Raw genomic sequence first — 108,774 nt, 5'->3', positions numbered from 1 at the left:
AAGGAAGCTGAGTGGAATGGCACACCATGAGAGGGTGAGGGGTGCTTGGGGCAGTAGGTTGGGGCCAGGGGCGAGCAAACCGGCTTGTTGACAGATCTGGAAATGCAGTGACATAGGTATGGCCAGGGCTTTACCTGTATCATTCCGCTGGCTGTAAAAGGGAGTGTGTGTGTGTGCATATGCAGACACGCATAAACCTGTGTGTGCACACCTGCACAGGCTCACAGAGCCTCTGGGGACACTGCAGGGGTTAACTTGTGCCCCTCTACAGCGATGCCTTCAAGGTTCCAGCTTTGAGCTCTCCGCAGGAATGACCAAGACCAGAGCTGCAAAAAGGCCACGTCTCATTTTTCTGGGAGCAGATAGTTTATCCAGCGAAGGATGCTGGCATTGTGGCAGAGACTGAAGAAATTCCACTGCCAGAATCTCTGTGATTTTTTGCAGACGATACAAAACTGGTGTGCCAGCGGGTTGTGCTTCCATCCAGAGGGACCTCGACAGGCTGGAGAAATGGGCCAACAGGAACCTCATAAAGTTCAGCAAGGGGAAGTGCAAAGTCCTGCACCTGGGGAGGAACAACCCTGTGCAAGAATATACGCTGGGGACCACCCAGTTGGAAAGCAGCTTGGCAGAAAAGGACCTGGGGATCCTGGTGGACACCAAGTTGAAGATGAGACAGCGATGTGCCCTTGCTGCAAAGGCAGGGAATGGTATCTGGGCTGCATCAAGAGGAGTGTTGCCAGCAGACTGAGGGAGGTGATCCTTCCCCTCTACTCAGCACTGGTGAGGCCACAGCTGGAGTGCTGGGTCCAGTGCTGGGCTCCCCAGTACAGGAGAGAGTCCAGTGAAGGGCCACAAAGATGATGAAGGGACTGGAGCATCTCTCCTGTGAGGAGAGGCTGAGAGAGCTGGGACTGTTCAGCCTGCAGAAGAGAAGGCTCGGGGTGTTCACTTCTATTTGTATAAATACCTGAAGGGAAGGTGGAAAGTAGACAGAGCCAGACTCTTAGTAGCAACCAGTGAAAGCACAAGAGGCAATGGGCACAAAAAAAAAACAAACCCAAATATAAGAAGTTCCATTTAAAACGCATTTTTACTATGAGGATGGTCAAGCACTGGCACGGGTTGCCCGGAGAGGTGGTAGATTCTCCCTCCGTGGAGATTTTCAAAACCTGACTGGACATGGTCCTGTGCAACCAGCTCTGGCTGACCCTGCTCAAGCAGGGGGATCTCCAGAGGTCCCCGCCAACCGCAGCCGTTCTGGGATTCTGTGCTCGTGCTTCAGCAATGAGCTGGCAGATTGGAGAGCAGACTGGACAATAAAGATGATGGCTGTCTCTCGGAAAATGCAGAGCTGTCTATAAAAACACAGAGAAGCCTGTAAATGTATGTGTCCATGTCTGTGTGTGCGCATTCTGGTTGACAGCCGGCTGATCATGAGCCAGCAGTGTGCCCAGGTGGCCAAGAATGCCAATGGCATCCTGGCCTGTATCAGAAATAGTATGGCCAGCAGGAGCAGGGAGGTGATTGTGCCCCTGTACTGGCACTGGTGAGGCCGCACCTCGAATCCTGTGTTCAGTTTTGGGCCCCTCACCACAAGAAGGACATGGAGGTGCTGGAGCGTGTCCAGAGAAGGGCAACGAAGCTGGTGAAGGGCCTGGAGCACAAGTCTTATGAGGAGCGGCTGAGGGAACTGGGGTTGTTTAGTCTGGAGAAGAGGAGGCTGAGGGGAGACCTCATCGCGCTCTACAACTACGTGAAAGGAGGTTGTAGTGAGGTGGGTGTTGGTCTCTTCTCCTAAGTAACTAGCGATAGGACGAGAGGAAATGGCCTCAAGTTGCGCCAAGGGAGGTTTAGACTGGACATTAGGAGAAATTTCTTTACTGAAAGAGTGGTCAGGCCTTGGAACAGGCTGCCCAGGGCAGTGGTTGAGTCACCATCCCTGGAAGTATTTAAAAGACGTGTAGATGTGGTGCTTAGGGACATGGTGTAGTGGGCATGGTGTGTTGGGTTGACGGTTGGACTCGATGGTCTTAGAGGTCTTTTCCAACCTTAACGATTCTATGATTCTCTGATTCTATGATTATATACAGGCCTTCAACAATATAAAAAGAGGCCCTTCATGGGGCATGGGCGGGTGGGAGAAGAAGGTGGCTATAAAAAGCATCTAGTACAGGAACAAGTCCATTAGTGGAAAGGGCATGCCCCACTATTTTTTAAGACAATATAAATGCAAAGGGAGAAGAGAGTTTAGAGTGTGACATGGTAGACATTGGTGCCATAAAATACTGCAGTCAGTGGTGCTTGCCTGCAGACACACAGTGAAGGTGCACGTATAGGCAGTTAAAACGCCACCCAAGGAGGGTCCAGACCCTTCAGCTGACACAAAGGGGACGATGGCAGCACTGTACTCCGGCACTCCGGGCATGCGGTCTTGGACACGGGCAGTGCCGCAGGCAGCAGGAGCAGGTAGGGCTGCAGCAGGGGGAGACTGGAGTGAGCCAGGTGCTTCAACAGGCAGGCTTTGACGTAGCTTTACCTTTCACAGGTTTACACATTTATGCAATAGTTGTTTGCTCTCAGACAACCAAACTGCGCTGCTCGGGTGGCAGTTAGCATCTCAGCCAGTGAGGTATGCTCTCTCTGTTTCCCAGCTTTGAGAGCTGGACAAGCTGTGCACAATGTATGACAGGGGACTTTGCAGTCTGGTGTGTGTGGGAAGTAGCTTGCAGGTGAAATCCAGTGCAAAAGGGGTGACCAGCTATCATAAGATATGATGAGCCAAAAACTTGGGGAGATGAGACATGCTGTGACCTGGAGGACAGGAAAGAAACAGAGCAGAAAGCCTCGTCAAGAAACCCGCCAGTCTACGCAGCAGGATGAGATCTGGCATCTCTGGGTAGGTCACAAATTCAGAATTGCCATAATAAGCCATCACCAGCTGTGCCATGAGGGTCCGCTTATGCTTCTGAGCTCCTGTTGCACTAATCAGCTGCACAAAACCTCAAGCAATTGGGCAAGCTGCAGTGCACAAAGATGTGTCATCAGCTGCTGTACACTGCCCTCACCCCGCTCATTACAGTAAGCAATTTGGCAGCGGTTTGCAAACAAATCTGCCCACTTGACTTTAGGATAAATTATTTCCCCAAAATAATACAAATCACCAGGGTCCCTATTTTAAACTGTTCTAGATCATTTCGCCTTTTCAAAGAGCTGCAGAACATCAGTGATGAAGGAATAGGCTTCAAGAAAAGAATCTTAGTTCTCGTCCCACACATCTGCGATCTTCTTGAAAGCCTAGGCAGGTGTCATTGTTCTTGATTGAATTTTCTGTGATATTGTTCATGGACAAAACACATCTTTAGCAGTGGAGAGTGCTTCTCCCAGTGGAGGAGTTTGTCAGAGACCTCTGCAATGGCTCCGACTCCTCTTTTTCATAGAATCATAGAATACCAGGTTGGAAGGGACCTCAAGGATCATCTGGCCCAACATTTCTTGACAAAAGCACAGTCTAGACAAGATGGCCCAGCACCCTGTCTGGCCAAATCTTAAAAGTGTCCCATGTTGGGGAATCTGCTGCTTCCCTGGGGAGATTATTCCAAAGGCTGATTGTTTTCATTGTGAAAAATTTTCCTCTTGTATCCAATCAGAATGTCCCCAGGAGTAACTTTACCATTTACCATTACCCCTGGTCCTTTCCACGTGACTCCTTGTAAAAAGGGAGTCTCCATCTTCTTTGTAGCCGCCCTTTAAATACTGGAACATGGTGATAAGGTCTCCTCTAAGCCTTCTTTTCTCAAGGCTGAACAAAACCAGTCCTCTCAGCCTCTCCTTACATGGCAGGCTTCCCAGGCCTTTGATCATCTTTGTGGTCCTCTCTGGACCTTCTCCAGCCCGTTCGCATCTTTTTTTGTATAGTAGGGACCAAAACTGAACACAGTATTCCAGATGTGGCCTGACAAGTGCTGACTAGAGTGGGATAACGACTTCTTTATCTCTGCTGGTGATGCCCTTGTTGATGCAGCCCAGCATCCTGTTGGCTTTCTTTGCCGCAGCAGCACACTGTTCACTCACATTGAGCTTGTTGTCCACCAGGACCCCCAGGTCCCTTTCCACAACTGCTCCCCAGCCAGTTAGATCCCAGCCTGTGCCGCACTCCTGGATTATGTTTTCCCAGGTGCAAGACCTTACTTTTCCTTGTTGAACTTCATAAGGTTCTTGTTAGCTCACTCTTCCAGCCTATCCAGGTCTTCCTGCAGGGTGGCTCTCCCTTCCGAAGTCTCCACTTCCCCACTCGGTTTGGTATCATCAGCAAACTTCATCAGGGTACACTTGATCCCATCACCCAGATCACTTATGAAGATATTTTGTTATATATGGAGGCAATTAGGAACCCTCTTCAGCACCCCCTGGAAGAACACCTGGTTATCCATAGTGATGGATGAATACTCCATAAAACTGGTAAGCTCTTTGTGTAAGAGTCCTGGTCTAGACACTTCTACCCTGATAGAGAAACATCTCCAGTAACACAACCACCAATAAATGAGGCTCTAAAGGGTTTTACTCTCAGGCAAAAGTGGCATGAGATGTGTATAGCAACGAGCAGGGATAGGAGGACAGGAGGACCCGTGCTGATAGTTTTGCAGGTCCCTGACTGCAACATAACGTGTCAGAGCTGATTCCGCACTGGGGGCACACTAGGAATCAGATCCAACACCGCTGAGATCCTTGTAGCGGGGCTCAAAGCTGCCCGGCATGATGTCAGGCCATGGGCAGTGTCTGTGACACTGGCTGTGCCGCAGGTGGGGACAGCACGGGAGATGTAGCTCGGCTTTGGTGGGAACCGCTGCGGTCTGGAGAGGCTCAGACTGCGGGAGCTGGGGCAGCAGAAGCGAAAGGCAACGAGGAGAAAAATAACGCCGAACAGCAGGACTGACAGCAGTTCTGCCACATGGCGGCTAACTTGGGGAGGAAAATGAGCGGCCCTATGGAAGAGGAATTTCTGGAGCTGCTCCATGCAAGGCTGGAACCTGTAAAGATGACAGATACCCAAGGGTCGTTTCCTCTGTTGCTGCCAGGTTACAGCAAGGATTTTTGCATCAGCCTCCCAGTGCAAGGCTTCACACTCACCAGCTCAGGCACACAGACAGGCCTGCCAAGACTGTGAGGAAAATGATGTAATTGCTATTAAAGACATCAGCGTTTCTTTTACAGCTGGCAGCTCGGCACCACACTTCTGTCAGAGGTGTCTTGGGATCGCACTCACCAAGGAAGAGAACTGGATGTTTGCTGCAAACATTGGCTTGCAACATATGGGAGAAAAGGTGTCTCACAATGGGAGGACTCGGTTTGGGAGAGGGATGCTGGAGCCACTAGGTAACCCAGAGTAAAACATCACTGGAGTGCTGGAACATTTTAATCCATAAATTTTAGCACAAAAGGTGCTGCAGATAAATCTTTGAGCAAGGCTACCTGACTGCCGGGCAGCTGTGCGACCAGTGCCTGCACTCCACAGCGTTCCACACCAGCGAGCAGGGGACAGTCATAGCCAGTGACAGGCGTAACTGGTACTGCAAAAAGGTTCATTTCCCACAGCTGAGGAAAGCCCACATTAAACTTAATCAGGAGGAGATTTTTCAGACAGAAGAAACTTGTGAGATTTTTTTCAGTTTCTTTGACTGTGAAGCTGTCAGTTCTTGGCAAGCAAGGAAGGATAAGAAATTTAGAAGGATGTTAAGCACTTGCTAGAAATTTCTTTGAAATCAACAGACCTAAATGACTTGCATTGCACAGAGCAGTTTTTGTTAAAGCCATATTCTGAGACAGACTGAAAGAGCAACTGCCGCCCCACTCGCCAACTCCTCTTGGTCAGACCAGGATCCAGTACAGGAATGGAGCAGGCATCTTTCCCACCAAGGATGCACAGCCTGCTCGCTCGCTCCAGCCCTTCGACCACCCTTGCTGCCACTCTCTGGACCTTTTCCACTTTGAGAAGGGGACCATAAGGATGTTCTGTTTTGTCCTCCACTATTGCCTTTGCTCCTTTTCCTAGCACTTGATTTGCTTTTTGACCACCCCTGAGCACTGAATTGCCATTTGCATAGAGATAGCTATCATCCCCTGGAGATCTAACTCCCGAGTGGCAGTGGTCAGCTCAGAACTCATCATTTCACGCAAAACATGAAATGGGTGTCCCTTTGCATTTATTTACACTGAGTTGATCCTGCCCCTCTATCACACAGTACTGCGATGTCCTGCTGCAGCTCCTCAGAGCCTAATTAGCTGCATTAGTTAATTCAGTGCTGTGAACAGACTTTCTCGCCTCACTCTGCCACCGAGCCAGACCATTCATGCCCAGGCTGAGCAGCAGCAGCCCCCATGGGCGTCTCTGTGGGACTCCTCTGGTGACCTCCTTCCACGGGGAAAAATGACCCTTCTCCCCTGCTCCTGTTCTTTACTTGGTCACTTCCCAGCAAAGGACCTGCCTCTTCTCCGTGGTACCTGTGGCTCCTTGGCAACCTTTGCTGAGGGACCTTGCCTCGGCCAAGCAGACGGTCTGCCAGGCACCCCGTGCACATGTCGCACGGCTGCTTTGGGGACCTCTCCCTGCCAGCAGTAAGACTGAACCTCGCTGATAGACTGCTCACAGGTGGCCACTGCCACAACACAGCTGGATTTGCCATCTAAGGGTGGCCTTGCCAGGCGTCCCACGTGCCAACAGAGCCCAACCTGGGGAGCCAGTGCAAGTCCCCCTGGGCACGTGATGGCCAGCTTTGCCCTCGGTTGCCAGAACTGGACCGGCCACACCAGGCAGTCTGACCCAGGCGTTTCTGCAGTGGAGATCAGCCATTGCAGTCACCCCTGCTTCCCCAGTCATGTCCCCCTGCCCTCTGTCTGCCCTCAGGGGAGCCGGGCGAGGGGCTGCTGATCTGGGTCGAGGAGTCGAGGCCAGACACGAGAGCGATGACACATGTGTGCATGGAGCAGGGGCTGTTCTGCGCCTGCCAGTGCCCTGCGGCTCTCGCCTGCTCCCAGGCACGGGCAGGAGATCAGAGCCGTGTCACACAGGCAGCAAAACTGAATTGCAGGATCTCAACCAGGGCAAGACGGCGCCATTCTGAGCAGTCCTTCCCTCCCCTTACCCTCCCCCTTCCCTTCCCTTCCTCTTCCCCTTCCCCTTCCCTTCCGCCTCCCCCCCTCCCCCCCCTCCCCTCCCCCCCTCCCCTCCCCTCCCCTCCCCTCCCCTCCCCCCCTCCCCTCCCCTCCCCTCCCCTCCCCTCCCCTTCCCTTCCCTTCCCTTCCCTTCCCTTCCCTTCCCTTCCCTTCCCTTCCCTTCCCTTCCCTTCCCTTCCCTTCCCTTCCCTTCCCTTCCCTTCCCTTCCTTCTTCCCTTCCCTTGTGAAGGCAAGAGCAGATGATGCACCATGCCAAGAACCGCATCTGGTGACTGGAGTTTATGAGTATTTGAAAGGGATGATAAACAAAACAAGACAAATGGCCCGAGTTCCCTCGTTATTTGTCAAATCTATCTATTCTCACACAAAGTTGTCCCAGCAGCTTCTCCTGACCCTGCCCGACTTGGAGCAGCGCTGTGGCACGAAGCAGCCGTGGGCTGTGCTGGCTCGGGGTGCAGCAGCTGGCAGGAGCAGCCGTCAGGGCGCAGGATCAGCAGAAGACAGACATCAGCACGGGTTTTATGTTCGCATGGTAAGAGGTAAGTTAAACCAATACTGGGTCACTGAGAATAAAGAAAATGCACCAAAGTTTACTTAATCATGGCCAGAACGACAGCATGACATCAAACATATCTTAAGTTTATGCTCTTTAATTTTTATGTTGTATAAATGTTTCCAGTCTCTGCAACACAAAACCCGGTGTGCGGTGAGCGGGGTTGACAGCCTCCCCGGGCTGGGCTGCCAGCGCCAGGAGAGGCCATGGCCTCAGGGAGAGGAGGGTGAAGGAGTCAGCCAGTGCCGGGGCGGCCGAGAGGATGCCAGTCCCGCTGCATCGGGCAGCCGGGAAGGTGCCGACCCTGGTCCCAGATCGCCTGTGATGAGACACTCCCCGTAGGCCGGGGTGGGGTTGGTGAGAGCCGGCCCAGCAGCACCTCAGAACAACCCATCTGCATGCCAATGAGTGAATAACCATAAGTGTGCACTTACTTACTTTACCACCAATAACTTGTAACGAAGATGTTCAAGGAAACCCCCCCATGTCCTGGTGCACATGGGGGTCGTGCGGCGCCACCGTGGCGACCCTGGCCCAGTGCCAGGTGGTGGCACCCACCACGGCTGCCGGTGGCTTTAACCCCAGCACACCCCAACTCCCGATGACAGCGTCAGCTCCATGACGTCCTGTGCTGGGGGCCTCATCCTGCTGTCCCTGGGCTCCAGCGTGGAAATCCCTTACTGCTGTCAGCCTGGGGTGTGGTGGGGACCCCGAGGGTGGCACAGGGGTAAGGTCGGGGAGCAGTGCGGGGGGATGTCGGGTACCAAAGGTCCATGGGCGAAGCCCAGCGCAGCCCGCAGGTGGTGGGGCCAGAGCCCGTGTTTGGGACGTCGAGAAGCCCCTGAGCTGCGCAGCCCTCCCCTGCTTTCAGGGACCAAGTGGCTCTGCAGGAAGGAGCCGCTCCAAGGCTTAGCTGCTGCAGTGTCCATTGGGGTCTGTGCAGCTGGAACCCCCTGTCCCGCTCTGTTTGGAGAGCAGACAGAGCTGTGACGTAGTTAAACCCCTCGAGGAATGTCCTGCAGACAGCAGCTTGCAAAGCTGGGGAGCTGCACAAAGATCTGCTTGCCCAGAGGCTGGCAGCGATGCTGTTCCAGCCCAAGGGTGATCTGCCCACGTGGCATCAGCCTCATCTAACCGAGGAGGGGAGTACAGTCCCTGCTCCAGACGGTGCTCGGACCCCACCGCTTCTTCAGCAGGAGCCAGTCCTGGCTAAAGTCTCCTCCTGCTGCCTTTGGAGCCCTCCCGCGTCCTGGGCAGGACTCACCAGATAAGACACACGCGTCCTGTCCTTGGAGATGTGTTCTTGCTTGCGTGGTCAGTGGCAGGCTGACCGGAGCGTTCGGGGGCTCGTCCTTTCGGATGGACTTGATCAGGCAGAAACACTTCTCAGTCTGGGTCTGCCACACCGGGCGCAGCAGCGGGGAGCGGTGACATGCAGGAACGCACCTGCTCTGCTGACCAGCCCTGGAGGCCTTGAGCAGACAGTGCTCAGAGAAGCTAGGCGGGATCATAGCCCCATCCTGGGGAGTGCAGCAGGGACGCTCCCGGGCACCGCAGTTCCCCGCTCAGCTCGAGGGGCTGCGCATGTGAAGCTGATGCACCTCTCACAGTCCCTGCTGCAGTATCGGGGATTGCTATAGCTGTGGGCAGTCCCAGCAAGTTTCAACTCAGATCTGCCTTCTGCAGCTTTCTCCTTGCGTGCCCGACAGCAGTGCCTGAGCAGACACAGAAAACAAAGTGACCCAGGCTGAGCTCGAAGTTTAGCCAGGCTGTGACGAAGAGTCGGGCCCAGCAGAGGCCACAGGGCTGGAGCACAGGAGGTACCAGCAGCGGCCAAGAGAGACGGCTTGTTCAGCCTGAAGAGGAGAAGGCAAGGGGAGAGCCTGCCGGTGCCTGCAGCTCTCCGGTGGCAGCATGTGGAGAAGACAGCCAGACTTTCTGGAGGTGCCCCATGACAGGAGAAGCCACGGACATGAACTGAAACATGGAAAATTGCTGGTAGACGCCCCAAGAAAAACTTTTTCCCCACAAGGGTGGTCACACGTTATAGTGGGGTCCATCTTTTGAGATATTTAATGCCTGTCTGGACAGTGCCTTGGGCAACCTGCTCCACCTAGACCTGCTTTGAGCTGGGGTGGACACAGACTTCTAGAGATCCCTCCCTGCATACACAGCCCTGCAATATCCAGGGCTCCTTGTGACAAGCAATCCACCACTCTCCTGCATAAGTTGTTCATGCAGTTCATCCTCCTTCCTGCTGAAAATATCTATTACATTTCTGTCTCACGTCTGCCCTCGCTTCCCAAACACTGCATTTCATCAGACCTCAAATCATTTCAGTACTCTTCCCCAGCATGTGAATATGGGCAGCAATAGTCTCACTGTGCGTACACTGGAGCGTCCATCCCTTGGGCACTGATAGGTATGATGCTGTTTAGCCCAGAACTTGGCTCCCCGGCAGTTCCCGCAGTCACTCCCACAGCCCTCTTCAGCAGAGCTGTTTATCAGGACGCAACCCGCCAGATCACAACCTTGACTTTGTCCTGGTTTCGGCTGGGATAGGGTTAAATTTCTTCCTAGTGCTGTGTTTTGGATTTAGTACGAGGAGAATGTTGATAACACACTGATGTTTGCAGTTGTTGCTAAGTGCCCTCCTAGTCCAAGGACAGCTCCCGTGCCTACTGACTGAGCTAGGTACACAAGATGGGAGGGAACATAATCAGGACAGCCAGCCCAGCTGGCTAATGGGGTATTCCATACCATGTGACATCATGCTCAGTATATGAAGGGTAAGCGTGATCCAGGAAGTACCGATCGCTACTTGGTTATCGGTCAGCGCGGGTGGTGAGCAATTGCATTGTGCATCACTCATTTTGTATATTCTATCATTATCATTATCATTATTATTTTCCCTTTTTTCCCCTGTTCTATTAAACTGTCTTTATCTCAACCCACGAGTTTTTCTCACTCTTACCCTTCCGATTCTCTCCCCGTCCCACTGGGGGTGGGGGGAGTGAGTGAGCGGCTGCGTGGTATTTGGCTGCCTGCCAGGTTAAACCACGACAGACTTGCATTCTTTGTAGCTTAGGGTATGCTCTCGCACAGATAGCTCTGCAAACACAGATGCTCTCTTGTAAGATGGTAAAACAATTCCAGAAATCAGATTGTGCACCAGGCGGTGGGCAGAGGAAGGAGGTGGCAAACACCCACTGATCTCCACAGGTCGATGACAAACATGCTGAAATGCATGATCTGGCCATATTCACGCCCAACGGCAGCCGTGTCTCTGCCAGGAGCTAAAATCTGTATATGATGCTTTCCTTTCACAATTACATTTTCAGAACTGTCAGTAACCCAGCTTTTACCTTAGTTGGTGAAGCATTTTTATTTCATAGACCCACAGAACGGCTGCGGTTGGCGGGGACCTCTGGAGATCACCCAGTCCAACCCCCTGCTTGAGCAGGGTCAGCCAGAGCTGGTTGCACAGGACCATGTCCAGTCAGGTTTTAAAAATCTCCACAGAGGGAGAGTCCACCACCTCTCTGGGCAACCCGTGCCAGTGCTTGACCATCCTCACAGTAAAAATGCGTTTTAAATGGAACTTCTTATATTTGGGTTTGGGGTTTTTTTTGTGCCCATTGCCTCTTGTGCTTTCACTGGTTGCTACTGAGAAGAGTCTGGCTCTGTCTCCCTTCTCTGGGGTCCAGGGTGGCCCTTTTTCTGCTGGCAGAACTGGAGCCCTGTACCACCCACTGGGGTGATCCCCGAGATCAGCTGTACTGCAGCCAGAGCACACGGGAAAGCTCCAAGCAAGCTGTGCTGTGGATCTGCTCTCTACAGGCAGGGACAGGAGTTGCAGGAAGCTGGCAGGACCTACAGCTTCAAGGACCTTTAAATTCAAGTATTTCCAGGCGAACACTCCCCTTGAGCCCTCTGCCCGACCGTCCAGCACGGGCGGCTGTCCCTCGGGGAGGTGGTGGAGCTGGCCGGCTTCCAGCCCGAGCAGCCTGCGAGCAGGTGCATGGGTCCGGGGGCTGGAGCCCAGCAGGGTCTGGGGCACCGCCCGGGCAGAGCGCCGGTGCAGACACCCAGCGCCCGCGCTCCACCGGCACACGTCAGTCCTCGCCGGCGAGAAAGGAGATGGAGGCGGCAGCCTGTGCCGGCCAAGTCCTGGCAAGTGCTGGGCGTGTACGTGGGTGCCGGCAGAGGCACTGCCCCGCGCACTCTGCGCCTGTCACCAACGCTGCCTGTGTGCCGTGCGCCACCCGGGAATGCGCTTGGCTTCGGTGGTGGGACCTGGCAAGTCCCGAACCGCCGCAGCCTCGCATCTGTCACACAGCCAGGAGGAATTGACGCCCCCCTCCGGAGCTCACCCGGTTCAGCCACCTCCAACACCTCCTTGCCGTGCCAAGGGCCAGACCTGGCTTTGCTCCACAAGGACACTTCCGCTACCTCCAGGAGCAAGGGCTCGTACCCACAGAGCTGTGACCTGCAGCCTGTTCTGGTGCCAACAGCCAAAGTGGGGACAAAAGGGCTCCTGGAACGAGCAATGCCAACCCTCAGCCCTGGGGAAGGCGGCCCTTGCCCCCGCGGGGTGCACTGCGCAGAGCGCCAGAGGGCTCTACTCACCCTCAAGATGCGTTAGCAAGACGTTAACAAAAAGATGTTTTATTAGCACTAGGAAACCGTTTCCTAGAAATACAAGAACCCCAGGTCTGCAGCAGGTAAGCCCAGTGCCAGAACTGTTAGGGCAGGGTTCAGGTGGGAACTCCCCCGGCTGGAAGGGCAGGCACAGCGATTTCTTTCTTGGTGCCCACCGGCCCCGGCAGGCACAGAACAGACATGGCCACTGCCAGGAGGCTCTCAATGCCGATGCACTAGAGGACACAGATCCGCAAGGCCGGGTCTCGGTGCAGAGTGCATCTGCAGCTCCAGATCAGGACTACCAGCAGCACGCGGACAGGCAGGGCTGAAACGTTACTACACAGGGCCTGGATCCACCCTGCAGCCACCGAGCCCACTGCTGCTGTCGGTGTGTGACCCAGGACGACAGCCGTACTACGTGGCAGCGCCTGGAGCCCCTTGCAAGGGTCCACCGGGGCCCGGAGCCGGCAGGTCAGGAGAGGCTTCATGTCCCCCAGCCCCCGGCAGGGCAGTCGGTGCCGCCGATGCCACCTGGGCCGAGTTCTGGGACGCCTGGGCTGCGCCGGCCTCGTAGTCGGAGACGCGGCGCTGCATGATGGAAGGCATCAGGGCCACATAGGCATTCATCAGGCGGTGGTTGGAGTGGACCAGCTTGCCGGCGCAGCTGTCGAGGCACGTCTCCTGCAGGATGGGGGGGATCAGCGCGGCAAGGGGGCTGCCACGGCCCTCCGGCCCCGTGCGCAGGGGCCGGCCTTGCCCGACCCGGGGGGCTCCGGCCCCCCCGCGGCCTCACCTCACGCCCGGTGAGCAGGCGGTAGTTGAGGTTGGAGACGCAGTGCCGGAAGCAGAGCTCGGTCATCCGGTTGTAGACCAGCAGGAAGTCCCGCAGCTGGGAGAGAGGCGGCGCCGGCACACGCTCACCCCAGCGCCTGCCCCAGCCCGGGGCCGCGGCACCCGGGACCCCCGGCACCCCCCGCCAACCCGGCCCCCCAGCGCCCGGGACCGCACCAGCCCAGCCGGCCCGACCCCCCGGGCAGGGACCCCCCAAGACTTTCGCCAACCCGGCCCCTCAGCGCCCGGGCCCCCAGCCGAGCCCCTGCACCGCCCACCGGCCCCGGGCCCCACCGGCCCCGGGCCCCGCGCGCCCCGGCTGCCGCCCTCACGCTGCGGAGCTGCTGCTGGTGCTCGGCCCCCGGCTCCATGCCGCGAGGGGCCCTGCCCGGCCGCACCACGGCGGGCTTTCGGGTGGGAAGGTCACTTCCGCCCCACTTCCGCCCGGTGCTCGCCGGTGACGCCACGTCCGGCCCGTCTCCCGGCGGCCCTCACTCGCGGCGTGACGCGGCTTCCGGCGTGTCCCGGGCCGAGGCGCGTCGGGGCTCCCGAGCTCCGGGCGGGGGGTCCCGGCCGTGGACGGGGCGGCGCAGGTGGGCGGTGGGGGCCGGGCAGTGGGGCCGGGGCCGGGGCCAGGGCCGGGGCTGGCGGAGGAACTGGTGCCGCCGGTGCCCGGGAGAGGGGCGGGTGCCCGAAGCAGGAGGGGCCGGGGCCGGGCCCGGAGGGGGTGGGGGGCCGCCGGGTGCCCGGGGCAGGGTGAGCCTGGCCTGCCGGGACAGTGGCCCCGCCGGGTGCCCGGGACAGGGGCCGTGCCGGGGCCGGGCGCTCCGCGCCGGGGCTCGCAGCCCGAGGCCACGACGGGGGCCTGCCCGGGACGGCCGGTCCCCGGGGCGGCCTTACCGAGGGCAGAGTAGCGGGGCGGGCTGGGGACGCCTCCGTCCCCGCTTCCCCCCGGGCCAGGATGGGGCCTGTGGGGACCCGGCCCCCTCGCCTGGGGAGCCCAGGCCAGGCGATGCTGGGCTCTGTGGCCCCTCCCCGGCCGCAGCCCCCCGGGGTGAGCGGGAGCCGGCCCAAGGTGACCGCTTGGCGCTGGGGGTTCCCCGGGACCGGTGGAGGTTTGGCTGGGAGAGACCGGATAGCGAGGCCGGCGTTGCAGCCTCTGCCCCTCGCCGCCTGTCCCGCGGGGCTGCTTCCCGGGTGGGTGCAGGGTCCCACCAAGTTCATGCGGGACCAGCCCTACAAACCTCCTGCCAAACGCAGCCGCCGACGCTGGCCATTTCCCATGGGACAGATGGTTCTGCCTGCCGGGTACCCCGTGGCTGGGAGTGGTGGGGGGCACCAGGCGCTGCAGGGCGCTTAAGGCCGTGGGTCCTGGCCCCAGCCGTGCCTCTCCCGTTGGGCGGGAGCCAGCCGTGTCTGCTCCTGTGGTGTCGTCTCCCTGCGCTGGAGCCGCGGCCTGGAGCAAGGCTGTTGGCCGGCGGGGGATCGCACTGGGAGAGCGGGGCAGGGGAGCGCACTGGGACGCAATGTCCCCTTCAGCCAGGGCCCTCTCCTGGGGGTCCAGTCATCGGGGCCATGTCCCTGCCGGGGCAGGCAGCTAACGGAGCACGAGGCTCCGGCCCCTGCTCAGGTGCCTGGCACCGCCTGCCCTGGAATGTGCTCAGACCGGTCTGGGCGCAGTGGGGCCCTCGCTGCTCCCCCCTCCAGTGCGCGGCCTGGCTGTGGACGTGGCTCTTGGCTCTGTTCTCCCGAGCTCTGCTGTAAAGCCGCGGTTGTCCCAGGACAGGGTCTGCTGCTGCCCAGCCAGGACAGACGGACCACTGCTGTGTGCCGGAGATTCGTGAGGGTCAGGGGAGAACTACCTCGTTTCCAAAACGTGCGAGCCGTGGCCGAAGGGGCGGGAGGGAACGCGCCAGCTGTGCTCCAGGGTTGTGAGCAGGAGCTGGGGCTGGCTCCTCTGGGATGTGCGGCTCTGTCGGGAGCTTTCTGGGAGGCAGGAGGCTGCAGGCCGGGCCAGGGTGGCACATCTGGAGGTACTGCCGTACCGCGGCCGCGGAGGCTGCTCGGTGCTCGCAGCTGCCAGCGCAGGACCAGCTGCCTGCTGTCCTCTGCCTGCTCCCTGGCCGTCAGGAGCTCAGCCCAGGCCTTGGCCCTGCGGCGTCCTGGCTTGGGAAGCCCGGGGTTTCCCTGGCTGGGTGAGAGCCCCAGGATGCTGGCCACAGGGGGGTGGTCTCTGTCTCTGCCTGGTCTCTGGGGCTCCCCGGGTTCCAGCAGCGCGTCTGTGTCCTCGCAGGCCCTGAGGATGTCGGACGGGATCATGAGCAAGGCCGCCACCATGGAGATCCCCATCAGCAGCAACGGGGACACAGGCAGCCTGCCGGAGGACGACGGTTTGGAGCAGGTTTGTAGCTGGGGCCAGGTGGGGATGTGCCGGAGCCCTGGCTGCTGCTTGCCGTGCTATGCCGCCCTGCCGGTTCTGCCCCAGGCCCTCTGTGTCAGTGCTGTGCCGTCCTCTCAGCCGTGCGTCCCGGCTCTGCACCTCAGCTGCCTGCGCTTCTCCCTCTGCTCCAGGACCTGCAGCAGGTGATGGTGTCGGGGCCCAACCTCAACGAAACCAGCATCGTCTCTGGCGGCTATGGGGGCACGGCTGAAGGCATCATCCCCACCAGCACCATCAAAGGTAGGCCACACTGTGGCGCGGGCTCGCGTGGACGGGCTGGGGCAGCAGGGGAAAGCTGGGGCTGCCTGCTGAGGGCAGTGCCGCTCCTCACGTGACAGCAGAGGTGGGGGGGAAAGGCTCTGTGGCGGGAAGGAGGGCACAGCTCACCTTGCCGCCCTCCTGCTCCCCACTGGCCTGCGGGAGCCTGCAGGGAAGGAGGTGTGCTGCTCAAGCTGCAGGGCCCCAGGAGCCTGGTCCCTCTGCCGGGGCACGGCCTGCGGTGGTGCCAGGCGGGGAGGGTCTTGTGTGGGCGCATGGGCAGAATCTCTGTCTCGAGCCTTGACTCGAGTGGGCTGTTGCCTGGGTCACGCAGCACGTCCCCTCCCTGGTCCTGACACATGGTTGTGGCTCGGCCTGGTCGTTCGGTACAACGCCTCCTTCCTGGGACGGCGGCTCCTGCCAGCACAAGGCAGCTCCTTCCTCTTCTTCCCTGCTGGGCTTGGGCTCTGCTGACGGGCTGGCACACGTGTGCCCCTGGCAAAGGCTGGCTGCCTCGGAGCAGAGGGGCTGCCGCCCTGCTAACCCCGCTTCTCCAGCACTCCCCGTGCACGGTAACTAACGATGCTGCGGGAGGGCTGGGCCACGGGCACTCCCCTCTCTTGCAGGCCTGGGGCCTCCCACTGGGGAGGGTCTGTGCCGTCGGCACCCCTGGGGCCGCCGGCTGCGGCTTGTGGCACCTGGGCTTCGCACCGTGCTGAGGCAGGGCAGCTCCTCGGTCCTTCCTCTGGTGGCGGGGAAAGATGCCGGTGTCCCACCTCTCCTCCAGTCCTGGGTGAACGGGGAGCTCTGGGGATGCGCTGGTGCCAGCGGTTGCGCGACGAGGACCAGGGACGGTCTGCCCACGGGGGGACAGGGCAAGGTGGCTCTGAGCCCCACACTCTCCACTTATTTCCTCTTCTTGTTGCTCGGGTCCTGGGGTTGCGGGTGCTCCTGACAGCCAGGCACAGCTGCGACTGGGGCAGGTGTGCCGGGGCCCTGCTGGAACCTGCACCCCCCCCGGGAGCTCTGCCCGGGCGCGGGGGCAGCAATGGCCCAGCGAGTCCATGATGAGCATCGGTGGTGCTGGGCTGGGCCAAGCCGGCACTGCCGGAGCAGCTCCGGCACAGCCGCGTCTCTCGCCCTCTGTCCCTCGTGGTCCTGTTCCACACAAGTTTCTGTCCCCCGACTCTTGCCCCTCTTCCGCAGCAGACAGCTGCTCGACCCCAGCCGCTCCGTGCTGCACTAGGCTTGAGCGAGTGGATTTGCAGAGGGGACATGTGCGTTTGCTCCAGCCTGGTGTGCCGAAGAGCAGCATCAGCGGGTGGCAGGAGGCATGTGCCATGGTTGCCGTCCCCCTGTCTCTGTCATGCCGGGCCTGTACAGCTCTCGGCTCCTGGGGCACGGTGACGGCAGCCGACGGGACGGAGGGAGCGGGGAGGGAGTGCCTGGTGCGGGAGGTGTCCAATTGGCAGCCAGCCATGTCTTCTGATTTCACGTCACACTCATCTGCTCCCGTTGCTCTCCCCTGCTGCCATCCCGCCTGCACACTCATCCTCTGTCCTGGCTGTTCCTGCCCCCATGCCCATCACACCACCCCATCTCCTCTTGCCCCTCTCTGCTCAACACCTGCCAGCCCCTCCATTTCCAGGCTGTCTTGTCCAATCTCACCCACCCCGAGGACCATCCGTCTCCCCCAGTGCATCTGCCGCCAGCAGGATGGCCAACCAGGCTGGTCCTTCAGCAGGTACTGTGGCCGCCCAGCCCCTGGCTGGCGCTCCACGGCCCCCCGCCCAGGCTTGGGCCCCTCACCCTGGGTTAGGGCGCCTGGTTAGTGCTGGGGTCCCTCGGAGCACCTCCACAGAGATACGGCTGCAGCCCCATACAGCCACTGGTGTGCCAGCAGGTGAGCCCGCTGCCGCAGGAGGAAGAGCTTCCCAGTGCTTGTGTCCCCCGGCAGCTGCAGCAGGGTCTTGGGCCTGGTGCTGGGGGGGAGAGGATGGCGCTGCCAGGGCCCTGGGTGGCTCGAAGGTGAGACCCGGATGGTGCCCAGCTGTGGGAGATCATTCCTGCAGCGAGGAGCCCATGCGTGTGCCTCCCCCGGGTGCTGCCGGTTGCCTTCTCTCTCCTCTGGCCCACACAGTGAGGATGTAAGTAAGGCAGGATGCTGCTCAGGGCTGCGAGGAGCACGGTCCAGCATGGCAGGCGCTGGGGCCCCGTCTGTGAGAGCAGATGTGGCTGGGCTGGTGATGAGGCAGCCCCGGGGCCAGGCCCTGCCAGGTCCTGCAGGTAGGCTGGGGTCAGTGCCTTCTCCTGCGGGGTTGGCTGCCAACACTGCCAACGCCAGGGCCCTGCGTGGGACCCCGCTGGAAGGGCTCGTAGGAGCAGGTTCCCCGCTGCGTGCACGAGGTGTCAGGTCATGACGCCTGCAAGCTGGTTAACAGGCACACAGCAGCCCAAGATGGAGGCTGGAGCCTGTTAACGCCACCGGCTCGTGCCCTCGCTGCTGACGGGGGAGAGCTGCTCCGGCCCGGGGCCCGAGCAGGGCAAGGTGCCCAGCGCTGTGCTGCAGCAGCCGCGGTAGCAGCTTCCCAGGCAGGGCAGCAACTGGGCAGGAGCGGGTGCTGCCCAGACAGTGAGTCTATTGTGCGTGGGCTTTGTCGAGCCCCATGCAGCCCTGTGGGAGTCCTGCACTCCTCGCAGTGCCCTGAGCCCTCCGGGCAAAGCCGCTGTGAAGACACCGTTGCTTTTGGGTGAGCAGCCTGGACTGTGCCCTCATGGGCACTGCTGCCCTGCTGAGCCGGTGCCGTGCGGGGCTGTTTCTGTTCCAGGTTCTGGGCTGCACCAGCCCCATCCCAGCCCAGCTGTCGGAGGAGAGGAAGTTGTCCGTGGCATCGCCGTGGAGAAGTTTGACATTGTCAAGAAATGGGGTATCAACACGTACAAGGTGAGCTACTTCCCGGGACCCTCAGGATGGCCTGGCTCGCTGCCAGGGCCGCGCAGCAGGCTGAGGGTTGGCCAGCCCCTGCACTAGGGGCGAAGGAGCAGCAGGAGGTGGAGGACGCGTCCAGGGATCTCCCCGCAGAATTCATGGGGACAGCTTTGCAGCTCCCCGCTGCCCGCAGCAGCAAGGAGCGCTTCCTCCCCGTTGGCCAGGGACCCAAGGCCTCCTGACACCTTCCTCCCTCGCCCTGCAGTGTACCAAGCAGCTGATCTCAGAGCGGTTTGGCCGGGGCTCCCGCACTGTGGACCTGGAGCTGGAGACGCAGATTGAGCTGCTCCGGGAGACAAAGCGCAAGTACGAGTGTGTGCTGCAGCTCGCGCGGGCTTTCACCAACCACTTCTACAGCCTGGTGCAGACACAGCACGCCCTGGGGGATGCCTTTGCGGACCTCAGCCAGAAGTCTCCTGAGCTGCAGGTATGCTCGCTGGGGAGATGGCGCGTGCCTTGCCTCTGCCAGTGCTGCAGCCCCTTGTGCCTGGGGAGGAGACCAAGAGACCCAGATCAACCTTGGGCTCTGCAGCACAGCTGGGGGCAGCTCTCTGCTCCACAGCACCCCAGGTTCCTGAGGAAAAGCAGGAGGAGGTTGGGGATAACAGCGGTCGGCGAAGGCCACAGGGCAGGGGAGAGCATGAAGGGCCATGTCCCGGCACCTCCTTGGAGCACCCAGGATCAGGCTGATGCTGGGTACGTGGGAGGAGAGAGGGGGCTTGCTGGTACGGACCCTGACGACTCCTCCTCTCCCAGGAGGAGTTTGGTTACAACGCGGAAACGCAGAAACTGCTCTGCAAGAACGGAGAAACACTACTGGGGGCTGTCAACTTCTTTGTCTCCAGCATCAACACACTGGTGAACAAGACCATGGAGGACACGCTCATGACAGTCAAGCAGTACGAGACAGCCAGGTAGAATGGTGGCGGCGTGGTCCACAAGCCAGGGCTGGGTTCCCGACAGGTGTTGGGCATCCCCGGGGGGGAATTGCAGGGCCTCAGCATAGCTCTGATGCTGGCTGTCCCTGCACAGGCTGGAGTACGATGCGTACCGCACGGACCTGGAGGAGCTGAGCATGGGCCCTCGGGATGCCAGCACCCTGTGCCGGCTGGACGCAGCCCAGAGCCAGTTCCAGAGCCACAAGGACAAGTACGAAAAGCTGCGTGCTGATGTGGCCATCAAGCTCAAGTTCTTGGAGGAGAACAAGGTGGGGAGGGACGTGGGGCTGGGAAGGGGCCGCGGGGCGCAGAGCGGGGATATGCTGTGCGCTCATCATGTCCCTCGGCCATGCTGCTGTGTGGCCGCCTGCCTGAGATCTGTCTTTGGGTGGGCAGCAGCTGTGAGGCAGGCGGGAGACCCGACTGTGCCCACCTCTCGCTGTTGTGGCTTCTGCCATGCGGCCTTCTCCCGGCTTTCTGGGCTAGCTTTCGGGAGAAGGCCGGCAGCAGCTCTGACCTCCCTCTCCCATGCTAGGTGGGGGCTGCATCCCTGTGCCCTGCCCTTCTCTGGGTGCTGGGCAGCAGGGTCGGCTCGCTGCAGGCTGACCCCTCCTGCTCTTCCCAGATCAAGGTGATGCACAAGCAGCTACTGCTCTTCCACAACGCCATCTCTGCTTACTTCGCTGGGAACCAGCAGCAGTTGGAGCAGACCCTCAAGCAGTTCAACATCAAGCTGAAGACCCCCGGTGCTGAGAAGCCCTCCTGGCTGGAGGAGCAGTGAGCCGCCCCTGCCGCCCCCCCATGCTCTGGCCGGGGGTGCCATGGACCTGAATTCTGACCTCTGGCCGCTGGTGCAGGGCCGGGCCGCGTGCTCGCAGGGTGAGCGAGGGACGCAGCCTGGGCCCTGCTGCAGCCGGGGGCCGTCCGCTGGGTATGGGGGGGCCTGGTTTGGGGGGGAACCCTGGTCCTGCCTGGGGAGAGGAGCCTGGAGAGGCTGGGGCTCCCCTGTCGCGCGTCTCCCCTTCGGGACAGAGTCCAGCCCTGCCCAGCTCGTTTGCGCTCCCTTAGCACAGACCCCTGGCACCAAGGCTGGGAGCCCTCCCTGCCTCCCGGTACCTCTGCGGGGCAGCGGACGCCTCCCTCGCTGGGGCTGCGCACCCCAGACCCCACCGCACACCTGGGGAAGGGGTGGGACACCCCACAGCTCTCCCTCTGCCTCCTCTGGGGCAGGGTGGGAGCGCGGCACCCCACCGGGCCTCCTCCCTGCCCACCCGGCCCAATGCCCTGGGGCCCAGCCCAGGAGTACCCCTGCCCTGAGGCAGAAGCGTTCGTTTCCAAATGAAGACAAAGCTAACGAGGGGCGGTACCAGGATGGCCGGGTCCCCTTGCTGTCCCTGGGGGGGCTGTGGGTTCCTGCTTGCTGCGGCTGGCAGCCAGGGCTCCTGCCTTCTCTCCCAGCTTTGGGGTTGCTCCGTCTCCCCCCTGGCTGATCCTGTGTTCCCCAGGCAGCTGCTCTTGCAGTCCCACCCCAGCCGACCCGGGGGCCGCCCCCCCCCAGCCTCACACTACACTCCCCCACGCGCAGGGTGGGCTGTGCCGGCTGTCTGCAGGGCTGTGGCATGCCCGTCCCTCCCCTCTGGGTCCTCTGACCAGGCCCGTGCTCGCCCGGACTGTGGTGGGGGTGGCCATCCTCGGGGCTGGGGGGGGCCCTGCGCACTGCTGCTAGCGAGGTGTGGGTGGGTGCTGGCCAGACACGGGTCCTCTCACCGCCCTGACATTTAGATCCTGGACGGCTGCCGCAGGAGCTATAGGGACTCAGCCCAAGGACCAAACGCTGGCCGCGTCCCGGGCAGGTGCATGTGCATGTCTGTGTGCGTGTGCTGAGGGTGCGTCTGCCATGCACAGCAGGGCTGGGGCCTCGGCCAGCGTCCCACGCGTGAGAGCTCTGTCCTGCTCCAGCTGAGTGTTGCTTCCAGCCCTGGCCACGTGCAGCACTTGGGCACTTTCTCCTGAGACAAAACAGTTTGTTTTTCTTGCTAATTTAATCCCTGGTAATTTAATGTCTGGATCTGACACACACACCCTTTCCTGGTGAAGGTCTGACCCCCTCTTCCCTCCCAACTTCTGTAAGACTCCAGAATAAAACGGTACGGATCACTTGTGCGTGCGGAGCTGTGGGCCTGGGGTCCCCTGGACTGGGGGCTGACTGCAGGGGCACTGGGTGGTGGTGAGGCCAGGCTGGCCCTTCCCGATGGCTGCGGACTGGTCCCGCCGTAGGTGGGAGGTTCCCCTGCTGCTGCCCTCCGCAGCCTTGAGCCGCGAGGGTCTGGGGAGGCAGCTGAGGTGCCCGAGGGCAGGGGGGACCGCACTGCTCCGTGTTCACCCTGCCCGGCTGCAGAGGCCATGCCCTCCCTCCCCTGCAGGCTGCCAGCCCCTGCCCGCTCTGTTCCCTTGGCCCCCTGCCCACTCTGCGCACCGAGCTGGCAGCCGGAGGATTGAGCAGTGACCGGCACTGCTTGATCCTCCTTGTGCGCAGCCTTACCCAGATTAGCGACTGCGTAGGAACAGGTCTTGGGGAGCTCAGGGCTCCTCCAGCCCAGTTCTGCCCTGCGGTGGGAACACGGCTGCCGGGGGCCAGCAGGAGACAGCGAGACAAGCCCTGAACCATCCCTGAACCAGCCAGGGTTGCCCTGTGACATGGCCAGGCATCAGGTTGAGACAATCAGCTGGTGCTTCAACAAGCCCATCGCAGCTGTGTGGCACGTTGCTGCGGGATCTGGGGCTTGAAAAGGGAACTGTGCAAGTGCACAGGAGAAAATGCATCTGGAGGTGCTGCAGACGCCCCTGGCCTCGGCTCAGAAGGGCAGGAGAGGACTCTGGGAGAGACTCTTGCTCATCCTAAAGTCTTCCCTGGGCATCTACTTCCCTGGGCATTTGCCATCAGAGTCCTGGGCCGCCAGGCCTGTGCTCTGATCCCGCACAGCCGTTCTCACCTTCCCGAAGCACCGGCAGGAATCGGTACCCGGCTGCTGCGGCAATTCCACTCCAGCCTGGGAAGCAAATAGGGAAGACGCTGGGGAGTGACCCCGGGAGAGGGGGCTCGGTGGGGCTCATTCCTCAGGGGCGGACAGGACGTCTGCTGCTCCCGGGGGTCTCGGCGCTGGCTGTCCCCACAGTCCCGCTGGCAGCACCGGGGGTTCGGCCGGGCTCGGAGGGTTCCCCTTCCCCGGGCGTGGCTCCAGCCGGGTGCTGCAGCCTCGAGGAGGGCACCGGGCTGGACACGCCGCTCCAGGGCCGGTCGTCTGGCCGGGCACCCGGGCCGGGCTCCCCCCGGCTGCACCGCGGCCCCGGCGCTCCCCTCCGCCTCCAGCCCGGGGCGGGACGGGGCTGGGACCGGGGCAACCGGGGCGGGGACGGGGCGGGGCGGGCCGAGCCTCAAGAGCCGCGGGGCGACCGGTGCCCCCCGCCCCGTCCCGTCCCGTTGTAGCCATGGGCTCCCCGCGCCGCCCCGCGCCGCCGCCGCCGCCCCCCCCGGCGCTGCCCTCCCCGCCGGCGGCCGCGCAGGGCGGGCGGCTGCGGGCGCTGCACTGGGAGCCGGTGCCCGCGGCGCGGGTGCGCGGCCGCCGCTCGGTTTGGGCTCCGCGGGCCGCCCCGCCGCCGCTGGACCTGCCGCGCCTCCGGCTGCTCTTCCGAGAGCCCCGCGGGGCCGCCCCGGGGCAGCGCCCGCCGCCCGCGGTGAGACCCCCCCCCCCTCGGCCGGGATCCCCCGGGCTCCCCCCGGGGTCCCCCCGCGATCCCGGGCCCCCCTGAGCGCCCCGTGCCCCCCCCAGGCCGCGCTGCTGGAGCCCAAGCGGAGCCTCGCCCTCGGCGTTTTCCTCAAGCAGGTCAAGCGGTGAGCGGAGCTGCCGCCCGGACCCCCCAGGACACCCCCGGGACACCCCCGCGGGTGGGACACTGTCCCACCTCCCCAGGGAGACACCCCGCCCCGCAACCTGCACCCTCCAGGGGCCTGACACCCCGGGGCCCGCACACGGAGGCGTGGGGGGAGACATTCATGTCCCCCCCCGGGTCCAGCCCATGGCGGGGCAGAATGAGACCTGTCCCTAGGGGTCGCGGTGGGGGGGACATTGCGGGTACCTGCTCCCCCCAGGGTCCCGCACACGGGTGGGGAATAGTTGCCCTGTGCACACAGGCACGGATGGGGGGGATCCCTGCCCCCACCGTGCCCACTGCAGGGGGTCGGGTGGGTATCTGCCCCCCTGGGAGGGATGAGGGGGTCTGTTGGCCGCCGGGGGCGGTGTTATCCCGTTGGGGGGCAGAGCACTGCCACGTGGCCAGGCTGGGGGGTCACCTGTGTCTAACGTGTGCCCCCAGGCCTGTTCGCCAGATCGTGCGGGACATCCAGGAGGGTGTTGGGGCACCCTACGGGGCAGAGAAGCTGCTGGAGCTCTCCCGGATGCTGCCCGGTGCCGCAGAGGTGAGGGCTGGGGGGGGGGGGGCCCGGCGGCCCTCCCTGATGCCCCTCTCTGCCCACAGGTGGCCCGGCTGCGCTCCTTCCCCGGCAGCCCCCACCAGCTTGCCGACCCCGAGCTCTTCATGCTACTGCTGACGGAGGTGCCCAGGTGGGAGTGGGGGGTCCCACGCATCAGGGGGTCCTGTGTATCAGAGGGTTCTGCGCCCCCACCCACTCACCCTGCGCTCGTCCCCAGCTATGCCCAGCGCCTGGAGCTGCTGGTGCTGAAGGAGGACTTCTTCCCCCGGCTCAGCACCCTGCGCAGCTCCATCCAGACCCTGACAGACGCCGCCGTCGGTGAGCGGCACCGCGGGGTGCGGCAGGACCATGGGGTGGGGGGGGCATCGTCCCTGCCCCCGCTCACCCCTCGGCTGCTCCTCAGAGCTGCTGGAGTGCGAGGAGCTGCACACCATCCTCCACCTCATCCTGAGCGCCGGCAACCACCTGAACTCGGTGAGCTTGTGGTGCAGGGGGCCTGCTGCCCCCCCCGCTCCCTCCAGCGCAGCAGGGCCGTGGCGACTCCCCCGCTCTGCTCCCAGGGCGGCTATGCTGGCAGTGCCGCCGGCTTCCGCCTCACCTCGTTGCTGAAGCTGCCCGACACCAAGGCCAACGAGCCAGGCATGGACCTGCTGCACTTCGTGGCCATGGTGAGCACCTGTGGGGCCGCAGCATCTGGCCTCCCCGCACTGCTGGGGGACGGGGATGGATTTACAGGGGGGTGCTCGTTCTTGGCAGAGCGTTGGGTCCATACCTGGAGCGGGCTTTTCCCTAATGGGGTCCCAAACGGAAGGTGGTCCCTGTGCACCCCCTCGCTCCTCTCCCTCGCCCTCGGGGCTGCTCCAGACATGGCTGTGGTGGACAGGGCCCCGTCCTGGTCCCTTGCCCACCATTCCCGTGGCAGTATCTGCCATCCTGGGCAGCAGCTGGCACATGTGTGCCTGGCTCTGTCCTGGGCTGCAGCCCCTAGCCGGCACAGGGAGCGTGGCCCGGCTGAGCTGTGTTGCCCCAAGAGGCACCAGGCTCTGTGGCAGCTCCTCTGCCCACCGGCCGCTGAAAGCCCTGGGCTGGCCCGGCCACGTGCTCCTGTTCCCTCCCGCTGGCATGCTGCCGCCAAGCTGTCCCCGGCTGCCTCCCGCTGCCTGGGAGCCACAGGGTGCAGCCAGAGTGGGGCTCGCTGGGGCATCCCCATGGTTGCGGACACCTGCATGTCCCTGGGGAGACCCAGCTCCCTCCCCTGTCCTGCGCAAGGTCACTGCCCGTGCCGCCCTGGCAGGGATGCGCGCTGCCTGCATGCGGGGGAGGCTGTTTTCCCCAGCAGATGAGCTCCAGCGCAGTTTTTCCCATGCTCGCCCCTGCTCTGCCTGGTGGCAGCTGCACTTCTGCCTGAGGGGAGCTGGCGCTGCTGCCTCCTCTCCCTCCTGCCCTCCTGCCCTAAGCACAGGCTTGTCCCTCCTCAGCTGGGTCTGGACCCTCCTGTCACCGCTGCTATAGTCCCATGTGCCTTTGAGGATGTTTTTGTCTTTCCTGGGCGTTTGGTTGCGGGTGTTCATTCAAGTCACTCCTGACACAACTTGGCAGCACGTCTGGCTGGGGATGTGGGGACGTGCGTCCCGGGCTGGCCCCCAGCCCCACCAGGCAGACAGGGAGTTACCTCTGCCGTTCCCCCGAGCTCCAGCGCTGCTGCGCGGGTGGCTCTGCTGGGGCCCTGGGCATGCCCCGTGGTCCGGCGGGGGCTGCTTGCTGCTCCTCTCACCTGCAGGAGGTGGCCAGGGTGGAGAAGAGCCTGCTGGACTTCCCCAGCAAGCTGCGGCATGTGGGCCCGGCCTCGCGGTAAGGGCATCCCCGTGATCCGCGTGCCACGGGGTGGCACCCGCCGGGAGTGGGAGTGGAGGGGCAGGAGGAGTCCCAGCTGTGGGGGGCACAGTGCGGGGGGTAGAGTGAGTGGAACAGTGGGGGACAGGAGACCCATGCATCTCTGCAGGATTGAGGTAGTGGAGGTGGAGGGGGAGCTGCGGCGGCTGGCAGGGCGGCTGGATGGGGCCCGGAGCCTGGGCGCGGAGGGGCTGGGGCCGCAGCTGCAACCCTTCCTGCACGCGGCCGAGGAGGAGCTGCGCGGGGCGTGGGATGTGCTGGAGCAGATGCACCGTGCTGCGGCCACCACCCTCGACTTCTTCTGCGAGGACGCAGCGCCCAGCGGCCTGCAGGAGCTGTGTGCCATCCTGCATGGCTTTGCGGGCCGGCTCCTCGCTGCCGCACAGGTACTGGCCCCCGTGCCCCGTTACATGTGGGGCCGGTGTCGGCTCTGCCACCTGGCACCCGGCTGGCCCCGACCTGCCTCTGCCCCACAGGAGAACTGGGTGCGGGAGCAGGCACAGCACCGGCGGCAGCAGCTGGAGCGGGAGCGGCTGAAGCGTCGCTCCGTTGCCACGTGCTCCGTGCAGGACGTGGCCCTGCGGGACGTGGGGCTGGGCAGCCCCTTCCCGCTCACGCCCCAGCCCGTCCGGCACAGCCTCCACTCCCCACACCCCAGCTCCGAGCCCTGCCTGGCTGCCCCGCGAGGGGACGACCCCCCCAGCTCCCCTGGCCCCCCGGGCTGCGGGAGCCCCCGCCTGCCCCCAGCTCTGCAGAGTCCCGCCCGGCCGCCCGGAGGCCCCCCTGCCCTACTGCGGCGGCACACGGCCCCAGCGCTGCCGGCCCTGCCTGAGGTGGGGGCCTGCGACCAGCCCTCCCCGGGCGCCCCGGCCAGCGGGCAGGGGGAGCTTTTCAAGCCCAGCCCCGAGCCCGACCTGCCCGAGCCGCCCCCTCTGACCGCAGCCTTGGCCCCCACCAGCCCCGTGCCCTTCTTCAGCCTGGGTGGCCTCTTCCAGCGCAGGGGGGCCCAGAAGGGGCCGGAGTGCCCCCGGCCACCCCCGGCCGCCCCCCCCGAGGGCTCTGCCCTGCTCGGCTTCCTCCGGCGCCTGGCGGGTGGGAAGGGGCATGGGGTCCCCCCGAGTTGAGGGGCTGCTGGGCTGGGGCTGCTGGGGCTGCCGGGCCGGGCTCTGATTTTATCCTTCCCCGTGTCCTTGCTCCCATCTGGTTTGTTGTGATAATAAATGCTGAGGATCTCCCTGGCTTCCTGCTCCCTGGGTGGTAGCCACGCTCCGGGCCTGTATGCCGCCCCGCGCTGCCCTGCATTGCGGTCACACAAGGCCGTGGCGGCCCGTGGCTGCCTCCATTGGGCGCAGCACAGCATGATGGAGGCCCCGCTGCCCAGGGGCCTCGCGGCCGCAGCTCCCTGCCTGCCACCTCCACGCCGTAGCTTCATGGCCCTGCCACAGGGCTGGCCTGTGGCCGTGTCCCCGCCGAGCAGGCCCTTCACCGGCCCTGTCACTGCGCCCTTTGTTGTTGGGCTGGTGCCGGCTGTGCCAGGCAGCGCAGAGGCGGGTGCTGTGGGACCCCGTGCCCTGCGGGAGCCGTGCCCAGGCTGGCTGTCCCCTGCCACCCCCTGCCCTGGCCCGGCCCGGCCGCTCTGTCAGCCGCCTGTGCCATCCCATCACCGTGGCCCAGCCAGCACCGGCACAGCCCCAGGACCCTGGTGCTCGTCCCTCCCATCCTGGCAGCTGGTGCCACAGGGCCATTGGGGGGGCCCAATCCAGCCTGAAGTGTGACCCAGGAGGGGGAGGGGACCCGGGGGGGGGCCTGGCCGGCCAGGGACCCTGGGGGTCTCTGTCCACCCCCTGCTCGAAGCCGGGGCAGCTCTGGGGTCAGACCAGGCTACTCACAGCCTCACCCAGCAGCGTCTTGAAAACCTCCAGAGACAGAGGCTGCACAATCTCTCTCGGCAACCTGCTCCAACACTGGACGGTCCTCACAGGGAAAAAACTTTCCCCTGTATCCAGCCTGAAGTTCTCATTTCAACCGATGTCTGTGGTCTCTTGTTCTCCTGTCGTGCACCACTGTGAAGAGCCTGGCTCCGTTTCCTTGTTAAGCTCCCCATGGGTGCTGGCAGCTTGCTGTTAGGTCTGCCGCCTTCTCTCCTGGAGGCTGAACAAGCCCCAGTACCTCAGCAGCTCCTCAGCGCCCGCCCCTGAACTGGCCACATGTTGTCAAGGTCTCTCCGGTACTGGGGGCCCAAAACTAGATGCGGTGTCTGGGTGTGGTTTAGCAAGGGCTGAGTAGAGGGGAGGGCAATCCCTGCCCTCGACCTCCTGGCTGTGCCCCTGTTCACCCATGCCAGGGTGCTTCTGGGCTGTCCTTGCTGCCAAGGTGTCCTGTGGCTCGTGTCCTGCTCGCTGCCCACCCAGGCCCCCAGGACGTTTTCCCCGGAGCTGCTTCCCCAGCCTGGCAGTCCCGGCCTGTGCTGTTGCAGCAGTACTCTGCTTCCCAGAGCGGGACTTGGCGTGTGTCCTTGCTGAGTTTCACACGGTTCCTGTCGGCCCATTCCTCCTGCCTGCCCGAGGCCCTCAGGGTGCAATCCTGCCCTCAAGCGTGTCAGCTGCTTCCCGCTCCCCAGATTGGTGTCATCTGTAACCTTGGCAAGCATGCACTCTGTGCCTGCACTGGGTCATTGCTGGAGATGTTAAGCAGGAGAGGTCCCTGGGCTGGTCCCTGGGGTGCTCCACTTGTCACCCGCCTCCAGGCAGAACACGGCTCTGAGCCCAACCCTGTTTGTGAACCACATGGTTGTCCAGCCCTCCAAACCATAACATCCTGTCTTGGACACCAGGATGGTGGGATGAGGTGCCAAAAGCCTCGTTAGAGTCACCGCCCTTGTCACCTGCGGCCGTCACCTGCCACCACAGCCCCCGTCACTGCACCGTGGATGGTTGGGAGTGACTTCGCCGTGGCTGTGGCAGCGGTGCCGTGCCGGCATGGCCCTGCCAGATGGCAATGACGTGAGGTGGGAATGCCACCCAGCCGGTTCCTCTGTGCAGTTGGGGACAGGCCCCCGGGGACCCCGTCATGCACAGGCGGCCCTGCACCACGGCTGCTCGTGGGCTTTGCCCCACCCGTGTCCATGCAAGGGGTGGGGGGGACACGACACGACACACGGGCCCACTTTGGGGTCTGCCAGCCAGGACCCCCCCACACTTTGGGGGGGGGGGCCACCGGGGCGGGATGCGGTTGCCGTGGCGACAGCCGGGTACCCCGGGGATGCAGGGAGGCGAGCCCGGAGCCCCCCCCATTGCAGAGCCACAGCCCGGACCCGACCATTCGTGCTGAGGGGGGGTTGGGTCCTGCTCTCCCCCCCCTCCCAGGGATCCCCCCCGCCGACCCCCCACTCGGGAACGGCGACGCGTCTCGGAACGACGCGTCGCCGTTCCCGAGTGGGGGGTCGGCGGGGGGGGGGGTGTCCGTGCAGTCCGGGGGGGTAAAAAGCGTGTGACCCCCCTCCCGCCTCGCCGTGGTGCGGTCCGGTCTGGCAGCTGCCTGCCCTGCCCATCCCTGGTGCAGTCCCTGCCGGGCCGGGCCGACGATGCGCGCTGCCGGCCCACGGCGGGGGCTGAGGCGAGGAGGGGGCTGCGTGGGGGGTGAGTGGGGCGAGGGGGGCACGCGTGGGGATGGGGTTGGGACGGGTGGGGGTCTCGCGCGTCGGGAACAGGCCCGCAGTGTGGAGGGGGCTGGCACGGGATGGGGCAGGGGGGTGAGGCGGGATCGGCCCCAGTGGGTCCTATGGGGGGGGTGGTGCAGCGCCGGCCTGTCGCGAGTGGGGGGTAGCCTGGATGGGCTGGCGGGGGGACGACGGGGGGGTGGGGGGAACAGGGAGAGGAAGGATGGGGGACAGGGACAAGGGGGGGGGGACAGGAGGATGGGGGGGACAGGGCTGGGGACGGGGGGGGTGGGGGCCTGGGGACAAGGACACGAGGTTGGGGGATAGGGACGGGGGGGGACAGGGACAAGGAGGAATGAGGGGGACAGGGACGGGGGGGACAGGGACAGGACGGGGCGGGATAGGGACAAGGAGGAATGGGGGCGACACAGGGACAGGACCGGGGAGGACAGGGACAGGATGGGGGGACAAGGACAAGGAGGAATGGGGGCGGCACAGGGACAGGACGGGGGACAGGAACAAGAAGGAATGGGGGCGACACAGGGACAGGATGGGGGGACACAGGGATAGGACGGGAGGGACACAGGGACAGGACGGGGGGGACACAGGGACAGGACGGGGGGGACAGGGACAGGGAGGGGCGGGATGTGGGGCCGTGCCGTGCCCGCAGCATCGCGGCGGGGACTCCGCGGGCCGGGGCTGGCGCTGCCCCCCCGCTGCCCCGGCCCCCCGGACCGCTGCCCCCCCGCTGTCCCGCTGCCCGGAGCCCCGGTCCCACGCGGGGGCGGTGCCGTGGGGGCGGGCGGTGCCGCACAATGGCGGCCGGGGCGGGGCCCGGCCGGGGCCTGGAGTGCGGGGCCGCCGCAGCGCCGTGAGCGGGGCCGGGACGGGCCGAGGGGCGCAGGGGCCGTGGGGCTGGCGAGGGGCACCGCGACGCTCCGGCGGCCGGGCGGGCGCAGGGCCCCGCGAGGCGCCCACGGCCTGTGGGGCGGGGGGACAGACGGCGTGTCCCCCGTGGGGCGGGGGCGGTGGGGGGGCCGTCCCGGGGGGGCGCGGAGGCGCCGGCGGGGGCCGGGGGGTGCGGGGGGACCCCAGCCCGGCAGTGCCCGGGACACGGGGGGGGATCAGCGGGGTCCGTGGGGCGGGAGGGTGCCGCGGGCGGGAGGGTGGGTGCCGTGGGGCAGGCAGGGGCTTTGCGCGGGGTCCACCGCTGTGGGTGAGGGTGCTGCGCTGGGGTGCAGGGCAGAGCTGTGAGTCGCGGCGGCGTGTGGGGGTGGGCTGGGGCAAGCGTGGGGCTGGCTCTGGGCACCCAGGGACTGTGGGCATGGTCGGGAGTGGGGGACCCCCCTGTGCACCCCAGGGCATGTGGGGCTGAGGGCGGTGGGTCCTCTGTGGGGTGAGCGGGCTCCTGTGTGCCCAGCGTGTGGGGCAGCCGTGGGGCGTGATCCTGCAGGACTGGGGGTTGTGTGGTGCCGTGAGGCTGCCCCGGCCCCGCTGACCGTCCCTGCCCCCAGGCTGAGCGCCGTGGGGCCGCGGGGACGCCGCCATGGCCAAGCGGGAGGCCAGCGCCAGCCCGGTGGTGCGGCAGATTGACAAACAGTTCCTGGTGTGCAGCATCTGCCTCGACCGCTACCGCAACCCCAAGGTGCTGCCCTGCCTGCACACCTTCTGTGAGAGGTGAGACCCTGGCCCGCTGCGCCCCATCTGCGCCCCCGGCCCCGCTGCGCCCCATCTGCGCCCCTGGACCCACTGCAATGTGCTGTGTCCCAGGCCCGGCAGTGTCCCAGCTGTGCCCCCAGCCCCACTGCACCCCACTGCATCCCCTCTGTGCCTTCAGGCCATGCTGCATCCCCACTGTGTCCCCAGTGCATTCCTCCTGTGCCCCGCTGTGTCCCTGGCCCCCACTGCATTCCCACTTCATCCCCGCTGCATCCTGCTGCATCCTCACCGCGCCCCTGGGCCTTATGTGTCCTCACTGTGTCCCCATTGCATCCCTGCTTTGCCCTGCTGCATCCCTGCGCCCCACTGCACCCTGACTGCGCCCCACTGCATCCCCATGGTGCCCCTGGGCCTTGCTGCCTCCCCCCTGCATCCCTGCTGCATCCCCACTGTGCCCCCAGCCCCACTGTGTCCCGCTATGCCTTGCTGCATCCTACTGCATCCCCCAGCTTGCGCCCCTCCGCTGTGCTCCAGGCTCTGTTGTGTCCCCCTGCTGTGTCCCACTGCACCCCTCCAGCACCCCCTCATGCAGCTCCTGCAGGAGGAGAGCTGGGGTCCCTGCACCCCCCGGCATTCGCACAGCATCCCTGCTGCGCTCCACTGCCCCTCGCCGCATCCCCCCAGCATTCCCTGCCTGTACCTCCTGCAGGATACGAGCTGGGGCTGCTGTGCCCCACTGCACCCCAACTGCATCCCCTCTGCACCCACACGGCACTGCACTGCATCCCCGCTGCATCCCCACTGCATGCCCACTGCACCCACACGGCACTGCACTGCACCCCAATTGCATCCCTGCTGCCCCCACATGGCACTGCACTGTACCTTCACTGCACCCCCACTGCACCCGCACAGCACTGCACTACATTCCTGCTGCATCCTTGCTGTGCCCCACTGCATCCCCATGGCATCCCCACTGCATCCCCCCTGCATCCACATGGCACTGTGCTGCATCCCACCTGCATCCCCACTGCACCCACACAGCACTGCACTGCATCCCTGTTGCATCCCTGCTGTGCCCTGCTGCATCCCTGCTGCACCTTGTTGCACCCACACTGCATCCCTGCTGCGCCCTGCTGCCTCCCAGCTGTGTAGCACTGCACTCTACTGCACCCCACTGCAGGTTGCACCCCCACTGCACCCCACTGCATCCCCCGAGCATCCCCCAAACCCACAGCGGTAGTGGAGCCGCCCTCCTCAGCCCGCCCTCCCCACGCATCCCCTGACACCCGCCATGGGGCAGCCAGAGCCCCCCTCTGTCCCCCTGACCCCCCGCAGCTGGGGGTGAGCCAGGGCCCCACGGCACCCCTGCGCCTGCCTGCCCCTCCCCAGAGAGAGATGAGGCTGAGCCCCCCTGCACCCCCAGGGGTGGGGAGCCAGGGCCCCCCTGCACCCCATGGCCGCCTTCCCCATACACGCCTGCCCGCGTGGGGGCCGGGACCCCACTGCCCCCCTGCTTCTCTGTGAGGGCTGTGCAGCCTGTGCCCCCTGAGCCCCCTGCTGCCCCCCACCCCGCTCGCCCCCATGGGCTGCTGCAGCCGGGGCTGATCCGGCGCTGGTGCCCACCGGTGTGGGGTACGTGTGGGGGGGGGGGGGGGGGCCAGGGGCTGCGGCCGCGGTCGTCAGTGGTGGGCTCTGTACTGATGTCTGCTCTCTCTGTGCCCCCCCAGAGACCTCCCGACCCCTGCCGCCCCCTCCCCCTGGAGCCTCCCTCCCCCCCCCGGCTCTGCCCCAGTGCCGCCCCCAGCCTGGCCCCTCCTGGCCTCTCCCCTTCTGTCCATCTGTCTGTCCGCCCCTCTGGGCTCTGGCAGCAGCTTCTCATGGCACCGCAGTGCAGACCTTCTGTCCATCTGTCCTACCGTCTGTTTGCCCCTCCGGCCCCCACCCTCGCTCCTGCACCCCAGTGTGCAGCAGTGTAACCCTCCTGTCCGTCTGTCTGTCCCGCTGTCTGTGTGTCCTACTAGGCCTATCCCTCTGCCCCTGCCCCACGTACCCTGATGTACTGCCCTCCTGTCTGTCTGTCCCACTGTCTGCCTGCCCCTCCGGCCCTGTCCCTCTGCTTCTGTCCCGCACACCCCGGCCCCTCCTGTCCATCCATCTGTCCCTCTGTCCCCGGCCCCCCCTCCCTGCTGCGCGCAGGTCCTGACCCTCTGGTTGTCCCCGTTCGCCCCAGGTGTCTCCAGAACTATATCCCGCCCCAGAGCCTGACCCTCTCCTGCCCCGTCTGCCGCCAGACCTCCATCCTGCCCGAGCGCGGCGTCGCCGCCCTGCAGAACAACTTCTTCATCACCAACCTGATGGAGGTGCTGCAGCGGGACCCCGAGAGCTGCGGCCCCCACCCCGGCCGCGGCCTGGACCCCGTCAGCGCTGTCACTGGCCAGCCCCTCTCCTGCCCCAACCACGAGGGCAAGGTGGGTTGCCCCGGTGGGCGGGGGCCTGGGGGGGCTGCAGGGGTCTGTGGGAGCTGCAGCGGGGGGCTGTGGGGGTCCAGGGACTGGGGGGCCATCACAGACCTGAGTGCCCATGTGCAGGTGATGGAGTTTTACTGCGAGCCATGCGAGACGGCCATGTGCCGCGAGTGCACGGAGGGGGAGCACCGGGAGCACGTCACCGTGCCGCTGCGCGATGTGGTGGAGCAGCACAAGGCAGCCCTGCAGCAGCAGCTGGATGCCGTCAGGAGCAGGTATGGGGAGCGGGGGCCAGGGGGCCGGGGGGGGCCGGGGCTCTGCTGGGGGTCTTCTCCGGCAGTGCCTGCCCCGCGCCCAGCACCGGTTCCTCTGCAGGCTCCCGCAGCTGGCGGCGGCCATCGGGCTGGTGTCAGAGATCAGCCAGCAGCTGGTGGAGCGCAAGAATGAGGCAGTGTCGGAGATCGGCAGCACCTTTGAGGAGCTGGAGACAGCGCTGCGGCAGCGCAAGGGGCTGCTGGTGCGGGACCTGGAGGCCACCTGCGGGGCCAAGCAGAAGGTAATGCCCCTGTGCTGCCGTGTCCCCACACCACTGTTCTGTACACTGCCATGCCCCCACACCGCTGTGCCCTGCACTGCCGTGCCCCCGCACCGCTGTGCCCCCGCACCACCATTCTCCACACTGCTGTGCCCCTGCACCACTGTGCCCCCACTCCGCCATGCCCCCATGCTGCCATGCTCCCACACCGCCATGCCCTCACGCCGGCGTCCCTCCCCTGTGCCTGCCCATTGCCCCTGCCCGGCTCTTCCTGAAAAGGGTGAACATGCCCTGGCCATGCCAAAAGTGCTGGCCAGCCCTCCCTCCGGGCAGCAGGGCTCCCGGCGCAGTGCCGCGGGAGCCGGCTGGAGCCGTGGCCAGGGTTCGGGTGCCGGTGAGGGTACCGGCCCGACGGTGAGGGTGACCTGCCCCGTCCCAGCAGGTGCTGCAGGCGCAGCTGGACGCCCTGCGCCAGGGCCAGGAGAGCATCCTCAGCAGCTGCGCCTTCACCGAGCAGGCGCTGCACCACGGCACCGCCACTGAGGTGCTGCTGGTGAAGAAGCAGATGAGCGAGCGGCTGAGCGAGCTGGCCAGCCAGGAGTTCCCCGAGCACCCCCACGAGAACGCCCAGCTCGACTACGTGGTGGAGACTGAGGGCGTCCGCAAGTCCATCCTCAACCTGGGCGTGCTGATCACCACCAGCGCCACAGCCCACAAGACGGTGGCCACGGGCGAGGGGCTGCGGCATGCTGTGGTGGGGCAGCCCTCCTCGCTCAGCGTCACCACCAAGGACAAGGACGGGGAGCTGGTGCGCAGCGGCAGTGCCAGCCTGCGCTTCCAGGTGACAGCGCCGGACGGTGGCGCGGCCGAGGCGGAAGTGCAGGACAACAAGAACGGCACCTATGAGCTGCTCTACACCCCCCGCGCCGAGGGTGACTTCCTCCTCTCCATCCTGCTCTATGGGCAGCCCATCCGTGGCAGCCCCTTCCGCGTCCGTGCTGTCAAGGCCTCCGACGTGCCCCCCTCTCCCGACGACGTCAAGCGCCGCGTCAAGTCGCCCAGCAGCGGGCACATCCGGCAGAAGGCCGTCCGGCGCCCTTCCAGCATGTACAGCAGCGGCAAGAAGAAGGAGAACCCCATTGAGGACGAGCTCATCTTCCGCGTGGGTGAGCGGCAGGGACGAGGTGGCGGGGGTTCCCCAGGGCAGACAGGCCCCCCCGCCCCTCTGACCCCCCTGCTCCGCTGCAGGAAGCCGTGGCCGGGAGAAGGGGGAGTTCACCAACCTCCAGGGCATCTCCACCTCCAGCAGCGGCCGCATCGTGGTGGCCGACAGCAATAACCAATGCGTGCAGGTAGGACCATGGCCCCATCCCTGGCCCCGTCCTGTCCCCCGGCCTGGCTGACCCTCCCCCACTGCCCCCCCAGGTGTTTTCCAACGAGGGGCAGTTCCGGCTGCGGTTCGGGGTGCGGGGCCGGTCCCCCGGCCAGCTCCAGCGCCCGACTGGCGTCACCGTGGACATGAACGGGGACATCATCATTGCGGACTACGACAACCGCTGGGTCAGCATCTTCTCCCCTGAGGGCAAGTTCAAGGTGAGGGGGCAGCGGCCGGGTGGGGGGGCCAAGGCTCCACACCCAGCCCTGACACCCCTCCCCGGCCGCAGACCAAGATCGGGGCCGGGCGGCTGATGGGCCCCAAGGGCGTCGCCGTGGACCGTAATGGCCACATCATCGTGGTGGACAACAAGGCCTGCTGCGTCTTCATCTTCCAGTCTAACGGCAAGCTCGTCACCAAGTTTGGGAGCCGCGGCACGGCCGAGCGGCAGTTTGCAGGTACACTCGATGGTAATACACCGACTGGCAAGTCCCCTCTTCCTTACTGCATGCCTTTGGCTTCCCGCTGCGCCGGGGCCGGGCTGGGATGGTGAGTACCGCACACCTTGCTGACGGCGGCTGGTGCCCAGCTGGCACCAGGACACCTGGGGCTGCTCTGGGGCTGGGGCTGGGGTCTGGGTTTGGGTTCTGGGCTCTGGTTCTAGTTCTGGGCTCGGGTTTTGGTTCTGGTTCTAGTTCTGGTTTCTAGGCTGGGACTCTGGGCTCTGGTTCTAGGTTTTGGTTCTGGGCTCTGGGTTCTGGGCTCGGGTTTTGGTTCTGGGCTCTGGTTCTAGGTTCCGAGTTCTAGGTTCTGACTTGGTTCTGGGCTCTTGGTTGTGGTTCTGTGCTCAGGTTCTCGGTTCTGGTTCTGGCTGTGGGCTCTGTCCCTGTGGGTCGGGGCTCTGGGGTCTCGGTCCGTCCTCAGCGCTGGTCCCGCCGTGGGGCCGGGTGCCCCCTCCAGCCGCGGGGGGCTGCGCACCGCCTGCGCTAACCCCCTTGTGCTGGCCTCACCAGCTGCTCGCGTGGCACTAACCTCACTAACCGGGCACCAGGGCCGTGCCACCCCCTCTCTGGCGTGGGACTGAGGGGTGTCCCCCTGTCCCCATGGCACTGGCGCTGTGCCAGGCCGGGCCCCCCATCCCCGTCCAGGGCTGAGTCCCCCGTCCCCATCCTGGGGCTGAGCCCCCTCCCTTCCCCAGGGCCCCACTTCGTGGCGGTCAACAACAAGAATGAGATCGTGGTGACTGACTTCCACAACCACTCGGTGAAGGTGAGTGCCGCCGCGGCAGGCAGTGGGTGGCCGCCGGCGTCCCTGGCTCTGTGCCATCCCCGCGCTCCCCGGGGCTGTACCTGCTGGCGCCGGCACTGTGTGCAGGGACAGCCCGCAGTGACCTGCTGTCCCCAGGTGTACAACGCGGACGGCGAGTTCCTCTTCAAGTTCGGGTCCCACGGGGAGGGGAACGGGCAGTTCAATGCCCCCACGGGGGTGGCTGTCGACGCCAACGGCAACATCATCGTGGCCGACTGGGGCAACAGCCGCATCCAGGTACCGGTGCCGGCACCGCAGCCTCACGCTGCCCCAGGGGCGACCAGCCCTGCAGCCCACGGGACCCCTCTGCCCCCCATGTGGCCTGGTCCTGGGGGGTGCTGGGCCAGCACTGTCCCCTCCTCATCCCATCCACGTCCCCGTCCCCATCCCACTGCAGGGAGCGGGTCCCACAGGCAGCCCGGGCGCAGGCAGGGGACGGGGCTTGTGGCCCAAGCGCTGAACCACGCGCAGGGCAGGGGCGGCTCAGCAGAGTGGGGACAAGGTGCCAGCATGCCAGGGGCCATTGGGGCAGGGGGGCTCCCCGGGGCGGTGGGGTGCCTGGGCAGCAGCGGCAGTGGGGACGTTGGGGACAGCGTGTCTCCGCACATCCTGCAGGTCTTCGACAGCGCGGGCTCCTTCCTCTCCTACATCAACACGGCCGCCGACCCCCTGTACGGGCCGCAGGGCCTGGCCCTCACCTCCGACGGACATGTGGTGGTGGCTGACTCCGGCAACCATTGCTTCAAGGCCTATCGCTACCTGCAGTAGCCACCGCGGGGACGGGGACGGGGACGCTGCCAGTGCCGCGCCAGGATGGTGCCCGCAGGCCCCCTGGGAGAGCACCTGCAGCGAGGTGCCCCCAGCGATGGCTGCCCCACAGCCATCGCTGCCCCACAGCCATTGCAGCCCCACAGCCATCGCTGCCCCCCAAGCGCCGCCCCAGCCTTCATGTGCACTTTATCCTGGGGGGCGGCCAGGCGCAGAGTGGGGGCGAGGATGGGTCTGGCTGGGGTGGGGGCTGCCTGGGGGCCGTGGTCACGCCCTTCCTCCTGCCCCACGGCAGGGCCGGCAGCCCCACTGCCCCTGCTGCCGGGGGTCCTGAAGGCACATAGGGGCGTGTGGGGCTGGGGGAGCTGCCGAGCAGGGCTGGGGGCCGTGGGGGCTGCCTTGGGGCCGTGGTCACGCCCTTCCTCCTGCCCCACGGCAGGGCCGGCAGCCCCACTGCCCCTACTGCCGGGGGTCCCGAAGGCACATAGGGGCGTGTGGGGCTGGGGGAACTGCCGAGCAGGGCTGGGGGCCGTGTGCGCTGCCTGGGGCTGTGGGACAGCTGTGGGGTGGCTGGTCCCGGAGCACCGCGCCCCACAGGGGCTGCCCCCCATCGGCCCCTCTCCCCCAGCACTGCGGCCCTGCTCCCCCGGCTCAAGCCCCGGCTGTGGGGCGACCACGCGTGCCTGCCTGCCCCACGGCGGGGCTGTGTGGGGCTGCGTGGGGCTGCTGCCGCACGCTGACAAACTGTATGTACAAAATAAAGTATTCTGGAAGTACCCTGCCCCCTGGCACTGCCAGCCCCACGGTGGGGTGGGGGGCGGTGGAGCTGGTGGGAGCAAGGGCAGCTCCCACCCCATAGACCTACGTCACGGCTGTGGCACCACCTTCATCGAGGGTCCCTGGGGCAAAGCCTCGCCAGGAGTGGTGGTGGGAGCCCCTGTCCCAGGGGCTGGGGGTGGTGGGCAGGGGCCCGGCACCGGCACCAGGGGAGGTGGGGGCTGAGCCGGGCTGGGTGCCGCTGATGTGCTCCTGGAGACCCTCGGGCACACTGCAGGGCAGTGGGACCCCCAGGCCGCGGCAGACACGGGCAGTGCCAGTCAGAGCGGGAGTGGGTGCAGCACCCGGAGCTCCCCAGCACCACTGGATGCCTGCCCGGCACAGCCTCCTGCGGGCGCTGACCCGTGGTGCAGGGACAGGGTCAGACTGGTCCATACTGGGAGTGGGGACTGGGTCAGACTGGTCCATAGCGGCCCCGGCAGCAGCGGGGTCTGTGCTCCCCCTCCCCGCGGGGCTCTGCACCCCAGGACGTACACCCCACGGGGGGGTGCCCCCCGTCCCATGGGAGGTTCGCCCCCGCGCAGGGGCTGCCCCCCGCTCCCCCGCCTATGGGGCACGTAACCGCGGGATGTGCGCCCCATGCATGAGTGTGCCCTCTCCCCGGGATGTGCACCCCGTGTGGGGCAGCACCCTGACCCCCCTCTCCGCCGCTGGTGTTCCCAGCTGCCCCAGGCACGGAGCCAGGCTGACTGCCCGCTCCTGCCTGTCCCTGCCCGTCCCTGCCCATCCCTGCCCGCGGCCGGTGGCCAGAGCAAACAGGCGCCGTGGGGCCAAGGCCCTTCCCAGCACCGGGCGGGCGGGGGGGCTGCTGGGAAGGGGCTGGGACGAGGCCAGCCCCTGCCCGCTGCACCCCCGGGCCCCCGCACCCTGCTGGTGGGAGCCCCCTCCCCAGCCCCACCGCACCGGGGGCTGAGCCCCTCCTCAGCTCCATCGTGTTGGGGTCTGAGCCCCACCACGATCTGAACCCCCCTCCCCAGACCCACCCTGTCAGGGTCTGAGCCTCGTCAGAGTTGGACCCTCACCCTTGTTCCTGCCACAAAGGGGTCTGAGACCCGCCAGGGTCTGACCTCCGACCCCAGCCCTGCTATGTCAGGGGTTGAGCCCCACTAGGGTCTGACCCCCGTTCCTGCCCCATCAGACCCTCACCCAGCCCCAGCCCCACTGCGTTGGGGTCTGAGCCCCACTGGGGTCTGACCCCCAGCCCTGCCGCATTGGGGGCTGAGCCCTGTCAGGGGCTGGGCCCTGTTGGAGTTGGACCCTCATCCTCGTCCCTGCCCCGTTGGGGTCTGACCCCCGTCCCCAGCCCTACTCTGTTGGGGTCTGAGCCCCAGGAGGGTCTGGGCCCCATTGGAGTCAGACTCTCACCCCTGTCCCTGCTGTGTTGGGGTCTGAGCCTCATCGGGGTCTAATCCCCCTCCCCAGCCCTGCCATGTTGGGGGCTGAGCCCTGCTGGGGGCTGAACCCCCGCGTGGGGGGTTGAGACCTGTGAGGGTCTGAGCCCCATTGCAGTCAGACCCTCACCCCTGTTCCTGCCACGTCAGGGTCTGACCCCCGTCCCCAGCCCCGCCGCACCGGGGGCTGAGGCCCTGCCGTCACCCCCAGCAGGGTGTGAGCCCCATTCCCCCCCCCAGCCCCCCGCTGTGGCTCCCTGTGCTGCCCCTGCTGGGTTGGGGGGCGATGACAGCGGGGTCCTGCCCCCCCCATGCACTGCCCTGTCCCTGTGCCGTGTCCCCCCCCGCCCCCCCGCACGGACGAAGGTTGCGTGGGGCGGGCTGGGTTGAGCAATGGGGCAGGGTAGTTGTGCAACGGCCCCTCCTGCCCCATATAGGGCCCCCTGGCAGGGGCCCCAGGCACACCATGGGGGTCCCCACAGCCACCCTCTGCCTGGCCTGGGCCCTGGCCCTGGGTTGTGCCTACCCCCTGTGAGTGGGGCGGGGGGAGCATGTGGGGTGCTGGTGAGGGGTGTGGGGCGCTGGTGAGGGGTGTGGGGCAGGGGGTTGCTGTGGGGGTGGTAGTGGAGCAGCTGGGGGTGTGAGGCAGGGGGGTATTGGGGCAGGGGGCTGCGGAGGGCTGTTATGGGGGCGGGGGGGTTGGGGTGGGCGGCTGCATGCCAATGTGGGGCTGTTTGGGAGGGCTGTGCTGTGAGCCCATGGTGCTGCCTGTCCCCAGGACCCACAGCAAACCGGAGGCAGCTGGAGGAGAGCATCACCATGGGGCTGAGTCCCCCAACAACGACACTGGTGAGAGCCCACGGGATGGGGGAGGAGGGGGCAGAGTCGCGTGTGGGGCACAAGGCGCGTGTGGGGCACAAAGGTGTATGTGGGGCATGGCAGGTGCTGTGGGGCAGTGGGTGGGACGTAGGGGGTCTGTCTCGGGGATCCGCGCCATTCTGACTCCCCCCCAGACCTGGCCCAGCTCTGCGCGGACGAGGGTGGCTTCGACGCTGCCACGCTCAGTGAGAATGGCACCATGCTCTTCTTCAGAGGTGGGGCTAGGGGGCACGGGGGAGGGCATGCTGCGGAGCATGGGGCTGGGGAGACATGGGGCTGGGGGGCATGGGGCATTGGTGGAAAATGGGGTCTAGAGGAAATGGTGGGAGATGGGGACTGGACAGGGGGTGGGGCGAAATGGGATATAGGGGGGCAGGGGAATGGAGTTTGTGGGGCTGGGATAACTGGGGGGCGGGACATGTGAGAGGGGGGATGATGAGCCTGGCGCTGGGAGGTTGGGGGGGAAATGGGGTGGGGAATAGGTCTGGGGAAGATGGGGAGGGGATGGGGGGAAGATGGGGTCCATGGGGGCAGATCACAATGGAGGGCCTGGGGGGGGGGGGAATGGGGGTCTGGATAAACGTGGAGTGGGGTGGAAATGGGGCCCTGGGGGACAACGAGGGGTGGGGGGGCTGTGGGGTGTTCTGGGGCAGGGGGCTGTGGGAGCAGGGTGTGGGGCAGCACCATGGGCCCCCGCCACTGCCAGCCGTGGGGCTAGCCGCTGTCCCTGCCCAGGCGAGGAGGTCTGGGAGAGCTCCCCACGGGGGTCCCGGCCCCACGCCCGCCCCCTGGTCACGTCCTGGCCCGAGCTGGGGGGCCCCATCGAGGCGGCGCTGCGCCTGCACCGCCAGCAGCACCCCCAGGAGCACCAGAGCCTCTACCTCTTCCAGGCATGGCTGCGGGTGGGGGGTGGCGGGCAGCGAGTGGGGGTCCCGGGCTGGGCGGCCCCACACGCCACCACAGGGGGCCAGGCGGGCAGCTCGGGGGTGGGGTCTCCCCCTCTGCTCAGACCCCCGAGCGGGTCCATGGGGCTGGCTTGTGGGGTGGGTTCTCGGGGCTGCTGGGAGGGACGGGCCCTGGGGTCCCAGCTTGTGGGCCAGATCTGGGGGGGTCTTGTCGTGGGGGGGGCTCCTGTCCTGGGGGTCTCCCCCCAGGTCCAGCCCCACGGGGCTCCCTGGGCTGGTGCCCGTGGGTCTCAGCCCGTGGGGCATCTGCAGGGCGAGCAGGTCTGGGCCTACGCTGGGGGGCAGCTGCGTCCTGGCTTCCCCCGGCGCGTGGGGGACGAGTTCCCGGGGGTCCCCGGGGGGCTGGACGCCGCTGTCGAGTGCCACCCTGAGGAGTGCGGCGGCGAGACTGTCCTCTTCTTCAAGGGTGAGCGGGGGCCGGGGTCAAGTGGGGGGCGAGAAGGTGATGGCCAGGGGGCTGCTGTGGGGTGCAGAGGGGCTGCCATGGGGTGCGGAGGGGCTGCCGTGGGGCAGGGCTGGGAGCTGCACCCAGGTGGTGCCATGGGGCGGCAGTGGTGGGTGCGCAGAGGGGCTGCCGTGGGGCGGCGGGGCTGTGGAGGGCATGGGACTTAGGTGCTGGGAGCGGTGCCGAGCCGTGCCAGCGGTGCCGTTGCCGCGCGCAGGGGACACAGTGTACTCCTTCGACCTGGCGCTGCGGGTGACGAAGCCGCGTATGTGGCCGGGGCTGGGCCCCTGCGGCGCTGCCCTGCGCTGGCTGGAGCGGTACTACTGTCTGCGGGGGACCCAATTCCAGCGCTTTGACCCCCTCACCGGCGAGGTGCCCCCCGGGTACCCCCGCGACCTCCGCGACTACTTCATACCCTGCCCGGGCCGAGGTGAGCGCCTGGCCACCCCCCAGGGACTCACGGGCACCCCAGGGACCCTCCTGGGGACCCTCCTGGGGAATCTACACCGGGGACCCTCTCCCACTGGGCCCCCCGGGTGACCGGGCACCCAGCCCCACAGCAGTAGAGGGGCCCCAGAACCCCACACCAGGCTGCCCTGGGATCTGGCCCCTGCTGCCCATCCTGTGCCCCCTGCCCCTGCCCGCAGCGCCCTGGCCCCACTGCCAGCGCTGCCGCTGCCGGCAGGGCACGGGCAGGGGAACGCCTCGTGGGGGGGCGCCAGTGACCGCTGCAGCGAGATGCCCTTCCAGGCCCTCCTCTCCGACGACACCGGACGCATCTACGCCTTCCGCGGTGAGGGGTGGCAGGGGGCTGGGGCTGGGGCTGGCTGTGCCCGCGGCACTGCTGGGGGCTGTGGGTGGCCGTGACCATGGCAGTGCTGGGGGCTGTGGGGTGGAGGACTGTGGTCCCAGCCACTCTGTGGGGCCATGGAGTGTGGAGCTGGCTCTGCTGGGGGGGGGGGGGGCCGTGGTTGTGGCCGTGCCGTGGGGCAGGGTCTGTGGGGCAGGGCCACTGACGCAGCCTGCAGGGGGTCTTTCCTTCCGTCTGGACTCGTGGCGGGACGGGCATCACGCTTGGCCCCTGGGACAGACGTGGCCAGGGCTGGAGGGAGAGGTGGACGCTGCCTTCGCCTGGGACGGACGCACCTACCTGATACAGGTCTGGCCCACGGGGCTGCCATGTCCCCTGTCCCCGTCCCTGTTCCCCATGGGTCCTGCCCCAGCCCTGGCTCGCTGCCCCACCGGCCACCGGTGAGACCCCCCCAGGCCTGTGCCCGAGACAGGGCAGCTCAGGCACCTCAAATCCGGCACCGGGCCTGCTGGGGGACGTCAGCCCCCAGGACCAGGCACCTCAGGGGCGTCACCCCCCGGGACCAAGCACCTCGGGGACATCACCCCCCCACCGGGGCAGCCTGGGGACACGGCAGCGCAGCACTCTGCAGTGCCCCCCAGGCCGGGCTGCCCTGGCCCCCAGCCCCCTGTGGGATCCATCCCCAGGCCCTCCCCACCCCACAGAGCCCCCAGGCACCCCCTAAAATCCACCCCCGAGCCTGTCTCTGCCCGTCCCCAGCCACCCTGTCCTTGCCTGCTCCTTCCCCCTGCCTGTCCCTGCCCGTCCCTGCCCGCCCGTGGCCCACACTGTCCGCTCTCCCCAGGGCTCCCAGGTCTCCGTCTTCCTTTCGGAGCAGGGCCACCGGCGGGTGCTGGGGTACCCGCTGGCGCTGCAGGAGGAGCTGGGGGTCCCCAGTGCCGATGCTGCCTTCACCTGCCCTGGCTCCGCACACCTCTATCTCATCACAGGTGGGCAGCTGGTGCACCGGGACCCTCCGGTGCCGGGGTCTGTGCCGGGGCATGGGGCTGACGGGTGCTCTGCCGGCAGGGGATCGCGTTCGGCTGGTGGACCTGAAGCAGACGCCGCGGCACGCGGGCGAGCCGATGCCGCTGCCCCACGACCATGTGGACGGCGCCATGTGCACCGACAACGGCGTCTTCCTCTTCCGCGGCCCCAACTACCACCAGTACCCCAGCGTGGCCCAACTGCTGGGGGCCCAACAGCCTGCCCCCCCCCAGAGCATCACCACCCACTTCTTCCACTGCCCCCAGTGACCGGGGCCGGTGCTGCTGCACGGGCCCCCGCGGCACTGCTGGCACCGGGGCTCTGCTGGCCCCAGCCTGCCTGTGCCTGGGATGCAATAAAAGCCAGGGAGACCCCGAGATCCCCTCTGCTCTCTCTGGGGTGCTGGGGGGCGGTGGGGCCGGTGCAGCTGGGTCACAGTGGCTGCAGGGTGGCAGCTGTCCCCATCCCCGTCCCCATCCCCATGCTCATGCCCATGCCACCCCAGCCGGGTGCAGCAGGGCCAGCGGGGCATGACCCAGCAGGTGCAGGTGCCCAGGGCCTTGTAAGGGTGTCCTGGTAGGTGAGTCCCAGGGGATGTGGTACGGGGAGGCACTCCCTGGCTGTGCCAGGCTGTACTGGGCTGAACTGGGCTGTACTGGGCTGAACCACGCTGTGCTGCACTGCACAGCACTGCCCAGGGCTGAGCCACTCCATACCGTGCTGACTGAAACGTGTTGTCCTGTAACGTGCCACAGTGCGCCATGCTGTGCCATGCCCCACAGCACTGTGTTGTGCCATGCTATGCTATGCTGTACCATACCATACCATACCATACTGTACCGTACCGTACCATACCCTACCCTACCCTACCATACCACAGCACACCATACTGTGCTGTCCTGTGCCCTGCTGTGCTGTCCCACATGGCACCCTGTCCTGTTGCTCTGTGCCACACTGTGCCATGCTGTGTTTTACCCCACCATATGTCCTGCACCCCGCTGTACCACGCCGTACCATGCTGCACCGTACCATAGCATAGCGACCCACACCACCCGTGCTGCACCACGCTGCACCGCTCTGTGCCGTCCCGTCCTGCCCGGAGCCATGCTGTGCTGAGCCGTGTCCTGCCGCACCACAGCCCTGTGCCGTGCCGTGCTGTGCCTTCCTGCCCAGTGCTGGGGAGGGCACCCTGGGAGCACTGGGTCCAGCGCCGGGCTCCCCAGTACGAGCCAGGGAGACACGGGGCAGAGCCCAGCGAAGGCTGTGAGACACTGCGGGGGCTGGGAAGCCGGAGAGCTGGGGCTGGAGAGGAGCCGGCCGGGCTGTGTCCCATCCAGTGCCGCGCTGGTCCGTGCTGTTCTGTGCCATTCTGTGCCACACATCACCATACCACGTTATACCACGATGTATCGTGTGTTACCGCACCGCACCGCATGTCCCTGCACCGCACTGCTCTGCACCGTCCTGCTCTGTGCTGCTCCACTCATGCCACACCACGCCATGCTGCACCCTTCTGGGCCGTACCCTGCCCCTCGGTGCCACACCATGCCGTGCCATGCCGTGCTGTGCCATGCCATGCCACGCTGTGCCGTGCCAGACGGGATGGTGCGGTGCAGGGCTGTGCCAGGCTGCTCCGCACCGTCAGGCGCTGCTCTGGGCTGCTCCCCACTGTCTGTGCCGCGCTGGGCCATGACACACCGGGCCGGGCCGGGCCATTACGTACCACACCCTTCTGAGCCGCGCTGTGCTGTCCTGCTCCACCGCGCTCCCTGCTGTCCTGTGCCAATCTGTACCGTACTGTACCGTGCCGTACTGTGCTGTACCGTGCCGTACCGTGCCATACCGTACCGTGCCATACCGTACCGTACCATACCGTACCGTGCTGTGCCATACTGTACCATGCTGTACCGTGCTGTACCGTGCTATGCTGTAACATGCCGTGCCGTACCGTACTGTTCCGTGCCGTGCCGTGCCACACTATACTGTACTGTGCCGTGCCATCCCGTGGCGTTCTGTGCCATACCGTGCCGTACGGTGCCTCCCCGCCCCGCGCTGTCCGGGCCCTTCCCGGCCCCCCCCGGGCCGTGCTGCGCCGGGCGGACCGATCCCGGCCGGGGCCGCGGCCGGGGCCGGTGGGGGCGCTGTCCCGCCCCGCCCTCGGAAGCGGAAGCGGAAGCGGAGCCCCCCCGCCCCCCGCCCCCCGCCAGCGGAGCCGCCGCAGGTACCGGCCGGGCCGGGGGGATCTCGATGTAGGGCGGCCGGGCCGGGGGGGCCGGGGGCGGGTGAGGGACCTCCGCTGCGCTGCGGAGGGGCGGCGGGCGGGGACCGAGGGGCCCGTGGAGACCCTGCGGGGCCGGGGCCGGGGCCGGGGTCCCGGGGTCCCGGGGCAGGGGTCCCGGGGCAGGGCGGTGGAGCGGCGGGTCCCGCGGGTGCGGGGTCTCCTGCTGGGGCCCGGGGCTCTGACAGGGCCCCTGAGGCGGGCGGCCGGGCCGGATCGAGGGCCTGGCTGCGGGGCCGGTGCGGGGGGGCCCCGAGGGCCTCCGGGCCGCGGCTGCCCCCGCTCCCCCTGCCCGCAGGGCCCCATGGACGCGGAGGTGCCGGCGCCCCGGGGGCTGTAGGAGCCTCCCGCCAGCGGCAGGTGAGGGTCGGCAGGGCCCCGCGGCGGGGGCTTGTCCGGGGGGCACCCGCCGCGTCCCCTCGTGCCCGCGGTGCCGCCTTCCCCCGTGCCCCCCGGGCCCCGGCCATGTCGGGATCCCTGAGCAAGCGGAGCGACCTGGCCAACGACAACAGCTGCCTGGGGCTGAGCCTGGGGCTGCAGGGCCCCCCCGCACCTGGGCAGCTGCTGCGCCCCAAGGGCCCCCCCGGCTCCCCACAGGCCCCCCCCCTCTATGGCAGCACGGAGCTGCAGGGCCAGGGGGGGCCGCCTGCCCTGGCTGGCGAGGAGCCGGCCAACGCCAAGTGGGTGAAGGACGGGCAGAACCAGCTGCGCCGGGCGGCCGAGCGGGACCAGAACCGCAACGAGCTGGGGCCCCCCCCCGAGGAGCTGGAGGTCTCGGCCCGCAACGCCCGCAACGCTGGCGGGGGGGCCTTGCCCCTGCTCATCGACCTGCGGGGCGCCGAGGAGGACGAGGACGAGGAGGACGAGGAAGAGGAGGAGGAGGAGGGCGACGGGGACTCCACGCCGGTGCAGAGCGACCCCATGACGGCTGAGTCGGAGCAGAGCGGGGAGCGGGCGCCCCGCGAGCACGGCCGCAGTGCCAGCCTGCTCTTCGGGGTGCGCAGCGGCACCGCCAGCGACGAGGACTCCAGCTGGGCCACGCTCAGCCAGGGAAGCCCCACCGGCAGCTCCCCCGACGATGCAGGTGGGCACCCGCAGGCACCGGCCCCACGGCAGCCCCACGGCAGCCCCCGCCTGCCCCACAGTGACCTCTGACTTCCCAGACTGCCCCACGGTGGCCTGTGACTACCCCATGGCAGCCCCCACGCCTGCCCCATGGCTGTCCCTGCCTGCTCTGCCTGTCCCACAGTGATCCCTGTCTGACCCACAGCTGCTTCTGCCTGCCCCATGGCTGCCCTGATTCCCCCACGGCTTCCCCATGAGTGCCCCTGACAACACTATGGTGGTCCCATGGCTGTTCCTGCCTGCCCCATGGCAGCCACTGCCTGCCTGTCTCCCCCCTGCCCCTGCCTGCCCCTTCCTGCCCCCCCTGCCCAGCCTGTTCCTGTCAGCCCCCGTCCCTGGCTGTGTGCCCACTGCTGCCCCCAGCCCCACTGCCTGCCCGGGTCCCCCAGTCGCTGCCTGTGCTCCCCCCGTCCCTGCTGGGTGCCGTTCCTGGCCCCCCAGCCCCTGTTGGCTCCACGGCACCCTGCTGTGTACCCCCTGCCCAAGTTGTGCCCCCCAGCACCCCCTTCCTGGCTGTGCCCCCCTGCACTGTTGCTGGTTGCACAGTCCCCACTGTGCCCCTTGGCGCTGGCCCTGCTGCACTGTCACCCTCTGACCCCCTCTGCAGTCTGTCACCTCCCTGTGCCCCCTGGCCTCCCTGTGCCCCCTGGCCCACCTGTGCCCCTTGATACCTCCGTGCCCCCTAGCCCCCCTGTGCCCCCTGCCACCTCCATGCCCCCTGGCCCCCTGTGCCCCCCAGCACCTCCGTGTGCCCCCAGCACCCTTCCTGGGCTGTAGGTCCCCCCGTGTCCCCAGCTCCCCATCCCCACGCCTGGCAGTGTCACCTCCCTGTCCCGTGTGCCCTGCACAGCCCCACAGCTTGTGCCGTGCTGTCCCCCACACTCCCTGTGTCCCCATCCCTGTGCTCCCACTGTCCCTGCATCCCCCCTGTGCCCCCATCCCTGTGTCCCCCCCCTGCACCCCACATCGCTGCCTCCTCCTCCCTGTGTCCCCCCCTCCCTGTTCCCACCCCCTACACCCCCATCCCTGCTCCCCATCCCTGCCCCCCCGTGTCCCCGCCCCCCGCGCATCCCGGTCCCGCTGGCGCATCCGCATCCCGCCGGCCCTGGCGCTGCCGTCAGCGGTTGCCGGGGAAACGCCTGGTCCAGCCCGGCCGCAGGTGAGCGCTGCTGCGGGGACTGGGATGGGGACCCGGACCGGGAGCGGGCTGCCCCACACCCCATCATGGGACCGGGGCTGCCGTGGGCCTGGGGCCCGATGTGGGGCCTGCTGTGGGGCCGGGGCTGCCATGGGGCTGGGGCCCGATGTGGGGCCTGCCGTGGGGACAGGGCTGTGGGTGAGGCGGTGCTGGGACAGGCCGGGGGGGTCCGGGCCTCACAGCGGGTGGCGGGGCTGGGGGTGTGGGGGCACAGGGCAGGGGCCCCGGAGGGACAGGCCCCACGGTGCCCCATGGCCAGGGCCACAGGGGCTCCAGGCTGCGCTCTGGCCGGCAGCCGGCACGACCCCCGGCATGGGGCGGTGGCACCATGTGCAGCACGGACTACTTCGTGGCCATCGTCCTGCTGGACACGCGCCCAGGTAGGGCTGCGGCGGGGGCCCGGCAGCGCTGCGGGGGCGTGGGGGGCTGCGGCACTGCCTGGCCCTGGGGGTCTGGCCTGGGAGCTCTGCGGGGCCCCTCGACAGGGGGTCTGGCACCCTGCCTGGCTGCGGGGACTGTGTCCTGCTGGGCCCTGGGACCCCCATCCCTATGGGGCCTGGCTGGGGTCCCCCGTCCTCATGGCGATGTGGGACCCTCCTTCTTACAGCAGTGGGGGGTCCTCAGCCCTGCCTGGCCACAGGCCTCCGTCCTCATGGCGATGGGGGGCCCAGAGCCCTCCATGGGGTGGTCCCCACCTTGCTGGGCACTGGGGCGGGTGCCCGGTCTGGGGGGCAGGGGAGCTCTGTGGGGCTGAGCATGGGGACCATGCCGTGCTGGGGCTGCCTGGAGGGGCCCGTCCCTGTGGCGCCCGGCCCTGACCGGTCCCTGCTCCTCCAGACTCCTTCTGGACCCGCAACTCCTTCGAGACGGACTCGGACCTGCCTGCGGGATGGATGCGGGTGCAGGACACGTCAGGCACTTACTACTGGCATATCCCTACCGGCACCACGCAGTGGGAGCCCCCCTCCGGGCTGGCCCGCGGCTCAGACCCTGGCTCCCCGGGCAACACCCCCTCCGAGGAGCTCCCAGTGAGTCCAGACCATGGGGCGGCCATGGGGACCCCCGGGGTGCGGGGCCGTGGAGGTGCCCCATGGCGCGTGCCCTGATTCGTCCCCGCTCTCCCCACAGCTCGCCTGGACGGGCTTCGCCCCAGCTGAGCGCTTTGGCGAGGGGAATTTCTGGAAGGTGAGAGGCGGTGGTGGGCAGCAAGAGGGCAGCACCCCGTGGCGCCCAGCCCCTGCCAGCCCCCCGTTCCCTCCCCAGGATCCCGCAGTGGAGGAGGCAGATGATGAGCCTGAAGCGCAGGACACGGAGCCACCATCACTGGGCCCTGCCTCGCCAGGCATGGGGTGTGTGGGGCATGGGGGTTGCGTGGGGGGCGTGGGGCTGTGCCTGGGCCCCGCGGGGAGGTGGGACCCCGGGGGAAGGGCAGCGGGAGGGTTCGTTGTGGGGCCAGAACTGGGACCTGTGCTGGGGGTGGGGTCCAGGTGGGCAGAGCTGGGGGCCTGGGGTCTCTCCACTGGTGCTGGGGGGGCAGCAGCCAGTGACAGCCCTCTCGGTCTTGCAGCGCGGCCCTGGCCGAGGAGGACAAGCCGGGCTCCAAGGTAGGCCCAGACCCCGCCATGCTGCAGGGCCCCCGCTGGCTCAGATGGCCCCTCCCCCACCATCACTGCCCCCACAGGGCCCGGGGTCTGCCCCACTGCTGGGGGGCAGCTGGGACCCCCACCCTGGGGCTGCAGCCCGTCCCTGGCACGGTGCTGGTGCCGTCACCGCCACGCGAGGGGGCTCAGCCAGGTCTGGGGTGCGCGGTGCCCTCACTGTGGGGTCTGCTGTACCCCGAGGATCGCGGGGCACGTTGGGGCAGACGACCGGCTGGGGTCCCTGTGCCGGGGCCATGCCTGCCCCACGCCGTCCCCTGCAGTGCTTCGCCGTGCGCTCACTGGGCTGGGTGGAGATGAGCGAGGACGAGCTGGCGCCGGGCCGGAGCAGCATTGCTGTCAACAACTGCATCCGTCAGCTCTCCCTGCACCAGCGCAGGCCCCCCAGCGCCTGGGGGGAGGTGAGTGCCCCAGCCCCACACACCGCCTTGGACGGCAGCTCCCAGCGCGGCCCCCGGGCCCCCGCTGACTCGTCTCCCCCCAGGGCCGAGCGATGCTGCTGCTGCTGGAGAGCCAGACGCTGAAGCTGGTGGACCCGCAGGATCAGGCCCTGCTGCACGCGCAGCCCGTGGCCAGCATCCGCGTCTGGGGCGTGGGGCGTGACAGCGGCAGGTGGGGGGCGCGGGGGCCAGGGATGCGCCGGGTGCACGGGTTGGGGGTGAGGGGGGGTCTGCACCCATGGGGCTGGGGGCTGTGTGGGACCCTGCGGGGGTGGTGCAGGGTGGGGCCACACGGGGAGCATGGTGTACACGGGGCGCTACATGGGGTCTGTGCAGGTGGGGGGTAGGTGCGGGGCGGGTCCCTGCACCTGCAGGTCCTGGGGACAGGGGATGTCTGGTGCCCGCAGGGATCAGCCGGGGATCTGGGTGCATGCAGGGTGCAGGGCTGGGGGTCCCATGCACGTGGGGTGCAGGGGTGCACAGGGATCCGGGGGCACATGGGGCATGGGGCCATGGGGGTCCTGTGCATGTGGGGTGTGGGGACCTGCAGGATGCAGGTGCATGTGGGGTGTGGGGCTATGGGGTCCCATGTGCATGGGGATGTGTGGGGATGTGGGTGCACATGGGGTGTGGGGCCATGGGGTCCTGTGCACCCACGGTGCGGGGGCCTATGGGGTCTGCAGGCTGAGCCCCCTCAGTGGTGCTGGGGCAGGGGCGGGTCTCGCGGGTCAGGCACAGCCCCGTATGGGTGTGGAGAGACCCACGCGGCGGGGGCTGTGGGGGATGCATGCTCCCCGGCCCCACTAACTCCACTCTCTGGCTCTCTCCTGCTGCGCTGGCCGGGGATGCAGGGAGAGGTATGGCAGCCCAGCCCTGCACCAGTCCTCCCAGTCCCATCCCTTGCTGGTGGTGGAGGCACCTGGGGTGGGGCGGTGGGGAGCTCGGGCAGCTGAGGTGGCTGAGGGGGGGTCCTAAGCGCAGCCCCTCCCCACAGGGATTTCGCCTACGTGGCCCGGGACCAGCTGACACAGATGCTCAAGTGCCATGTCTTCCGCTGCGAGAGCCCTGCCAAGAACATCGCCACCAGCTTGCACGAGGTCTGCTCCCAGGTGAGCCCCCTGTGACCTCCTATGACCCCTCTAGCCCCAAGTGAGCCCCCCCAATGCCCCCAGCATGAGGTCTGCTCCCAGGTGAGCCCCCCATGATCCCCCCGACCCCGAGTGAGCCCCCATGGACCCCCAGCCCTAGCCTGCACAAGGTCTGCTCCCAGGTGAGCCCTCCCAGACCTCCCCCCGGCTCTAGGTGAGCCCCCTGGGCCTCCCCACCAGCTCCAAGGTGTATTCTTGGGTGAGACCCTCCCTGCCCTGGTGTCCCCAGGGAGCAGCTGGCCAGTGGGTGCCGTGGCCCCGTGTGGGGAGCAGAGGATGGGGGCTGTGGCGTGACAGCCAGGGGGGCCGGTGCCCCTGTGCTCTTCCCAGATCATGGTGGAGAGGCGAAGTGCCCGGGCGCTGGCTAACGGCTTCTCCATGGACCCCTCCAGGCTGGTGGAGATCCCTTTCCAGGGTACGGTGCGGGGGATGTGAGGGGGGGTGCTGGCAGGGGCTGGGGGGGCTCGTCTGTCCAGCGGCCATGTGTGTTGGGGCGGGGGGAGTGGGGCTTCATGGCTGGGAACGGTGCGGGGCAGTTGGAGGGCAGGGACAGCTGTTGGGGGACAGCGTGGGGTGATGGGGTGCAGCGGTATTGGCGTGGGGCCGGGTGTTGGGTGACACGGCGTGGCGGCGTTGGCATGGGGCTGACCCTGCTGTGTGCCGCAGTGGAGTTCCCGGCGCCCAAGAGCGAGGTGGTGCAGAAGTTCCCGGTGTGCTACCTGGGCTGCGTGCCTGTCGCCAAGCCCGTGGGTGAGTGTGGGGCGTGGGTGGCGCTGGGGGGTGCTGGGGGACAGCCGGGGGCACTCGCACCCCGTGTGGCTGCCATGGGGTGGGTGCCCCGGCCCCCTTCCTGCCTGCCCCCGTGGAGCACCCCTGAGCCCCCTGCCCGTCTCCAGGCATGGATGTCATCAATGCGGCGCTGGAGGCGGCGCTGGCCACCGGCAGCAAGGAGCACTGGACCCCCATCGTGGTCAACGTGGCGCCCGCCACGCTTACCATCACCCACGAGCAGGTGGGTCCGGCCCCGCCGTGCCCTGCTGCTGTCCCTGTCCCGGCGGCGTGGCGCGTGGCGGTGACCTCCATCCGCGTGCCTGCAGACAGAGGCGGTGCTGTGCGAGTGCCGTGTGCGGTTCCTGTCCTTCATGGGGGTGGGCCGGGACGTGCGCTCCTTCGCCTTCATCATGGCCAGTGCCCCGGGTGCTTTCCGCTGCCACATGGTCTGGTGCGAGCCCAACGCTGCGGGGCTGAGCGAGGCGCTGCAGGCTGCCTGCATGGTGAGTGTCCCCCGGCCCCCTCCCTGGCCCCGCAGCCCCCTCCCCGGCCCTGCTGCTGACCCTGCTCTCCCCAGCTGCGCTACCAGAAGTGCCTGGACGCCAGGCCCCAGGCCTCCAGCTCCTGCCTGCCCGCGCCGCCCGCTGACTCGGTGGCCCGCCGGGTGGGCTCCTCCGTCCGCAGGGGCGTCCAGACCCTGCTGGGGAGCCTGAAGCCCAAGCGCCTCGGGGCCCAGACACCGTGAGCCGGCACGGGGAGAGCGACCAAGACCCCTTCCCCGCCCGCCGCCCCCGGGACGGGACGGGGGGACGGGACAGAGGGGGCGGCAGCGCTGGGGACGCGCAGGGTGCCGGTGTCGGGTGAGCCCGTGCCGGGGGGGGCGTGTGTGCGTGTGCCAGTGTCCCTGTGCATGGAGCTGTGTGCGAGGGGCCGCAGGGCACGCACCTGCGCTGGGGGTGTGCGCAGTGCCCTGCCGCGGCTCTGCCCCCTCCGCCGTGCCCCAGGGTGGCAGGTCCCAGGTCCTGCCCCACACACTGTGGCAAGCCCCCCGTCACCCCGTGGGGATGATGGTGCCGGTGTGGCGGGGGGCGTGGGGCCTGCCCTGCCCCGATGCATGCAGTCTAACCTGCAGTGTGGGGCTCCCCAGGGCCGCCGGCTCTGGAGCTGCCACTCTTGCTGTAACAAAGATCTGTGTCGTACTAAATAATTAATAAACCCATTCCACCAGCCCGGCCTGGCCCCCTCCCTGCGGCACCCGGAGGAGGATGAGGAGGAGCAGTGGGGCCACCTGCTCCCGGCGCATCCCGCGGGGCCTTGGGCAGGAGTCGCTGGGTCCATCACACCTTTATTGTGCCACCGTGGGGGCAGCGGGAGTGTGGGGACAGGCAGGGACCTGCCTCAGCCCCTGCCAGGCCTGGCGCCGCCTGTGTCCTGGGGCCTGATCCCGCCTCAGCAGAGCCGCCGCTGCCGCCAGAGCGCCTGGATGCGTGGGAAGGGCAGCGCTGGGCGCAGGGACTGGCAGAGGCCAGGGTCGGCAGAGCGGCCGGTGCGCAGGGCACAGAGCAGCGCTGCCTTGCAGGCGGCCAGGCAGGGCTCGCGGGGCGGGTGGCCCTTGTGGAAGAGGAACCAGAAGCGCTGGAAGAGGCGCTCGTCGTCCTGGAAGCGGCGGATGAGCTGGTCCCAGTCGGTGGGGAAGGCGCTGGGCAGCCCGTAGGCCTCGCGGGCACGGTAGAGGCGCTGCCAACGCGGCTCTGCCCCCGGTGCATTGGCCTCGGTGAGGTTGAGGATGAAGGTCTCGTGGTCCAGCACGGCGTGGGAGCTGCCGGGGTAGGCACCATCCACCTCGTACACGCGGTAGCCTGCGGGCAGGGTGGGCAGGATCAGGGGTGGGCGGCAGCGCCGCGGCCAGAGGGGTGGGCTGCGGTGGGGTGGGGGGTCAGGGCGCACCGGGGTTGAGGTTGATGTAGGTGGTGACGCTGGGGGCCACGAAGGCGACAGAGACGGGGCGCGTCAGCGTCTCCTCATCGTAGAACATCTCGAACTCATCCACATGCGTGTGACCGAAGAACTGAGCCGCGATGGTGCCTTCAAACCTGCGCGGGGCCAGGGGGTGAGGGCTGCTGGCGCCCAGACCACCACGGCCCCACCATGCTGCCTGGCAGCCGGCACAGCGCAGCTGGTCCCATGACCCGGAGCCCCCTGTCACGCCAGGCTCAGCTGACGCCGCGTGTCCAGGCCGTGCCTGTCGGCGCTGGCTCCCGTCCGGCCCTCACCCCGGCTCCGGCGCAGCCCTGCCTGGCGTCGGCAGCTTTGGGCTCCTGGCCCCAGACACTCCGGCACGGCACTGTCCCCCTGTCCCCTCCCATGCCGACGCCGCTGCAGGCCAGGTAGCCTAGCAGGGGGCTGGCACGTGGGGTGGGGGTCCGTGGGGCTGACCTGCTGACGATACGGTAGTAGTTCCAGCTCCAGCTGTGCAGGCAGTGGGCCGGGGGGATGTGCCCGATGATGTGCACCTAGGAGGCAGTGGAGGACGGGGCTGAAGGGTGCCCGGGACCCCCTACATGCAGAGCCAGCACTGCCCCCGCCCTCACCTTCTCCCCTGCCTGCTCGGCGGCTGCCAGGACCCCCACCAGCCACTGCAGCTGCCCCGCGGGGTCAGTGGAGTTGATAAGGAGCCAGAAGTTGGCCTGGGAGCAGAAGTTCATGTTGAGCGAGACGAGGCGCAGCCCGGGCCAGACCTGCACCGTGTAGAAACCGGCGGCCCTATGGAGATGGGGGGTGAGTGCTGTCTGCCCCTGCCCCACGCCGCGGCCCCAGCTCCCTGCCTGCCCTGGTATCCCCCTCCCCTCTGCCCGCACCCCTGGCCCACAGCCCCCCATGCTGCTGCCCACCCAAAGCACCCTGCACCCCCTGAGCACCCCCATCGCTGCCTGCCCGAAGTATCCCACACCCCTACCAGCCATAAGCCCCCCCTTGCACCTCCCAGTATGGACCCCCTGCCTTGCTAACCCGAGGCACCTGCACCCTCTCAGCCCCAAGCCCCCCCCGAGCCCCTGCTAGCCTGGGACCCCCTTGCCCCCCCAGTATGGAGACCACTTTGTGCCCCCCCGAGCCCTCCCAGCCCAAAGCCCCTGCTAGCCCAAAGCCCCCCAGCCTGCAGCCCCCCGCCCAGCCCCTGCCAGCAGCCGCCCCCACCGGAGGGTCTGCAGCGCCGGGGGAGGCAGCCAGTCCTGCCAGGCCTGGGCCATGGCGTCGTACAGCCAGGCAGAGGACTGGTTGCCCTGCACGTATGGCGGGGGGAAGGCATTGACGGGGGTGGCCTCATGGTTGCCCACGGCCGGGTAGACGGGAAGAGCGCCCAGGTGCCGGTGCAGCAGCTTGGTGACGGTGCGCAGGGCCAGCAGCTGGTCCTGCCGGCTCTGCTGCCAGACATCGTGCGCCGGGATGTCGCCTGTCCAGTACACGGCGGCGAAGGGAGCTGCGCTGGGGAGCTGGGCCAGGAGCGCCTCGATGGTGTGCAGCGGCAGGTCGCACTTGCCGTACTCGCCCCAGAAGCCGGCGCCGCCGGGGCCGGGCCGGGCGGTGCCACGGCAGCAGAGTGGGTCGGGGCAGGCGGCCTCGCTGCCTGGCACGTAGTGGCGGTCCCAGTGCAGGTCAGTAAGGAAGAGAAGGCGGGCGGTGGGGGCGCCGGGCGGCGGGGGCACCGGGGGCCGCACCGGCGGCTTGGGGGTGGCGGGCAGGGAGATGTTCCAGGCGCCGAAGATGTCCCAGCGGCCGCAGTGCCGGCCCAGCAGCAGCCCGCAGGCCTCGCCGGGCCGCAGCACCGAGCGGGCCCAGGCCGACACCACGTCCCGCTGGAAGAGCTGCACGGCCTGCCGGCAGATCTCGGGGCGCGCCAGCCGCAGGTCCTGGCAGAGCCGGGCCGCCACGCGCCCCACGCGCACCACGTTGGGCTCCAGCTGCAGAGCAGGGACCGGCTGAGCTGCTGCTGGCTCCCCGGGTCGGCCCCGCCGCCCCGACCCGCTGGGCCCGGAGCGCCGAGGCCGGGGGGACCCCCACCCGCCCAGTCCCTCCATCGCCCGGGCCCCAGCCCGGTTCCCATTTTGGGGAAGGAAGGGGGGCCCCGGGGGCCCGTACCACCCCCGCCCCAGCCTGTCCCTGTCCCTCAGAGCGAAGCCGCCAGCCTGCCCCCCCGTCCCCATTCCCGTCCTGGTCCCGTGCCCGTCACAAGCCACGACGTGCCCCAGCCTGCACCGGCCCCGTCATGAGGTCCTGGCCCGGCCCCGTCCCAGCTGCTGCCTCCAGCCCGTCCCTGCCCCGTCCTGGCCCTGGCCCTGCCCCTGCCCCGTCCTGACCTGTCCCTGCCACGTCCCCGTCTCCAGCCCGTCCCGCTCCTGCCCCTGTCCTCTCCTGGCCCCGTTCCTGTCCAGGAGCCCGCTGGCCGCGCTCGGCCCGTCCCCCCCGTCCCCACCTGCAGCGCCAGGTCCAGCGCCCCGAAGAGCAGGCGACAGGCCGGGCACGACACGTTCCGCCAGCCCCAGCGCGGCGCCGCCTGGAGGAATGCCTCCCCCCCGGCAGGGGGCAGCCCGGTCGACAGCGACAGCGACAGCGCCAGGGCCAGCGGCAGCGACAGCAGCGCGGCCGGGCCGGCGCTCGCAGCCCGCGCCGCCATGGCCGAACGACGCCTCCGCCGCCGGGGGCGGGGCCAGCGCCGAGAGGCGACCGGGGAGGGGCCGGGAGAGCGGGGCGGGGGCGGGGCTGAGACCGCGTCGGGAGGGGGCGGGAAGAGCGGGCAAAGAGAGAGCGAGCGCGCAAAGGGACCGCGGCGCCTTTAAATAGCGCCAGGGGCATGATGGGAGATGGAGTCCGCGAGGGGCACTGTGGGAGGTGGAGTCCGCGAGAGGCACTGTGGGAGGTGGCGTCCCGTTGGGCACTGTGGGAGGTGGAGTCCCCTTGGGAACTGTGGGAGATGGAGTCCATTGGGCATTGTGGGATATGGAGTCCATTGGGCACTGTGGGAGGTGGAGTCCCCTTGGGCACTGTGGGAGGTGGAGTCCCCTTGGGCATTGTGGGTGGTGGAGTCCTCTTGGGCATTGTGGGAGATGGAGTCCCTTGGGCATTGTGGGAGGTGGAGTCCCCTTGGGCACTGTGGGAGGTGGAGTCCCCTTGGGCATTATGGGAGATGGAGTCCCCTTGGGAACTGTGGGAGATGGAGTCCTCTTGGGCATTGTGGGAGATGGAGTCCCCTTGGGAACTGTGGGAGATGGAGTCCTGTTGGGGCATTGTGGGAGTTGGAGTCCCCTTGGGCACTGTGGGAGAAGGAGTCCTCTTGGGCATTGTGGGTGGTGGAGTCCTCTTGGGCATTGTGGGAGATGGAGTCCCTTGGGCATTGTGGGAGGTGGAGTCCATTGGGCACTGTGGGAGGTGGAGTCCCGTTGGGCATTATGGGAGATGGAGTCCCCTTGGGAACTGTGGGAGATGGAGTCCCCTTGGGAACTGTGGGAGATGGAGTCCTGTTGGGGCATTGTGGGAGATGGAGTCCCCTTGGGCACTGTGGGAGAAGGAGTCCCCTTGGGAACTGTGGGAGATGGAGTCCATTGGGCATTGTGGGAGATGGAGTCCCTTGGGCATTGTGGGAGGTGGAGTCCATTGGGCACTGTGGGAGGTGGAGTCCCGTTGGGCATTATGGGAGATGGAGTCCCCTTGGGCACTGTGGGAGAAGGAGTCCCCTTGGGAACTGTGGGAGATGGAGTCCATTGGGCATTGTGGGAGATGGAGTCCCTTGGGCATTGTGGGAGGTGGAGTCCATTGGGCACTGTGGGAGGTGGAGTCCCGTTGGGCATTATGGGAGATGGAGTCCCCTTGGGAACTGTGGGAGATGGAGTCCTGTTGGGGCATTGTGGGAGATGGAGTCCCCTTGGGCACTGTGGGAGAAGGAGTCCCCTTGGGAACTGTGGGAGATGGAGTCCATTGGGCATTGTGGGAGGTGGAGTCCTCTTGGGCATTGTGGGAGATGGAGTCCATTGGGCATTGTGGGAGGTGGAGTCCCCTTGGGCACTGTGGAAGGTGGAGTCCTCTTGGGGCACTGTGGGACATGGAGTCCCTTTGGGCACTGCGGGAGATGGATTCCCATTGGGGCATTGTGGGAGATGGAGTCACCTTAGGCACTGTGGGAGGTGGAGTCCTTTGGGCATTGTGGGAGATGGAGTCCCCTTGGGCATTGTGGGAGATGGAGTCCATTGGGCATTGTGGGAGATGGATTCCTGTTGAGCACTGTGGGAGATGGAGTCCCCTTGGGCACTATGGGAGATGGAGTCCCGTTGGGCATTGTGGGAGATGGAGTCCTCTTGGGGCATTGTGGGAGATGGAGTCCCTTGGGCACTGTGGGAGAAGGAGTCCTCTTGGGGCACTGTGGGAGATGGAGTCCTGTTGGGCATTGTGGGAGATGGAGTCCTCTTGGACATTGTGGGAGATGGAATCCCGTTGGGCATTGTGGGAGATGGAGTCCTGTTGGGCACTGTGGGAGATGAAGTCCTCTTGGGCACTGTGCAAATCTACCCAGCTGTACGTGTGCACAGCGTGTGTGCGTGTGCCCGCCTCTGTGCATGAGTGCGATCTGCGTGCACAGGTGCGTGCACGTCTGTGTGCAGGTGTGGGTGTCTCCCCTAGGGATGATGTCTGTAAGGCTGTGCCACACCCGTGCCAGTGCATTTCCGTGCTGTGCGCTGTCGTGCTGGTGCCATGCCATACCGTCCCAGCGCCATGCTGGCGCCAGTGCGGAGCCCGGCGGGGCTGTCTGGGACAGGGCTATCCCTAGCCCTGGGGACGGACCCACCACTGTCCTGGGGGTCCAGGGATTCCTGCAGTGGAGGGGCCTGGCCCTGTGGCCCCTCAAGCCCTGGGCGCTGGGGGCCCTCCGTCCCATCCGGCTCTGGCCTGTGGACTCCCTAGTGCTGGGACGGGTTGGGCTGAGAGTGGCGGGAAGCAGTGGCACAGGCAGGCGCAGGCGGGCACAGGGCGAGTTTATTGTGGCCAGAGCCGGGGAGCAGAGTGGGGAAATCCCAGGCTGGGCTGGGGGCATTTCGACCCCCCCCACCCCCAGCCTGCCAGGGCCCGAGGGTCCGTGGGGAGCCCCTGCCCCGTGTCCTCGCCCCCAGCCCAGCCTGGGCACGGCGTGGACCTGGGGGGCACTGGGGGTGCCGGGGTTGTGCGGGGGCTGGTGAGGCCCCGGGGCAGATGGGCAGGGGGGCGCACAGAGGCACTGGGGGTCCTGGAGCCTGGGGGTGCACAGAGGGTGCCAGGGCAGGCAGGGGCATGGGGAGTGCAGGCAGAGCCCGCGGGGCAGTGGGGGCCGGGGCGGCGGGCTCAGGGGGGTCCGAGACTGCTGACGGTGGTGTAGCTGAACTTGGAGAGTGAGGCGTTGGTGTTGGCCACCTCCTCCTCGAGCGGGCGATGTGGGCAGGCGCGGCGGCAGCTGGCGCAGGTGGCCAGGAAAGCTTTGCGGAAGCGGCGGTTCATGAAGCAGTAGATGAGGGGGTTGGCGCAGGCGGAGGTGTAGGAGAGGAGGTGGATGAAGGAGATGGGCGTCCCTGAGAGCGCCCGCTGGGCCGCCCGTGGGGCGAAGGCGCGCCATGTGTTGGCAGTGAAGATGGGCAGCCAGCAGAGGAAGAACATGGCCACGATGACCACCAGCATGCGGATCACGCGCCGCTTGGCCACCAGCTTCGCCTCCGAGCTGTTGATGCGCGCCCGGTCCTGCTGTGCGCCTGCCACACCCAGCGCCCGCAGCTCCAGCGCGCCGCCTGGCCGGGAGAGCTGCAGGTAGCAGCCGTCCCCCTCATCGCAGGCGGGCGCCGGCTCCCTGCTGCCGTTGTGCTGAGCTGTGGGGTGGAGGAGATGTTGTCATGGCCGTGGCACCGTGGGGATCCACACCACCCGAGGCCACAAGCGCATCCTCTGCTGGGACACAGCAGGGTGCCGGGACGGGATGCGGCACAGGGCCCTGCGCAGGGAGGGGTCCCCCGGGAACCCCCCAGCTGCGAGGACCCGGGGTGGGGGCTCAGCCCTCCCCCTTGTCCCGGGGCAGGGGGCTCTGTTTGTCACGCTGCGGGAAGCGAGGGCAGGGCTGAGAGGTGCCCCCAGCCCTGCCCCGTGCCAGCCTGGCCCCTCACCTGCAGCCTCCCCCTTGATGTCCAGCTCGAAGCGGATGCCTCGGTAGAGCTCGCGGGAGATAAGCCCATAAGCCACGATCATCACCATGCCTGGGATGAAGAAGAGGATGAGGAGCAGCAGGATGTACCTGGAAAACGCGGTGCCCATTGCTCAGTGGCCCCTCGCCAGCCCGGCCGCAGCAGCGGGGCCGGTGGGTGGCTGGACCATGTCGCCCCTCGTGCTGGGGTCCTGGGGGTGGGCGGGGGTCCCGGGGCCGACTCACCAGGCCTGCCGGACGTGCTCACTGGGCCAATCATGGGTGCACTGGCTGACAGGTGGGCGGTCGCCATGGGCGGGCACGGCACGCGTGGTGCTGTAGACGGCGTAGGGCAGCATGAGCAGTGCCGAGAAGAGCCAGGTGCTGGCGATGACCCGGCAGGCGTGCGAGCGCGTCTGCCAGACGCGGGACTGCAGCGGGTTGCAGATGGCACTGTACCGCTCGATGGCGATGGCCACCAGGCTGAAGGTGGAGACCGAGACGGAGATGCCTGTGGGCAGCGAGGGTCAGCGCTGTGGCGTGGCGCGGCTCGGCTCTCCCCCAGCCCCTGCCCGCCACCCCCTCATACCCATGAGGTAGGCCATGAGCTTGCAGATGGCCTCTCCGAAGACGAAGGTGCCCATGAGGTTGGGGACGAGTGTGAAGGGCATGCAGCAGAGCGCCAGCATCAGGTCGCTGAGCGCCAGGGAGAGCAGGAAGGAGTTGGTGACGGTGCGCAGGCGGCGGTTCAGGAGCAGCACGGCCACAACCAGGGCATTCCCGCAGACGCTCAGCACGAAGATCAGTGCGTACAGCAGGATGCGCACTGTCAGGTCCAGGTCTGCGGGCAGCATGGTCATGGGATGCCACGCGGGCACCCCGGCGGCACCCTGGCATGGGAGGGCAGCGTGGCTGGGGAGATGCCCCCCAGGCAGCTCAGGGGCACCCTGGCACAGGAGGGCAGCATGGCTGGGGAGATGCACCCCAGTGGCCCTCAGGCATCCTGGCACAGGTGGGCAGCGTGGCTGAGCTGGCCCAGGCACCTGGGCTCTTGCTGGCTCCAGCCGTGTCCAGTAGGCTCCATGAGGAACGGGCAGCTGGGCGCCCAGGTTCCCTCTGCGTGGCTGCCACCGCAGCGGACATGGGGTTGGGATGTCCCATCTGCCCCCCAGATCGGCTCTGTGGACATGTCGCCACCCGGGCTGGGCTCCAGCACAGGGGCACCCCGAGCTGGGTGGGTGCCAGGGCTGGAGCCACGGTGCTGCCCCCGCTGTGCCCTCCCCAGGCCGAGCCCTCGGACATGCAGGCAGGACGAGGCTGCCTGCGGCTGCCTCTGGGCCTCTGCCCTCCCGCCGCAGCGGGAACCCAGTGCCCGAGCCCCCGAGCCCCCGGCCACGCTGGGACGTGACCAGGGCTGTCCATTCCCTGGGGAGCCGAACAACAGCCGGTGCTGGTGCTGCATCCCTCCGCCCGGGCGTGGTGGGGTAGGGTTGGGTGGGGTGGGGGTCCTGGTCCTCGGCAGTGGGGCGGGGGTGCGGGGTGGGAGTGGCTGTGTCCTGTGGGGTCCCTGCCGGGGTCCCCCTCCGTCTTCCCACTGCCTCCCGGGCAGAGCCCAGCTCGGACCCCGGGCAGCCCCCGCCATGCTGGCCCCGCTGCCCGCCCTCTGTCCCTGTGCCAGGACCGCCGGGCAGTGCCCGTGCCGCATCCCTGCCGGACCGGGGCCGGGGACCGGGGCTGGGGAGAGCGGCTAGCGGGGCATGCCGGGGCCGGTGCGGCGGGATGGGGCGCACAGAGGGTATGGCGGGTGCTCCGGGCTGCACCGGGGCACGCAGGCAGGGAGCACCGGGGCGCACGGTGGGATGAACTGGGGTGCGCCGGGCAGGCAGGTGGGGTGCACGCGGGCTGCGCCGGGACACGCGGCGGCATGCACCGGGATGGACCGGGCAGGCAGACGAGGGGCACCGGGGTGCATCGGGCAGGCGGGTGCACCGGGAACGTCCCTCCCGTCCCGTCGCGTCCCGGTCTCACCTTTGGGCGCCGGGGGCCCGCGGAGGCCCCTGCGGAGGAGGTCACAGGCGGAGCCGTTCCCGGCGGAGCCGGTGCCGGTGGCGGAGCCGGAGCCGTTCCCCGGGCGGCAGAGCAGCTCCTGCAGCGACTCGTTGAGGCGCCGCGGGTCCATGGCGCCGGCGGAGCCGCCGTCAGAGCCGCCCCGCGCCCATCGCGCCCGCCCCGGCGGCGGCACCGGGAGGAGGCTCCGCTCCGCTCCGGAGCCGCCGGGAGAGTGAGCGGGGGCGGCGCCCGGCGCGGGCCGGGGCGGGGGCGCGGGGCGGGCCGGGGGCGGGGGGCGGCAGCGGGGAGCGGGGGGAGGTGGGGGGAGGCAGGGGAGTTCGCGGGGGGGCGCAGCGTGAGCGGGGGGATGCGGGGGCGCGGGGCGGAGGGCACGGGGGATATCGGCAGCGGGAGCGGGAGGGGAGGCGCGGAGACGCCGAGACCGGGCTGCAGCCGGAGCCGGCGGGGCCCCGGGCGGGCTTGGGGGGCTCAGGGTGGCTCGCACGGTGCTCGCCGGGGGCGTCCGCACAGCCACGTCCTGGAGCGCCCCTGGGGCACCGGGCGGCGGCGGCAGTCACCGGGCGGCTGTCACTGTGGTGCCTGCCACCGTGGTGGCGGTCACCGGGCGGCTGTCACCGTGGTGGCTGTCACCGGGCGGCGGTCACCGTGGCGGCTGTCACCGTGGTGGCTGTCACCGTGGTGGCGGTCACCGGGCGGCTGTCACCGTGGTGGCTGTCACCGGGCGGCGGTCACCGTGGCGGCGGTCACCGTGGCGGCGGTCACCGTGGCGGCGGTCACCGGGAGGTTGTGCCGGCGCCTGCGGCTGCTCCCTGCGGGTGCCCCTGGGGGAGGCACCGGGACTGGTGGACCCGAGCCGCCCCCCGGCTCCGGCCCCGGCTCCGGCCCCGGCCGCCCCCACCCCAGCCCGGCCGCCCCCGCCCGGTTCCTGCCGCCGCTTTCCCGGGAGCTCCCGGTGCCCCGCGCCGCCCCCGCCCCGGCACAGCCTCTGCCCACCCTCACCGTGCCGGGGTCCTGCTCTGTCCCGCCCCTGCGCCCTCCCCTTCCCCTTCTCCTTGTCCTATCCCTACCCCTACCCCTATGCCTACCCCTACCGCATCCCTATCCCTACCTCTGACCGTGCCCCTACCCCACCCCCATCCCTATCCCTATCCCCATCCCTATTCCTATCCCTATCCCTGTCCCTGTCCCTATCCCTATCCCTAGCCTTCCCCACCCCTGTCTTGTCCCTGTCCTGCCCCTGCCCCATCCCTGTCCCCATCCTGATTCCGATCCTGATCCCTGCCCCTGCCCCATCCCTGCCCCATCCTTGTCCCTATCCTGATCCCGATCCTGGTCCCAGTCCCTGCCCCAGCCCCAGCCCCATCCCTGTCCCGTCGCCGTCGCAGCGCTGTCCTGTTTTATCAACAACTCCTCGTTACTTAGCAACAGCTGTCAGTGTTACCTAGCAACGGTTGTCATTGTTACCTAGCAACGGTTGTCACTGTTACCTAGCAACGGTTGTCAGTGTTCTAGCAGCGATTGTCCCGGTCACCCAGCAGCTGCTGTCGCTGCTTGTCCCACTCCTGGGTAACCCTCAGCGCCAGCGGCCTGTCCCCCTTGCGCCCCATACCCCCGCAGGACCCCGGCCCCTGGTGGGACCTTGAGCCCTGGGGGGACCCTGCGCCCCAGAAGGACCCTGTGCCCTGGGGGGACCCCGGGCCCCACTGGGACCCTGCGCCCTGGGGGGACCCTCCACCCCTCTGGGACCCTGCGCCCCTCTGGGACCCTGCACCCCGGTGGCACCCTGCACCTTGGGGGGACCCTGTGCCCTGGGGGGACCTTGTGCCCTTGGGGGGTCCTGCACCTCTCTGGGACCCTGCACACCGGTGGGACCTTGTGCCCTGGGGGGACCCCGCGCCCCGGTGGGACCCTGTGCCCCTCTGGGACCCTGCATCCCGGTGGTACCCTGCGCCCTGGGGGGACCCTGCGCCCTGGGGGGACCCAGTCCCCCAGTGGGACCCTGTGCCCCAGCAGAACGCCCCAGCGTGGCAGGACCCGCTCCCTGTGCAGGACCTGCTCCCCCGGCAGGCCGCCGCAGCCGGCACTCGAGGCGCTCGACGCGCAGTGCCAGCTTGAAGGCGCTGGACTCAAGCTGGGCCAGCAGCCGGGCTGCCTGGGTCTGCAGCCCCTCCAGGGCCATCTCCAGCGCCTCTGCCCGGTGCTCGGCCTCCTCCGCTGCTGCTGCCGCCGCTGCCTCGGCGTGCACGTCCAGCTTGCCCATGCGCAGCAGGAGCTCGCGGCCCTTGGCCTCCATCATGGCCCGGGCGCTGGGGAACTCGACCAGCACCTCCGCCAGGTCCTCCTTGGAGAGGCAGAAGAGGTCCGAGTAGCCGATGCTCATGATGTTGGCTGTGCGCCGATTCCCCGAGGTGTTCCCTGGGGAGGTGGGGGCTGTGGTGAGGCCAGGGAGGCCGGGGGGCCGCGGTGGGGTGCGGCGGGGCAGGGGGTTCACCTTTGATGTTGATGAGGCTGATCTCTCCAAAGTAGAGCCCCTCGCCCAGGACGGCAAGCTGCGTGATGCCGTCCTCCGCCACCACGGCCAGCCGCCCCTCACGGACGAAGTACATCTCACGCCCCACGTCGCCCTTGCGGCAGACGAACTCGCCGGGGCCGAAGACCTGGGGCCGCAGCCGCAGCACCAGCTGCAGCAGCACGCCGTGCTCCCAGCTCTGGAAGAGGCTGACGCGGCGCAAGGCTGGGAGGTGGACGCTGGCCGCCACCTCAGCCCGCAGCCCCCGCGGCAGGTGCCGCAGCACCGCCCGCTCTGCTGGCAGCTTCTGCTGCGACCGCAGGTGGTAGTGCCAGGAGGCCACCCGCCGTGCCAGCCGCCCGCCTGCGCCCTGCGCCCGCAGGTAGCGCCGCACCGGCTCAGGGTCGGGGTAGAAGGCGGCATCGGCCGCGTTCATGTTGGAGATGACGGAGCTGATGCTGCCTGTGATGGTGGCGAAGCCCAGCACGGCCAGGAGGAAGCCGGCGGTGACGAAGAGAAACTCCTCCTCATGCCGGGGCTCCGGCGTGTCACCCACAGTGGCGAGGATGAGGGTGGAGAAGTAGAAGCTGTGGAGGTACTGCCGCAGCGGGCGGGCGAAGCCAGGGCTGCTGGCGTTGGGACAGACCCAGGCGTCGGTGCCCAGCCCCAGCCGGGCTGAGAGGGCGAAGTAGAGGCAGCCATTCCAGTGGATGGCGATGAAGACGTAGAGCATCAGCTTGGCGATGCGGAAGGCATTGGGGTGGGCCGTGCGCGTCTCCCGGCGGTCGAAGGCCTCAAAGAGCCGCGGTGCCCGCAGGCAGCGGTTGGCACGCACCGCCGGCACCCCCAGCCCCAGGCACAGGTAGAGCAGGTCGGTGGGCAGCACTGCGGCCACATCGCAGGGGAAGGCCGGGGAGCGCAGGTAGCGCTGCCGGATCCGGCCACGGTCCCGCACCAGGATGCCATCCTCCAGGAAGCCTGGGGGGCAGCGGGTCAGGACCCGGATCACTTGGCAGGGGGCATGCTGGCACAGAGGGGTCTCCCAGCGAGGGGGGTCCCTGAGTGAGGTATGATGGGCTTGGGGTGGCGCAGGGTTTTCCCGTGCCAGGAGGAGGTTGGTGGCGGAGGACTGGGTGGGAGGCTGGGACGGGGTGCAGGGGGGTCCCTGGGCCTGATTGTCCCAGAAGGGACCCCAGGACGGATGTCCTGTGGGATGTCGCTGTGGGCTGTGGGTCCCCTGTGCTGCCCGGTGGGCTGAGGGGCTCAGTGGCGGGTGCTGGAACTCCAGAGTGCGCACCCAGGCCCACCCCCCTGTGCTGGCTGTGCCAGCTGGGTGGGGGGTGTGTGTGCGTGTGTGTGTGCATGTGTGTGCACCTGATGGTCTGATGTCAGATGTGTGCACGCGCATGTGTGTGTGTGTGCATGTAGACATAGGCATGCACATGCATTTGCACGTGATGCATGGCTGTTTGCATGGAGCTGTGAATGCACACATACGCCTGTGCACGTGTGTGCACACAAACACGTCTGTGCACACAAGTTAATGTGCATTTGTGTGTGCAGTCACAGGCAGTCATGGGGCAGGTGTGGGGCAGGCGTGGGGCAGGCTGTTGTGGGGCAGGCAGGGGGCTGGGGCGTGGCCGGGGCATGGCAGGGGCACCACAGGGCATGGGCACTGACCGGTGTGGAGGCGCACGGCGATGTCCAGCAGGTAGAGCGCGTCACAGAGGTAGTCCAGGCTCAGCCACAGCACTGCGTGCTGCTCCTGCAGGTCGGGGAAGCAGGACCTGGCAGCACGGGCGGCGTCACTGGGGCTGCGACAGTGCTGATGGGTGCCAGGACGCCCCGTGCCCCCACCCCAGCCCCCGGGGCCCACCCTTGCCATGGGCGCCAGGGGCCTTCGGCAGCAGTTCCCACCCCGCGCGCGCCCGGGCACCTGCAGATGAGGATGATCCAGTTGTAGAGGATGGGCAGCGCCACGATGCTGATCCACCAGTAGTACCAGTCTCCGGAGGGGTCCAGGGTCCAGCTCCAGGGTACGGCGGCGCTGCTGGGGGAGGCAGAAGGACCTCAGGGCTGCCCCGTCCTGGCTGGCTGCAATCCCTGCCCGGCTGTGCCGGCCCCTGCCAGCCCCACACTGTGCCCTTGCTGCTGGCAGCTCCTCAGCTCAGCCGGCCCCTTGCAGTGGCACAGGGTGCTCCGCGCCCGCAGCCCCCATGGGACTGAGGGGGGTCCCTGCCACGCGCTCCCATTCCGGGCCCCACGGCAGGAAGCTGTGCCATGCTTACCCCGAGGCATGTCCGGTGCCGGTGGCAGGCTTGGCTGTGGCGACAAGCCCGGTGGTGCCGTGTGGCTGGGACCGAACCTGGCGGCGGGACAGGAGGGAGCTGAGGCTGTGCATCCTGCACCGCGAGTCTGGGCGCTGGTGAGGGTCCTGCACTCAGTACCAGGCACCCAGTGGGTGCTGCAGCCCAGCCACAGCACTGAGCGCAGTCCCTTGGCGGGACCCAGCCGCGTGGCTCCGCCAGTGCTGGGCGCATCCTGGCAACGCGGGACTCCCCAGGGTGCTCACCGGCCCACCGGGACGCCAGGGCTGCAGACAGCCGCGTCTCAGGCCACACCAGGCATGCCGGGGCGGCAGAGCCATCGCCTGGCTCTGCTGGGGACTGTGGCAGACTGGAGCGGGGACGTGCTGCGGGGTGGCGTGGGAGCCCCTGGGCCGAGTTTGGGTGCAGATGGGCAGAGCCGGATCCTGGCCATGCTGCTGGCCAGTGGGGGCACGCGTGGCCCGTTCAAAACAACCGCCTCCAGGGTCAGGGGTACTCTGGGCGGGGGTGCAGGCTCCAGCTCCGGGGCTGTGTGAGGTGGCAGGGCCAGATGGGCACAGGGGCTCGGTGCCAGCGCCAGGCTGATGGGTGCTGGGGGACCCTGGATTGCCCATGGAGGTGGCGCTGGGAGAGCTGGCCCCAGGTCCGCAGGGCAGGGATACCTGCCAGAGCGGGCACCCCATATCCCTGGGCAGTGGGAGCCACAGTTCATGGCTGGGTGCGGGTGCTGTGGGGGGCACCGCGCCCAAGGGAAGGTGGGAACAGGGACAGGGGCACCGTGCAGAGTGCCGGGGGTGGTGCCCAGTGCCCGGTACAGGGTGTCCCCAGTGCGCGGCACAGCCGGGTGCCTGGTGCAGGTGGGCACAGCGGGGTCTCGGTGCACCGTGCAGCCTGATTGCCCATGACCAGGGCGGTGCCTGGTGCCTGGTTGCAGTGCCCGGGGCTGTGGGGCAGTGATGGTGCCCCGTGCCTGCTGTCGGGGCTGTGCCTGGTTCTTGGTACAGGGGCAGGGCCCCAGAACTGCCGCAGTGCTGGTATCTGCCGCCCCCTGCCCGGGGCCAGGGGCAGGCTGCGGTGCCCGATGGCCGGTGCCGGGCAGTGCCCTCTGCAAGAGGCTGTGGCAGTTCCCGCTTCCCGGTGCATTGTGCCAGAGTGGTGTCCGGTACACGGGTGCCCGGTACAGGGGTTACACGGTGCAGGGGTTACACGGTGCAGGGGTTACACGGTGCAGGGGGGTACCCGGTGCGGGGGCGGGTTACACGGTGCAGGGGTACCTGGTGCAGGGGGGTTACGCGGTACAGGGGTGCCCGGTGCAGGGGTTACGCGGTACAGGGGTGCCCGGTGCAGCGGGGTACCCGCTACAGGGATTCCCGGTTCCCGCGCGGCCGAGCCCGCCCCCGGCAGCCCTCGGCCCACCCGACCCTGTGGTAGTACAGGCCCCGCCCCCGAGCCCGCCCCGGAAGCGGCGCAGCCAATTAGCGCTCCGGAGCGGCCGGCGCAGCCAAGCCCTGGGAGGGCAGGCCCCGCCTATCGAGGCGGGCGGGGCGGTGCCGTGGGCGCGGCGGGCGGGGCCGTGGGCGGGGCCTGCGCGGCCGGTGCGTCGGGCGGCGGCGGGAAGATGGCGGCGGGCGCGCGGGGCCCGCAGCGGGGGCGGCCGGTGAGCGGCGGGGGCGGCGGGACCGGGGTGGGGCGGCGGGACCGGGGGGGGGCCGCCCGCCGTCGGGCCCGGCGGGGCCGGTCTGGGCTCGGCGGGGCCGTGCCGGGCGCCCTTCTGCCGGCTGGAGCGGGGCGCCCGGGCCGCCGCCTGCCCTTGGCCGTGCAGGGCTGCCCGGCTCCTGGGTGTCCCCGTGCGGGGGGCCGGGCCGCGTCCCCTTGGGGGCCGCGGTCCCGGGGGTACGTGGGTGCCGGGAGCCGGGGAGCGGCCGGGCCGGGGCCTGGGCTGGGCCGCGCTGCCGTGGGTGCGGAGGGGCGGCGGGGCCGGGCCGGGCCGGGCCGGGCCGGGCCGGGGGGGATCGGGGGGGGCGGGGCCCCGCGTCCGACGGCTGCTCTCCCTTCCCAGGTGCGGCGCTGATGACACGGGACCCGCCGCGACCTTGACCCCAGGTAGGCGGCGCTCCCGGGGCCGGGGGTCCCGGCCCCGCCGTGCCCCCAGGGCGGGAGATGCCCGGGGTGGGCAGCAGCTCCCACGGCGCTGGGGGGCCCGGGCCCGGCCCCGGCTGGGGGGGGCCGGCAGTCCTGGGCACCCCGGGTGCGATGTCCGCCCGGCACCGGGGCCGTGCTGACCTGGTGGGTGTCTCTGCGCCGGAGGGGCTGCGGGGCCCCGTCGCGGTCGGACGGACTTGCTGTCCTGCCCGTGCTTTCTGGCGCCGACCCCGCGGAAGCGCCCGGCTCTTGGGCTCCTGGTTGCTGCTGTTGCCGGCCCCTGCCCTGGGATGAGTGGTTTTGGGTGGGATGGTGCCGGCCGGCAGCGAGATGGGGCCGAGCTGCCGGCCTGGTGCCTCTGACCTGGCGGTGAGTGTGGGTGCAGGCAGCCGGCTGCGGGGTGGCCTTCGACCTTGCCAGGAGCAGCAGCAGCTCCCCACCATGTGCCTGCGGTTGCCCCGCGGTGAGCAGGGTGAGCCCCGCGCCGTGCCCCCATCTCCTGGGGTGCAGAGGAGGGGGCTGGTGCCTACTGGGCGCAGAGGTGGACCGAAATACTCCCTGCCTGCCGCTCCCGGGAGCCGCTGGGAGCCCATCTCTGCCTGCGCTGGTGCACGGGTCGGGGGCCAAGGTGGGTGGCCGTGCCCCCAGCATCCCTGCCCTTGCTGCGGCAGCACCCCGTCTGCCTCCCTGTGTCCCCGGCCACTGGACATTTGCTGCCCGTTGGAAGAGCTGCCTGTGGGCAGGACCTGCCTCCTCTCCCGGGAGGGTGCTCTCCTGCAGCCGGGACACCTCACTGCAGACCGTCCCGGGAGGCTGGTGCTGGCGGGCAAAGGACGGGCTCCTGGTGCACGGGCAGGCTCGGCAGCACCATGCTGTGCCCCGGTGGGTCTCGGCTGGTGGCTGGGTCCGCTCCGCATGTGGTGGGGAGCTGAGGCTGGGGCGAGGATGGAAAAGGTGCCAGGACGGAGCTGGCAAGTCCCGGCTTGGGGCCGTCGCATGGCAGACGGGTCCCTTGCCAGCCCGGCCACGGGTGCCTGCCCTTGCACTGGCTGCATGGCTATGGCTGTCCCCTGGTGTGTGACATCCTGGAGGTGCTGCTGGGCTTTGCCTTCCTGTCCCCACCTTGGTGATTGCTTTGGTCTGCTCTGGTTCGTCGTCTGCCCCACTTCACCAGCTCCTGCGAGGGGCTCGTATGGTGACATCGTGCCGGGCAGCCTGACTGCAGCCTGGTGTGGGGCATGAGCCGCGGTGCCGGTGTGCTGGGTGCTGCCCCTGCCCGAGGCCGGTCTGCACGGGGGCTCATCCCGGTGTGCTGGCCTTCAGCGAGGTCTAACTTTAGCAACTGCAGTCAGACCTCACCCGTGCTGGAACGGGACGCCCGTTGTGCCGTGGTACAAATATGTCTGGCCAGTGTCTGAACCGCAGGAGAGGCATGCGCCTGCCGCCGGCATCGCTGTGCTCGACTGCCTGGGGACTTTGTCACCCTCCTTAACGTGCTTTGAGAAGGCACCGAGGCCCTGCACTGCCCGTGTCGGCTTTCGGCTGTCCTTGCTCCGGCCCTGCTGCCATCGACTTCCTTCTTTCTGCCTTTTGCGGTTTGGGTTTTCTTTAATGGCCGCTTTCATTTCCCTCCTGCCGTGGGACCTCCTCTGCCCCTTCTGCCGTGGGGCCGTATCCCAGCCCACCTTCTCCTTGTGATGTGCTTCGTATTGGCTTCTTGCTGGTCCTTGATGAGCCCCGGGGTGTGTGTGCTGTCGGTGGGGCTGTCGTGACTCGCCATGCCGTGGGGCTGCGTGGTGCAGGGCTGCTCCCGGCCCACTGGCAGGGCTGCTTCTGGCTCAGAGGCCGGAGCCGTGCCCTGTCCCGGCACAGGGGCAACACATGCTGGCTGCTCTTGATCACATCCCCTGCACCGGGCTGCCATCCCCAGGGAGGGCTCTGCGCCTGCCCCAGCACACTCTGGCATGCTTGCTGAACTTGGCACGCGTGGCACCCAGCCCCACTCCAGCTGTCCCCGCGGTGCGTGCTGCCCGGCTGCCTGGTGAGGTTATTTCTGACAGGGCCGGGCAGCTGGGGCTGCCGGTGCAGGGGGCTGCTGGCACGGGGGCTGCTGGCGGCGGCTCTCCGCGCTGTTGCTCTTTCCACATGCTGCTGCGGGGGTGCTGGCGGGGTCCCACACGGGTGCAGGGGCTGTGGGATGGGTGCTGCGGGGCTGCAATGGCTTCTCTGGGGCCAGCCCCCACCCCAGGCTCCCTGGTGACCCCGGCAGCGGCGGCGGGTGCAGGCAGCCGGCTCTCAGGGCAGCATGGTGCTCTGTGCCCGTGCCTATCCCCATGCCATGGTGGGACCAAGCAGTGGGGGGGTGCCAGGGTACAGGGCCTTATAAATATCCCCGCTGGCTCCCCGGCAGCAGTGTCGTGCCGCACTGTCTGTGGGTGCACCGCCGGTGCTGCCGCAGCCGCCAGGCTGGGCTTTCCACCTTTTTAAAGACTGATGCTGCCAGTGCCCCCGTCCCTGGGGTGACGGTGGCATTGGGGCCAGTGGGAGCCCCATCCTGCACGCTGCCTCGGCCGTGGTCGGTGCCGCTTGCGGCACGGCTTCGTGCCGTGCAGCCCGTCGGCCCTTGTACCGGGTGAGCTCACGTTAGCGGCACTGAGGATTTCACTTTGAAAAGTGCCTCCTCCCAAGATGCTCCTGCCTGGGGGTCCTGCCTGTGCACCCCTGGCCTCGGGGCCTCCGCTCTGGAGGCAGCTGGTGCCTCCCCAAAGGGCTCCGGCTCCGTGTACTGGTCCCTCGGCCCTCCCCTGTGCCCCGGCTGCTGGCGCCCTGCCCGCACCCCTCTCCCTGCTCGGCCTCCTGTGACCCCCCCACCTTGGGGAGGGGGTCAGCCCCAGCCTGCTTGCGCGTCCCACCACAGGCTCTGGTTTTGATGGCAGCTTGCTGTTGCAGCCTCGCTGTCCCCAGCTTCCTTGCTGCAGGGCAGGGAGTGTGTGCCGGGAGCGGGGTGTGCCGGAGCTGGATGGGCTGGAGCCAAGGCGTTGGCTGGGCTGGAAGAGCAGACCCTGGGCTGGGCGGGCCAGGGGAGGTGCCAGTGTCGGTGCTGGTGCACGAAGCCCCGTCCCCACCACAGGACTGCCGGCGGTTCTGGGTGGGGACAGGGGATCCCACCTCCAAGGGACGGGGACAGCCCCGCGTCGCTGGCCTCACGCAGGCGGCAGGGGTATCTGCTGCTCCCCATCGCCATCACGGTGGTGGCAGGGCCGGTGACAAGGCCTGAGACGCTGCAGTCAGGGGGAAGATGCTGAGTGGGGACCTCTGCTCGGTGTGAGGGGTCTGTGGGCATCCCCCCTCCCCAGGCAGTGGCTCCGGGGACACCTCCTTCCCCTCCCTGCCTTTGCATGGCACCCGTGGTGCAGCCGGGTGTTGGGGGCTGCTATCAGGCCAGGCCCCTGCTGTAGTTGTCGGGGGGCCCGTGACTCCCGGGCTGGCTGCTGCCAAGCCATCGGTCCCGCCGGGTGTGCGGCGTGGGGGTGGGTGTCTGTCCCGGCTGGGTGCCGGGTGCTTCCCACACACCCGGGCTGGGCGCCGCAGGCTGGGTCAGCTCCCGGGTTCAAAGTACGGAGCTGGGTGTGGAGGCAGGGCCGGCAGCCAGAGCCCTCCTGGCCTGTGCTGCCCTGGCACACTCGCCCTTCCTCTTCCCCGGCCCAACTCCCGGCGCTCCGGCACTCCTTCCTCTTGCCAGGCCCGGGGTCAGCTGGCCCCTTCCACGGCGGGCGTCGTTTTGGGGCCAACATGGGGCTGGCAGCGCCTTGTGGGGCAAAGCCACTGGGTGCGGTGCTGCCGCCGGCTCCTGCGTGACACCGGGGAGCTGCGGCCCCGCGGCCCCGCTCGCCGAGGTAGGTGATGTGCCTGCTCTGCCCCGACCCAGGGCTCTGCCCAGGGTTGCGGGACGGTGTCGGCACCAACTTTGTTTCCACGTGCTCCCTGCCTCCTCCGGCCCAACTTGCTGCGGCGCTCCCTGTCCCGCTCAGCGGTGCCGTGCCACAGCCATGTGGCTGCACCAGCCTTGGCTCTGGGGCTGGCACTGCGCTGGCTGCGTGCCGTCCTGGCACTGCTCAGCCCTCGAGGGCTTCCCCAGCACCTCCCCGCCGGCCTTGCTCCTCCTGCGGTGACCTGCTGGTGACGCGCCGGTGGCCATGGCTGAGCTGGCAGTGCCTGGCGGGGTGGTTGCTGCCTGTCCCGGCGAGGGGTTGCCCCTGCACTGCTCCCCTCCTGTGTTCTCCGCCTGCCTGTCCTGTGGCCAGCGTGGCAGCTCTGGCTCTGGGACGGCGCGGCAGCCCCACGGCGCTGCCGTCCCAGCCGCCCAGGCACCCCAGGATGATGCTTCTGCAGGGCACCGGCTGTCCTCGGCCAGGGTCCGTCCCCCGCTGCCAGGCTGGCAGGACCGCGGCCGTGCCAGCCCGGCCAAGACAAACACGGGGGTGCGGGCAGCATCACTGCCTGCCGTGGCCCCGTCCCGGAGCGGGAGCAGCTTCCCCGGCTGGCGCCTCTGGGTGCCGGGTCCCCCTTGCGAGGGGCAGGGTTTGGTAGCGGAGGGCGATGCAGGCAAACGGGCAGCTGCCTCCAGGCGAGGCAGGGCCGGGAGCTCGGGGACCGGTAGGACAGGGCTGGTGCATTCGCCAGCCTTACCACCGTGGGGAAGGATTGGAGCGGGAGGGCCCTGGGCTGGGCTGGGTGTGTCAAGGGTGAGCCAAAACGATCCTGTACATCCCACCGACGTGGTGGGATGTGCTGCCGGGCCCCGGCTGCCGACTGCTTGCCCTCCCTCTCATGCCCCACCCCCTGGGCATGGGGTCGAGTGCCCTGGCAGCGCCGGGTGCCCCCCAGGATCCTGCAGGCTCTGAGCCCCCGCTCTCCCCACAGCCCAGCCCGGGGTGGCAGCAGCATGGAGAGAGGGGCCCCGCAGCCTGCCCGCTCCCCCGTGCCCCCGCGGCACTGCCAGGCAGCAGTCGGATCCGTCCCGGCCCGCGGGGCGCCCCACCACTGCCCGTGACCATCCCCCACCCTGCCGATGGAGAGGATGAGCTGGCTAAGCAAGCTGAACCCGCGGGCGGCTGGGCAGCGTGCCCCCCGCAGCGCCAGCCTGCAGAGCCCCGTCACGGCCGACCCCGAGACCTGCCTCATGGTCTTCAAGAACCACTGGTCGCAGGTGAGCTGGGGCGTGGGGCCGGCAGCGGGGCCACCCCTGCCTAGCACTCAGCGCTGCCGTGCTCCCCCCCAGGTCCTGCGCATCCTGGAGCGGCGCGGCTGCAAGCCGGCCCCCGACGACCTCAGTGCCGTGCGCAACAACACCTACCAGATGCTGAACCTGCTGGCAGAGGACCGGCCGCGGGGGGAGGCGGCCCAGGGGCCCATCCTGGAGTTCGTGGCCTCGGAGAATCTGCTGGAGCGGCTGCTGTGCTGGCACCTGCAGGGTGACTTCACCGAGGAGCGCAAGGTGGAGCAGCTGAAGCTCTACGAGATGCTCATCAGCCAGGCCCGGCAGCCCCTGCTGCGGCACAAGCCGGTGCTCACGCCGCTGCTGCGGCTGCTCAGCCTGTGCGCTGAGCCCACCTCCGCCCCGCTGGAGAACAGCCTCGTCCTGCTGCTCAACCAGCTCTGCGTCTCCGTGGCCAAAGAGCCCTCCATCCTGGAGCTCTTCTTCCACAGCCACACGGACCAGGGCCCTGCCAACCTCATCATCTTCTCCCTCCTCATCCCCTTCATCCACCACGAGGGCGTCCTGGGGCAGCAGGCCAGGGACGCGCTGCTGCTCATCATGGCGATGTCCGCCAGCAACCACGCTGTGGCCAAGTCCATCACCGACAACTCGTACTTCTGCCCGGTACGGCTGGGGGTGGCCGGGCTGACCTGGCGCGATGCGCCCCCCTCCCTGGAGCGGTGCCAGGACTCGGCCGGTCCCCAGGAGCTCTGCTGCCGATGCAGGGTTGGGTTTGGCTGTTGGGGCAGGCGCCGCAGCTGTCCCTGGAGGAAGGTCCTGCCCTGCCTGGGCTGTGGAGCAGGGAGGGCTTGGAGATGGAGGCTGTGGTGGTGGGCTGGGGACAAGGGGACCAGTACCCTGGGGACAGTAGGGGACGTAGGGCCCAGCAAAGCTCCCCCGCTTTGAACTGGGATGGAGGAGGGCAGGTTTCCCCGTGGGACTGGTGTTTGGAGGAGGATGGCTGGGTCCAGTGGCTGGACCAGGCAGAAGCAGGGCAGACAGGGCTGGTGCCAGGGCTCCATGGCGTGTGCTGGGACAGTGCTGCAGGCATCTGCACCAGCTTTGTTCCTGCTGCCGCTCTCCTTCCTGCCCCAGCTCCGGCAAAGCGCAGCTCCTGTCCCGTCCGCACACTGGCTGGGCCAGGGTTGTGGTGGGTCTGTACAAGCTGCTGTGCTGGGCGGGACCTCCCGGGTGGGCTCGGCCGAGGGGGCACCGCGGCGGCCGTCCCTGTGCAGGCTGCCCCGTGCTGCAGCTTCCTGGCGGGGGAGGCAGAGCCCGGGGGGCGGGTCAGGGGGAGCTGAGTGCCTGTCCCCCCAGGTCCTGGCCACGGGCCTGAGCGCCCTGTACTCCTCCCTGCCCCGCAAGATCGAGGTGCGGGGGGATGACTGGCACTTCCTACGCCGCGAGGACTGGATCGGCGTCTCCTCCCTCGTCCTCTTCATGAACTCGCTGGAGTTCTGCAATGCTGTCATCCAGGTAGGGCTTGGGGGCCGCCAGCCCTGCGCGGGGCTGGCCGCAGCCCTGACCCCCCCTGCTCTGCAGGTCGCCCACCCCCTCGTGCAGAAGCAGCTGGTGGACTACGTCCACAACGGGTTCCTCGTGCCCGTCATGGGGCCGGCGCTGCACAAGGTGAGAGACCTCCCTGCAAAGGGCACGAGGCTGCCTGCTGGCCCAGGCAGGTTTCCTCTGCCAGCGCGGGTGGGCACAGCCCCCACAGGTGCCCACGTGGCCCAGCCCCGCGCTGAGCTGCTGCCGCCCGCAGACCTCCATCGAGGAGATGATTGCCAGCACAGCCTACCTGGACCTGTTCCTGCGCAGCGTCAGTGAGACGGCCCTGCTGAAAACCTTCCTGCGCTTCGTCCTGCTGCACCGCCATGACAACAGCACCATCCTTGACACCCTCGTGGGCCGCATCAACAGCAACTCCCGGGTGAGAGGCGCTGGGCTGCACCCACGGCCCCCCGAGCTCCTGCCCCGGTGTGGGGCTGCCCCATGGGCTCCTGCCCGGCCATGGCACTGCCCTCCTGCCCCATGGGACTGCCCGGCCACGGCGCTGCCCTCCTGCCCTGCTGCGGCTCCCTCACCTCCAACTTGTCCCCAGCTCTGCATGGTGTCCCTGAGCCTCTTCCGGACGCTGCTCAGCCTCAACTGCGAGGATGTCATGCTCCAGCTGGTGCTCAGGTAACCTGCCCCGTGCCACTGGCGCGGGGAGCCAACCTGCCGCTGCCCCGTGCCCAGGGAGGCTCCTCTGGGACGTGGCCTGGAGTGTCACCCCCACCCGTGCATGTGGGGTAGCTGTGTCTTCTGCCCCGCTGCCAAAGGCATTGGGGTCCAGCAGGGCCCCCCTGTCCCCACCACGTCCCGCTCCCCTGCGCGTGGTTTCCCTGCGTTTGGCCTCTGCCCGCGGCCCCCGCGTGCAGCCCTGCGCCCCCCCAGGTACCTGCTGCCCTGCAGCCACGTCATGCTGAGCCAGAAGCGGGCGGTCAGGGACCTGGATATCTACGGGAAGACGGCCGCCAAGTTCCTCTCCCTCATCCCACGGTGCTGCCGTCCCGAGAGCCTGCCGCCGCCCAACCGGGAGGAGGAGCACGCTGCCTGGTCCAAGGGTACGGTACCGGGGTCCCCGCGCCCCCTCGGGGCCGCAGCCATGGGGGGCCGTGTCACATGGCTGCCGCCTCCCATTCTGGCTCCACGCTGAGCCCCCTCCATGCCGTCGCCCGCAGGCCACGGCAGCCCCAACGTGGACACCTCCTCGGTGGTGACGGTGCCGAAGCCCTCCACGCCCTCCCGGCTCTCCTTCTTCATGCGGCAGCAGAGCGCAGCCCCTGAGGTGGCCAGTCCGGCACCGTGCTCCCCCGGCACGCCGTCCGGCAGCCCCTGCCACCGGGCTGGCAGGTGGGAGGAGGTGTCGGAGCTGGACAGGAACTACCTGGAGTACCTGCGGGATGCGCGGCGCAGCATCGACCGCTGTGCCTGGGCCTGCCGCGTCTGGTCGGCCCCCTATGATGGCGAGGAGCCCAGCGCCGGCGGTGCCACCCCCCCGCCCGATGGCAGCCCCCCGCTCGGCCCCGACTGCCTCGGTGCCCCGCGCCCCCCAGGGCCCCCCACCCCGCGGACTAAAAAGCGGGGCCTGCCGGAGGAGGGGGCGAGGGACGGGCAGGGGGGGCCCCCCAGCAGCAGTGGCAGTGGCGAGCCTGGCGTGGGGAGGCCCAGCCCCGTGGCCCAGGACTCGGGGACTTTGGTGAACGGGGCACATGGGCCGGCAGAGCTGGGCCAGCCTGAGGGAGATGTGGCGGTGAAGAAGGTGCGCCGGAGCCCCCAGGGCGAGGGCGATGGCACGGGGGCCCCCCCAGAGCGGGAGCACCGGCTGGTCCCAGCGCAGAACGGGGCTGTAGTTCCCCCGGCATCCCAGCCACAGCCCCTGGGCTGGGAGCCGCTGCCCTCAGTGGACTCGCTGATCGAGGAGCTGCTGGCCCGGGTGCCAGCTGAGCCCAACGGGGCCGGTGTCACCATCGAAGCCTTCACTGAGGAGCTGCAGGAGATCGAGGCTGAGATGAAGAACGGTGGCGGCGGGGCCCTGCCCACCCTCCAGGAGCCCCCCGAGGCACCCCTGAGCCACGAGGAGGAGGAGGCCTTTGCCAGCTTCGCCGCCCTGCCCGAGGGGGATGCCACGGGGCGGGGGATGCCGCGGCCGCCAGACCCCCTGGCCCAGCTGGTGGCCAGCCCGCCGCGGGCGGTGGGGCCGCCCCCCAGCCAGCCCTTCACAGGTGGGGCCGCGGGGCTGATGCCGGTGCTGGGGGGGTCCTGCTGCCCGTGGCCCTGCCCAACGTGACCCCCCCCATCTGCAGGCCCCTTTGTCTCGGTGCTGTTTGGGAAGCTGGAGAACATGCTGCACAACTCGCTCTACGTCAACTTTCTGCTGACGGGGCTGGTGGCCCAGCTGGCCTGCTACCCCCAGCCCCTGCTGCGCTCCTTCCTCCTCAACACCAACATGGTCTTCCAGCCCAGTGTCAAGTCCCTGCTGCAGGTACGCCCTGGGGCGGGCAGGGGGTCCCCCAGGACCCCCGTGTGGTGCCCAGCCCTGCCTGGGGCCGGCCGTCATGGCGTTCCCTTGCCCTACAGGTCCTCGGCTCGGTGAAGAACAAGATTGAAAGTTTTGCCGCGAGCCAGGAGGATTTCCCGACTCTGCTCTTCAAAGCCAAGAAGTACCTGATCGCCCGGGGGAAGCTGGACTGGTCGGACGTGCCTGGCGCAGTGCCCTCCCTGCGCCGCGCCGAGACGCTGGGTGAGGGCTGGCAGGGCTGCTGGCGGCATGGCATTGAATGGCGGACTGGGGGCTGCATTCTACGAAGGGCTAGGTGTCGTACAGAGGGCTGGGGGCTGCACGTGGCATTGCACGGAGGGTCCGGGGTGGCAGGGAGGGCTGGGGGCTGCACGTTGCCTTGTACAGAGGGCTGGGGGCTGCTCCCTGCAATGCACTGAGGCCGGGGGCTGCGTGCACAGAGGGCTGAGGGTGGTATGGAGGGCTGGGGGCTGCAGGGAGGGCTGGGGGCTGCCTCTCCCTGGGTGCTGGGCCGGGGGTCTGGGCCATTGGCGCAGGACTGACCCGATCCCCCCAGTGAAGAGCCGGAAGCCGTCCATCGGGGAGCTGATCCTGCGGCACACCAACAGCCCGACGCGGGCACGCCAGGCAGCACAGCTCGCCTTCCAGCACGTGCGGGACGGGCAGGTGCTGCAGGCACTGGCCGGGGCCTCCCTCTTCCGCGGCTCGGCTGAGCGGCAGAGTGAGGCGCTGCGCGTCAAGAACGCCGTCTACTGCGCCGTCATCTTCAGCGAGTTCCTGAAGGAGCTGGCGGCCATCGCCCAGGCCCACGCCGTCACTTCCCCCTTCCTGACTGAGCCCCCCGAGGAGTGACCCACCCCCGGCTGACGGCTTTTTAACCACCCCAGGACACGGACCTTTTTAATTTATTGGGGACTAACGTTTGGCTGCAATACGTACAGGAGTGACCGGCAGCCCGCTGCCCCCGCGGCTCGTGGGGCGGCAGGGCAGGACCCTGGGTGGCCCCGGGAGCGGCGGCGGGGGCTTGGTGGGGGTGCGGGGCAGGCTGGCTCTGCCTCCCTTTGCCTCCCGCTGCTCCCTGGGGGCCGCGCGTACCGTGGGGCCATGCTCCCGCATGGACCCGGGGTGCGGGGGGTCCCTGGCCTTCCAGGACGTCCCAGTCCTGCTGTCAGCTGTCGCCCACCCAGCCCCTCTCTGTGCAACATCTGCCACCCGCCTGTGCCACAGGGCCCCCAGGGGTGTGAGACTGCGGGGGCCGGGGCGCAGCGGAGCCGGGGCAGTGCATGAGGGGGGCTGCGTGTGTCTGTGCTGTGTAAAAACCCTTCTGTAATAAAGGGTCTGGTTGAGGGCATCGCCTGGTGCTGCCTGTGCTGCTGCCGGGGCAGGAGGGGGCTGGGCTGGGCTGGACACTGGGGTACCCCCCAGCATGGCCGGGTTGTGGGATGGGTCACCAACGGGCAGACGGCAGCACCCGGCTGCAGCGCCCGGTCAGGCTGCGTTGGGGCGCCCGGTGCTGCGTGGCCTCGGTGTTGGACACTGGGCAGTGCAGGCTCGGGAGCTGGGTGGCCCTGGGAGGGGCTGTGGGTTCCCTGGGGCGGAGGGCAGCTTGACCCGCACAGCACGGGGGCCTGGCGCTGCTCTGTCCCCACTGTCCTGGTCAGGTGCCCCCAGGCACGCTGCTGGCCTGGGACACGTCCTGCATTGGGGTGCTGTGCTTCCCCCACCCCGGGCACCCTGTGTCTGCCCTCCCGGCCCCCTCTTCTGCCCTGGGGGGCTTGTGCCTTGGGTCACCTGTGACCCCCTCCCCTAGGCGCTGGCCCCCAGCAGCACCCTGAGCCCCCCGTGCCCCACACCCAGGTGCTGGCCCCACATGAGGGGGATGAGGCTGTGGCAGGTCGTGGTGTTTATTGGTGGTGTACAAACATCTGCAAAGTGCTGGGGCCACGGGGCACCATGAGCGCCTGAGCCGACACCGGCCCGGTGGGGGCTCGGCTCAGGCAGCGGGGTGGCAGACCAGGCTCCCAGGCCCGCCGCATAAGGCTGGGGGGACACTGGTATGATGGGGACAGCCAGGGCGTCCCCTGCCCCGGCGCAGGGTCTCAGCCTGCTCCCCCAAGCAGGGGCACAGGCACCCCCAGAAAGGGGATGCTTTGGGGGCTGGCGCCGGGCACTGCTCACTGCTGGGGAGAGGGGACCTCAGCCTGTCCGTCTGTCTGTCCATCTCACATCCAGGCGCTTTGCTCCGAGCACCTCCATCTGCATCCAGCTGTGGACAGAGCAGGGAGGGTGAATGTGGGGCTGTCCACTCCCCTGTGGGGTCCCCCTGTGCCGAAGTTCTCGGACACCCAGGTGAGCATCCACCCTCACCCCTTCCCCACACCCGGGCCATGGGGGTGCCCGTGGGAGAGCGGGGATGGGGCCATGATGCTGCACCCCCTGCCCCCCCCAATCCCCCCACTGCCCCCCCCCAGCCCCCCACCTTCAGAGGGGGGCCTCCTTCCTGCAGCTGCAGGTGGGCCCCTTGAACTGCAGCTTCAGTGCCTGCTCGAGGTGCAGCTGGGGTCTAGCGCAGTGATGGCGAGCAGGGGCTGCTGCAGCCCCACATGCTGTGGGGGTGGTGGGGGCGCGGGGGACCCAGGAGAGTGGCCACGGGGCAGCGAGCGCTGCTGGAGCCGCTGGGTGAAGCTGTGGCTGGCACCGTGGGTAGCGAGCAGCACATGGAGGAGGTGGCGGTGGTGGAGCTCCACGAGCTCTTTGGGGAGGTGTCAGAGCTGGGCAAGCAGTGGTCCCAGGCCGCAGAGGTGGCTGGGGGGGCTGGGGCAGCCATGGGATGGGGCCCCGTGGCACTCCAGCAGGCGCAGGGTGGCAGTGTGGCCCTGGTGGGCGGCCAGGCAGGTCGGGGTCCAGCCATAGCTGTCGGCGCGGCAGGGGTCGGCGCGGCAGGGGTCGGCGCCCCGCTCCAGCAGCACCTGCAGCACCTCGGTGTTGCCCTCCTGGGCATCAATGCCCAGCACTGTGGCCCCTCGGCTGCAGGCCTGGTCCATGCAGGCGCCCCGGTCCAGCAGCCAGATGGTTTTGCCATGGCCCTGCCAGGCGGCCGAGTGCAGCGCTGGGCGCTGATCGCCGTCCAGCACGTCCACCTCCGCCCCATGTCGCAGCCGCAGCCGTGCCACCTCCAGCTGCCCCTGCCAGCAGGCGCCGTGCAGCGCCGTGCGCCCCTGGGTGTCCTGGCCCTGGGGGTCGGCCGTGCCACAGCGTCCGCTCTGTGGCAGGGCAGTGGCCATCACGGCCCCGGCGGTCGAGGGGCGAGCAGCTCTCCAGCAGCAGGCGCAGGCAGGGGCAGGCAGCCCTTGGCATCGGCGAGGCGACATGGGACCCATGCTCCAGCAGCGTGGTGCAGGCGCTGGCATGGCCCTCCAATGCCGCCAGGGGCAGGGGGCTCTGGCCCCCAGCGTCACGGCAGTTCTCACCCAGCCCCTGGCACAGCAGCGTGCCGACCACTACTGGCTTGCCCTGCGCCACCGCCATCGCCAGCACTGCCCACCCCTCAGCATCCACCCAGTCCATGGCAGCCCTCCAGAAGAGCAGGGTGCAGACCACCACCCCGTGGCCCATGGCGACAGCCACCAGCAGCACCGCGCACCTGGCCCCATCTGCCTCGTCCACGTCAGCGCTGCCCTCCAGCAGCAGCTCCGTGATGGGGTGGTGGCCAATGTAAGCAGCGGTGTTCGGGGGGATGAGAGGGGTTTGACCCTCAGCGTTGGCACAGTCCACTCAGGTGCTGTGCCGCAGCAGTGTCCGGATGATGTCCTTGTGGCTGCCCCAGGTGTCTGCCCGCAGCACCGTCTGGCCCTCATCGTCCACCCCGTCCATCTCCATGCCTGCCCGCAGCAGCGTGGCCATGGCCTCGGCGTGCCCACCCCAGACGGCCAAGCACAGGGCGGTCCAGCCCTCCCAGTCCGGCCGGTTGACGCTGGTGCCATGGGCCAGCAGGCACTGCAGCACCCTGGCGTGGCCCTGCCGGGCAGCCAGCAACGGAGGTGTCTGCCCACCGGGGTCAGCCGCCTCCACCTCCACGCCTCGCACCAGCAGCAGTCCTGCCACGTCGTGGTGGCCGCCCTGCGTCGTGCTGGCCAGCAGCATCCACCCGCTGGCATCCCGCTGGTTGGCGCTGGCCTCGCTCTCCAGCAGCACCCGCACCACGTCGGCATGCTCCAGCGCCTGCTGCAGCACCCTGGGGAAGGGTGCCTGCCTGGCCTCACCGCCCCCCGGCCCCGGCTTGCCCACCTCGGCCCCCACCAGCAACAGCAGCTGCAGCACCTCGGGATCCGGCGGGTCAGCCTGCAGGCAGTGGGCCAGCGGCGTCCTGTGCTACACCAGCCACAGCGCCAGGCAGCATGGTGCCAGCCCCAGCCCGGCCCACAGCAAGTCCCAGGCAAGGCCCTGCGCCTCGCCGGGGACAGCTGGGGCGCCCGGGCCATGGTGCTGAGCGCCAGTGCTGCAGAGGAACTGCCGCATGCAGTGCTTGACGCCCAGCAGCCACTCGGAGAAGCTGGCATGGAAGAGCAGCCTGGTGCCGCCGTGGCCCTCGACCAGCAGCGTGCCCAGCGCTGCCAGCAGCCGCTGCAAGTCCTCCCAAGCGGGGCCGGCGGCAGGGCTGGCGCAGTGCACCCAGAGCACCCGGTGCAGCTCCTCAGGGCGCAGGGGCCAGGGGGCAGCACGTGGAGCAGTGGACGGGCGTGGGCAAAGCGGGGCGGCGGGAGGAGGCGCCTGCACTGCCAGCGGTGGAGGCTGTGGAGGGTGCCGGGGATGTGCCGCACCTCGCGCAGCACTGCGGTGCTGGCAGCCATGCTGTCCAGCACCCGCTCCAGGTGGAGGAAGCAGCCAATGCTCTTGACGTGCAGCATCTCGCCCGTCTCGCACATCAGGTGCCGGGGCAGGGCGGGCCCGCGGTCCTGCCGGATCAGGATGTACTGCTGCATGTCCCGTACCACAGCCACTTTCCGCAGGTCGTCCAGGTGCAGGAGGCGGAAGCCTAAGGGGATGCGGGATGAGACCCCCACCCCACTGCACCCCAGTCCCACTCCCTGCCCTCCTGTGCCCCCAGTCCCACCACCCACCCGCCCCGCAGCCCCCAGCCCATCTGTCAATCCCCAGCTCCAACACCTGCAGCCCCCCACCTGCCCACCCAACAGCCCCCAGCCCCCCGCCTGCCTTCCAGCCCCCTGCCCTGCAGCCCCCACACGCCGGGGAAGGTCCCGGCTGGCACCGTGCTGTGCTGGCAGGGAACCCCCCTGCCTGGCACGGGGGTCTGGCCACTCCTCACCTCAGTCAGGGTCCTGCTCGCACTGGGGGGCTGCAGGGTGGCCTGTGCCAGGGGCCGGCACAGTGCCTGGCGGTACCCCCGCTCCAGCTGCACAAAGCGCCGTGGTGAGAGCGTGTCAGCGTCCTGCACCCGGCAGAAGTGCCAGCCCAGTACCCGGGTGCCCAGCTGGGCCCGGCGGCCAGCCGCTGAGGTGGGACAGAGCAGCTCGGTGCCGAGCACTGCTTTGCCGCAGCCGGGTGGGGTGGGGTGCAGGGGGTCAGGGGCGCAGCTGAGTGATCGAGGGTGGGCGGGGGTGCAAGAGGGGTGCATGGGGAGACACGAGGATGCAGGGGGGTGCCAGGGGGTGACATGTGGGTGCTGGGTGGAGCACGAGGGTGAAGGGTGGTTATGGGGGGGTGCAGAGGGGTGCGGGATGGGTGCAAGGGGATGCAGTGGGGGTACATGGGGGTTGCCAGGAGGGTGACACGGGGCTGCAGGGGCGGATACGGGCACGCAGGGGGACACATGTGGGTGCGGGGGAGGGTGATGCGGGGGGAGTGATATGGGGGTGCAGGGGAGTTGCAGGGTGGATGCACGGGGGACGTGAGGATGCAGGGGGGTGACACAGGATTGCAGGGGGATGCAGGGCAGGTGCAGAAGGGTGACATAGAAGTGCCAGGGGGCACACACAGGGGTGCAGTGTGGTTACGGGGGATGCAGAGGGGTGCAAGGGGATGCAGGGTGGGTGCAAGGGTACACAAGGGGGTACACGGAGTTGCTGGGAGGTGACATGGGGCTGCAGGGGGGAACACACACGTGGGTGTGGGGGGTGATACGGGGGTGCGGGGGGAGGAGGCTCTTACTGTAGAGGTGGGGGCCGGCAGCGGTGGCTCCCCCTGCGCGGTCCCGAGCCCACTCGCGGCACCCCCCGCCGTGGGGCCGGACCCATCCTGCGGGGTGCTGAGTGAGCCCAGCCCGTGCGCGGGGCCACGGGGTTGGTTGGGTCCTGCCCCACGCACCTACACGCAGCCCATGGATGCGGGTGGCTCCATCCCTGCGGTCCCCTGTCCTCCACGGTCCGGGGTGCTGGGTCTGGGGCAAGCCCACCCCACTAGACCTCCCCGCCCCCAACTATGCCGTGGCCACCAGCCCCACGCGTCTGTGGGGCAGGGGGGCACAAGCTCGTCAGCTGCAGAGCCAGCTCCCGGAGAACCGGAGCGTCCTCGGTGGGAGGCTGGTGGGCGTCGGCAGGGTCCCCAGGCAGCAGCGCCAGGGCTGGGTGCTGCACCCGCCCTGTGCTGCCCACTGCTGCCAATTTGGGGCTGAAAGCCCTGAGGGCCTTCGGTGCCCCCCTTCCTGAGAGGCACCGGGGCTTTTTCCCCCACCAACAGCCCCCCTGCGTGCCCTGGGGGTGGGATGCTCCAGGGATGGGGGGACCACATGGGGACCAGGGCACGGGGACCCGTGGGGGTCTCCGTCAGCGCCCGGGGAGAGGATGTGGCAAACTGGTGCATGGCTGCTCCTCCTCGCCTCGGGCTCACCAAGACCGGGGTCCCTCCGGAGAGGGGCTGGGAGACGACAGTGCGTGAGGCCATGCAGAGGGTGGCTTGCGGTGAGGGAGCACCCGCTCCATCTGCCGGCTGCTCCCTGGGCACCGTGGCCAGCTGCCACGCAGGTGGGCACCTGCCCGAGGTCCCGCATGGCAGACACCCCATCAGAGGGCTTCAGCATCCCCCGTCCCTGCTGCTTGCTGCCGTCCCCCCACTCCGGGCGCCAGCCGAACACTTGTACCGATGGTGTCGTTAAATTCCCGTCCAGGTGCCGCCTCCTTATCCAGCCGTGCGAGGAGGGGCTGGTCTGACCCCAACCAGGTGCTGGTGGAGCCGGGGCAGGTGCTGCTTACCATGGGTGGAGAGGACCAGGGGCTCTCCAGGGATGTGGCAGGCAGGTGGGGGGTCCCGTGTGCGGTGCCTTGGCCGGGGCTGGTGTGGACTCGAGCTCTGGGGGCTCCTCTGTGTTCGCCACAGGCACTGCCTTCAGCAGACATCCCAGCCTGTTCAAATTCAAAATGATTTAGAGAAAGAAAGGATAAAGTTTGACTGGGGCAAGAGCCATGTACTTGGTTAGGACGATTGGCTGCACAAAGGTGGACGGGGCAGGCCGAGGCTCTGCAGGAAGGAGCTGGGACGGTGCTGGACCAGGCACTGGGCATGAGCTGAAAATGCCAAACTGGCGCAAACCAGCAGTGCCCGCTGCCAGCATGAGCAGGAGTGACCGGCTTTCCCAGTCCCGTGCTAAGCTCAGGGAGAACATCCCACCATCTTGGCTCCCCCTGACCTGGTTGGGGTTGGGGGGGGTGCTTCAGCAGGGAATGGGTCCCAGTGGTCCTGGGCACCCAGTGATGGGATGAGCGTAACACACCTTGGTGGGGCACATGGCTTTTGGCTGTGAAGACAGCTCTGTGCGTCATCCTGCAGCAGGATGGAGAGTGGGCAGAGACTGACAGGTTGCCCACGCCCCATCGATGGAGGAGTCCCTCCTCGGGGAGGGACAGGCGCCTGGCCTGTCTCCATCAACACTTCCATCTGTGATCCCAGTATAAACATACACCTCAGCCGGTGGAACTGCGGGGAGATGCTGAGATGAGCAGAGTGGAAATGATGATGGAGATGGAGCGTCCCCAGTGCCACCCGGACCCCTTGGCAAGATGGGCCCCCTCTAATGAAGCGCACGTTAAGGGAGGGGAAAGCAGCGTCTCCCGTGCAGGCTGGGCATGTGCGTGGGGACGGTGTCCGGGCTGGGCTTGCAGCCGGTTTGACATGGGCTCCTGGGCTGACACCGGGGCTTCATGTAGAGGGTCTTCATGCCGGGGAGCAGGAGCCGCGCTGGGCATGGGGGATGTGCAGGGGGTGCAGGTGGGAAAGTGCCTCCCAGCCCAGGGAAGGAGCTCGGTCCCTCCAGCTTGCTGGGAAGGAGCCAAGGGTGAGCTGCTGCGCGGTGCCGATGCCTCCACGGGGAGCGGGCACCAGTGCTGAGGGCTCCGGTACCCTGGCGGGAGCGACGGTCAGGGACCAGCAGCTGGTAGCTGGAGGCAGGCAAATCAATTTTGGTAATGAGGCATCCATGTGTTAACTGTGAGGAAAATTAATTAATCCCTGAAATCCTCCCCACAGTGAGCTGTGGATGAAGCTGCTTGAAAAGCTTTCAGAAACAGTTCCTAGGAGAAAATACTCGTTTTCTGGGCCTGACAAAGTTTTGGGGAGAGACGTTGGCTTTGGCAAACCTCCTGCTGTGAGGTAGGGCATTGCTCCCGGACCGGCATCGGGAACGGGTGTTTTGGGAGGCTGGGCCCCAAGCTTCAGCCCGTTGGCTCGGCTTTGCAGGCAGCTGGAATCCCTGCAGCCCCCCACGGCTCCCCTCGGCAAAGAGCCCCGGGGTGAGGTTGGGGCAGGGGCAGCTCCTGCACCCCCTGCCCTGCCCGGGCCAGCAGCTACTTGCACTCTGCATCCCTTGCTCTGCTTGGGGGGCACCCAGAGCTGTGCCCCACTGTGCCCCGGCTCTGCTTTGGCTTCGGCATGCCCTGCCCTCCCCAGCCCCGGGGCTGCCGAGCGGCTCTGCCGACGGCAGGAGGGCTTCGCTCTCGGGAAGGGGAGCTGTGCTGCAGCGGTGGGGGCACACGCAGCTCCCGTGTGCGGCATCGGGGCGCGTACAGGCGGCATCGGCACGAGTGGGAGTGACGACGTTTGGGAGCAGCGGGGTGGGGAGGTGTGGGGCAGAGCTGTGCCGTACGGGGAGGACAGGCCTGAGGTTGAACGGGCCGTTCTTAGAGGCCATAAGGTGTGGAACTTGCTGAGGAAAATTCCTCACGAAGCAAGCCAAGAGGCATGGTAAACACCAAAGAGAACAGGACTGTTCTGTGGAAGGGAGCAGATGTCCTTGAGGACCGGAGTGGCAGAAACGGGATGAAGTTCTATAGCACAAAATGCAAATTACTGCAGGGCTAATGATGAGACCTTCTGCTGTGGCCTGGGAGCTCATGACTTGCAAGCGTGGAGCAAGGGCAAGCCCTAGGCGTCCTCCCCAAAAACGATGCTCCAACATGCCATGGCTGAGAAGCAGTTGCCAAAAATGCAACCCAAGGACCCCGGCTGGGGAGCAGGTAACAGAGGCAGCACGTCGGCTCTGCCCCTGGCTCTGGGCTGCCTTGCAGGGCACAGTCATGCACCTTTGGTGCTGCAGAGCATAAGGTGCAGGATCGGCCCCCACATCCAGCCCCATGGCCATGGACGGCCCCAACCACCTGGGGACCCATTTATCGAGCCCTGTCCGAGGCAAAGGGGCTTGGAGGCAGCTGCTGGCTGTGTTTATAGTGCAGCTCCTGCTCCCCTGGGGATGTTGGCTCATCCCTCGGCCCAGGAGTCCCATGGTGATGAGTAACGGATGTCCCGTGCCCGCCCCTGAAGACAGATCCAGGCTGAACCAGGCTGGAGCCACCATGGGACTGGGCGAATGGCTGGGTCTAGAGGAGGACGCAAGATCGTAACAGCGTGGTGTGCCCCCAAAACAGCCCCCCAGCACTTGCCTACCCATAGCCTGGTCCTGGGAGCCAAGAGGAGTATCCACATTCCTTTCCCGGCCGGGGTGGGGAGGGGGCGGCAGACAACAAGTTTTTGGGTTGAGCTGCGAAAGGCTTGAGGTTTGGGCAAGGAGTTTTAATGAGAGTCACTTTTTTCTCCACAGCAGGAGGAAACTCTTGCTCAATCTCTGAGGGTGGGAAATCGCAGAAGACTGGTCTAGTCCCCCCGCACCTTTCCACGAACCCGTACTTGCTTGCTGCCTTGCACGTTCATAAAGAAAGTGTCAACACGTGCACGAGCATGTAAGCACATTGCTCGGAGGTGCTAGCACTGATACCATCTGTTTGCACCCTTGCAATTAATCAAATTACAAGTCCTGAGATGTCGCTGTCCATCAGCTGAGAGAGGCAATGGTACCTAAGGTGGGAGCCCAGCCTGCCCCCGCTGCCGGGGGATGGGGCTGGCAGGGACAGGCAGGCTGTTGGAGCCGCCCGCTTTGACCTGGCGGGGGGGGGCTGTTGCTGCATGGACCTGCCGGGCGCGTGAGGGCTCCAGGCCCAGCCGAGTACCTCCCCACCGGCACGCCGCGGGGCACCGGGGCTGGCATCCTCCTGCAGCGTGCCCGTGCCCTGCCGTGCTGGGGGGACCGGCTCTCCCCCAACAGTGCCGAGGACGGACAAGCTGGGCGGTGGAGCTGCCCTTGGCTGCACGAGCACAGCGATGGGCTCGGTCCTGACCCAGGTTGTGCCTCGGCTCTGGCCAGTCTGGGGCTGTCACCCTTTTCGGACCATGCTGCGGCTCGCCGGGCCAGCTCTGGGTTGTTACACCGACAATGCCTTGTCCCAGTGCCAGCTGCCCGAGCAGATGTCCCTTGTGTGCGGCGGGGAGACGAGCGCCTTGCCCCAGGTCTGTGTGCAGCGCAAGCCTGGCCACGTCCTTGACAGAGCTCAAAGTCCACATTGCACCCGCCAGCCCACCCCACCTGCTTTTGCTCTGGGTGTCTCCTCCGCTGTGGCCGCTGCCCCAGGCTGAGCCCAACTCTGCACAGGGACCTGCGATCAGCCCCATTGTGTGGTTCCCTGCTACGGTTTTATTGCATTTGCTCTTGCTTTGAAGTCTATCATTCTTCTGGGCTCTGACAGGTGCAGTTTTAAACCTTTTTCCAAAGTCTCTGTTGTCCCTGCTCCCAGACATGGGATTTCCCATCACTGGTAAGTCGGGGAGCAGAGCCGAGGGGCAGGACCCGGGCAGAGCTTCACAGGAGTCTGTGTCTTCTCCTCCCGAGAACTTCTCCTCCTGAGTATTTCTGAGCATCTCAGCAGCGAGAAGAGTTACTGAGATGTCACCTGGATTGTTCGGCGTGATGGAGATCTGCATCCCAGGAGAGGCACTGCAGCAAGTGGGTTGAGCTGCCGCTCCCCGTTGCTGCCAGTGCAGTAACTCGTTGGCATGGGATGAAGGCTCGTGAGAGGAACATTCAGAGCTGATACAAGAAATATTTCTGCGTAAAACATGCAATTAAGCTGTGAAACTTCTTGTCCCAGGATACTGTGGGTGATAAAAATTTTTAAAGGGATTCATAAAGGAATTGGACAAATTTATGGAATAAATATACAAGGGGTCCATGAAAAGCAAAACCAAAAAAACTGCTTTGGGAAGCTGTTGACTCTGAACAGTTTGAATCTGGAAAAGTATTCTGGGCACGTGCCATGACAGGGTGCCTCGTCCTTACCCTCTTCCCTAGACATCGGCTACTGCCGAAGCAGGGGAGAGGTGGCGTGGGACTTTGGTCTGGCCCAGCACTGCGATTCCTGTGTTTTAGACGTGCATGAGGGCTGCTCCACTCACCTTTCTCACAACATGATGGCAATCCTGATGCTGAGCTCTGAGAACAGTGATCCCAATCCACCGTCCTCGTGTTCCGGGGGCATGCGCTGCAGGAGGACCCACCAAGGGCGGGTGGGAAGCCCCACAGCAGCTCAGAGAGCCCTTTCCGTGGAAAAGGGGCCAAATTTGTTTGGCACGTGCCTGGGCTGGAAGCACAGATGGTGCATGGGTGCTGCCCCGGGTGGGGGACCCCGGGGCGCGGGGAGGAGCGGTGCTTCGGCACACACCAGCCAGCAGCGGCAGAGGTGATGCTCGTCCTGCATGGTCCGAGACCATGGGACGGGGCATCTCTAGCAGCTGCTCCTGCTTCTTCACCCACAGCTTCTGCTGACCGAGACCACTGCCCCGCCAGCCATCCCGGGGTTGGGACAGGGTTGCCCGTTCGAGGGCTGACCGTGCTCTGTTTTCAAGTGATCACTGCATTTATTCTCTGCTTTCTTGCACCGCGCCAGAGCAGCACAGCACCCAAACACGTAAGATACGGCTGAACTGAGTCACGCCAAAGGTCCCTCTCGACCTGCCTGGTCTCCAACAGTAGCCAGGTATTTAGTGAAGATTATAAAAGAAAGTCAGATAAAAAAGAGTGTTCTCCCAGCTATTCCCCATCAATTATTCACATCTGCCGGAGCTGGAGGCTGAACACGGAGCACGCTGTTTGCAAACCATCGATTGGGCTCTCTAATCGCTTTCTGACTTACTTATGCTTTTGGCTTTCATAGACGCCTGACACAATGAAACCGCTCGTTACTGGCCTCGCAAAGCAGCTTCCAGATTTCAAGGTTCAGTTGTCTCTTGTGTCTTTATTCAAGAAACACGGTGGGCAGATGAGGATTTCCACTCTGGGATACATTCAGATGGGCTTTCTCTTGATTTTCCACTAGGAAGCAAAGCAACAGAGATCAGAGAGAGACCAAATGGGAATGCTGCAGAAAGTTTTGGGGGTCCTGTTTTCATCTCAGGAAGTAATGTTAACGCACACCCACAACTGCTGCCAGCGCTTTGCTTCCTATTCCTCCCCTGCCCAGGAAGCCAGGGCTGCTGTGATGGGCTCTGTGCGCTGAGGGCAGTCGTGGCGAGGTCCAGCCACATTGGGAAGCCTTTACCTTCTCCATCCCGGGTGGGATCCCGGCATGGAAACGGCTTAGCGTGGGCGGCTCTTCCCTCTGCTCCAGGCCCTTGTGCCGTGGGAGGGACCGGCTGCACCCGCACCTCCTCCAGACCCACGGCATCCCATGCCCGCACGTTGCCGCTTCCCTGGGACGCCGTGCCCGGCTGGCACTGCCAGGAGCGCCTCTGGGATGCCCTCCCGCACCTCCTGCTCCGGCTGAAGGAGATGCCACCTGCCTGGCCCAGGGATTCACTGTCCATGCTGTCACCGTGGTGGAGCCTGGTGGCCTCACGTCCATCGTCCTGGGGTCCTTGCCGCCTCCAGCCCACCCAGGCTGAAATCCTCGGGGTTTCTGTCCCCGTTACTCCCAGGAAGCTGTTCCAGACCTCGCATCCCTGGTGCTGAGAATTTCTTTTTCTGATTTCCAGCTCAGATCCATTTGTGACCAATTTAAACTCATTCATTTTTGCTTCAAGATCATCATCTAGCTGAACTGCACTATGTTTTCCCCATTCACCCTGTTTTCTCCTCCTGTAGTTATACCTCCACGGTAGTTATAGACAGCAAAACAGGCTGGACAGTAAGTCGCTGCTCCTGGAGTTGGCTGTGGACTTCACCCACTTCGGCTGACTTTCTGTGACCCCACTGGGGCTTGAGGCACCTCGCTGGTGCCTGGGATGCTGAAAGTGCAGGTGCTGTTCCAGGTGAAGTCCTGCCACTGCCCTCTGCAACAGCTCCAACACTTGCCTTCAGCTAATATGAAATTTTTTGCATTAGGCACCCCGGAGAAATTTTTCCCCTCTTTTTTGCAACAGTATTACATGTTTCCAGCAGGCAAGATACTGGTATACAGAAAAGCATTTTTCGTTAGTCTGCAGAGCCTGGCCTTGTTCCACAAACAGTTAAATTTAATCTCAATTCAATTAATCCTGTCTCCACCATCACTCGGTTATTTCTGAGCAATACTCAGCCCTTTGTCTACATTGGCAGTGTCTCCTGGCTTTGCCTCTTCCTCCTCCAGAGCTTGCAAATGCGTTACCAACCACACCTGCTCGCCACGCAGCCGGCGGAGCCGGCACCGAAAGCATTCATTTTCCTAATTCATAAATAACCACTGCTAAATATAAAATGTTCTTCTCTCCCCCTTTCTGAAATGCCAAGGCAAAGCACTCTCACAGCCCCCGCCTTGGCTCATGCCGGCAGGCAGCAGATGTGCCTCCGTCAAACGGGGAACCTCGGCAGAAATTTTCCACAAAGGCTTTATAAATACCCTCCCGGTCCGAGACGGAGGCGTGTTTTTTCCATGCCGTGTGCGCGAGCTGTCAGACTGAGCGCTGGTGTCCCTCCGGGCTGCAGGAAGACAGTTTATTATTTGCAAATATCTCAAAGCTGTTTTTGAAAAGATGGAAAGGATTTAAGGACATGTTTGGTAACAAAGCAGAGCGGTGTAGAGCCCTGGCTCACTGGTGAAAAATGTTCCCTGAGTGCATGACGGGGAGGGAACGAGCGTGTTGGGGACAGTGTTTGTGCTGTTTACTCCCCGCCTGAGCTGGTTGGATGCTCCTGTACCGCAGCTGCTTGACTTTGCAGAGAGGACGGGGTCGGGCTGGTGACGGCCGGTCCGTCGCTTCCTTCTGCGATGCCAGGCAGGAGAGTCGTGCCGGGGAGAAGCAGGAGGGCAGAGCACGAGTCGTCCTTGTCCCATGCGGATCCAGTTCCAAGGTCTGGGCAGCTGCAGGAACTGAGCCCTGCTTTGTGCGTGGTCAATCGTTTTGAAGGTGTACCTGGAAGCCCTGGCAGTGAGATGAGCGATGGCCGAACGTCTGGCAGCGGGCTCCAAGACGTCTCTCCGGTTGACTCCACGTGGGTGCAACACCTCACTCTTTTGTATTTGCAGTCGTAACACCTGCTTGGTTTTATTAAGTACCAGTTCTGTCTCCCTAAGGGATGCTGCCTTGAAGATGCGAGCCAGCAGGCTGATGCCCATGAGTTTGAAAACCACGAGCAGGTTTGCTGTGATCATATTGGGGTGAAGGAAAAGTCGTGATCCTCCAGCTGCTGGGGAAGGATCCCTCCGAGGCCATTTTCAGCACTTGTCGTGCCCATCACACACCGCGGCCGGGGTGGGGGGCAGACACCGGGCAGCCCCTGGGCACAGCTCGTGGGTCTTGTGCCCAGAGCCGGGGGCCTGGGCTGAGCCAGGCTGAGCCTTGGTTTGCAGACTGGAAGTCGAGCTAAAATAGTTCGTGCAACAAGAGGCTGCCCCTGAAGGAAGCGGTTCAAACAGTCTTTTTTCCCCCCGTCTTTGGTTTCTCACAATCATAACTCATTTTTCTTACTTTTCCGGGTGAAGGCACACGACTGCAGCGGCATATACTCTCCTGGGTACGAACACGAAGACTGAATCAAGCCGTTTTCAGCCGCCTTGTGTTTAAGCTCAGCAGTTTGGCTTCTCAGCTCCAACTCCAAGACAATTTCCATTCCAACCCACTTCTGCAGGTTTTCCCTGAACCTGCACCAGGTTTTCAAAGTGTTTTGTGAGGCGTTTCCAGCAGCAATGCTCTTGCCGTGCCATGCACGCTCGGTTGAGCCGCCCCGCTGCCGGCAGACCTTCCCTGCTCGCGCAGCCGGGGACACCGAGAGCTGCAGGATTGCGACTTTTCTGGCGGCACGGCTCTCGTAACGCGGGCACAACCCGGCAGCGGGTGTCAGGAACAGCCAGACAAGCAGTCGTCTGCCTGGGGAAAATACACAGCTTTCGTCAGTGGTGATTTCGTAATCCTTTTCTGATAACTGGTAATATTCACCCAGCAGGACAGCTTCTGCTAGGATCCGGACAGACCCTTTGTTCCAAACTATTTAATATTTTAAATCAATTAACAGATATATTTGGAAAACTATTCACTTTGTAACCTACTTACTCTGTGATTTGCTGATACATTTTTAATGAGAACGTTATGCAATTGCTAAATAAAACTCCTTCCTGAAGTTAATTGGCCAGGATCTATTTTCCATTAAAACCAGGCTGAAGCATTAATTTCTGCTACCAACTTTTAGCGCTTCATTGACTGAGCCGTGTATGAGATTTTTCTGTGTCTGTACCTGGGATCAAAGTGAAACCAGCTCACCACTAGCGACCCCAGTCATCTCTTGGTGGCTTAGACAGGGGCCGTGGCTGGTCGCTGCTCGTCCCGCTGCCCCCCCACGCTGCCCCGGGGTCCGTCCCCGCACCCCGACGCAGGCGAGAAGGTCCCTGGTCTGAAGGGCCCACGGCTGCTTTCGAGACACCACCATAGACATTCACTGTGCCCGGCTGGATGAGCGGCGGCGATGGAGGGTTTCCGTCCTCAGAACAGACCAACGCCGCGTGCCTCCGCTCCAGCTCACGAGAACGTTTATCGGAGACACCGTTGGTGCAATTTTCAAATGTTTATAATTTCTGAAAGCAAAAGGAGCCATTTATTTTAAACCACCAAAGGCAAGAAGGTTCCTCATGCAGAGTGCAGCTAAGTTAAGCTCTCATTTAAAACGTTTAACCATGTTCACTATAACTCTGGTGAAATTTTGCCTCATAATCTATCACAGTGAAAGCGGTGAAATTTTTTCCCCCTGAACCTTTCTGCTGATTTGAAGATACCTTAGGGTAGACACCAGCCCCAGTGAAAACACTCAAAACTGGAGACCCTGCAGGGCTACTTGCCACTGATTAGAATGCAATTAGGATTTCCAGAAGAGGTTTGGGAATATTAACACAGCTTTATCTCTTCAAAGGTAAGTGCACGGGTCCCACTCAGCTCTCGAGTCAAATGCCTTTGGCGTGACGACCGACATGGCGAGCCCGGCAAGTGGAGCTCCTCGCAGCCACCGACGGGTGCACGAAAGGAGGGAGGAGCAGGTTTCTGGATCAGGGAGCTGCCTCCTCGTGAACACAGCAACACTAATGAAGGGGGGAGCAGATTTAACAGCGAGGCCATTTATTCCCCCTCCCCCCAGCTCCAGGCCAGGCCCCCTCCCTCGCCTCTCGCTGCTCTGCGAGAGGGTTCAACTCACCGAACCGGCACAAAATGACACGGAGAGAAGACAAGCCAGCTATTTTCTGCGTGGCTAGTGAGCGAAACCTGCCGGGCGGGAGATGGAGGAAGAGCAGCGAGACCCCCTCTGCTCAGCAGCGGCGAGCCACCGGATCAGCTCCACTGGGTCGTGCAACTGCCCCCAGACGCTGCTCAGTCCTGCTGGCCCTTCAGTAGCTCCTGAGCAAGCTGGAAGCAGCCTGATATCTCTCCTCCAAGAGCTTCTAAGGGGCAGATTACACACTCCTGCAGCGGCAGAAGCTGACACGCTCTTGCCAAGAGCCGGTGAGCAGAGTCGTGCTGAACACGGGATTCCCGGGGAGCCCTTGCGCTGGGGAAGCTGCTGCAGCATGCCAGCGGGACACAGACCTTCCAGAGGCAGTCCTGCTGTAGGTGGAGGTGGTGAATAATGTAGCATTTTACCTAGATCTGCTTGGTCTGAAGGTGGTGACCGAGGCATCCCTCAGCCGAGGTTGCGGCAGGGCAGCAGGCTCCTGCTGCGATGTGCCCAGCACCTTCTCGGCACAGCCGCGGTGCGATGATGCTGTCCCGAGGAGCTGCCGGGGGCAAAGCCAGGCCAACGCTCTGCCAGGCAGCCGCACTGCGAGCCCTCCTGCACCCCAGACCCCCCCGGACCACCACCTTTCCTGTTACTCTCCCATATGCTGCCCTCCCGTATGCGGCTCTTCCCTGACTCCTCGGCACCCAGGGACGTGCCTCTGGAGGTGCTCCCCCGCTTGCTCCACGGCTGACCTGTTTCAGCCCTTGCCTCGGTGACTTCTGGAAAGCACCGGCCACCTCCTTTTCACCGGTCCAGCACGACCTGCTGCCTCCTGCCTGCTCTGCTCCAGGCAGGCGGCACGGCTGAGCTCCGGGTGGCAGAACAGAGGAGCTGACGCACGTGCTGCTCCAGCACCGACGCACCAGCGAGGCTGCAGCATCCCCCAGCTTGGGTGGGAACGTCGACTCCAGAGCTCTGCCGGGAGCCCGTACCACCGGCTTCAGGGATCCCGTACTACCAGCTGAGCCCCTGCTGCTCCTCTTCCCCCAGCCCTGATCCCAGCCTCCCACCAGGCTTGCGGATTTAGGCAGAGGAACCTCCGGCACCACAACCCCACGCGGACACCCCCCCAGCAGCCTCGTCTGAGGGTCCCCACAGGTAACAGCCATGGCATGACTGCACGCAGACATCTCAAATGGCCACCCCGACAGACCAGGCTCGTTCAGTTTGCTACATCCCCGTCAAAATAAGAGAGAAAGAGTTCAGGCAGAGCCCCGTGGAAGGAGGGGAAGGCTACTGGGAAGCCTGTCAGGAAGGACCCTTCCTGCACAGAGACAAGGAAAAGCCGTTTGACCCGGCTGCTGTCGGAATCATTCACTCGTACCCTAGCACGTGTGCCTGATCAGTGGGCACTAACAAAGATATCTAGGTACAAAGATATGGCCTCAAGTTCCACCAAGGGAGGTTTAGACTGGACATTAGGAAAAACTTCTTTACTGAAAGAGTGGTCAGGCCTTGGAACAGGCTGCCCAGGGAAGTGGTTGAGTCACCATCCCTGGAAGTATTTAAAAGACGTGTAGATGAGGCGCTTAGGGAGATGGTTTAGTGGGTATGGTAGTGTTGGGTTGACGGTTGGACTCGATCTTTTGGACTCGATGGTCTTTTCCAACCTTAATGATTCTATGATTCTAAAGACCTACGCAATTCTGGGTCCTATCTTCGCTCTATGGGACTGACAAGAGACTGGCTTTACTGGTAATGTCTCCAGCATGCCGCAGAGCGAGCACTTCTCCCAAATCCTTCCGAATTCCTCCCAGATGCAAGGGGACATCCCTGCCACAAAGGTACAAGGCAGCAGGAACCAGAAGCTCTCACACCAACACTACTAAATTTTTGCAAGCCAGATGTGCGTTAATACAGAAGTCACCACGACGCAGCATTTTCTGCGAGCTGTGGGGCTCCGAATCGCACTTGCAGCCCTTCCCATCTCTAACTCAACAGGCGTCGCTGCAGGAGCCAGCCCCGGGTTAAGGTAACGCTGCCAGCTGAACCACACAGGTTTAAAACACTGAGTTTTGATTGTTCCACCTCTGGTTCTCACCACACACCTTCTCCTGCTGCTCCACAGCACAAGTGCCATCCATACTGCGTCACGCCATCGCTCCCTCCTGGCTTTTCCCCCAAATGTGGGATCAGTTTCCTGCAGAAGGGCTTACTCAGTTCCCAGAATAACATTTCCTACGACTGTTGGAACCACAAGCAACTGTCACCTCTAAAAAAATCTGCAGGAAAAGCAGTTTCTTTAGCATTAATTCCCACTCCCTTCAGCGGCTGACACACCACAGCCTCGTAAAAATGTGCTTGGACACCTTTGTGTGTGAAAACACCGCATGCCACCTTTGTCTTCAAATACACATTTAAGCTTTCTGAGAAACAACCTTTAAAGTCACAACTGCCTTTGTTATCACCAAGAGGCTTTACAATATTCTAAACCAAATTATTATGCAATCTTCCATCTGTTACCGGCTGCAGCTCTGCTGGGGAGGGGTGAAATGGCATACCAAAAATCCATAGCTGACTGGAAAGCCCCAAGGACTCTCCAGAGTAGCTAAAAGCAATCAGAGCACATCCCCTTTTGCTTTTTTACTGCGTCCAGGTTCTCCACACATTAAAAATCTGTCTTCAGCCTGTCTTGGAATACAAAGCCTGGGAGGAGAGAGATGCAAAGGCAGTCTCCTTGGGACAGGCTGTGCGGGAGCTGGCTGCGCCGCACCTCGGACCGCTCGCAGTACCGGTCAGGCCGTGTGCCAGCTCCACAAACCGTGGTACTGTTCTATCAGGAGCACAACATTCACTCCTTGTCCCTCACCCAAACTCTCACCATTAGAAAGAGAAAACCTGGAATGTCCGAACTAACTGCGCAACACGCTCACATTTTCCTCAGGAGGTGCGCTCATCTTGCCCAGTGACGAATTCACACCTGCTGTTGCGTCCCCATGCTATTTATTTCAGATTACACACACAGGGTATGTTTTTACAAAACTTTTATTTGTCCTGCATATCTTCCTTATGCTGTTTTTAAAACTTCTGGAATTGCTTCTTGGTACCAGCAGCCTTCGTGACTTTGAGGACATTGAACCGGACAGTCTTGCTGAGGGGACGACACTCTCCCACGGTGACAATGTCCCCAATCTGGACATCCCTGCAAAGATATTAGCGGTATTTCAGCAATTCTGAGTTTTCTGCATTTACACTTGGTTTGCTCTGTAGCGCAGACATTTGCCTTGCGCGATGCTACCAAGTAACACAGCACTGAGAGCGACCTCGGGTACCTGAAGTTGTAAAGGAGGTTTTATTTTCAGTGCTGCAGAGACAAGCGTGCCTAAAAAGCAGCAGCTGCCCCCCCGCAGCTGCCACAAGGCCTTGGGGTCCATCACTCCACACTAAGCTCAAACTCAAGGCTGAACGCATGCTTTTCAAGAGCGGGGTGGGTGCTGAGCACTGAAAGGAAACCCTTCGGAGACGGGGAGCTTCCCTCCCAGGCACCCACAGGCTCAAAGCACTTCTTAGGCCAGATCAGCTGGACTGCAATGCTAGTGCCAGTTTTTCTGGAAACCTGCGCTCCAAAGACAGGCTTTGGAAACATGTGGTAGACAAAAAACCCGCCAGCCTTTGAACCCTGTCCCCTCTGGCCTCAGCGTTTGCTTCAGAGACATCTAAGTCTTTCTCCTTGCTCAAGAACTGTAACGGTGTACGGTTTCAGAACAGGCAGGCTGACCAGAACCCGTCTTACGGTTCAGCAATTGCCTCCGGCAGTGTCAGCAGCCCCCTCACCGGCAGAGGCTCTGAAGACCATCGTGAGTTTAGACATCACCACCAGTAAGCAGGTTCCAGGTCAGGAGCAGCAATAAAACTGCACGTGTCACACTGATGTGCATGCTCGCTGCAGCTCCTACACAAATGCTGAGTTCAGCACCATAAACAGAGTCTACAAACATGTGTGCAAGACCTTCGGAGCACGTCTGGCACTCCTGTGCACCTCCTCTCCACAGGGTAACGCTCCCCCCCGTGACTGCAGGGACTTGCACGCACCTGAAGCAGGGGGAGAGATGCACAGACATGTTCTTGTGGCGCTTTTCGAAGCGGTTGTACTTGCGGATGTAATGCAGGTAGTCTCGACGGATGACAATGGTGCGCTGCATCTTCATCTTGGTAACCACACCTGGGCGACAGAAGCGGGGGGGACGCGACAGCAACAAGCATAAGCAAGCACGTGCTGACCAGTGTTAAACTGGGCTGCAGATTTGGGTTGTAACTAACAGAAGAGGGGTTTTGACAAGAGCTATCCAAGAGGATCAGCAGTGACAAGTAGTATTTCACACCTGAAGGCAGTACCCTTCAATTCCAGCAATTCTCCTTATTTACCTTAGCAATAAACTGTAGCACATCCCTTGAGGGGTGCTCTGGGACCCCAGGATGAATGGGCTTTCTTACTGCCAGGCTACAATACTCAAATTTGTATTATAAAACGAATTACTTCTCTTGTCTGTTTGAAGACTTCCAAGCGCACTGTGACACTTTTCCAAGAACCAATGCTCCCTGCGTTATCTGCTACTGTATTACATCAAGATCTGCACCACAGAATAGCACATATGGAAGGGTAACTGCCAGCAACTGGTCCTTTCACTGGGCATCAGCAAAGCCGTGCGGCATTGTCGTCAAAGCCCCTTCACCATGAGGCTTGGAAGACCATCGTGAGAGAATGGCATCATGTGCAGCTCAAGGACCACAGTGGAGTTTCCAGGCAGCTCCCGATCGACTCTCACAGCTCGTAAGCTTCGATTGCTTACCCACTTCAGGGCAGTGACGGGATTACGCCTGTACTGTTACTCCCCAAGGAACCTTCACAACTCACCTGACAGGATTCGGCCACGGATGGAGACATTACCAGTGAAGGGACACTTCTTGTCGATGTAGGTGCCCTCAATCGCCTGCAAAGAGAAACAATTGTCAGCACTTGGATGGACACACAGCTCAGGCAGCACGGAAGCTCGATGACCGAGGAGCCACACCTACCCCGGCCTACGAGCGGACACGCTCGGCGGGACTATCGCAGCCTTTGGGGTGCAGCGGGAGCAGATGCTGGGCCCGGGAAGCAGGACCGGGAGGGCGGCAGCCCTGCCCGCCCGGGCCCCACAGACGGCCGTGCCTTACCTCCTTGGGAGTCTTGAAGCCCAGGCCAATGTTTTTGTAATAGCGGGGCAGCTTCTCCTTGCCACCCTCGCCCAGCAGCACCCTCTTCTTGTTCTGGAAGATGGTGGGCTGCTTCTGGTAGGCCCGCTCGGTCTGAGGGGGGGAAAGAGGGGAGCATCACCGGCAGCTCGGGGGCACGGTACCCCCCGGCACCGGGAGCGAGCCAGCCCCCGGGGCACGGTACCCCCCGGCACCGGGAGCGAGCCAGTCCCCGGGGCACGGTACCCCCCGGCACCGGGAGCCTCCCCTCCCCGCGCCCAGGGCACGGTATCCCTCCCGCCCCCAGGCCGCTCGCCGCCGGCCCTCGCCGGGCCGGGCCGCAGCCCCGCCATCCCCCAGCACCCCGGGGCGGGTGGCGGCACCGGGGGGGCGGCTCGGGGGGGCGGCTCAGGGGTGTCCCGGCAGCCGGGCCTGCCCCCGCGCAGAGCCCACCTGCGTGTCCGCCATCTTGGACCGCGCGGCGGAAAAGAGGCCGCGAGCCGCGCGCGGCGCCGCTTATCCCAGGGGCGGGGCGAGGGCGCCGGAAGTGGCTCATGTACGTCACTTCCTCCGCCGTGCTGAGGGGGAAAGGTCTGGCCCGGGGAGCAGTGCCCCGCACAGCCGGCCCTCCGCGCCGTCCCCGCCGTCCCCGCCGTCCCCGCCGTCCCCGCCGTCCCCGCCGTCCCCGCCGTCCCCGCCGTCCCCGCCGTCCCCGCCGTGCGGCCCGGCCCGGCCCGGCCCGGCCTGGCCCGGCCCGGCCCGGCCCGGCCCGGGGACACGGCGCCCCTCGGCGCCCGCCCGCCCCGCAGGGATGCCGGGCCCGGCCCGCTCGCCCCAGTCCCTGTGTCCCCCCCCACCCCTGTGCAGGCCTAGGCGGGAAGATCATCCCAAGCCCCATGGGTTCTCGTCCCAAGCACGGTAGATGAGGTCGGGGGACGGAGAGCTGTGCGGGGCCCGGGGGAGGACTCCTGCCCGGGGAGCAGCGTGGCGGCCGGCTCGGGTGCTGAGGTTTAAGAGGAGAAGCTGTGGGTCGAGGTCGGCAGAAGAAGGGGGTGTTCTGAGAGTGGTGTGGGGCAGCCCGGGGTGGAGCAGCAGTTACTGCATGGCCCAGCCTGGCCACCAGCAGCCCAACGGCTCAGTTGTACCGCACTGGCTCAGGCACCCCGCGGAACAGCTTCGTTACTGCCTCCTCGCCGACTGGCGTCTTGGGCTGCAGCTCGAGGTGCTGAGCTCTGTACAGCCCACGCGTGAGTCGGGGCAAGGTCTTCTCTGTGTTGGTTCCTTACCTGGACAGCAGACGGAGAAATTCTCAGGAGAAGTACATTACTTACTACAAAGACCTTGGGTTTGTAGCATACCTGCCACAATCGGCTCCTTTGGATGAGGGAAGATTTAAACACAACAGGGTTTTGGTGGGAATTTCTTCCCAGTCTCAGGCTGCGAGGGACGCAGAACCACCAGTGTGAGGGCACACGCTGCCAAGGGGTCTCTGGAGGTACCGGTGCTGCTTGGCTTTCAGAAAATGGGGGACTCTCTGGGTGGATATCTCTTGTGTCTGGACAAGTGCTGCTGCTTCTTCGAGGTCTTTTTCAGAACCTAATGCAGGTTAGCAATGTTACCTGAATTGGACCTAAATTATTTGAATTTGTAGTGATCGTAGCCTCTGATCTGCATTACACGCAGCAGGGTAAATTTATCTTTACTTAGTTTTATATAAAGGCAGCAGTATAATTTAACATTATTGTGATGCAAATAAAGTTCTATTAAACCAACAGCATATAGTACCCTGTTTACTGCATGTCACATCACTAATCAATTGTTTGAAGATTAAAGGGAGAATAATGGCTTTTTAGAGCCCTTACACTAAAAGGCATTTTGTTCTCTGTTAGTCGTCATCTGCCTCCTTAGGGGCCGACTGCAAGGGGAACTTTTGTGGCTGAAAGCAAAGTCATTTCTAGCCTTGAAGAGTTAACATTTGTGGATGGTGATTGACTCTTGCAGTGCTAGAACTGAGGACCGACGAGGAACAGGTTCAAAACAAAAAGCAGCTCGTTCTTCGTGTGAGAGTAAGTGGTAGTGGAGCTCCTCACTGAGGAGGATGTTGAAAGTTTACAGGGGCTCGTGGAGGGACTGGACAAGTTCAAGGAGGAAAAATCCATTCGTGTTTGCTGAATAGATGTGAAAAACGTGCAGCTCAGGAATTCTCCTCGGCTGAAAATACTCGGCAGTAGGACATGGACAAGGCAAAACAATCCTTGGCTCAGAAAGGGCTTTGGGTCCGTGACCCGGGCAGGGGTGCGGGAGGATCCTGTTCCGTGGGCTGAAGTGGGACAGGAATGTTTTTAAATTTGGGTCACTGGGACGTTGATCTTTTTGTGTCTAAGTACATGCCTGGATGGGCTCTTGCACCAGTCACTGCCATGTCGTGGTCTTGAATAGATGGAGGAGGACTTTTATATCTATTGTCTTCAAAGTCCTTTCAAACTCCCAGGGGAAAAGCAGCATGACAAGGAGATGCGTAACTAAATTCTTTTGAAAATTACCATTCTTCTCCGCAAGTTATCCATAAGCTGATGAATAAATGAAGAAAATAACATTTCTTTACTCATCTGACACCAAAAGTGAAACTGAGTCATCTACTGCCTTTAACTCATAACGAACTGTGAAGAGTAGGGGAATAAAAAACGATAGCAATCTTTTTCTCTTTTAGGTGGGCAAATTCGGTGGGTGTTTTGCAGCTGCTGAGATCGACCCGCTGCCAGTCCAGTGAAGAGTCGCGTCTTTGGGCTTGGCATCTGCAGCAGCAGTTGGAGAAGAGCCGCGTCTCTGAGGGACAGACCTGCGTCAAAACGAGGGGTGAAGGTGGGGGTGTCAAACTACCGAGCTTGATCCTGATGGTGTAAAACAAAGCAAAAGGGAATTAAGATGATGGCTTAATCAGGAATCCCTGATTAACCGCTGATTAATCATCAGGAGAGCACAGTGCTGCGGATTTATGAGAGAACATGCGTAGTGGTAGGCTGCTAGAAAGTGAAGAGGCTCTTCCCTCAAACACGCCATCCAGACTGGGAGATGAGGAGTCTTCAAGAGTCACTAATGCCCCTGTGCCCTGGTACCGGGGCGTTTCCCCTGATCCTGCTAGCAGCCGTCTGTTAAAGGCTATGCGTTTCTTCTGATGGCTCTCAGCAGGAAACGACTTAAGAACATTGTGTGGGTCCGAGGAGGAAATAGCAGAGGTAAAGCATAGACATTGTCTGGCCAGAGAGGGAGTTTTCCTCTGCACATTGTCTGGCTCTACGAGATACCATCAAGCCTTTGTCATAAGGAAAGATGCAAAATCGATATCGCCATTTCAGAGGAAACTCAAGGAAGCTCAGTAGCTTCAGAGATTGAGCTGAGAGAACCAGTGATGACGTAGCAGCGTGTTTCTTCTGGCTGGAGAGGAAGTTCTGAGGCACTTTGAAATGATACAGGAGGAAACCAGAAAATTGTGCTCTTGTTTTATGACCTGCAGCATTAGCTTATGACAAGAGATGATGGAACCGCTTTCACTGATGTTTTTAAAATAGGCTCATAGCTACTGAATGTGCTCTGTTTGGGCAGCTTGATCCTTCCCCGGTGTGCAGGTTTGACCTTGATGGCATCTTGAAGTCCCTTCCGGACCTGCATTTCTGTGCTTCCTACCGTGCTGTCAGGCATGGCTCAATAAAACAGAAGCATGGAGGTGTGGTGTGATGTGGTAGAGAGGAGACGGAAACACTGGGGTCTGAAGGTTGGTGTCCTCACCCAGCTGGCCACTGTTGGCTTTCAGGGACCTCTGGCTCTCCAGGGAGCAGCTTCTCGGCCTCTGGCCACAGTGGGATCTGCTCTGGGAGCGGACTCGCTTTCAGCGTTGCTCACCTGACGGTACAGTCAGTGCTGAATTTGTTAGTCTAGTTTCTTAATCCCAGCAATACTGTAGATAGTAGGAACTGTGTGGATGGTTGGTACGCACTGGGGTCTAACTGTGCAGCAGAAATGAATTCAAACTGCGGTTCCTTTTTACTCTTGCTTAATTAGATCCTTGTTCATTGTTTCATGTTTTCTGCGAGTGGCATTCCTATCACCTGTCTGCCATGCATCGGGTGATCAGTTGCTTTATCTGTACACTAAGCACTCCCAAGCGCCAAACATTTATGGCATTGTGTGTTCAACACATTTTATATTTTAGTTGTTTTGTTAGACACAACTATCTGTACATCCTCTTCCTTACAGTGCCGCAGATCTCCCATTTAGACCTTTGTCAAAGTGTTGATACTTATTCAGTATTTATTTAGTATTAACTGTCCAGTCATCTTCATCAGCTCATTACTTCACTTCACTGTTTTTCTCCAGTCAGCCCTGTGTTTATAAGAAGTGGCCCCACAGAAGAACCAGGAATGCCTTGCCAGGCTGCCCAGCGTAGTACTCAAGGCTGCAGCCTCCCTGAGTGTGACGGATGCACTCGACCCCTTAACCAAACTCGCGGCCGTTTGGTGCAGGCTCCAAAGGAGGTAAAGGCCTGAGCTGTAACCGGGCCAAGCACGGTTCCAATCTGTTCTCTGAAAACCCACAAAGGAGCAGAGTGACGCAGTGAGCATCAGTGCATATGGTCATGCGATTAACACATGAATGGCGGGTGGCTTTTCCAGGACTCATTTATCAAGAAACAAAGAAAGTTGTGAGTACAAGGAGTCTCATGCATACCTTTTCCATCACATGTAATTTGACTACAAGCCAACCACTTTACTCCATAAATACGACAGCCTAAGTGAGCCGTCTTTGAGCTCTCCTGGCTAAGCAGCGTGGCTGCATGGCAGTGATCTCCCCTTGAGATGGGACGCCCTCAAGGTTGCTCCTCGAGGCAGAGAGGCCTTTCACCAACGGCAGATCTTTGGTAAGCAACTGATACTGCATATAACCTTGTATCCTGGTAACTTTGACTTGTGTCTTGGTAACTTTGATTGTGTCGTGGTAACTTTGATTTCTTTCTTGGTAACTTTGATTTCTGTCTTGGTAGCTTTGACTCTGCCTTGGTAGTTTTGAATCATGGTTCAAATGATTGTGCAGAACAGTAATAGAGTGAACCTTGCCGTGAGCTCTGTTAAGTCGCACTTTTACAACATCATATTAAAACCACTTTTGCTAATACCTTTGCCAGCAGTTAAGTGATCTAAATCACCCATTCACGACACTGGGGCTGGCTACGGCAGCACCTTTTGGTTATGCAATGTGCTGAGATACCAACCGACACAGATCCTCTGTGCCTTGGCAAGAGGCTGCAGCCTGCATGGCATTTCTTAGGATGGGCTTCGCTGACGCTCACTGCAGGCAGGTGGGATTGGTGTACTGAATTGGCTGAATCCGTTACAAGAAGAGAGAAACATTTCAGAAGTGATATCTGTGCCCAGATGTTTTGATGTGACAAGCTTCAGCAGGGATGGGCAAGGCATCTGTGCCCAATCACTGTAGTCGTCGGCTCATCTGGCGCCCTGCCGAATCCAGTGGTTATGTTTTACAGCTGGGCAGGTAAGGCACAAAGCCTGTGGGAACACATCTGGGCCCATCTGTATTTGCAGGTGTGTGTTGCATCCTGGTGGACTTGGGGAATTACTGCTGCCCATGTGCCCCTAACAGCTGGCTAATTTCAAACCTGTGCTGGTCCTCAGCAGTCTCTACTCATCCTTCTTTTCAAGACCTGGAAGCTGGAATATTCCAGTCCTTTTTTGCTTGATAAATTCGTCCCAGGCCAGGTGAGCAAGGGTGCTCTGAGACAACAGACCCTGTCTCGTTTTTATAAGGGAACTCTGGACAAAACTGGGAGAATGCATCCCTCCTGCAGATCCAAACCAGTGTGTGGACGAGCAGGGCAAGCTGCATGCTGGGGACAGTGCCCCTCTCCGGCCATGCACTGTGCTCGCCGAGCAGAGCCAGGGAGCTCTGCAAGCTTACAGACAGCTTCATAGCAGCAGTTCTGTTCGCGTGAGCCTTGCCAGCCACCAGGCAGGAACAGGGGGCATCAACCAGCCCTGTTCAGGGTTACCAGGAGCACTGTGTGAGGTAGAGAAGTCAAGGATGTGGTGGACTCAGAGGCAGATGACCCATAGACTTCATCCTGTACTGGGTACCAGGACAGCCCATTTCTCTGCAGCTTGCAGGACGATGCTCTGGTCCTGCTGCCCTGATGTGTCCACACAGCTCTCTCAGGAGTGTCTCATGTGGACCCCAATTGCCCGAATTGAGCTTTTGCAGGAGGCAGGGTGCAGATTACAGCACCTACGCTCTCAACTGCAATGCAGAGAGGGTTGGGTCGTGGCAGTCTGACCCCCTTGACACCCCTTTTCCCCACCCTACCCTGCAGCTTAGGTCTTGAATACAGTTGTTTTTTTTCCTGGGTCTCAAGTCTGGTGTGATTTTAAGGCTCCTATCTATCCTCTACGGAGAATTGGCGTGACTAGAGGAATTCTCTGATAACTGGAAAAGGGCTAACGCAACTCCGGTCTTTCAGAAGGAAAAGACAGAGAGACCAGAGGGTTACGGACCGGTCAGCCCCAGCCTGGAAAGAGCATGGAGCTGATCCCTGTCTCCAAACAGAGGAAGCACAGGAAGGCAATCAAGAGCAGCCAACATGGATTTTACCAACAGCAAACTGTGCTTGACCAAGCACAAAGTTAAGGCTTTAAGTGCTTTAACGCAGTAGCCCATTGAATATTTTGTCTGTTATCTTCTTGACATCCCTCCGGTTAACGTCCCATTAGATCTTTCAGTGACTGTTAATAGCCCTGATGATGAAGTTTTTTGAAGCAGTGGCTTAACGTGTTCCTGGCACAGCTCAGTACTCTCGCAGGCTTCTGCAGAGGCACGAGATGGGGTGTGGGGAACATGAGCTCTGCCAGAAGTCTCCCCCAGCTTGTTGGGAGCTCCCCGCACCGCTTGTTGGGGGATAGCAGGGGTTTTTGCCAGTCCACGGCAGGGAGCAGTTGTCCTGGGGTAAGGCAGTGCAGAGTCAGTGGCACAAGAAAACCTCTCCTCCTCCCCAAAATGGATGTCTGTGGCCATCCGTAC

The 108,774-nt window shown here is 65.4% G+C and overlaps 12 protein-coding genes and 2 non-coding genes across 33 annotated transcripts; 6 read left to right on the top strand and 8 right to left on the bottom strand.

Annotated features, from left to right (window-relative positions):
- Positions 1-12,379: 12,379 nt before the first annotated feature.
- TIMM10B (translocase of inner mitochondrial membrane 10B) lies at positions 12,380-13,669 on the bottom strand. 2 transcript variants are annotated; one of them, XM_075140566.1, is made up of 3 exons: positions 13,535-13,663; positions 13,165-13,260; positions 12,380-13,052 (listed from the first exon to the last, which is right to left on the bottom strand). In XM_075140566.1, the coding sequence occupies exons 1-3, from the start codon at positions 13,571-13,573 to the stop codon at positions 12,786-12,788; spliced, it is 402 nt and encodes a 133-aa protein (XP_074996667.1). In that variant the 5' UTR covers positions 13,574-13,663; the 3' UTR covers positions 12,380-12,785. The 2 variants fall into 2 exon arrangements, with proteins under 2 accessions (XP_074996667.1, XP_074996668.1); XM_075140567.1 differs by having other exon boundaries at positions 12,803-13,086; positions 13,535-13,669.
- Positions 13,670-13,695: 26 nt separating this feature from the next.
- On the top strand, positions 13,696-21,984 carry ARFIP2 (ARF interacting protein 2). Of its 3 annotated transcripts, none has more exons than XM_075140562.1 (9): positions 13,696-13,795; positions 15,496-15,603; positions 15,774-15,882; positions 17,534-17,803; positions 18,729-18,844; positions 19,095-19,316; positions 19,646-19,803; positions 19,922-20,096; positions 20,453-21,984. In XM_075140562.1, exons 2-9 carry the CDS (start codon positions 15,505-15,507, stop codon positions 20,606-20,608), a joined length of 1,305 nt encoding a protein of 434 aa, XP_074996663.1. In that variant the 5' UTR covers positions 13,696-13,795; positions 15,496-15,504; the 3' UTR covers positions 20,609-21,984. The 3 variants fall into 3 exon arrangements, with proteins under 3 accessions (XP_074996663.1, XP_074996666.1, XP_074996665.1); XM_075140564.1 differs by lacking the exon at positions 13,696-13,795 and adding an exon at positions 14,065-14,399; XM_075140565.1 differs by lacking the exon at positions 17,534-17,803.
- On the top strand, positions 20,649-27,450 carry LOC142080833 (uncharacterized). Its single transcript, XM_075146938.1, has 8 exons — positions 20,649-20,706; positions 24,215-24,449; positions 24,537-24,637; positions 24,723-24,793; positions 24,880-24,987; positions 26,100-26,170; positions 26,322-26,598; positions 26,689-27,450. Exons 1-8 carry the CDS (start codon positions 20,649-20,651, stop codon positions 27,334-27,336), a joined length of 1,569 nt encoding a protein of 522 aa, XP_075003039.1. The 3' UTR covers positions 27,337-27,450.
- Positions 27,451-31,331: 3,881 nt separating this feature from the next.
- Positions 31,332-38,756, top strand: TRIM3 (tripartite motif containing 3). Of its 4 annotated transcripts, none has more exons than XR_012672110.1 (11): positions 31,332-31,547; positions 33,760-33,997; positions 34,118-34,269; positions 34,370-34,550; positions 34,972-35,695; positions 35,778-35,881; positions 35,955-36,122; positions 36,194-36,453; positions 37,103-37,173; positions 37,309-37,449; positions 37,828-38,756. XR_012672110.1 is itself a non-coding variant. In XM_075140561.1 (11 exons), the coding sequence occupies exons 1-11, from the start codon at positions 31,417-31,419 to the stop codon at positions 37,978-37,980; spliced, it is 2,232 nt and encodes a 743-aa protein (XP_074996662.1). In that variant the 5' UTR covers positions 31,332-31,416; the 3' UTR covers positions 37,981-38,756. The 4 variants fall into 4 exon arrangements, 3 of the variants coding, with proteins under 3 accessions (XP_074996662.1, XP_074996661.1, XP_074996660.1); XM_075140561.1 differs by having other exon boundaries at positions 36,194-36,362; XM_075140560.1 differs by having other exon boundaries at positions 36,194-36,374.
- Positions 38,757-40,638: 1,882 nt separating this feature from the next.
- HPX (hemopexin) lies at positions 40,639-44,711 on the top strand. The gene is made up of 10 exons (XM_075140558.1): positions 40,639-40,739; positions 40,987-41,057; positions 41,222-41,302; positions 41,823-41,977; positions 42,305-42,458; positions 42,715-42,927; positions 43,183-43,290; positions 43,526-43,656; positions 44,153-44,297; positions 44,377-44,711. The coding sequence occupies exons 1-10, from the start codon at positions 40,675-40,677 to the stop codon at positions 44,601-44,603; spliced, it is 1,350 nt and encodes a 449-aa protein (XP_074996659.1). The 5' UTR covers positions 40,639-40,674; the 3' UTR covers positions 44,604-44,711.
- Positions 44,712-46,411: 1,700 nt separating this feature from the next.
- On the top strand, positions 46,412-54,182 carry APBB1 (amyloid beta precursor protein binding family B member 1). Of its 8 annotated transcripts, none has more exons than XM_075140549.1 (14): positions 46,412-46,555; positions 46,911-47,696; positions 49,773-49,963; positions 50,064-50,120; positions 50,199-50,284; positions 50,503-50,539; positions 50,857-50,994; positions 51,078-51,205; positions 52,028-52,142; positions 52,512-52,596; positions 52,848-52,931; positions 53,078-53,193; positions 53,279-53,455; positions 53,530-54,182. In XM_075140549.1, exons 2-14 carry the CDS (start codon positions 47,078-47,080, stop codon positions 53,695-53,697), a joined length of 2,001 nt encoding a protein of 666 aa, XP_074996650.1. In that variant the 5' UTR covers positions 46,412-46,555; positions 46,911-47,077; the 3' UTR covers positions 53,698-54,182. The 8 variants fall into 8 exon arrangements, with proteins under 8 accessions (XP_074996650.1, XP_074996649.1, XP_074996652.1 ...); XM_075140552.1 differs by lacking the exon at positions 46,412-46,555 and adding an exon at positions 49,231-49,315 and having other exon boundaries at positions 47,210-47,696; XM_075140553.1 differs by lacking the exons at positions 46,412-46,555; positions 46,911-47,696 and adding exons at positions 48,831-48,896; positions 49,231-49,315.
- On the bottom strand, positions 54,174-57,661 carry SMPD1 (sphingomyelin phosphodiesterase 1). Of its 2 annotated transcripts, XM_075140557.1 has the most exons (6): positions 57,424-57,661; positions 56,148-56,911; positions 55,544-55,715; positions 55,389-55,465; positions 54,900-55,045; positions 54,174-54,811 (listed from the first exon to the last, which is right to left on the bottom strand). In XM_075140557.1, exons 1-6 carry the CDS (start codon positions 57,622-57,624, stop codon positions 54,402-54,404), a joined length of 1,770 nt encoding a protein of 589 aa, XP_074996658.1. In that variant the 5' UTR covers positions 57,625-57,661; the 3' UTR covers positions 54,174-54,401. The 2 variants fall into 2 exon arrangements, 1 of the variants encoding a protein (XP_074996658.1); XR_012672109.1 differs by lacking the exon at positions 57,424-57,661 and having other exon boundaries at positions 54,279-54,811; positions 55,226-55,465; positions 56,148-57,227.
- A 2,314-nt stretch (positions 57,662-59,975) lies between these two features.
- CCKBR (cholecystokinin B receptor) lies at positions 59,976-63,319 on the bottom strand. The gene is made up of 5 exons (XM_075140685.1): positions 63,169-63,319; positions 61,730-61,981; positions 61,387-61,651; positions 61,124-61,251; positions 59,976-60,832 (listed from the first exon to the last, which is right to left on the bottom strand). Exons 1-5 carry the CDS (start codon positions 63,317-63,319, stop codon positions 60,318-60,320), a joined length of 1,311 nt encoding a protein of 436 aa, XP_074996786.1. The 3' UTR covers positions 59,976-60,317.
- Positions 63,320-63,924: 605 nt separating this feature from the next.
- Positions 63,925-68,120, bottom strand: CNGA4 (cyclic nucleotide gated channel subunit alpha 4). The gene is made up of 6 exons (XM_075146812.1): positions 68,008-68,120; positions 67,656-67,769; positions 67,400-67,506; positions 65,702-66,697; positions 64,831-65,625; positions 63,925-64,019 (listed from the first exon to the last, which is right to left on the bottom strand). The coding sequence occupies exons 1-6, from the start codon at positions 68,118-68,120 to the stop codon at positions 63,925-63,927; spliced, it is 2,220 nt and encodes a 739-aa protein (XP_075002913.1).
- Positions 68,121-69,631: 1,511 nt separating this feature from the next.
- FHIP1B (FHF complex subunit HOOK interacting protein 1B) lies at positions 69,632-80,862 on the top strand. 5 transcript variants are annotated; one of them, XM_075140545.1, is made up of 13 exons: positions 69,633-69,703; positions 70,106-70,149; positions 75,112-75,397; positions 75,470-76,072; positions 76,766-76,924; positions 76,991-77,077; positions 77,211-77,378; positions 77,550-77,629; positions 77,885-78,054; positions 78,172-79,215; positions 79,297-79,475; positions 79,571-79,733; positions 80,068-80,862. In XM_075140545.1, the coding sequence occupies exons 3-13, from the start codon at positions 75,260-75,262 to the stop codon at positions 80,361-80,363; spliced, it is 3,087 nt and encodes a 1,028-aa protein (XP_074996646.1). In that variant the 5' UTR covers positions 69,633-69,703; positions 70,106-70,149; positions 75,112-75,259; the 3' UTR covers positions 80,364-80,862. The 5 variants fall into 5 exon arrangements, with proteins under 5 accessions (XP_074996647.1, XP_074996646.1, XP_074996648.1 ...); XM_075140547.1 differs by lacking the exon at positions 75,112-75,397; XM_075140543.1 differs by having other exon boundaries at positions 75,112-76,072.
- A 1,414-nt stretch (positions 80,863-82,276) lies between these two features.
- Positions 82,277-85,146, bottom strand: LOC142080729 (uncharacterized). Its single transcript, XM_075146676.1, is given in 5 exon segments — positions 82,277-82,860; positions 82,982-83,877; positions 83,935-84,232; positions 84,235-84,691; positions 84,838-85,146. Coding segments are annotated over 5 exon segments (2,544 nt in total).
- A 14,299-nt stretch (positions 85,147-99,445) lies between these two features.
- RPS11 (ribosomal protein S11) lies at positions 99,446-102,250 on the bottom strand. 2 transcript variants are annotated; one of them, XM_075140541.1, is made up of 5 exons: positions 102,145-102,250; positions 101,674-101,805; positions 101,375-101,450; positions 100,552-100,681; positions 99,487-99,661 (listed from the first exon to the last, which is right to left on the bottom strand). In XM_075140541.1, exons 1-5 carry the CDS (start codon positions 102,157-102,159, stop codon positions 99,538-99,540), a joined length of 477 nt encoding a protein of 158 aa, XP_074996642.1. In that variant the 5' UTR covers positions 102,160-102,250; the 3' UTR covers positions 99,487-99,537. The 2 variants fall into 2 exon arrangements, with proteins under 2 accessions (XP_074996643.1, XP_074996642.1); XM_075140542.1 differs by lacking the exon at positions 100,552-100,681 and having other exon boundaries at positions 99,446-99,661.
- On the bottom strand, positions 100,247-100,338 carry LOC142078107 (small nucleolar RNA SNORD35). The gene has a single exon (XR_012672118.1). It is a non-coding gene; the product is annotated as a small nucleolar RNA SNORD35 (small nucleolar RNA).
- Positions 101,144-101,236, bottom strand: LOC142078106 (small nucleolar RNA SNORD35). The gene has a single exon (XR_012672117.1). It is a non-coding gene; the product is annotated as a small nucleolar RNA SNORD35 (small nucleolar RNA).
- Positions 102,251-108,774: the final 6,524 nt, after the last annotated feature.

The sequence above is a fragment of the Calonectris borealis genome, chromosome 1 (assembly GCF_964195595.1).
Source record: "Calonectris borealis chromosome 1, bCalBor7.hap1.2, whole genome shotgun sequence".
NCBI classification, from domain to species: Eukaryota; Metazoa; Chordata; class Aves; order Procellariiformes; family Procellariidae; genus Calonectris; species Calonectris borealis.
Note: the sequence above shows the minus strand (reverse complement) of the source record. Positions and strands in the feature narration are given on the sequence as shown.

Coding starts and splice junctions, on each gene's coding strand:
- CNGA4 (XM_075146812.1), bottom strand. CDS start 68,120: ATGCACAGCCTCAGCTCCCTCCTGTCCCGCCGCCAGGTTCGGTCCCAG. Junction 67,770..68,007: donor GGCACCGGACATGCCTCGGG/GTAAGCATGGCA, acceptor TGCCTCCCCCAG/CAGCGCCGCCGTACCCTGGA. Junction 64,020..64,830: donor AGGTCCCACCAGGGGCCGGG/GTCCTGCGGGGG, acceptor GGGCACCCGCAG/GGAGCAGCCGCAGGCGCCGG.
- TRIM3 (XM_075140559.1), top strand. CDS start 31,417: ATGGCCAAGCGGGAGGCCAGCGCCAGCCCGGTGGTGCGGCAGATTGAC. Junction 34,270..34,369: donor CTGGATGCCGTCAGGAGCAG/GTATGGGGAGCG, acceptor GTTCCTCTGCAG/GCTCCCGCAGCTGGCGGCGG. Junction 37,450..37,827: donor GGGGCAACAGCCGCATCCAG/GTACCGGTGCCG, acceptor CACATCCTGCAG/GTCTTCGACAGCGCGGGCTC.
- RPS11 (XM_075140541.1), bottom strand. Junction 101,451..101,673: donor GCTTCAAGACTCCCAAGGAG/GTAAGGCACGGC, acceptor TTCTCTTTGCAG/GCGATTGAGGGCACCTACAT. Junction 100,682..101,374: donor CCGTGGCCGAATCCTGTCAG/GTGAGTTGTGAA, acceptor TCTGTCGCCCAG/GTGTGGTTACCAAGATGAAG.
- FHIP1B (XM_075140543.1), top strand. CDS start 75,260: ATGGAGAGGATGAGCTGGCTAAGCAAGCTGAACCCGCGGGCGGCTGGG. Junction 77,379..77,549: donor GCATCAACAGCAACTCCCGG/GTGAGAGGCGCT, acceptor ACTTGTCCCCAG/CTCTGCATGGTGTCCCTGAG. Junction 77,630..77,884: donor ATGCTCCAGCTGGTGCTCAG/GTAACCTGCCCC, acceptor GCGCCCCCCCAG/GTACCTGCTGCCCTGCAGCC.
- HPX (XM_075140558.1), top strand. CDS start 40,675: ATGGGGGTCCCCACAGCCACCCTCTGCCTGGCCTGGGCCCTGGCCCTG. Junction 41,058..41,221: donor GTCCCCCAACAACGACACTG/GTGAGAGCCCAC, acceptor ACTCCCCCCCAG/ACCTGGCCCAGCTCTGCGCG. Junction 42,459..42,714: donor GACTGTCCTCTTCTTCAAGG/GTGAGCGGGGGC, acceptor TGCCGCGCGCAG/GGGACACAGTGTACTCCTTC.
- SMPD1 (XM_075140557.1), bottom strand. CDS start 57,624: ATGGCGGCGCGGGCTGCGAGCGCCGGCCCGGCCGCGCTGCTGTCGCTG. Junction 55,716..56,147: donor CCGGCGCTGCAGACCCTCCG/GTGGGGGCGGCT, acceptor CCATCTCCATAG/GGCCGCCGGTTTCTACACGG. Junction 55,466..55,543: donor CCGAGCAGGCAGGGGAGAAG/GTGAGGGCGGGG, acceptor ACTGCCTCCTAG/GTGCACATCATCGGGCACAT.
- TIMM10B (XM_075140566.1), bottom strand. CDS start 13,573: ATGGAGCCGGGGGCCGAGCACCAGCAGCAGCTCCGCAGC. Junction 13,261..13,534: donor ACCAGCAGCAGCTCCGCAGC/GTGAGGGCGGCA, acceptor CCTCTCTCCCAG/CTGCGGGACTTCCTGCTGGT. Junction 13,053..13,164: donor GCCTGCTCACCGGGCGTGAG/GTGAGGCCGCGG, acceptor CCCATCCTGCAG/GAGACGTGCCTCGACAGCTG.
- CCKBR (XM_075140685.1), bottom strand. CDS start 63,319: ATGGACCCGCGGCGCCTCAACGAGTCGCTGCAGGAGCTGCTCTGCCGC. Junction 61,652..61,729: donor GCTCATGGCCTACCTCATGG/GTATGAGGGGGT, acceptor CGCTGCCCACAG/GCATCTCCGTCTCGGTCTCC. Junction 61,252..61,386: donor GAGCACGTCCGGCAGGCCTG/GTGAGTCGGCCC, acceptor CGCGTTTTCCAG/GTACATCCTGCTGCTCCTCA.
- ARFIP2 (XM_075140562.1), top strand. CDS start 15,505: ATGTCGGACGGGATCATGAGCAAGGCCGCCACCATGGAGATCCCCATC. Junction 17,804..18,728: donor AGCCACTGGTGTGCCAGCAG/GTGAGCCCGCTG, acceptor TTTCTGTTCCAG/GTTCTGGGCTGCACCAGCCC. Junction 19,804..19,921: donor AAGCAGTACGAGACAGCCAG/GTAGAATGGTGG, acceptor GTCCCTGCACAG/GCTGGAGTACGATGCGTACC.
- LOC142080833 (XM_075146938.1), top strand. CDS start 20,649: ATGGACCTGAATTCTGACCTCTGGCCGCTGGTGCAGGGCCGGGCCGCG. Junction 20,707..24,214: donor CCGGGCCGCGTGCTCGCAGG/GTGAGCGAGGGA, acceptor CCTGTTCGCCAG/ATCGTGCGGGACATCCAGGA. Junction 24,638..24,722: donor CCTGACAGACGCCGCCGTCG/GTGAGCGGCACC, acceptor GCTGCTCCTCAG/AGCTGCTGGAGTGCGAGGAG.
- APBB1 (XM_075140549.1), top strand. CDS start 47,078: ATGTCGGGATCCCTGAGCAAGCGGAGCGACCTGGCCAACGACAACAGC. Junction 51,206..52,027: donor GTGGGGCGTGACAGCGGCAG/GTGGGGGGCGCG, acceptor CCCTCCCCACAG/GGATTTCGCCTACGTGGCCC. Junction 53,194..53,278: donor TTACCATCACCCACGAGCAG/GTGGGTCCGGCC, acceptor GCGTGCCTGCAG/ACAGAGGCGGTGCTGTGCGA.